Here is a 117,500-nt window from a genome sequence, read left to right as displayed (position 1 = left end):
ATTTATGAGATTATATAGGATGACAATCAATAATACAATTGAATTCATTCCTAAACAAGTTAACAAGCATGTTGAAGTTGTGACTTGTTTTATTTTATTTTATATATGTTTTAATACTATTATGTTTGCATTGTGAAGATATGCTTATGTAATTATATATTAATTTTGTATTAGCTAGGGTATATTTCTTAAATTATTTAAAAATACTTATTAAAGTTTTTAAAAAGACTTAATATATAAGTTTTAAATAGACTCAAAACAGAACTTACTTTGAAGCCTTTTTAATGGCCTACATATTAAACAGACTTTTAAAAAGGCTTCAAGTCAAGCCAGGCTAATTGTAGGCTCAGGCTTGAGCCTAACAAAAAAACTTACATACAGGCTCAGGCCCAAGTCCAAGCCTTAGATTTTCGTAACAGGCCCAAGCCTAATTTTCTAAAGCTCGGCTCGGTCTATTTGCACCCCTACAGTTACAATCTTAGGAGTCGTTTACTTCATTTCTCGATTTTTTCATTTCCAGTTTTCAATTTCTCAATTTCTCCAGCTTTCTTTCTCTACTCCCCCAGTTTTTCATTTCTCTCGTTTTATAATTTTCATTATCTATTCATCCATTTTTTCATTTCTCTAATTTTCTAATTTCATTAAATACAATCATCACATATAGTATTTGTACATTTCTACAACAAAGATAATAATAATAATAATAACAACAACAACAACAAATTTGTGTGCATAAGGAGGAGGAAAAAAGAAAAAAGATAATAATAATAATAATAATAATAATAATAATAATAATAATAATAATAATAATAATAATAATAATAATAATATAGTTTGATGATGATGATGGGGGGAGGGAAATGGGGAGAACACAAGGCTACGCACGCAGCAGAGTTCAATCCTTCGAACTCAATGTGAGTACTGTTCACGTGTGTTATGTCATTTCTCCATTTGGAGAAATTGGTTTACAACTTCTCCAAAATCTTTAAGTGGTGAATGGAGATGAAATAGAAATTTGGAAAAATGAATTTAGTAAACAAATTTTCCATTTTTTTTCCACTCCAATTTAATGTTTTTTTTTTTTTTTTCAGAAAATTCTCTATTTCTCCACTTTAGTAAACAACCCCTTAGGTCGCCAGCTAGGTGTCTTATTCACTCTGTATTTCATGTGTCCCAACTAACAATAAAGATGGAAGACACCATTGACCTCAAGTTGATCCCCCTCTCACGGGTCTGGATAGACAATTTTGGCATTTCGCACTGAACCAATGGTCATTTTGCAGAGAAAATGGTGAAAAGAAACAATCATGTCCAGGTGGATGTTCTGATCCAGTAGGCGAATTTGAGTTTAGAAGAGGCAACATGGGAAGATATAGGGAAGGGATAATCATTTGAACACTCAATTGCCACAATTCAATCATTGAGGACAAAGAGATTGTTATGCTCCTAAGGACTTTTATGGTATTACAAGAATAAGTTGAGGAAGATTACATGTAGCTTTGTGAGATTTAATTTGGAGGAGCTGTTGCTTTGCCGGAAGCTAAGATGATCCGCAAGCGTAGGAGTTTGTTGAAATTGTTTTGTTCGCTATTATAGTTTATATTTCAAAGTTTGTATTTACTATTTAGACAGCAGATTGAATGAATTTGATGTCTTTTTTCAAGTAAATACCAGTAGACGTCCTTCGACTTTGGTGACACTGTCACTTTTAGTCATCAACTTTTAAATCAATCACTTTTAATCCTGTTACTTTTTGTTTCTAGCCATCGATCCTTCCGTTAAACTTGGTCATCTAATGCCATTTTCTCAAGGATAATTCAGTCCTTTCATAATTAATTTATTAATTATTATGTTTAATTTCCTCATCAGAATAATAGTCAAACAATGGTTTTTCCATGAACGTGTACAAAACAAGCTCGTGAATCAAAATGACGTACAGAAGCTGGTACGAAGATTGTGCCAAAAGGGCGTTGGGATATCTCAATATGACTCGGCAAGCTTTAAATTGACCGGGTTGAGACCATTGGGTGAAGACAACTTGGGATCGCACTCCGCGGGGTACGGTAAGCGGCGACGAATTCAATGAGAGGGGTGAATTCGTAGTTGTATCTGCAGCATTTTGAATTCGTAGGGGTGAATTGGTAGTTGAATTCAATGAAAGCGACGACGAATTGTAAATGCATATATGGATAGTGTATCTGCAGCATTTTGGCTATATATATATATATATATATATATATATATATATATATATAGACATTTTGATTCCAGAAAGGGCAAAATATTTTGATTCCATGACATTACATCCAAAATTTTTGGCCCACATTATAACTAAGCAAAACACTTGGGAAGGGCAATTTATATCCTGCACCACGGCTCACGTTGCATTGTGCGCCTAGATGCAAAACGACGTCGTTTTAATTTTTTTTTTAATTATTTTTTTTTTTGAAATTTCCCGTCCCAGTGTTTGGCAGTTAATTTTTCTTTAAAAAAAAAAAAGCCATGTTAAAAAATGTACATAATGTTATACTAGAATACACATAATTGTATACATGAATGTACATAATTATATAACAAAATATACATACTCTTTTTTAAAAGATAATACACATAATCTAACATATACATAATAAACATAAACTTTTAACATAATACACATCAACTCTTAACATAATACACAAAAAATTCCTGATTCGGATGTACATAATTGTATAAAGAGAATGTACATAATTGTATAAAAAATGTACATAATTGTATAAAAAATGTACATAATTGTATGAACAAATATACATAATCACAGCAACTTCCTACCGCGCCTCCCAAAACAACGTCGTTTTGGGAGGCGCGCGGCGCACAGTGCTACGCGCGCCGTGGTGTAGGGTATAACGATTGCTTGGGAAGAACACTATTATATTCTTATTATTATTTTTTTTTATTATAAGAAAGGGGGATACCCTACATATACACACTATTGCCTCAATTGAGTTTTGAACCTTACACCTCCCACTTAGGGGAGCAATCCAATACCAGTGGACTACAAGCCACTTGGTATATTCTTATTATTATTACTAGTTCTTTTACGCGCTTTGCGCGAATGGAATAATGTCCAATGATTATTTTTAAATAAGTATTTTAAAGTATATCAATGCAATATTATATCGGAGATGTTCATACATAGGTAAATAAATTAAATGTTGAATTTGTTTATTTAAATCGGTAATTTAAAATATATAAATGCAAGATAATATATGAGAGATTGATTATATATATTGTCACTAAAATAAATATTTGCAACTTTGTAATAACGCTAGTCTAAATACTTAGTCTAAAAATGATAGTCTAAATAAATACTACTTTTGGTTTAAATATCTCTAATTCTACTTTTGGTTTAAATAGTACTTTTGGTTTAAACGATAGTTTTTATCTTTCGTACATGTCCTTTTTTTTTTAATTTTTTTTTTAATTGGTAGTATGTTATGTGCAATTGGGTTACGGGCGGTATAGCATAGATGGATTCGTCATGCAATGAGATTATGGTGTAGGAAGCTTTAGATTTTCCTTGTTGTGTATATGATGGAATATTAGTTGTACTATTAACTATTTATCTTACAAGCACCTATTAATATTTGGTAGTTGTAGTTTTTCCCCTACATGTTTCATGCGTTGTGAGATGTGTGTCGTAGGTTATCATGTAAAAGTATTGAACAAAATATTAATATTTATTATATTTGTATAAAATACTTTTTGGTAAATAAATAATATAACATATTTTGTATTATAATTTTGATATTTTTGTTTTGAATGCTACTGGCTCTATTAACGCCTTCACTAAGGCTCAAACACACAACCTTCCAAATGGAAGTCCAACCCGGGTACCATTAGACCACATAGTCTTGGTATAACTTTGATATTTAATTACAAGATAATGTAAAAAGAAGACAATGGACAATATAGTAATATAATAAATTAATAAATTTGAAGGAAATGAATCTTTGAATTATAGAAAATAAAGATATAAATAATGAAATTATATCTGTTTTAAAAATTTTTATAATGAATAATTTTTTTTAAATAAAGGCATTATCGACATCTAATTCTAAATTAATTAAATGCATATGTATTATTTTTTGTTGTAGCTACTAATTTATTTAATTTAAGAAGAATAATAAATTGGCATACATACTTTTCATCAACAATAATGAAATCATTGATTTTTTTTTTTAATTTACATTCGTTGTTGAGACAAATTGTTTTGAGAGTTTGTCAATGACAATTGTTACAATTACTGTCAATAGATGATGATAATAAATAATTCAAAATATATAGTTACAATAAATATTGTTATAATGATATAGTAAAAATTAATTTACAAATTTCTTTTGAAGTTTTCATGCATTGATAAAATTCTGATGTGTAGACTTTTCAATTGGAACCAATAGAATGTCAACATTGTCAATTCTTTAGAAAATGGTCCTACCGTTTTAGAGTCCAGTTGTAATTATATTTATGATCAACAACTTTGTACTTAGGTCGCGCATGTTTGACAATGATGTAAGAACATTGTCTGATAAAAAAATAATAGTATAATATTTGTAAAGTAACGTGCAATTGTACCATTATAAAAATACATACAAAAAATATTAATACCATAACGACCTAAATCATACCAATAATGCAAAAATATAATTGAAATATTAAGTTTTGTTCTGATCTAAATAATCAAAAGAAGATTAATAAAATGAAAAAAATAAAAAGAAAAAACTTAACCTAAATTTTTTTTTAAATGTATAAAAATCAAATTATTTTTAAAGTTCTTGATTTATAATCTTTGATACTTAACTTTGAAAGTTATGTATTTAGTCGGACTAATTGTTTGACCAAAGTTTATGTTAAATTTTATATTATATATATTTTTAATGAGTGAATCCATTTTTGGTCCTACTGTTATAGGGGTCATTCCAATTTTAGTCCACCATAATTATTTTTGCCACATTGCGTCCACTATTATTAAAAGTGTTCCAATTTTAGTCCAAAAAGTGGACTAAAATTGGAATAAAATTGGAACACTTTTAATAATAGTGGACGCAATGTGGCAAAAATAATTATGGTGGACTAAAATTGGAAAACCCCCAATAACAATAGGACCAAAAATGGAATTCACTCTATTTTTAATATATTTTAACATATTCGTAGTATATGTTTAACAATTATTCCAACTCTAATTGTGATGGGGTTTGAACCTAAGACCTTTCTTATATAAATTAATGAGTAAGTTAAAAATAATAAATAGTTAACGGAATATTCCGTTACTAAAGTTTATACTAACGGAGTTTAGGTTATTTAAGGAAAGAAAATAATATAATAGAGGGTAAATAAGAAAAATCATTCAAAAAAATACAAAAATCAAACTAATATGAACCATTCATTTTAAGAAACAATAGTATCCACATTTTTTTGTTCCAGGACCTAACATTATTGACTCTTATTAGAATTGTAGATGTAGATACAGAAGGTGGAGGAGGATGAATGCACTCTTATTGAGTTACTTCCTCCCATCACTGTATGTCACGCCCCACTTCTAGGACATGACCCGGCCGTAACGTTACGCGATGACTTGTAACAATACGCAGCCTAACCATACATACCTCTCAGAACCTTGATAATAACACTTGAATACATAATAATTCCACAGCTAAAATGACAAAATATAATCAACTAGTTCTTCTCAAAAACTCATCAAATGCACTATTAAATATTTACAATCAAGAGTAGTGTGTCCAAAATGCATCACAAGCACCAAAACCAAACACAATGGTTTACCAAAAATAAAAAGGGTCAAAGAGAATAACCAAATAAATAAAAGTCCGTGATAAGCTCCAATACTAAGAGTAAGTCTCCTAGTTTCAAGAGTCACCTTCAAGACCCCACCACTTGTGCTCATGCTATTCACATGTCCTTAACTACTCTGAAACATGAAGAAAAAAATACAAATAATGAGCTAATGCCCAGTAAGTGGTACTCTTCTCACCCCGGATCAAGCATCCCTAATATAATACACTAAGCTTTAGAGTAATAATTAAATGCAAATCTCGATCTTTAAACTGTATCGAAGTCATAATACTTTCATCATACTATACACAAGTTCCCAAAACAGAAAATTTTAGCTACATGGGCCGTTCAACATTATTTCATAATGCAATATTCAAAACAGCAAATCATTCCTTAACATATGACTCATTGGCAACCTACAGCCACTATTATAACTCGTGGCAAAGGCCATTGTCGGCATAATTATTTAGAAAGACTCGACGATTCAGAATGAGACGGATGGAACGTTCCAACAAATAATTCAAAAGACTCGACGATTCGGAATGAGTTAGCTTGACGATTCGGATTGAGCAATATAATTAGGAACGTTCCAAATCAAACAGAACAAACAACAAAATGTAGATTGCCTCATGAGTTTGGCCACCCATTCATAATAGTTCCTATAATCAAATAGCCCGATGTAGCAAAAATCATTTACTTAAAAATCACATAACAAAGTACATATCCAAAAGTGATTTGAAATCGTAAACTAATAATTGTCAAATAAATTACTTGATCCTCTTTTAGAGTAAAACACCGTAGTACAAATCATGCACATACAAATATCACAACAAGAAAAATGCACATAGACAACGGTTAATAACCGTTGTCGTAGGGGTATAATTTCTGTTATTGAAGCCGGTGTTGTTGTAAGTCCCGCGCATAGACAACGGTTTTTTAACCGTTGTCTTTTCTAGAAACAACAACAGTTTTTTAACCGTTGTCTATTAAGTGTTGTTGAAGCCGGTGTTGTTGTAAGTCACGCACATAGACAACGGTTAATAACCGTTGTCTTTTCTAGAAACAACAACGGTTTTTTAACCGTTGTCTATTAAGTGTTGTTGAAGCCGTGTTGTTGTATGTCACGCACATAGACAACGGTTAATGACCGTTGTCTTTTCTAGAAACAAGAACGGTTTTTTAACCGTTGTCTATTAAGTGTTGTTGAAGCCGGTGTTGTTGTATGTCACGCACATAGACAACGGTTAATAACCGTTGTCTTTTCTAGAAACGACAACGGTTTTTTAACCGTTGTCTATTAAGTGTTGTTGAAACCGGTGTTGTTGTATGTCACGCACATAGACAACGGTTAATAACCGTTGTCTTTTCTAGAAACAACAACGGTTTTTTAACCGTTGTCTATTAAGTGTTGTTGAAATCGGTGTTGTTAAAAGTCACGAACATAGACAACGGTTTTAAACCGTTGTCGTTTCTTTCAAAGACAACGGTTTTTGACCTGTTGTTAATTCAATGTTGTTGAAACTGGTGTTGTTAAAAGTGATGCACATAGACAACGGTTTTTAACTGTTGTCTTTTTCTTTAAAAGACAACAGTTATAAAATGTTGTCTATTGTGTGTTGTTGAAATCGCTGTTGTTAAAAGTCGCACCCATAAACTGTTGTCTTTTGTAGAAAAGACAACAGTTTCAAACTGTTGTCTATTGTAAAATAGACAACGTTTAACCGTTGTCTCAACTCGTTTTTAACCTGCTTAAATTTTAATCATATAAAAAAAATAGAAGCATTTATCCATTCACCATGGCCAAGTGCAGTTACATTGCACAAGCTAAGCAAGGTTCATAATAACAAGTCAAAATACTGAACATGACCAATTCTAATCAAATCATCATCCAAGTCATAATACTACAAAAAACAATTCCGATCCACACACTAAGTCTAAATGATCACAACGTCAAATCATACCTGCTCTATATAACTTGATAGAATATCAGCCCATTCTGAACGCACCAGATCAATAACCGCTTTGTCATAATCAACTTGTTGGAACTACATGTAAATAGTGAGTAAATAAATTAGTATAGATATAATAAATTTTTAAAATAATTATATGATTTTTGACAAGACCATGACAACAACAACAAAATTAACAGATACTTAAAAAACATGCAAAATATTATTATAAGAAATAACAAACAATAATCATTGAGAGCAATTTACCTTGCTCAATGAACACAGAGAGGCCAAAATCAGTTGCCTTCAAAACAATCTGCCAAAAGCTTAAGGAGTTCCAAATGTTCAAAATTGTTCTTGTAGCTGTTGGTGGAGAGAAAATTGAGCACTCATGAGAAATACCAAGTGACCAATACATTATAGAAAATACTATGTGCTCCCTTCTGTTATTAGATGTATGTATCAGAAAAAGTAAAGTATCAAACTCGGATTTTCTACCATGCAACATAGTTACCCTTAAAGATGTAAATCCATACCTCCCGTTTCTTTGCAAGTTCTTCAGTCTCCTCAAACTCAATATCAAGCTTTTTTCGCTGGATGTTTTCTTCTTATGTAAAATAATCATCTTCATCTTGCTTTCCAAGCCCTAATTTTGCATCTCGTATCCCGGACTTTATTGGCTCGATGATGCCTTGAAACAAACAGATTGTAAAGAATTAAGAAAGAGACAAAAGCATTACCAAATATGGTTCTCCTCATCCATAAGAGTTAGATGCAAAGTGGACAAGAAATCAAGAAAATCATGCACAAATGGCATTTTGAAATTTGAAACTAATGCTAAGTTGTAAACAAATATTATCCTCTGGTAAAAGTTTGCTCAACTATTAGGTTGTTAACAATAGCATCCAAATACAGAGCTTTGAGTTTTAACATTGTTGGCGAAACTTCCTTTTCTAGACATTTGGCTCAGGTCAAATCTCATGCCCACTGATATACCAAAATGAGACCACAAAAACAAAAAAAAAAAAGGACCAATGCACACAAGTTTTGTGTGCAATTTAGTAGGAATTATACTGGGTAATGGAATTTCTGCATCTCACTCCAAAATCCCAAGTTGGAACCATATTTCAATTTTAGACCAACAATTAGAAGTCAGGAAAGAGGGGGAAACAATTATAGATACAATGGTTAGCAGAAAACTGAATTTCATATTTTTCAGTCCGCACTGATGAAACATTGCATGGTTAGCCTTCCAGAATTGATAGAATTCAGTGCAAACAGTTCATTCTTGCAGAAACAAAGTCAGGTTGGGAGGGAGTATGCAGTGTTTTCATGTACTAAAAACACTCAACAGAAAATGAAAATAAGAAATACTCAAAAACAGATCAGGCCAAAGAGTAATGCAATATAAAGTCAAAAACTAGAACAGATCTCTGTATAGGCAACGTAAACATACACAGATCACTGCAAAGGTTTAATATATGAGGTTGCCTAACCATAATATATCTGTTGAGTTCAAGCATGACACATTTTAGAGTGCAGACAGTTTCACCAGCACCAAAAAACATACAGACAATAATTTTATACTCCGTATTTATCTAATATTTTGTTAAGTACAGAAAAACAAACAGAAATACAGTGTTATCTCTCAAAATAAAATGCCAAATAAATAAAAAAAAAGTTTGACAAACCAAGAGAAGTGTGTACACATACCTCATTGTCATGCTGCTGATTGTCAGGTTGCATCCCTAGTTGACCATTAAACCATCTATTTTCCATTTGCTTAAAAATATTCAAGTAACAAGACAAATAATATAAACACTACAACTACAAAATCATTAATATAATGTGGCAAAAATAATGGAAAGACATATATAGTGCTGCATATATAAGATTAATTAAGCTTAAATTACTTTATGTGTTAGAATGTAAACCTCTAACTTTATGAAAAAGACAGAACTACCCTGCAAGTGCATGCCCCAGATTCCATGAGTCCACTCACCCCTATTAAACAATGTTGTGACTGCATTTTATATACCAATAATTAGAAGAGAAGGCACATGAGTTGTACCACATCTTGAGAGAAACTTGGTGGCCAATTAGTCGGTTTCAACATAGAAAGAAGAACTTATGAGAAAGACACCCAATGCTTTGAAAAGAGCATAGAAGAATACCAATGAAAAAAGATTCTCTCTTTCTCTACAACATTCCACATTTTTTACAGTCCAAAGTTTAAACAGTAATAACACACCAGCCAAAGTAATTTAAGGTTTCCTCTAGGGTTTTGACTTTTGCAGCTCTGAATACCTTACCTCTTGTTCATACAATAATAGCTTATATATCAGAAGAAATCATTTAATAAATTCTCACTTCTCAGTAATATATACCCACAAAATTCAAGAAATTTTAAGTACAAAGCACAGCTCAGTTCAGACTTCAGAGTTCAATGTGTGAAATTCCTAACTAAGAGCTCAAGAAAACTAAAATGCATAAAAGAAAGTATACTAAAAAGGGAAATTTTTTTTTCTCTCTGTATCTCTGTTTAAATTATTCAAGTCACTGGAAATAATCACAGCATTCATGGAGATATGTAATGCTTAAATTCCCTCAGACAAAAATAAATAATAAAAAATTACGTACAATCTTGCACATACATGTATATAGGTTGCCACCCCCATTACTTACAACAACCAACAAATTGTTTTACATATCTGTTCTTCATAGAAAATTTGCAGAAATTCAAACCCTAATTCCCTAACCCTAGCTTAAATCCAAAATTGTTTAGCATAAACACACACATTGATACAATCAGATAATTTTTGGATGAATTTGACAACTTATTAATTTTTGGATAATTTGAAAGCTAACCTTAAAGTTTTTGGATGAATTTGAAAGCTAACCACGGTGGCGGCGGTTGGACCGACGACGACAGAGGATGGAGGCGGCGATGGCGGCAGAGGTTGGACGAGGCGACGGCGTTGGAGGTCGGATGCGGCGGCGGCGTCTGAGGAGAACGGCGGTGGGCGGCGACCACTCTGACTGCGGAGATGGCTAGTGGCGGTCGGCGGAGAGCACTCTGACTGTGGAGAGGAACCTAAACTAACGAGAGTGGCGGTCCGCGGAGAGGGAATTGAAGCTCACTGATCGACGACAATGGCGGGTCAGCGGAGTTGGTTCGGTGATGTCTAAAAGCAGAATTTTGTCTTAGTCAATGAAATTGAATTTCGTCCACAAACTTGCCAATGATGTCTTAGAGGGAAGAGAAAATTTTGGTTACCAATTTTGTCTTAGAGGGAAATTTTGTTTTAGAGGAAAATTTGGTAAGAAAATATTAGTTTTATTATCCTGGTCGTTAGATCTGATCAATTAAAATACAATTGTTATGTCCTGGACCCGTGTCCAGCCAACAGTGTGGACACAGTAACGGTACCGTTAGTGGCACCGTTATCTTCCACTTTTTTTTTTAAAATAAAAAATAAAATTCAGACCGCTTATTATAGGAGCATACATAATCCGTAACTGTACATTCATAATTCAATAACTGTAAAGTCATAATTTTCGAAGCTCTATATATTCACAATTTTATAGCTCTATGTTCATAATTTTATCACTATATGTTCATAATTGTAAGTTCATAATGTCAGAGCTCTGTGTTCATAATTCCATAACTGTACATTCATAATTCCATATTTGTACATTCATATATAATTCCATAACTGTACATTCATAAAGTCATAATTGTACATTCATAATCCCACAAACGAATAACGCCGTTAACGGCGAGACAAAATCAAAGTTCCCTGAAAACGATGTCGTACGTTTTGGATTCGTGTCCACAATGCATTGTGGACACGGATCCGAGGCATAATTTGCGATTAAAATAGTACCGGGTATATAGGTACATAACACGAGATTCATAGATTTCTTTAATGTAGATTCATAATTTATATACAGTATATTTCTAATTTAAATACAATTGTATAGATTCATAATTGGGAATATGAACAACGCAAATTATGAACATAAAGTTCTGTAATTGTGAATATAGATCAGAGTTCAATCATTATGAATATGAATTTCAATTCAAAATTTATGAATATATAGTTTAGCTATTATGAACATAGAAGAGTGTGTACCATGCATGGTGCACATGGTTGCACAGCATAATTTGCCTTTTAGTACCCCGAGGTTTATTACCGACAACTCGCGGCCCAATTATATTACAAAGAGATCATGGCAAAAGAAATGGGATATAGCTAACCAATCGTTATGCTATGGACCCGTGTCCACAATGTAGTGTGGACACGGTAACGGTACCGTTAGTGGACTTTGATCACTGTACGACATAATTTGCGATAGCTAACTGTACGGCATCGATCAACTACTCTTTCATATTCATTCTCCACGTGTCTCAATTTTGGGTGCCCAATTTTTTTAAAAAAAATATTATAGATATAATCTATTGTTTTTTATACTTGATATTTTTATTTTTATTTTTTTTGAATTCATAGATTGGTCTTAATTGTAATATAATTGAAAATAAAACTTTAATGAATTGACTTTGAAATTTTGGTGAATAATTTTATATTTAAATATGAACGAAAATAGAATTATTAAATTAACTTTTGAATTGTATTCTTTCTTTGTTAAATTTTTATGCAATATATTTCGACAAAAAATTTTAATTACATTTTTATTCTTGTTAACACTCAGGGTATAATAGTTAAAAGATAAGGTGTAACACTTTAGCATACAAGAGTTGGTGTGGCTTGGTGGATTTAGCTTTGTTTGTTATGTTAAAGGTCTTGGGTTCTATTCTTTGTGGTGGCATCCTTAACCAATTTTATACAATGATTATCTTGGTTCTCAAAGACAACACATAAGCAAATTGGTTATATCAAGTATACTAGTTTACTTGAGTACATAAGTGTTGGTTTGGCTTTGTGGGTTTAGCTTAGAAGTCTTAGGTTCTATTCTTCCTAGGTGAGCTTTCAACTATTTTCTAAAATTGTTTTCTTGGTTTTCACAAACAACACAGAAGCAACCCAGTTTATATACGAAATGTTGCACATTCAAACACAAGAGTTTATGTTGCTTAGTTGGTTAGACTTTATTTATTAAGTTTGAGGTCAAAGGTTCAACTCTTGTTATTAACATCCTTGTTTTTGTTTTATACAACTGTTAAATAATGATGCGCAAAGACAACGGTTTTTATAACCGTTGTCTTTGTAGTGTTGTGTATTCAAATACGCTTAAAGACAACATACCAAAGACAACGGTTAAATAAAACCGTTGTCTTAAACAAATAAAGAACGCGCAACGACAACGGTTATATAAAACCGTTATCGTTGTAGTGTTGTGTATTCTAGTGCGCTTAAAGACAACACACCAACGACAACGGTTAAATAAAACCGTTGTCTTTAAAAAAAAAAAAAAGAGCGCACAAAGACAACGGTTTTAAACAACCGTTGTCTTTCTAGTGTTGTGTATTCTAATGCTCTTAAAGACAACACACCAACGACAACGGTTAAAAAAACCGTTGTCTTTTTTAAAAAAAAAAAACTCACATAGACAACGGTTTTAAAAAACCGTTGTCGTTGTGGTGTTGTCTTTTCACAAAATGCACAAAGACAACACACTTATAACAACGGTTAAGTAAAAACCGTTGTCTTTGACAAAAGTGTTGCATCAAAGACAACGGTTTTGGACCAAACTGTTGTCTTTTATACAAAAGACAACACTTTTCTTAAAAACTGTTGTCTTTCTAGTGTTGTCTATGTGCATTTTTCTTGTAGTGTATAATAAAAAAATAGCCATGTTCATTTATTCACAAAATCCAAACTTAGGTATGCTCAATGATATCTTTAGTCAAGTTTAACAACTCAAAAACATAGCATAGCACAAAATACTTTTAACTCATACTAACCCTAGAAAGGGGTATTCAAAGTAGTAGAGATTCCAAAATAGGTTATGAGATTTGCAAAATAAGGAGAGAAGAGTTAACCACTTACCTAAAACATCCAAATCTTAGCTATTTAGCTCACCCAAATACTCCTAGTCAAAATTCCTAATATTTTCCAACATCAATCTTAGGGTTTCAATGATAAACCAAACTCAAAAAGAGTGAAAAATGGATATCAAACTCACCTAGAATACTCCCAATAACTTGAGACCTAAGCGTGAAGAAGATGGAGATCAAAGCATCAAGGTTTTCCTTCCCCTATCTCTCTCTAGCCAATATTTTCTTTTTCTTCTTTCAAATGAAATGTTCTTCCAAGATAAAAGGAATTCCTTAAGCTTTAAGTATAAAGAGGGGCAAATTAGTAATTTATCCAATATCATCTTTTAATAAGTTTTGACTTGTTGACCTCATTTAATAACATAGATATATCTTTATTTCTAAAGTAGTGGGTATTACACTGTAAGCGTATGCCAATACCATCACTTCTCCTTCTTTCCTTCTTGCTCTCCTTTTATCGTCAATTGACTTACTACCTCCCTCGCTACACTTTCGTCTGCCCTCTTTACACTTCCGCCGTGAAGAAGCATTTGAGCCACCAAACTTCGTTGATGCTCTCTCTAAGTCTCTATCATCACTGCCTCCTCCAGACAGTTCAACATCGGCAACGAATCGCAAGGGGAGGAGGATATAACGTTGCTTCACTCCCAAATCGCAACTACGAATTCACCCCTCTCATTGAATTCGTCGCCACTTATATTCCCGCGGAGTCCGATCCCAAGTTGTCTTCACCCAATCGTCTCAACCCTGTCGAGTTAAAGCTTGCCGAGTCATACCGAGATATCCCGACGCCCTTTTGGCACAATCTTCGTACCAGCTTCTGTACGTCATTTTGATTCACGAGCTGGTTTTTTACACGTTCATGGGGAAACCATTGTTTGACTATTCTGATAAGGAAATTAAACATAATAATTAATAAATTAATTATGAAATGACCGAATTATCCTTGAGAAAATGACATTAGATAATCAAGTTTAACGAAGGACGATAGATGGCTAGAAACAAAAAGTAAGAGGACTAAAAGTGATTGATTTAAAAGTTGAGGACTAAAAGTGACAGTACCACCAAAGTTGGAGGACGTCTGTTGGTATTTACTTCTTTTTTTTTTTTTTTTTTTTCCTTCATTTCTTCTGGTTTTCTTCCATTTCTTATGCTTCTCCCTCATATCTTGCTAATGTACTAGAGTTTGTCCTGGAAGGAAAGCTTGAACATTACATATTCCTTCATAATCAATATGATGCATCGGTCTCTTAACTTGAACTTTGCTAAAAAGGGTTTTCTAGTGTCCACTTCCACACACATACGAGTAAACTTTCCCCTTGCCTCCATACTAAGTGGCTTGATCTACTAGGTGGCTTTTATCAAATCTTGTTAATTGAAATTTAAATAACTCGCTTTAAAAAAAAAAAAATCTAAATAACTCTATTAAGAACTTTGAGTATAAAAAAAATTGTTGGGGTAAGTGAATAAAACAATAGAAAGATCAGAATATCGAGAAGGGAAAGAATTCTCTTATTGATAAATTTAAAATTACACAAATTCAATTACAAATGAAATAATATAAACCTATACATAGGCAACAAACTTGACCCTTCGTTCCATGGGATACTAGACCCTTAGTTCATCCAAAAGATAATATAATTGGAATAATGATTATACATTATCAATAAAATATCCATAACAAAAATTATATTTTTGAATTTTACAAATTATTTTTTATTTATTTTACAAATAAATACACATTTCGCTCAGTTTATTTTACAATGATATAAAAATTCACCGCAAACACACATTTCGCTCAGATAGGCATTCTTACCCACTGTTGGTTTCTCTCTTTCTTTCTTTCTTTCTTTCAATTCAGGTTCGTCTCTTCCTCTGTATCTTTCTTGCTCTACCCACTGTTTCTTCATCCTTCTCATAAATAGCTTCTTGCTCTATACTGCAATCAAGATTTCTTTATAATTTACTGATAAAATTCTCGGTGAAAGAATTCAAGTTGTAGTGTTCCGATTCTGCGCTTCATTCAGTTTCTTGAATGCAGAATTCAATTCCATCCTGCAATTTTAGATGGTTTTCAACTTCAAATTCAAAAGATTGTTGTCTTTAATTAGCTAGCTAGGTAGTATTCATTATATTATTTCAATCTATTGAGTGTTTTACTATACGTGTTGGTAAGAAGGGGTGAAGATGGCTACCAATGGCAGTAATGAAATAAAGATCAATATTAGGATAAGGGATTCCCAGCAGACATTGCGAACATGTAAACGTGTACGTAAAACCCTCTGGCTCTTCTCCATTTTCTCTTGTCTTGATATGCTTTCTTTCTGCATTTCCTGATCATATGCATATATATTTTGGTACGAACATATATGCAGTCTCCAGTTCCTATTTTGAAGGATCAAATTGCTTGGTATACTGGCGTTTCCTCAAATAGACAACAACTTGTCTTCCGGGGAAGAGATTTGAGAAACGATAAACGTCTTTCAGATTACAGTATCCCCGGCCCCCTTTCATTAGTTATGTTAGTTGTTCATATTATATATCATTCTGTGTTCCCTAATGAATCTACTAATAGATGTGGAAGATGGTGACACTCTACATCTGAATATCATTAATTTAGGTACGTTTGCTCGATTGATCCGCTCTGCTTTAATTAATTTATACTACTGCTCTAATTAACCAAGTTTTGTGCTATATATGAGGATTAGATGGTGGATCAAGTTCTGGGCAGCATCAAGGCAATAATCATGGTTCAGGAATCCCGAATATATCTGAACCGGTAAGTATATTTGTACGTTATGTTAGTCGGTCTATCTGCACTAGCTAGATAGCTGGTCCAATTAATGTTATGAATGTGCCTTTAATTTGATATGGCATGCAGTTTGTGCGTCCTTTACTTGGACGGCCACTAGACGGTGCAATGTTTCAGATTTTTCAGAGAACAAATGAGGAGGATGATTTTGATCGTACGTATTGTGATATACATTATGACGAAATCATAAGTGGGCAGTCTAGCCAAAGGGAGCTGTGGCGAGCTTTTAATGTTGGAAACTCTGATGAACAAAGAGTCTATGGATTAGGTGCTGTGATTCGTGGACGTTTTAACAGTAATTCAAGAGATTCTCAGCAAGCATTTGGTCAGAGTTATTATGTGCCAATGCCAAATGCTACTGGACTCAGTGGAGGTATTATTATATTGCCTGCTGCACTATCTTCGTGTTTAGCCGATATGATATCTATTCCAAAACTGAAGATCGAAACATGGACAATCTAACAATAATTCTCCGACTCGGGCTGATTTAGCTGATCAACATGGACAATCTAACAATAATTCAAGAGATTCTCAGCAAGCATTTGGTCAGAGTTATTATGTGCCAATGCCAAATGCTACTGGACTCAGTCGAGGAGGTATTATTTATTGCCTGCACTATCTTCGTGTTTAGCCGATATGATATCTATTCCAAAACTGAAGATCGAAACACCTTAACCCGCAAATTAATATATAAATTCTTCTGCAGGAGAAGGCTCTGTGGCACCTGAAAATGCTGGTCCTCAATATACAATACCACCACTTCAAGATTCTTCAGCAGAGGTATATATATAAATATATGTATATATGGTAACCTGCCATAAAGTCATGTAATTGTGCGAATGTATTCCTCTCACGTCTGATCTGGATCAATCGTGTCTAATTCTTATCGGACTAGGTCCAGGTTCGAGAGCATACAGAGTAGCCAAACCCCAAACGCCAAAAGGTTTATAGATGAATTTATGGTCTAGTGTTCATAGTCCTGTTAGTTCCTGCTCATGCTAATAGTTCTTGTGCTTCATGTTGCAGAATCACTGAGACTCACTTTGCAGCGTTTGATTTGATTTGACTGAGCCTTTTGTGGATGATTTTGGTTGTTAGTTGAATAATAGTTTGTTTTGATTTTTGTGATGGATGGATTAGAGAGATGTTGGAATTGAAGGATGTATGTAGACAATGATTTTAATTTGAAGGAGCAACATTATAAGTGCAAGTATAAATAGCTTTGTCATATCTTTGACTCTTGTTACAAATTTGGGAGTTAATACAAAATTTAGTTCGTTCTTGACTAAATTTAGATATGTATCTATAATTTTGTCATATTTCGTCATTGTTTTTTATGGTACTTTTCAAATTTAGACATTTATTACTAATTATTACGTCATTTTTTATGCGCGGAAGGATCCCATTTTGTACTTTCAATTTGTACTCCTATTTTAAACTTTCTATGATTGGACATGCTTTGATTGCTCAATTTAGTATAGGGCTATGATGTTTATCCATTCATTTTGTTTCTTCCTCTAATATATCAAATTTGAACACAAGTGAGAGTAAAAGTTGGGAATAAAATTTTGGAGAGTTTATTACTTAAATGGTCCCTCGGCTATTGCGAAATTACCAATTTGGTCCTCGACAATTTTTCTTACCCAATTAAGCTCTCGACTTTGAAAATGTTAACCATTTTGATCCTTCGTTAAAATTCCATTCATAAACTGTTAAATTTTAGGACAAGAAGGTAATTTCATATATTTTATTTATTAAAACTTTTCTTCTTCCTGTCTATCCACTCCTTTACTATTCTGGGAATCCACAACAATGATCATAGCTTCATTATCATATCATTAAATCATCATCATCCATAACCATCTGAATAGCATCACCATCATCTTATTAACTCATAATCACCATTAATCACACCCAAACATCACCAATAAACACCATCAAATTATCATCAAACTTAATCACCAACAACATAATCATGCATAATCCTCCAAGCCTTGCCGGAGCTAAGATGCCACTGCCGGGCACCACACATTGCCAGGGAACTGCTTACGCCGGACCTTCGCCGACGGAACAAAGGTCATCGCTGCTGCTCACTACCTTTCTTCGCCGAGAGAAACTGTGTTGTTGAACAAGAGGGAGAGTCACCATCTGATGTGGCCCAACATAATCAAGATCCATCAAGGGATAGTTATGCTGTGAATCCGTATGTACCATGCATGGTGCATTCGGGTGCCAAAACGACGTCGTTTTATTAAAAAACGCACGTTTCCCCTTTAAAAAAAATTCAGGTTCGATTCCCAGCAACAACATTATATTGTTCATTCATTCTGGAATTTTAGTTCATAGATTATGGAATTATAGTTCATTGATTATGGAATTATAGTTCATCGATTATGGAATTGTAGTTTCATCGATTCTGAAATTTTAGTTTATAGATTATGGAATTTTAGTTCATTCATTCTGGAATTTTTAGTTCATAGATTAGATTATGGAATTATAGTTCATCGATTATGGAATTTTAGTTCATATGTTGTTGCTGGGAATCGAACCTGATTTTTTTTTTTAAGGGGAGACGCGCGTTTTATTAAAACGACGTCGTTTTTGCATCCGTATGCACCATGCATGGTGCATACGGATGCACAGCATAATTTGCCTCCATCAAGAGTACCAATTGGGCCAATCACAATGCCCAAGTCCAAACAATTAAGACAACTCTTTATTCAATCATTATTGCATGGACCATGGTCCACACAATTATGTGGACCATAAATAAAAAGTACATTTTTAATATACTAAAAGTACATTATTATAGGGTACATTATTTTAGTACTAAAAGTACATTATTTTATATATACTATCAAATAATGTACCTTCAGTACACAAATAATGTACCTTTAGTATATTAAAATGTACCCTATATTCATGGTGCACACAAGTTGTGTGGACCATGGTCCATACAATATTTTGCCTTCTTCATTGGTTATGTTCAAAGATGGTGGAAATCCAAGTCAAGTCCATTTGCAAAAGATGAAGAAGAACTCAAGCACTGTTTAAGTGCTGATTTTAGAGATTAAATTAGGCCCAAATCCGCCTTATTGTTTTTAGTCATCATTATTTTAAATTATTTGGCATGAAAGAGAAAACACTAGTTTATATTTAGAAATGATTCCTTAAATCCCTTTATAAATAGGACTATATTAATTACTTGCATTCTAGATTAGGTTTAGGACTCTTTTTCCCACTGTATTTAGGATTACAATGCTACCCTAAACCTATAAATAGGGCACATCCGTAGCAATTTGAGGCAGGCTTTCATTCAATAAAATTCTTAAGTTTTTCTTTAACTTGTGTAAGAAACCTTATGGTTAATTGTGGACTCAATTAGTGGCTAGTTCGTGGACTCAACTAGCAAATTGATTCGTGGACTCGAATCAATCTTCCTTTCTTCAACCTTAGATTTAGGTTCGTGGACTCGTTCTTGAATCGAAGGAAACTAGATCCGACTGATTGAAGATTGCATCATCGAGGTACTTGAAGCTACAATGGGATTCTTCTAAGTATTTGAGGATTCGGGACAAGGGGTTCTCGTGAGGTTTAAGGTACTTTGATCCATCTCTATCCTTGCATTGAGAGTAATCTTGAGATAATACTCCATCTTATTTGAACCTTAGACTAAGTTCATATCACCATCCCCCAACGCTTGCTCTGCTCGCCGAGAAACCAATCACCGCCTAACCGCCGCTGCTTCACCTAAACAGAAGAGGGAGGTCGCGTCCTGCTGCTCGCCGGGGAAAGGTTGCCAGAAGGAGAACCAGGTGTCATGGCTGATGACGGGAACGGAACCAGTTGGAAACGAGGGTTGTAGTGCTGCTAGCCAAAGCTGTAGAATGACCCGCAATCTGCCCTAATCATCGAGAAAACAGAGGTTGGCGGAAGCATGAGGGAGGTCACCGCCAAGCTTGTCGCTACGGCTGGACGTCTCCGCCATCACCAACCACCTCCCTCTCCGGCCACCAAGCTTTTAGTCCTTAAATTACATTTTTGTCCTTAAATAAAATATATGAAATTACCTTTTTGTCCTTAAATTTAATAGCTTATGGATGAAATTTTAACAGAGGACCAAAATGGTTAATATTTTCAAAATCATGGACTTAATTGGGTAAGAAAAATTGTCGAGAACCAAATTGTTAACTTCGCAATAGTCGAGGGACCATTTCAATAATAAACTCAATTTTGAGAGTACATCAAGTATTTTTCCAGTTTTCAGATAAAAAAAAAAAAACATTAACGATAAAATAATAATTTACCTTAAAAAATTCATGAATTAAATTCAAGTGAAGATGGAATCATGAAATTAAAATAAAATAATAGAAGAGAAGAGTAAACTTCATTTGTCTTTAGAAAATTAATTTTTATTTATTTATTTATTTAATTAGTGTAATCTCTTTACAATACTCGAATACATGTATAAATAATTTATTATGATAAAATAAATTTATTATGAATAATATATATATATATATATATATATATATATATATATATATATATATATATGGAGCTTTTCTGGTGCACACTCATACTTAAACGGGAACTAGTGGACTATTGTGGTGCACTGATATGAGAGATCCGACGTTGGCAGACTTGGTGCGTTGTAGTTCCCGTGCTCTGCGATGTAGGTGTGCATTTCTCGGTTTGTTGTCACCTAATTCAAAATCCTGAGTGTGTTTCCCAGTTACTAATCGTGAGTTTGGCATTTTTTCCGTTTCCCCCATTCCCCCCCCCCCCCCCCCCCCGCCCCCCCCCCCCCCCCCCCCTTGCGTGTGACGAATTGAGTGTGACGATGGGCATTCCTGAACCGGCGACGTCCGATGACCACGGCGTTACGTTCGGCATGCACCCCCCCCCCCCCCCCGGGGTGATCCAGCAGGTCCGTTCTTCATTTATACCGTACGTCGATTTCCGCCGCCTGTTTGTTTTTTTGTTTTTTTTTTTTTTTTTTTTGTTGTTGTAATCTATCTAGTAGATTGCGTGCAGTGCGTACTCCATTCTTATTCCTTTCCATTAGTAGTTTGGTTTTCTATAATACACAGCTGCAAAGATTCTGTCTATTACTCATCCATTTGAAGTTTAATCAAAAATCGGTTTAACATGCAGACTTGGATCCTACTGTTTTGGTTATGCCTTATTTGAGTAGTTAATTAACATGCAATTGGACCCTACTGTGGTGGTTAATTATTACATTAATTAGTTGCCTACTATGTTCTTAGAGAATACCAACCCACACAGTGACTCTAGGAATGTTAATTAGGTGGACATTGTGCATCAGCCGCCGGGCAATTAATACGGCATTCTCAATGCACAGCTGCATACAAAGTAATAACAAATCAAATTTGTGGACCCTTAGAATCTTGATTCTTTTATCAATTAGTACTGTTAATGGTGTTGTAATACATTTTTGCTTCCTAGAGTGCACCCCCTTTCAATAGATAAATATAATTCATATAGACATATCACATAACCACACTTCTGTGATCTTTTTTAATTGTCTTCTATGTTATAGGAATGTTATTTTAGTTCCATTTTAGTGAATGTTGTTATTGCATTGTTATTTGAACTACTCTCCTTGAGCATTTTGAGACTCCCTGGCGAAGATTACGACTTTTACTCCATAATTTGAAGCTTAATGCTATATTTAAGATTTTAAGCTGGGATGCTGATTTTTGTAATCCAACATCCAATTCGCATATGGCTTAATTGAGCTGTTTCGTTTCAGATTTTCCTTTACTTTTAATTAGTTAATTAACTAATTGGATTCACATTTGCATTTATTACTGGACGGTATGTTTAATATTTTAGTATGCATATTCAGGTGTTGTTAACTCCATTTTTTGCAGATGTGAGGGGGCAAGAGAGTGCAGACACGGGTGGGTATACCAGCATACCAGTCAAATATTGGTGGCCTGCTGTGGACAGTGCAATTACCCCGGCTATCGGTTACCGTTTCAAAACACTAGCAGAAGGGGTGTATTTCTATATCAACTACGCCAGGACATGTGGCTTCTCTGTGAGGCACGGCACCCTAAAACGAGGTCGTGATGGCCAACTAACCTCGCTTTATTTGTTATGCAGCCGGGAAGGAGTAAAAGGTGGTGGTCAAAATCCGTCAAAACCCGTGGTGGGTGGCAATGGTGGTTCGATCACTCAACGCAGAAAACGGGTATCTAACAGGGTTAACTGCAATACTCGGATCTGCATCACAAAGGACAAAGGCGTGGGGTTCATCGTTAGCATTTTTGTTCCCGAACACACCCACGGAGTTCCATAATTTCAAACGTGACCTCCAGTCATACGTTCACGACAAGGACAGAGAGATGATCATTGCAAAGTTCAAACAAAAACATGACATTTGTGAGAACTTTTTCTTTGATCACTATCTCGATGAAGAAAAACATCTTGCGCGTCTTTTTTGGGCTGACCACACCGGGCGTCAAAGTTTTAAGAGTTTTGGTGATGTGATATCCTTCGATGCAACGTATGGTACGAACAGGTATGCAAATGTTTACACGTTCATTGTGTTGATTCTGTATAGTGCATTATACACTAAATATATCGATGCAAATTAAGGGATCGTATCCGAAGTATTATCTATTGCAGTAATTATTATTATTATTATTATTATTATTATTATTATTATTATTATTATTATTATTATTATTATTATTATTCCCATTTCCCTGTGCACATGGTTTTCCTATGTTTCCTTTCTTAGATGACCATTCAACCACTCGCCCATCTATGTTTATTAAAGTGCATGCTAATCATACTTAATTGTAGTGCTAACTCATTACACTTGGTGTTAAGTGCATTGTAGTCATACTGAATGCTAGTGTAATTTTGTGGTAATTTAATAGTATTCATGCTAACTACCCCATGGGTGCCCCATTGGCGGCAACCCAATGACTACATTTGTTTCCAACATGCTAACGATTGAACTCTTTGTGCTGCAGGTACATTTTGGTGTTCGTACCTTTTACCGGGGTAGACCACCATAAACGCTGCATTACGTTCGCTGGCGGGTTGCTGACTCGAGAAGACACTGACTCATACGTGTGGGTTCTCGAGAGATTTAAAGCTGCAATGGGAAAGAGCCCCTTGTGTGTCGTAACTGATCAAGACCCGGCTATGAAGAGTGCTATTGCACAGGTATTGCCGGAGTGTCGGCACCGTTACTGCATGTGGCATATCATGACCAAAGTGAGCGAGAAATCAGGGGTTGAATTATCAAAAGAACAGACTTTCCGAACCCAGCTTAACAACGTTGTGTGGAATGAGACCATTGGCATTGGCGATTTTGAAACGCAATGGCAGTCGTTAATGGAAAAGTACAACTTAACAGGGCATCGATGGTTCACCAAGTTATACACAAAACGGGCGTTTTGGATTCCATCTTATTTTTTAGATTTACCCATGAGCGGTGTCCTACGTACCACATTGTAGCCTTGTCGAGTTTTACTATACGAGAGCGTCCTAGAAACGCAACGGCATAGACAAAGCAAACTAAATGCTGAGAGTGAGGGGTCCTTGCCTGAGTTCAAAACACCTTTAGCATTGGAGTGACACACAGCGCAGGTATTCACCCTAACAGTGTTTTATGAGCTCCAGCTAGAGATTGAAGCAGCATGTTTTTATTGTAAGGTTGTGGGGATCCGTGCTGATGGTGACTGCATCCGTTACGAAATTAAAGGGGAGTACAACGTTGTCCACACTGTTGAATATATGCCGTCTCGGAGTATTGCGTCATGCAGCTGCAAGTTATTTGAAAGAATGGGGTTAGTTTGCCGGCATATGTTTCTTGTGTTCAAAGATACCGAAATGGCGAGCTTGCCAGCGCGGTACATTGCAGCACGCTGGTGTAAGCAGGAAGGACTAGCTAATTGGTGTGCTCAATGTTCTGACTGCCCCCCTTTAGAATCCGGGCCTAACCGGTTGTGGACTGAGATACACAGGTGCACTGCGATGGTCGGAAGCAATACAGTGCGCCAAACGCGGAGGCTACAAGTAATAAAGTAACTGAGAAACGAGTTCTTGAGCGATGGTATGGGCGTTAACCCCTCAAAGGGCAACGGTGTTGCCATCGCGGCTCTTGGTGGTGTGGAGCCGCCGACGTCCATTACCATTAAACCTCCAGCTCAAGAAAAAAACAAAGGGACCGGCAAGCGAATTAAAAGCCAACGGGAGTTAGCCATTGAGAGGAGTGGCAAGGCCTGCAGAAAGTGCGAGGTGTGTGGCGAGTACGCGCATCATAACGCTCGCAGCTGTCCGTTAAAGTGATCAGTGCACCCGGACGGTCCATTATATTAGTTATATATTTGTTTCGTCCCTGGTTATTATTAAAGACATCGGAGTTCTAGTCAATTTTATTTATCGTACGTTTCAATCCTTCGTATTTGGTTATTAATAAGAACATTGGAGTGTTTGTCCATTTCATTAGTTCATTTTTGTGGCGATAATTGCCCATGCGCTGGATGGTATTTTTTTATTGTCTACATGTTTTTATCACTCATTCCTGGATATTAATATAGACATCGCAGCTCATGGCTACATGTATTTGAGTTGTTGCATATGTTGTGCATTGCAGCGGGTTCGTGCTTCATATTGACCCACCATTAATTATATGGCATTACCATTTGGAGTTAGGAATACCCCATACACAACATATTACTGTTGGTTAGTGTTTTTTATTATGTTGTGCACATTATACGTGCGGGTTTGTGTTGTACTTCCACCAAAAAAGACCTCTTAATTATATGACATTACCGTTCCGAGTAAACGACACAACATGGTCTGGAGTTGTGGTACATGTTGTGCACTGCAGTGGGTTTGTGTTTTATATTCCCCCAACAAGCTCGATTAATTATATGCCATGACTGCTGGCATTATCCCATTTATGCATATAAATTATTAGTGTGCTACCCAACACAACATGGTCTGGAGTTTTGGTGCATCTAAGTTGTGGTATGCTGGTGCATTTGCCAATACGGTGCCGATTTTGCATGACATACTATACATACCATATTACTGTTGGCATTATCCCATTTATGCATATAATTTATTAATATGTTACCCAACTAAACAGCCTTGTTCGGGACCTATTGCACTTGGCTCAAGCTATGCACAAAATCAAACAAAACTAAGCAGCCAAAATTACATTGCCTCCTACCACTATCATCCAACCTCCCACTATCTCATAACCGTTGTACACTGTGCTGCCCCTTTAAATAGTTGTTCGGTCCTATTGTGATCATACTCCTCTGCTCGTGTGCGGATATTGTCGATGTTGCCATTGACCGTACATAGCAAGATGTTGTGCAGAAATCTCGTTCGCATATTTTCAATGACCGCGGTATCTCCCGTCCCCAGCCCACACTGCCAATATCTGGGATCTTGACTAACAAAATCTTCCGTGTGCCTCATTGTGTACACTCCAGAGTCACCGTTGATAGGGTTGTCAGGCCATGCCAACTTCATCCTCTCGGGCTGCATGTTTCTCAATCGTAGAGCTCGAACAGTGTGCTGCTTAGTATCTAGGTACACGGCGAGGAGGTCCCTCTGCAATCAGACATAAGATAAGAGGGTGTGCGAGTATACATAACCAATAGCATTCAGTGTTGAGAGTGCGTGGTGTTTACCAATTCATCTGGTGATGTACCGTACACCTCTGTATCCATGTTGGTCGTTGGTGAGCTGTCGATGATGACAAACCCGTTGTGCTTAAAACTTATGCACATCACGTATAATCGTGCCTTGTGGAATATGGGGAAGAAATACTGCACAACACAAATTATATGGGTTAGCCTACGCTGTTCGCTGTGCGTTGCGGATTAAACTACCTACTTGAAACATGACTCTCATCTTACCATGTCCAACGTGGTTGTCCCCACGTGGCGGGTTGTTTGGAATTCAGTATCAAGACGCCGTTGAAACCACGTTACCCTTTGATCTCGACCGGCTGCGACGTTCACCGCCGTCCCAATCTGCGACCAATAACAGTTAGTAGATATATATAACCAATTGAAAAGAGTATGAATTAAATTGCATGGATCACAATACCGTAGCGGACGTTGAGAGAAACAGTCGAGAAGGCACCTCCCGACCCCCTGAGTGCTCCCTTGCATTGAGCACCGAGCACCATGCATCTACCACCGGTTTACAAACGTTCGTCCTTGCCTTTAACGATAAAAATTGTGTCCATTTCACTATGCGTGTGTCATGGCGGAATAGAACTTCATTCCTGTATATTGTTTTTTTTTTTTAGACACAATGCGGTTGTCACAGTTGGCTTTTATATGCTTGTACGCGAGATTCATGCAACTTACCGGTCACCGTGTGGGGAGTTGAACAACCACATCCAAACGACATAGACCGGTGGTAATGGCATGTTAGGGTACCCATTGCCGGTGCTGAAAAACATGCCACCATGCTGGTCTCCCGCCCCAGCGGTGGTCGTTGGCTGGCGATCTGGACACGCTCTCACCCATGGGGTACGGACTGAGGTGTTGACCCTAACCTAGGCCCTCCCCGCTGCGCCTGCACGGGTACCTGCACCTGGAAGTTAGGAAATACCACACAAATTGTGTGTAAATGCAAAGGCTTAACATGTTAACACTTTGCACCTGCTGAGTTAGTGTTTGTACAAACGACGGCCCTGGCGTGTTGCCGTTTGCCCCCGTGGTTGCCATCTCCTGTGTCAATCCCAGACTAAATGACGGTGGCTCAAACCCCCCTATGTCCTCCGATATCACCTATCCTGACTGTCGTGGTGGCAATGCCCGCCTTGCTTCCTCTTCCACCTAGTCTAGCTCCCTTAAAAATTGAGAGTCTTGCCAAAGATTGTCGTCTGGATGGACGGGCGTCGCAGTTTGAGGCTGAGCTGGTTGGGGGTCAGTTTGTGGTGTTCCCGTACGGGCCCACCTTGATAATAGATTTGCCACGTTGCCAACCCTCTGGAAATTTCGGTCCTCGAAGGCTAGTGTTTGGTTTTTCCTTATTGTTTCCGCAACCTGTGTAGCTATCGCGAGCAAGTCCCTAGTCATGGCTGCAAATTCTTGGTGGAATCCCTACAGGCAGACGGTTGGTTAGTAAAGGAACAATATAATAAAGTCATCCGAAATTTACCACATCACCCGTTGGTCATACATACCCTGGTAGAAGTTGCAGTGGGGACGTTGTGCTCTGTGCGTGCAGCCCCGGGACCTTCTCGGGCAGGGGGTTTCCTAGCCCGTGCCGCCGATGCACGAACCAGTGCATCCACCTGCAATTACACTAGTTTCATCACAAACAATCGTACACATAAATATTACCTAGTGCACCTGTTAAGTTGGCATACTGTAATGGCGGTAGGACCGGGTGCACGATGCCCAGCGTGCGAGCGTTGGTGAACCTGGTTGTCTTGTGGTACTTGTCGTGCATTCCCCTACGAAGACGGGAAACAAAAATGAACTACAATACTGATTTAGCACAAGGATAAAGTAAGACAACCCACCAATTTAGGTAGTAGCAACCCAACTAAATAACCTGAACAGGTAGCCACGGATTAACCCCAGATATGCTCAAGTGCATTCCAGCTAGTAGCAACCCATCACAAATGCACATACTTAATGACTAATAAAATAAAATAACACTAAAATCTAGGCAGCCTACTGGAGAATTTGTTTATCCTCTTTGCTGGCGGCCCTCTTTGTTCCCAAAATGCTGCATTCGCACGAAGATAAAGTACAATAAAACACCAAATTAGGTAGTGTGAACGGAATTAAATTAGCTAAAGTGCTTATGCATATGAAATGATTTTCTATACACATCTGGTGCATTCTGTTTGAAGCATCAAACCCCCCAGTGCATTCCAGCTAGTACTTACCGGTGACAGTTGTGCATACAGAATAAGAAATTAAAAGTGTAAAAAAATGAAACAGTATTACAATGCACAAATAGACTTTTCCCCCTTTGTGGTTTGTGCACTTGTTTTTTATAAACTGCCATACACTCAAATATTAGACACACAAATATTTTGAACCTATTCATGTTGTTATACATACCCCGGTAGAAATTAGAGTGGGGACGTTGTGCTCTGTGCGTGCAGTCCCGGGACCTTCCCCGGCAGGGGGTAACCCAGGACGTGCCGCCGATGCACGGACCAGCGCATCCACCTGCAATTAAACCAAATTTTCACAGCCACTCATACACATAAATATAAACTAGTGCACCTGTTAAGTTGGCATACTATAATGACTAACAAAACAAAATAACACTAAAATCTAGGTAGCTTCCTGGACAAATTGAACCAGTATGCACAAATAACCTTTTGCTCCTTTGTGGTTTGTGCACTTCTTTTTCATACATTGTCACACACCCCCAAAATATTATACACCCAAATATTACGTTTTTTACATTATTTCATCAACTTCAACTCCAGCGAGCGGTGAAAATAAATAATAGACAAATCACCAACCAGAATAATACATAAATAGGTAACTGGAATCCTTGTTTAGCCGAATGCAACCCAGTATTTGGGCCGCATGCACAACACAACTAAGTTGAAAGATAAAATTAATGTACTCGCATATGTAATGATTCTCTGTGAACACCTGGTGCAACGTGTTTTGAAAGATAAAATTAAACAAAACAGTGTATGCACATGCAAGCCGAAGTGCAACCCAAACACGACGTGCATACTCAATAAGAAATCAAAATTAGTACCGTATCAGCACTGGGGATGGGTCCGTGGTGAGCCGGTCGTGGCCTTCGGACATCTCGGGTGTCCTGCAGTTGACCCCGTGGACTATCAGGTCCCTGCACATCTTCGTGTTGGACCTGAATTAGACATACATATATAACAATGCCATGTGGTAACACACCAGATCTAGAAATGACAACCCACACTAAAAAAAAAAAAAAAAAAAAAAAAAAAAAAAGCACAGAAACTGTTATATGCATCCGGTGGGTATTTCTATGTATTCTTGAGCAGAAACTGTAGTAGTGGTACCAATATTATATTGTTTAAACCCAATCTACATATATAACTAGATATACTCACAAATATTTTGTTTTTTTACATTATTCCATCAACCCCAGTTAAGTTGCCATACCGTAACGGCACTATGATCAGGTCTGTGGTGATCCGACCGTGGACTATTAGGAGGCCGTGCATCCCCCTGCACACCCACACAAACCTGAAATTATTAGATATACATATATAGCAATGGCATGCGGACCAATGCCTAACACACCATCGCCTTACCGTAATGGGACCAAGATCAAGTCCACGCTGAGCCGGGCGGAGCCCTGTGTCACCACGAGTTCCCTGCGGCATTTCCCGCCAATCACGCCCCGGCGATGCGCGGAGCGGTGCATCCAGCTGGCCATTCCCGAATCCCCCAGCATGAACTTCCCGTCTTTGCCGTGCTTTTAACCACGCTGGCGTCCACCCACACAATGCTGGTATAGTCCTTGGTACATCCCGGGCACCGACAACCATCCTGTCCACATACAACAGCTGCACGAAAATAATTGTAACATATTACAATGGATGCAAAATCCAGTACCCCCATCATACCCCCCAACCCTACACCCCACTTACGGTGAGGAACAGCAGTGGTCCCGGGAATTTCCTTGTAGAACGCTCCATCCAACTCGCATGTGTACTGACCAACGTCTGCAGGAGGTATCCACACCAATCCAAATCTTTAATCTTGGCAACATCCCGGAACATGTGCAAAGTCCGTTGGTTTGCATACCCATTGAGCGTGCTTGTGATCAGGGAGCTAACCACCACCACCGAGAAATGCCTTTTAAACCACACGCCGCCCCCCTTCAGTTCCAACAACAGCGTTGTAAGCGCCTTCGTGGTGATATTACCCTCCGGTTTTTAACTTTACTCCTCCATGCTAGTAGGTCGGGGCATTCCACTTGGCTATCACGCTCCGTTATGGGGATCGAACCATTCGGAAGTCCCAACATTGCCGCCACATCCTCCTTTGTAACGTTAATAGACCTCCCGTGGCTTAGGTTCAACTTCATTTCCACCGGGTAAAAATTAGACACCAACCAACGCCCGAGTTGCAGAGGTAGTTCCTTAATCCTTAACCCCAGCAACCCGCCCATGCCTATCGCATTGACATCTTGTCGTTGTCGTACCGTGAGCGAGGAAACAAGGCGAACAAGCTCCCTCGGGCTGCCCCGTGTCTTGATCTTGGGAAACAATAGGCTTTCACGGACCGCTGCACCATGCACCGGTTCTGCATCCTCGAGTTCTTCAGAATCCTCAAGTGGCGTTTGAAACCCCTCTTCCGTATCACTTTCGTCGTCACTACAATCCACTGGATGGTTAGCATCCCGACCTGGAACACCACAAAACATACCTAACCGGTTAAGATGTTATCCTTATACTAACAAACAGGACCATGTGAACGAGTCTACTGAATGCACTATTCCCACAAAATAGCCATGCTTTACAATCCATAATGCACCATTCCCCCCCCCCCCCCCCCCTTACCTCCCCCCATAGTGCACAATTAGTCTAATGCGTCACAGAATATAAGCAAAAAAAAAAAAAAAAAAAAAAAAAAAATGATGTGAATTGTAGTGCACCCCTCGCTACCGTAGTCATCAAATTGGACTTGACCCCATTACTTCAATCTGTTTTAAGGCGGGTTATATTATTATTTTTTTAATTTTCTATTTTATAGTTCGTCCCTGCATCTTTCCCATTTTTGTACTATTTCTTCTGTGGTTATAATTCAATATATGACAAAGAAGTATTCCCATTGGGGGCGGGTATACCAAGGCATTTGTTGTGAGCTCTGCCTCAATTTTCAGAATTGACTGAATCGGTGGTGCAAGCTCAATTTACTAAACATAGGAAGTTAGAAACCTAGGAGGATGACCAGCTGGAGGATTAAGTTGAACGATTGTTTTAAACATTGTCAAACTTAAGTTCTGCCCCCTTAGTGATCAGTATTGAATGACGCATTTAAGCCCCCCAATCAATGTAATGCATTCCAGTATATAGGCAAACCATATAAACTAAAAGACAAACTAGCAAAACTCGGAAACTTTTGCCAAAAAAAAAAAAAAAAAAAAAAACTAAAACACAAGAAAGAGATAAAAATGATGTGACTTGTAGTGCACCCCTCGCTACCGTAGTCATCAAATTGGACTTGACCCCATTACTTCAATCTTTTTTAAGCCGGGTTATATTATTATTTTTTAAATTTTCTATTTTATACTTCGTTCTTGCATCCTTTCCATTTCTTTACTATTTCTTCTGTGGTTATAATTCAATATATGACAAAGAATATAGTCCTAGCTAAGAAAATCCCCTCAACTTCCTTATAGTGCAATCATACTTCTCGTCCATATCAGTAAGCATCACTACAATCTCTACATATCTTCTAATTAGGCAATTAGCAGGTGTTCGTCCATATCAGTAAGCATCACTACAATCTCTACATATCTTCTAATTAGGCAATTAGCAGGTGTTAGGAAGCATTAGTTTTGCTTAGAATCTCAATGAAATCTCTGCAGAATTGAGTATGAAAGGTTTTGACATTTTCACTAGTAACATATTTGGAATAAGATGTAATAAGTTGCATACAAGTAAGCTGCATTCTACTACGAGTTGATTGGAACCTCATATGTTTACATAATTTGATCCTATATGCATACCCTTGTCACCCAACAAAGATTTCAAACAAATACAAGTTAATACCCCCAGCATGCAATACAAGTTAAAGAAAATACAATGCTAATTGATACTAAGCTCTGCAATCAAATTCAAACTGCCGGTACCTTTACGACCTCAGCTATCACATTACCAAGTTTTGTTCCTCAATTTCCTAATTTTGTTTAACTCTATATCAATTTTCCCTATTCCCCTAATTAGTAGCAGTTATGGTTTATACCATTTCTTTAGGGAAGTTCTCTGTGAACATATTGCAGAAATAAACCCATAGAGTTAAACAATCCCTGCAGAGTGCATTACAGAATATAAGCAAAAGCAACCATTGGGAGTGAAATAGGCCCAAAACACAACAGGCTGTAGTGTAAACATACAAACTTGAGCTCGTGCACACGTTAACATACTTACATGCACACTGGGCGCACAGTCAACAATTTCTGGGATTAGCTCGTGCACACATTAACATACTTACATGTACACCGCGAGTAGGAGGAAAAATCACAACCATTCATCAAAGCTCGTGCACACATTAATATACTTCCATGCACACAGCGCGTAGGAGGAAAAAATTACAACCATCAATCAAAGCTCGTGCAAACATTAACATACTTACATGCACGCTGCCACACTGCCAACAATATCTGGGATTAACTCATGCACACATTAACATACTTACATGCACACAGTTTGTATTTTAAGTTTGTATTTTAAGGGGGGTTTGTGTTTTAAGGGGGCTTTTTATTTGAAAATAATCATATATATATATATATATATATATATATATATATATATATATATATATATATATATATATATATATATATATATATATATATATGCATTTGAGAGAGTGAGCAGTTAAAAAAACCCAAAAATAAACCAACACAACAGAAGTTTAGGTGTATGGCTTCACAAGAAAGATGATATTCACGGGAACTGGGAAGAACATAAGAAAGCACTAGACAAGAACGAAATAATCCATGATAGAAATTTTAATTTATAGCCTTCACTATAACACTCCCAAAACTAGGCATAGTTTAAGCATTTAAAACTTAAGAGATTTAGATAAAAGAGTCTAACCATTATAAGTAAAAACGTTGCGGAAGTTAATAATCAAAACGTGGGGATGTTATGCCACATCTAGGCCATCAACACCTAGATGCACAGGCTAGTCTAAATCTAAATATCCAAATGTCAAAAACATCCAACAAGGCACACATGCCAAACAACTGAATACTAAAAAGAAAGATTGCTAAGTCTAGATTGTAAGCTCCAACTAGCGCGCTCTTGTATTGACTAATCTGTACCTGAAATCATTTTAAATAACTGTTAGCGATAATACTAAGTAACTCCACTCCAATGTGTAAAGATACATAAATATACATTTGATACTTAAAATAGTTTTGAGACTTGGGAATACATAAGTATATCTCTAATCAACTCTATTTCAGTAAATCACAAGGAATGGACTCACGACCAAATCATTCAAGAGATATACTCAACCATACGCATTAGACCACAAGAACAATAGAATAGATTGAGTCAACGAGATAACGGTAGTGAATAAAGGATAAAGATCATGGCAAGACAATCATAACAAGCAACAAGGACAATTCTCATCAAGGTTATGCAATCAACGTCAATATCAAGATACCAAGTCCACAAAGGACACAATCAACAAGCATACAGCGCGGAGTCAATCTCAATGACTTAAATCAAATGATGAATCAGTGTGGAAGGCTCAAAGTCGGCAAGTAACACAAGAGATGCACGCGGGGCCATCGCAACGACCCGATTGTGGTAAACCACCATCTCAAAACATAGATTCCGCGGAGTCATTGCAACGACTCGACAGGATATAAACGTGGCGGCCTAAGTCCTTAAGTGTATACACCCCTATTGCGATCTCCAAGCCCAATAAGTAGAAATAGGTCCGACAACCCGGATAAGTTTCAACAGGTTGTCCGTCAAACCAACATCCTGAATCTGTAAGAAATCCCCACACTGTCCACCGTACCAGCTCAATCATCACAACAAGAGTTCAATACACAAGGAATCTTAAGAGATAAAGTAAAGGAATAGATTCCACAAGAAGTGTATTCAACAACGAATTAGCTCAATCAATAGCTCAATTCAAAGAATTCTCAAAGATAAGATACAACAAGAGTACAAGCTCACAATGATAGTTCAAACGGATATCAAGAGAGAAATACAAGAAGGGTATTTCTAAGACAAAGACTCAACGACAACGGATTCCAACAAAGTGTTACAACGAATAGATAAGCTCAAGTTATCAATTCAATCAAGAATCAACTATAGGCTATCACAAGGAATCATACTAGCATCAAGAAACAACATGCTAATACACAAGTCAAAGAGTAATCACAAGGGTTTATACGAACATCATAGACTTCATCAAATAATCTAACGAATAGCAATATTGGATATTAATCGCAATTCAAGACTCTAAATCCTAACCATTGGGTTCATAATACGCCGCTCTAGACTTACGAAACATCAATAAATACTCATAAGTACATGGGGAACAACAAATCAAGAAGTCAACAAAGCGTTATATTTTAGGTTATATGGATCAATTTACTATAATGTCCTCAATAAGCACAAAGTTGGAATAATTCAATGTAATTTAAGATTACCTAAGAAAATGGAGTAATCACATTACCTTGAAACATTACCGCCACATCAATTTCTGGTAATATAACATTACCAGGTAATCTCATAACTTGAACCAAACAAAGTAATATAACATTATCATACTCAAATTACCTAGGTAATTTGAGATGACTTGAACCAAACGCCCCCTTTTCATCCAAGAGATAATATAATTGGAATAATGATTATACATTATCAACAAAATATATCCATAACAAAAAATATATTTTTTGAATTTTACAAATTATTTTTTATTTATTTTTCAAATAAACACACATTTTCCTCAACTCATGTAATAAAGCGATACATATTACATACTCAGTTTATTTTACAATGATATAAAAATTCACCGCAAACTCTAAGATAGGCATTCTTACCCACTGTTGGTTTCTTTCTTTCTCTCTTTCAATTCAGGTTCGTCTCTTCCTCTGTATCTTTCTTGCTCTACCCACTGTTCCTTCATCCTTCTCATAAATGGCTTCTTGCTAGCTCTATACTGCAATCATGATTTCTTTATAATTTACTGATAAAATTATTGGTGGAAGAGATTCTTGAATGGAGCTATTAATTAGTTTGGGAATCTTGATTATTAAAATGCAACAATTCAAGTTGTAGCGTTCCGATTATGGGCTTCATTCAGTTTCTTGCAATTTTTAGATGGTTTTCAACTTCAAATTCAAAAGATTGTTGTCTTTAATTAGCTAGCTAGGTAGTATTCATTATTTCAATCTATTGAGTGTTTTACTATACGTGTTGGTAAGAAGGGGTGAAGATGGCTACCAATGACAGTGAAGACATAAAGATCAATATTAAGATAAGGGATTCCCAGCGCACAATGCGAATATATAAAGGAGTACGTAAAAGCCTTTTGCTCTTCTCCATTTTCTCTTGTCTTGATATGCTTTCTTTCTGCATTTCCTGATCATATGCATATATATTTTGGTACGAACATATATGCAGGCTCCAGTTCTTTATTTGAAGCAACAAATTGCTGTGTTTACTGGCGTTTCCTCAAATAGACAACAACTTATCTTCCGGAGAAGAGATTTGAGAAACTATAAACGTCTTTCAGATTACAGTATCCCCAGCCCCCTTTCGTTAGTTATGTTAGTTGTTCATATATATTATATATCATTCTGTGCTCCCTAATGAATCTACTAATAGATGTGGAAGATGGTGACACTCTACATCTGATTAATTTAGGTAGGTTTGTTCGATCGATCTGCTCTGCTTTAATTAATATATACTACTGCTCTAATTAACCAAGTTTTGTGCTATATATGAGGATTAGATGATGGATCAAGTTCTTATATATCTGAACCGGTAAGTATATTTGTACGTTCTATCTACACTAGCTAGATAGCTGGTCAATTAATGTTATGGCATGCAGATTGTGCGTTCTTTATCTCGACGAGGCGGTCTAGTTCTTCAAAGAGAAAATGAGGAGGATGATTTTGATCCTCGTTATTATGTGCCAGTGCCAAATACTGCTAGACTCAGTGGAGGAGGTATTATTATTTTTTTGCCAAAACTGAAGAAACACCTTAACCCGCAAATTAATATATAAATTCTTCTGCAGGTCCTCGATTTACAATACCACCACTTCAAGATTCTTCAGAAGAGGTATATATATATATATATATGGTAACCTACCATAAAGTCATGTAATTGTGTGAATGTATTCTTCTCACGTCTGATCTGGATCGATCGTGTCTAATTCTTATCGGACTAGGACCAAACCCCAATTGCTAGTCCTGTTCGAGAGCATCCAGAGCAGCCAAACCCCAAACGCCAAAAGGTTTAATTCGGTTTATAGATGAATTTATGGTCTAGTGTTCATAGTCCTGTTAGTTCCTGCTCATATTGCTAATAGTTCTTGTGCTTTGCAGAATCACTGAGACTCACTTTGCAGCATTTGATTTGACTGAGCCCTTTGTGGATGATTTTGGATGTTAGTTGAATAATAGTTTGTTGTGATTTTTGGGATGGATGGATAAGAGAGATGTTGGAATTGAAGGATGTATGTAGACAATGATTTTAATTTGAAGGAGAAACATTATAAGTGCAAGTATAAATAGCTTTGTCATATCTTTGTTACAAATTTACCTTAAAAGATTTATGAATCAAATTCAAGTGAAGATGGAATCATGAAAATATATAAAATAATAGAAGAGAAGAATTAACTTCATTTGTCTTTAGAAAATTAATTTTTATTTATTTATTTAATTAGTGTGATCTCCGAGCAATACTCGAATACATGTATAAATAGTTTATTATGATTAAATGAATTTATTATGAATAATATATTATAATTAAATAAATATTTTTTATTTTTATTTTTTGCATTTGAGAGAGTGAGGAGTTAGAAATACCCAAAAATAAACCAGCACAATAGAAGTTCAGATTTTGAAGAATTAGGTGTATTGCTTCACAAGAAAGTTGATATTCAACAGTTGTGGGAAGAGCATAAGAATGCACTAGACAAGAACAAGATAATTCAGGAGGGAAAATTGTAATTTATGTCCCTCATAAATATGTCTATTATCAATGTCATTGATAGATTATTAGTGATGTAAATGTTACTTTTTAATTTTCAAAATGTGACATATTATTGTCCCTCCTTTGAATTATTAGTGGTGTAAATATGATTACCCGTCGTTTTCTCTATTCGAAGACCACGTTTTTTTCCTCCATTTTTCTTTCTTCGTTTGTTCTCCTCCTGTGGACAACAATGTTTCTCATTCTTCCTATTAGGGAGGGGCAATATATGTTACGTTTTGTAAATAATATACGTCATTTTGTGCTTATTAAGGAGTTGCAAATGGAGTTATTTATTTATTATCTCAGTTTACGTCAATTATATAAATATGATTGAAATGTATAAAGATCTTGATGATATTAACTCATGCCTTAAAGACGGAGTTTAAAATGAAAGACTTGGGAAATCAAGTATTGTCTCGACCTACAGATCGAGTATTCCCTTGAAGGAATTTTATACACCAATTAGCCTATCTTGAAAAATTCATTTGACTTTTTTATATGTACAAGCATCATTTACTTAACATACTAATGGTTTCCAATTAGACTCGAAGAGGATAATGAGGATACCTTAAGACCAAAAGTACATTACTTCATTATCGTTGGAACACTACTTTATTATACATTGAAAGTTTATGTTGGTTTATGATTATACTCTTTTCCCTTAGATAAGTTTTTTTCTCACTAGGTTTTCTTAGCCTAAGATTTTTAATGAGACAATTCTGTGTAACACATGTTTTGAAATATATCGTGTATTCTTTTTTCCTCAATTAGCTAGGTTTTTCCATATGGTTTTCCTAGCAATATTTTTAATAATAAGATAATTGTTAAAAGATTTTTTTTATATCAGAGTTGAGGGGGACACCCAAGAAAGCAAGAAAAAGGTCTCACGCTCCCGGAGGGGGGGGGGGGGGGCTTGGAAGATGCGCCGCGTTGAGGATGCTCCAATCTTATCGAGTGCAATCATACAATGAAGCGTCGGTGGTGGTTCCTTAAGGATGTGGAACCCCTGTTGTTCCAAAGTTGCTATGGACGCCAGTCTGTCCGCCAGCTTATTCTGCTCTCTGAAAACATGCTCAAATCTGACCTCAGAAAAAGTCGCCGCTTCTGCCAAACACAGTCTGCCAATGTTATGGTTTTGTCCCTGTCGGTTTCTTCCCTGACGCAACTTCTCGATTGTGGCCCTTGAATCACTCTCGATGATGATCTTGGTAGCCCCGTAGTTCTTTGCCATGCATAAACCATGTAGGACACCCCATGTTTCCGCAGCCTCTATTGAACATCTCCCTATTCCACATAACCAGTCTCCAAATTCATCCCGAAGGACACCGCCGCAGCCTGCCACACGATTGGTTCTACAGCTCCCATCCACGTTAAGTTTCACCCAACCTCTTGTCGATTTCCCCTAAGCCAGCTTAGCTTCTACAACCGGGGTTTTCCTGCTTAGCGGTCTTCGGTTCCAAACGAAAACTCCGGCCACCTCAGCATCATATTTACGTAACCAATCCAATTTCTTGGCGTTTGGGATTTTTTGATGGTTGAACACCTCGTCATTCTGCCATCGCCAAATCCACCACATCCTAGCGGCGAACCGTTCAGGCCAACCTTCTTCAAAACCTTGTCTCGCGTCGCCCTGTATGTTTGCCGCAAACAATTCCTGCCAGTTTAGACATCGCAGCTTTTCCATGGTACGCCAATAGAGGGATTCATTCCAAATTTTTCGCGCAGCTCTGCAATCTCTGAAGAGGTGATTAAGATCCTCACGCTGGCCTGCACAAATAAAACAAAAAACATTAGTGGTGAGGTGGCGCCTGGCTCGTTCCACATTCGTAAGGATTTTCTCAAGTTTTACGAGCCACAGAAACATCGAAACTCTTGCCGGCACCCAAAGAGCCCAAACTCTCTTCCAATCCTTGTCAGCGTGGTCTTCCGTCGCATTAGTGATGAGGGCATATGCAGACTGAACCGAGAATTTCCCCCTGCTGTCCGGACCCCAGCCCCATTCATCCTGAATGCCAGCCTCCGTCAACCTGAAACCTGCTAGACGCTCTATAGCCTCCTGGGGCAGAACATGCATTAGCTTTTCCCACTTCCAGCCTCGGTCATGATCCCAATATGAGTCTACCGTTGCGTACAGCTCGGGAAGGCTCAGAGGGGATTTGAGCTGATCGTAAAGCGGCCTAGGTGTAAGCCATTTGTCCATCCAAAATTGAGTTGCACTTCCGTCGCGAACTATGTGCGTGAGACCCTCCTCCAAGAAAGCCTTCGCCTCATTGATGCCCTTCCAAACGTTAGACGTTTTCCTTCTGCCTATTACATTTGCCATACGGCCATACTTGGAGGTCAGAACTTGCGCCCAAAGAGCATGTGGCTCCGTGTGGATCCTCCACCCCAGTTTATCCATGCAAGCGGTATTCATGTCGTGCAGCCTTCTAAGCCCTAGCCCGACCGTCTCTTTTGCCTTGGTCACCATTTCCCAACTAGCAAGACTCATCTTATCGCCTCCAGGTCGTTCTTGCCCTAAATGAAGCGTCTTGTTCTCTTCTCAATCTCTGTGCAAATACCTTTTGGTAGGGTTGCAGTTTGCATTGTATAGACAGGGATAGCATTTAAAACGGACTTCGCCAGAGTAACTCTCCCCGCTAAAGACACGGTTTTGGATTTCCACCCCTCGAGACGGCCCGCAATGCGCTCAAGGAGACCTGCATAAGTGTTGCAGGTTACCCGCCCATGGATGGACGACACACCAAGATACCGCCCCAGGTCCTTGGTCTCAGCAATGCCAAACTTACCTGTGATCTCGTTGGCCAGGCCGGGTGTCGTATTCTTGGAGAAGTGAATCTGGGATTTCTCGAGACTGACCTTCTGTCCGGAAGCCCTACAGAACTTATGTAAACAATTCTGAACTATTTCCACTTGGTCTAACGAGGCCTCCGTAAACAGCACCATGTCGTCCGCGAAACAGAGGTGTGACAACGTTGGGCCTTGTGAATCTAGCTTAATTCCTTTCCATCTATGGTTCTCTACCTTAGTAACAATCAGGTGACTTGACCGTTCCATACAAAGCACGAAAATGGCGGGAGACATAGCGTCCCCTTGGCGGATGCCTCTCTCTGGCTTAAAAGGCTCGAGCCTGTCCCCATTCCAAATGATGGCAAGCCTGGGGGTTGTGATGCAGGTCATGATAAGGTCTCTCCAACTATTGTTGAAACCGGCCCGCTCGAGGGTGTCCTGGATGAAATCCCACGATAGCCTGTCATATGCCTTTTCAAGGTCTAACTTGATGGCCATATACTTCTTACTTCCCCTCGATTCCCGCATTGTATGGAGGACTTCTTGATAGATGGTCACATTATCAGATATCTGTCTCCCGGGAACGAAAGAGCTTTGAAACGACCCTACCATTCGAGGAAGGATACTTTTTAACCTATTGGTGATGGTTTTGGTAAGGATCTTATAGCTCACGTTACAAAGACTGATAGGTCGGAACTGCTTGATGGTATCCGGGATCTGCACTTTAGGAATGAGAGCAACGAGAGTATCGTTATTGCCTTCTGGTATCCGCCCTGTCCTGAAAGCCTCATTAACCATCTTAAAAATGCTGTCCCCAGTCACTTCCCACATGTGCTGGAAGAACCCTGCGGGAAGACCATCAGGGCCTGGGGCTTTGAAAGGCTTCATGTCACAAACAACCTCGTAGACTTCATCTTTAGTCACTTGCCGGTTGAAGAGAGTCCAGTCGATACGTCTAAGCCGTGGAAAATGCTGGGCTTCGGTCACCTCCCTGCATTCAGTAAACAAGTTAATATAAAAATTTTGAATGTGGTCCCTGAGTTTTGCGTCATATGTGATCCAAGCGCCATCACTATCCAGAAGCCTGCCTAACCTGTTACGGCTTCTTCGAACAGTAGCAGCAGCATGATAGTATGCCGTGTTTCTGTCCCCCGACGTGATCCAATCCTCTCTGGACCGTTGGAACCACAGCAGTTCCTCCTGATACAGGATCTCTTCCAGCTCAAGACGCAGCTTCTGATCCAATTTAAGAAGGCCTTTATGCATGTTCTCGGCCAGGATTTTTTGGATGCCGCTTAGGCGTGACATGATGACCCTCTTTCGTTTGTATATGTTCCCGAACACCTCTCTGTTCCAGGTGGATAAACCTGCTGTTACCTGCTGCACATTTGCCAAAATGTCTTGGTCCGCACACCATAGGCCCTAGACCGTCTTTGATAAATCGTCATGGGCGAGCCAAGCAGCCTGAAACATAAAATGGTTACTATGAGTATGTTTTCTGCCCCCGAGTATTCGTAACAGGAGTGGTGCATGATCAGAGGCAGTTCGAGGTAAATGCTCGACATTCGCTTCCGGGAACCGGATACGCTATTCCAAGTTACAGAGTGCCCTATCGAGGCGAGCCCCTTTAATAGCATCAGTTGACCCATCAGTCACCCACGTAAGCTTAGGCCCCGAGAAACCAAGGTCAATTAGACCTTCATCTTGAATCCATGTGACGAAGTCCGAACTTCGTTGGGCAGAATACGAGCTATAGTTACTTGTTTCCGCCTTCGAGATGACGGAGTTGAAATCACCAGCCACAAGCCACGGGCAATTTTGCCCCCGCTTTGACTGGGAAAGTTCTCTCCAAAGCCGGCGTCTGAGGTGGTGGGTCGGACTTTCATAGACTGGCGCAAACACCCAAGGAGGGTGGCCAAATTGAGTAACCTGCATCAACATGAACTGTGGGTGAGTGTACAGAATTGAGATATGCACCGGGTCCTTCCAGAAGACGCAGATACCTCCACTGAAACCCACAGCCTCCACACGAACCCAGTTAGAAAACCCGAGTTTCGAGCAAATTGTATTAATTCGGTTTATAGATGAATTTATGGTCTAGTGTTCATAGTCCTGTTAGTTCCTGCTCATATTACTAATATTTCTTGTGCTTTGCAGAATCACTGAGACTCACTTTGCAGCATTTGATTTGACTGAGCCCTTTGTGGATGATTTTGGATGTTAGTTGGATAAGAGAGATGTTGGAATTGAAGGATGTATGTAGACAATGATTTTAATTTGAAGGAGGAACATTATAAGTGCAAGTATAAATAGCAACATTATAAGTGCAAGTATAAATAGCTTTGTCATATCTTTGTTACAAATTTACCTTAAAAGATTTATGAATAAAATTCAAGTGGAGATGGAATCATGAAAATATATAAAATAATAGAAGAAAGAATTAACTTCATTTGTCTTTAGAAAATTAATTTTTATTTATTTATTTAATTAGTGTGATCTCTGAGCAATACTCGAATACATGTATAAATAGTTTATTATGATTAAATAAATTTATTATGAATAATATATTATAATTAAATAAATATTTTTTATTTGTTTTTGCATTTGAGAGAGTGAGGAGTTAGAAATACCCAAAAATAAACCAGCACATAGAAGTTCAGATTTTGAAGAATTAGGTGTATTGCTTCACAAGAAAGATGATATAAACAGGTGTGGGGAGAGCATAAGAATGCACTACACAAGAACAAGATAATTTAGGATGGAAAATTGTAATTTATGTCCCTCATAAATATGTCTATTATCAATGTCATTCATAGATTATTAGTGATGTAAATATTACTTTTTAATTTTCAAAATGTGACATATATTATTGTCCCTCCTCTGAATTATTAGTGGTGTAAATATGATTACCCGTCGTTTTCTCTATTCGAAGACCACTTTTTTTCCTCCATTTTTCTTTCTTCGTTTGTTCTCCTCCCGTTGACAACAATGTTTTTCATTCTTCCTATTAGGGAGGGGCAATATATGTCACATTTTGTAAATAATATGCGTCATTTTGTGCTTATTAAGGAGTTGCAAATGGAGTTATTTATTTATTATCTCAGTTTACGTCAATTATATAAATATGATTGAAATGTATAAAGATCTTGATGATATTAACTCATGCCTTAAAGACGGAGTTTAAAATGAAAGACTTGGGAAATCAAGTATTGTCTCGACCTGCAGATCGAGTATTCCCTTGAAGGAATTTTATACACCAATTAGCTTATCTTGAAGAATTCATTTGACGTGTTTTATATGGATAAGCATCATTTACTTATCATACTAATGGTTTCCAATATCTTGAAGTAGACAAGGAACTGATAAGCATCATTTATTTATCAGACTAATGGTTTCCAATATCTTAAAGTAGACAAGGAACTGTTTAGACTCGAAGAGGATACCTTAAGACCAAAAGTACATTACTTCATTGCAGGGTTGCAAAACTCGGCCGCCTAGGCGCTAGGCGGCACCGAGCCTTGCCGTTTTGGCCTAAAGGCGGTCAAAACTCGGCCGGCCGCCTGGGCGGCCAAATTCGGCCGAGTCGGTCAACTCGGATTTCGTCCGGTTTTGACCATTTTGGACCAATTTTGTCTGATTTTGACCGATTTTGTTCGATTTTGACCGATGTCGTCTTTCATTAATTATTGATTTTAATATTATTATGACGTTATGACTTATAAATTATCATTATTTCATTTATTTAGATATGTTATTTGATTGAATGTTGAAAACAACCTCATTAAAATTGTCAAACTACAAGTTTCACTATTTTTTTTAATTTTTTTGGTGCCCCACCTAGATTCCGCCTAGGCACTAGGTGCTGCCCGACCGCCCGACTAGCACCTAGCACCTACTGCAACCATGCTTCATTGTCGTTGGAACACTACTTTATTATGCATTGAAAGTTTATGTTGGTTTATGATTATACTCTTTTTCCCTTACATAAGTTTTTTTTCTCACTGATTTTTCTTAGCCTAAGATTTTTAATGATACAATTCTGTGTAACACATGTTTTGAAATATATCGTGTACTCTTTTTCCCTCAATTAGCTAAATTTTTTCATACAATTTTTCTAGCAAGATTTTTAATAATAAGATAATTGTCAAAGGATAGTATTATAAATATATATTTTATGGTCATTATCTCCACTATCTCTTCTATCCCTTAAACTTGAAGTGATTATTATGATGTATGTATATATATAAAGTAAATGATCAATGGAATATGGTGGTTGATAAGTTCCTTCATTTCAATTTTCCTTTTTCTCTATTTTTCTCTCGGTTCTCAATATTGTTCTTTGCACTGCGATTACTCTAATATCGTCCCGGTGTAAACGCGAAAAACTTGAATGGTATATATTCAATATTCAAAGTGTCGGTTACAAATAGTATGTATCAAATGAGGAGGGGTACAATCTCTGTATAGGAGAGATCCTCTGATTTTCTGCTAGAAGTATGCATATTAGAAGTGTGCCGAATGGGAGGTGTGCCGAGTTCAGAGTATGCTGAACTGGAAGTATGTCGAGTTCAGAGTATGCTGAACTGTAAGTATGCCGAGTTCAGAGTATGCTGAATTGTAAGTATGCCGAGTTCGGAGTATGCCGAACTGTAAGTATGCCGAGTTCGGAGTATGCCAAACTGGAAGTATGCCGAATTGGAAGTAGTGCCGAACTAGAAGTATTCAGAATTGGAAGTAGTGTCGAACTGGAAGTATGCCGAATTGAAAGTAGTTCCTTGCTGAAGGGCATCTGGAATTAAGTAGCTTGTTCTTCAATGAAGGGCTAATATGCAGCTTGATCTTCAAAGAAGGGCTCTCGGTGTTCAAATGGCGTGTTCCTCAACGCAGTATAGTATAACTGCGGGCGTGTTCTAGACGATATCCTGGCGAGATTTCGACAGAGCTTTAGTATGCTTTAGAGCTCCTTTCCCTTAAAAATGAAACCACTATTTATAGTGGTGAGTGTAGGGAAAATCTCTAACGAACTCTATCTAGCTCTTTGGTTAATTCCTAGATTTAATTTAATTATTTGAATTAAATTAAGGAATGTATCGGGACAGCATTACGTCCAGGTTCGTGATCTCATCCAACTTTAAATACTATTCGTTTATCCAAATTCCTTTAAAATTATATATAACCCACATATATTCAGCAAATTATGTTGTGCATCCGTGTGCACCATGCATGGTGCACACGGATGCAAAAACGACGTCGTTTTGACTAAAAACGCGCGTCCACTTAAAAAAAAAAAATCAGTTTTGATTCTCGGCAACAACATTATGTTGTGCATAATTTGAACTATATATCCAGAATCAATGAACTAAAATCCATAATGAATGAACTAAATATCCATAATGAATGAACTAAATATCCAGCGTGAATGAAAAAAAATCAGTTTCTATTTCCGTCTAAATATCCAGAATCAATGAACTAAAAATCCATAATCAATGAACTAAAAATCCAGAATCAATGAACAACATAATGCTGTTGAGGGGAATCGAAACTGATTTTTTTTTTTTAAGTGGACGCGCGTTTTTAGTCAAAACGACGTCGTTTTTGCATCGGTGTGCACCATTCAAGGTGCACACGGATGCACAGCATAACGATTGGTATTATCAAAATCTAAATCTAAATTATAAATATTCCTAACATCAAAATAGGAAGAAAGATCACATAATTATAAGGCTATCTTTATCCCTGCAAATCTCTCACTTTTAAAAATGGGTCACACTTCCACATCATCAAATTTGTAATTTCTTTCACGGTTTGTTTTACATCCCTGCAAACCTCTTTGACTTGATTTTTTTTTTTCTAAGGTCATCCCCATTTATAATTTTTACTTGATTTTTTATGGGTCCTTTTATGTGCAGAAAAGAGAAGTTAAGAGAGAAATTTAGATATGCTGAAGTTGTTAGTGGACTCACCAAGAGAGAGAAACAATTGCAAATTACATGCGTTTCGCAGGGGATTGTGCAAAAAACCAACTAATGCAGAAACTCCTAAGAAAACAAATTTCCACGTGCATTAAAACAAAAAACAAAAAAAAAAAAAAAAAAAAAGATTATTTTAACTTTCATGTCACTTAATACCAAACTTGGTCCAATTTACAACTTCTACAAGATATGAGATAAGTACAAAACCCAATCAATAAGAAGTGCAGTTAGTAAACCATTCTCTCCCCAGATTATTCAGCTCAATGTACCTCACAGATATTTTAAAGGAACAAGTCAAAATTAGTAGATGTTTTAAAATTCTCTTGCCATCACACTGGAGAAACAACAATCCCATAATAGATCACATTACCAGTTCAATTTGAAGGATTTCAACCACTGTTTACCAAAGCTGAGTAATCTGAAAACACTTGAGTATATAAAACCAAAAAAAAAAAAAAAAGTAGCACAAAAATTTAAGCCTTCCATGGCAAGTACATAGAGAGAAACTTTGACTGAGTTTTGCATAGTCTAAATACCAAGCATTCTTCTAATACTTTAACAATACTACAAAAAGAAACAAGTTTACATCCCAGTGAAAGCCTTTTTCCCTCCACCTGACCCTGCAGGAATAACCTTCAACACGTTGAACCTCACTGTTTTGGACAGCGGCCTGTTAAAACACAAAAATAAATATATCAAATTTATATACTAATGCAGAAGACAATGGTATTGGGAATTAATAAGCTCTGATCTTCACCTGCACTGGCCAATGATAACATAATCTCCCTCTTTCACTCGGAAGCATGGAGAAATGTGAGCGGCAATGTTTGAGTGTCGCTTCTCATATCTGAAAATAACACATTATCGAACTCTTTTTCTAAATAAAGAGAGTGCAACTATTTAAACAACAGAAAGTGACAAGCCTTGTACCTCTGATACTTCTTGACAAAATGCAGGTAGTTGCGGCGAACAATGATAGTTCTTGTCATCTTTGCACTGTGGCATGTCCCAGCAAGGATTCTACCTCTAATAGAAACAGTGCCGGTGAATGGACACTTCTTATCAATATAGGCCCCTATAACCAGATAGACAAAAGCTCTTAAAGAATAGAACTAAAAGCATATGACTAGTAAAAAGTTTGGACCATAGAATTGAGTAAAAATTCACATTACATGCTTGAAAAAGAACAAGGGGCAAAATATGCAATTTCAATGAATTATATAGACGATCTGCTGGGCAGAAAGTATTATTTCTAATGAGCAGAAAGTAATTTAAATCCAAAAGTTAAGCAAACGATAGACTTCTATATTTTAGATGCACCACAATGACAAACCATTACTAAAACTATAAATTTTATGCCAGAGATAATCAAATAATTGCAATTACATATTTACTATCCCAGATACTAAACAAATGATTGCCACTTTAATTACAAGCTAAATTTAACAAATATTCTTGAAACTACATTGGTTTAGCACAAGTTACCATTGTAATTTCACAATTCTGAAAAAATATATATTGTTGACTAAGTACATGGAGCATAAAACATGAACACAAGACACCATAGAGAAAAATAATATTATGTATATTTTTGGATCAGAGTCAGAATTTCAGAAAATATTACAAACCAGAAATGAAAAGTATCACAACTTCTCAACCTAACTTCAATGTCAACTGAAACTAACCTTCAATAGCCTCGCGTGGAGTCTTGAACCCTAGCCCTACACTCTTCCAGAAGCGATTTCCTCCCTTCCCGGGCCGTTTTCCTTTTCCAGTCTTCTTCGAGCTGCAGATTAAGATCCAAATGCAAATCTTAAACGACGTTGTTTCCAACTCACAACACATATATAAAATCATCTACATCAGAAGCATTATCACTATCATATGCATTATATGCAGCATAATTGCATAAATGTAAGTTTAAATAAATTATACCTGAGAAACACTCCAGGCTGTTTCAAGAAAGCCTTCTCGGTCTGCAACACATAGTACTTCCGTTAGATTCCACCATAAACTCGTAACGACATATATGAATGCGGATATACATTCTAAAGGGCTTAAATATGTACACAAACATAAACACATAAAACGAGGAATGTGAAGATACCTGTTCTGCCATTCTGAAGCTACCGAGTCCAGTAAAGATTTCGAGGGTGAAAGGAGAAGGATAGCCGGCAACTAAAACCCAGAGCGATGCAACAGAGAGTAGAAGAAGGGGAACTACCAAGGTTTTATGTCTGCTAACCCTAAGTCCGCCTGGCTACGCCATTGGGCTTTAGGGCATTTTACATTTGAAAATAGGCCATCCGGGCTGACGCGAAACCCATCCACTATTACTTTGGGTTTTGCATTGCAAAATGGGCCACACCAGGAAGCCTTTCCCGATGGGCTTTTATGGCAAGGTGGGCCTAGGTCCAAAACATGCGTCTGGAATAACGGTGTTGTTAATGGCATCGTTTCTTCCGCCTATAATTTTTTTTTCTTTTTTTTTTTTAATATAGAGTTCAAAAATTATGAATAGAGTTAAAAAATTATGAATATAGAGTTCAAAAATTGTGAATACAGAGTTCAAAAATTGTGAATATTGAGTTCTGTAATTGTGAATATAATAAAAAATTGTAAATATAGAGTTCAAAAATTGTGAATATTAAGTTTTGTAATTTTGTAATTTTTTATATTGAGATCTAAAATTATGAATATTCAATTCTAAAATTGTAAATATAGAGTTCTAAAATTGTGAATATAGTCTATAGAGTTCAAAATTTGTGAATATAAAGGAACGAATTCTGAGACAAACGGCAAGGAAGTAAGCAATTTAAAAATAATAATAATAATAATAATAATAATAATAATAATAATAATAATAATAATAATAATAAACTCAGACGGCATCGTTTTGAAGTAAAACGACACTGTTTTGAACCATGATTGACATTGTAAGTGGACCCGGGTCCATGGCATAACAATCCGGCTTTTATGCAACAGCTTGTTCCACTTGTATTTTTATTTTAATTTTAAGAGTTAGTTTGGAAACAACAAAAATATTTTTATTTTCTAGTGTTAAGTTTGAATGTCAAAAATAGTCTTTTTCTATTTTGCTAAAAGTAAAAAATGTGTATTTCTTTCATCTTTTTTTTTTTTTTTTTTTTTAGGTTGGTTCGTTTTTTAAAACATTAACATAAATCTATTACAAAGTTACTAGTATTTTCACCCGCGCGATGCACGGAATGAATTTGTTGTAATATATTATAATTATTTAAATTAGAACATCAAATATTATATAGTGCACTTGAAGATATGATTTGGATGGTTTATGTGTTTTGATGTTATCGTTGCCTAAATTTGAGCAAATAATTACTCAAATTAATAACTAATGTGTAGATGTACGCATGCGATACTGTAACTTTGGAGGTTTTATTTATCATTGTTTAGTATTTTTATAAATTAGGCAAATGTGCTCGTTTTCTAGCAACTCAGTTATAAAAATGAATTGCAATCCTAATTCATTTGTATGGAAATATTTTTTGTCCTGCTATATTGCAATTTTGTCATTTAAAAGACATAATATAACCGATTGTATTTACACATTATTGAAACCTCTTTGTAGACGACATTGGTAGTAGCAACACAATCTTGTCCATCATCGTCTAGAGCTAACACTTTCAGTCCATCAAAGATGGTTGAGTCATGTGAAAATATATAATGGTCGAATATTAGTCAATTAGTGATCCTTTTATATTTTTAGTCAATTAGTAATATCAGATTCATTTTTAGCCAATTATTCTTTTTTATTTTCAGTCAATTAGTCAATTAGAATATCAGATGCAATCATATTTGTTCCTAATTTATGTTATATTTTTAATTGATGATGTATAATAATATTATTGAAATATTTATGTTACATTTTTAATTTACTTTTACTATTGTTTAAAATATGCATTTACTATTGATCATAATACAGAATATTATTATTAAAATATTTTCGTCAAATTTTTAGTTTTTATTCCATTTTTAATTAAAATGCAATGATCTGACCATTTATATTTTCATTTTAGTCAATTATGGATCACTTTTATTTGCAGTCAACTATTAATATTCATTTCCTTTTATATTTTCAGTCAATTAGTAATATTATATTAATTTTCAACCAATTATTCTATTTTATTTTTGGTCAAAAAATCAATTATTCAATTAAAATATCAGATATAGTGATATTTTTACCTAATTTCCGTTTCATTTTTAGTTGATGATGTAAAATATTATTATTCAAATATTTTCATTCCATTTTTAATTTACCTTTATTATTGATGGTGTAGAATATTATTATTGAAATATTTCTTTTCCATTTTTAATTTATCGTTACTTGATGATGTAGAATATTATTATTGAAATATTTTTGTTCAATTTTTAATTTTCGTTCCATTGTTTAAAATTATGAAAGATTTATGATATAATTGTGATTTGATTCATTATGATGTGTAATATTATTGTGAAAAATTAAAATGCAATGATATGACAATTTTCTTTTCCATTTTAGTCAATTATGAATATTTTTTTAGTCAATTCTTAATATTCATTTCTTTTTTCAATTAACCTAATTTCTATTCCTTTTTTCCATTTTTAATTTTCAGTCAATTATTAATATTCATTTCCTTTTTCAATTTACCTATTTTTGGTTCCATTTTAAATTATATTGATGATGTAGAATATTATTGTAAAATATTTATGTTCCTTTTTTTTATTTTTATTCCTTTTTTAATTAGCTTTACTATTTACTATTGTTTGGGCGGAAAATCAAGTAAATATGATTTTGTTTTTAATTATAGTATAGATTATTAATATTCATTTCCTTATCTAATTAAACTAATTTCCGTTCCTTTTTCCATTTTTAATTTTCAATCAATTATTAATATTCATTTCCTTTTCTAATTTACCTTATTTTGGTACCATTTTTAATTGATGATGTAGAATATTATTGTGAAATATTTATGTTCCTTTTTTATTTACATTTACTATTTACTAATGTTTGGGCGGTAAATCAAGTAAATATGATTTTGTTTTTAATTATAGTATAGATTAGAATAGGAATTTTAACCTAAAATTATAATACAAATAGGAAAATAGAAAAAAAAATATTTTTATTAGAATGATAGATTTTTTAAGAATTGGGCGGGAAGTTAAAGTTCAGGAGTTTGTTTTTATATATAGTATAGATTAGAATATGAATTATATTACATTATTTTATAATATTAAAATAGTAATTTTAACCTAGAATTATAGTACGAATAGGAAAATATATAGAAAATAATATATTTTTATTAGAAAGAAAAAATTTTTAAGAATTGGGCGGGAAGTTAAAGTTCAGGATTTTAGGAAAATATAGATTTATTATAAAATATTAATTATTTTAATGATGATAATAAGTATTAATTATATTAAAATAAAATTATAAATCAAAATTTATATTAGTTATGGATGTGGCTCATGGAGTTGGGAAATTGGGTGGGGTTTTTTTTTTTTTTTTTTTTGATGTAACACACAATGTGGTCCGGGTCTTTTTCTCCGAGAGGTCGGCACAGAAGCTGGTCCAAAAGGAATTGAACTCGGGTTATCCCAAAATTATTCCCCACAAAGAGAGCTTATTGTCATTTGAGCTACCCTATTGGATTACAGGTTGGGAATTATTTATTGTTTTTCCAACCGGGAAAGAACTAAGGGCGTGTTTGGTGAGCGAAATTACGATAAGTGGGCTGATTCCCAAAACGGTCAAACCTTAGTTATCAGGATAGTGGGGGAAATTGCGGTTGGGCAACTAGTGCCAGCCTCAACAAATTAATGTTGGAAGCCATTTTGTTGACTTTTGAGCGAGTGGCCAATCTAGCCCATGCTTGTTGGTCAGTCGACTAGTCTTCTGCTTTGGTTCGTAGGCCAGTGTGATCTCGCCTAGACCACGGCATGGGGCAAATTATGCTGTGCATCATGGTGCATGCGGATGCAAAAACGACGTCGTTTTAATAAAACGTGTGTCTCCCCTTAAAAAAAAAATCAGGTTCGATTCCCAGCAACAACTTATGAACTACAATTCCATAATCAATGAACTATAATTCCATAATCGATGAACTATAATTCCATAATCTAATCTATGAACTAAAAATTCCAGAATGAATGAACTAAAATTCCATAATCCCCCTATAAACTAAAATTTCAGAATCGATGAACTACAATTCCATAATCGATGAACTATAATTCCATAATCAATGAACTATAATTCCATAATCTTTGAACTAAAATTTCAGAATGAATGAACAATATAATGTTGTTGCTGGGAATCGAACCTGAATTTTTTTTAAAGGGGAGACGCGCGTTTTTTAATAAAACGACGCCGTTTTGGCATCCGTATGCACCATACATGGTGCATACGGATGCACAGCATAACGATTGATGGCATGGCCGATTGCCCAAAAGTTACAAGTTGGTCGACAGTAGGCATTTTGACCTAGGGGGAGTTAATCTAAAGTCTTTTGAGTTCCTATAATGCATGACCAATGAACCAAGATGCCTAGCCAACCACAAGTTGTGATGGTAATTTCAATCCGCCCTGTGGATATCCACCCGAATCCATCTCGCATGGATCGGGTTTTTTTGGTCCACAACTACCCATGTACTCCTACAAGCCACCATTTCCCCCACAAACTTGCTCCAAACATAGTATAAAAGAGGACAATTCAACTTATCCCTTCTAGACATCACTCATCCGTAACCTAGATTTCCACCTGACTTCTAGAGAATATCAATTGGTTGTTGCCCATTGGTTGTTGCCTAGGGTTAATGGGCAACCTCAACTAGTTTGCTAGTGGGTCATTTGTAAAATGAGTTAGTAGGGTGTGTTCCTTGGACAATTATATTGCTTGTTAGCCCAAATACATAATATAATAGGGCGTTTGATTGGAGGGGGGGGGGAATTATGTGGGAAAAGAATTGTAATTCCATGGGAGTTGAATTACTGGGAATAAAGTGGGAATTTAAATTCCAGTGTTTGGTTGACAGGAATAGAATTACTGGGAATTTCAATTCCAATGTTTGGTATACATGGGAATTGAAAGGGAATAAGTAGTATAAAGTCAAAAATGTCCATTATTGTTGTTAGACATTAATTTTAAGTTAAAAAAGGAAGGGGTAATGTTGACTCATCACTATCTTTTTTTCCCAGGAATTAAAATACCAGGGGGGACATGGGATTTTAATTCCATGAAAATGGGGGAATTGCAATTCCATGGAATTGTAATTCCCTCCAACCAAACTACGGAATTTAATGGCCTTTGGAATTAGGTGGGAATTAAGTGGGAAGGGAATTTAAAATCCCTCCAACCAAACGCCCTGTAAGGGTTTTTGGGTCATTATTAGTACATCATCATTATTTCTTGTCCCTATTTCTTTTGTACTAACACAGTTTTATGGTGGACATAATCCATTAAAAATCATCATTAAAAATATCTTAGCATTAAATTATCAAAATATGCGGGGTTGAGGTTTGTCCTTGGCCATACAAAAAATAAAATAAAAACTCGACTTTGGCAGATTCACAAAACCCTAGCTAATTCTAGTCTATCGGAAACCCAGTTGAGGCTTGGCCTTGGCAGAATGGCAGGTAAAAAAAAAGATGGGCAAAGGAGACTTACAGAAGACGCTTTAAAGAATTGATAGGAAAAGAATAGAACATTTAAAAAGAGTGGGAGACATCCAAAATGAAAGATTTGGAAAGAAAAAATTTTGGAAAATAAAATGAAAAAGGAAAGGAAACTTGACAAAACATAAAGTTAGTATTACTTCCTAACTTGACTCCAGTAGCTCGTAACTCAAGAGTAAGGAGGATGAATACGAGATATTTGATGAGTCTACAACTATTATTGTTCCCTAGTTGACTTAACTACATACTCTTGTAGTTCAAGAGTAAGGGGGCTGGTGATAGGATAATAGGATAAGTTATTTAGACCCGACCCCGAGAATAGAGCAACGAGTCAACGTAATGGTCGCATGTGTACTAATTCCAGGGTCATTCTATTTATTAGAGCACCGTCATTATATCGTTGTAGTCGTTGTACTTATTAGCCACCACTAATATAAATACGAGGCCCCTGTGATAAGCGTGAGAGACGCTCAAATTTTATACGTGTACTCAAACTCTTAGCAATACAACAACTACTTGTTTACTCATCTCCATAAATATATTCTAGTAAGATTATTACCTTCATTTCCGATGAATCATTGAAACAACTATGTTAAAAATAAAATAAAATAATATCCCAAGGTTGTTGGTTTTATTTAAATAGCAAAAACTTGTGTGAGATTGTCTCACGGATCCTTGTCTATGAGACAGGTCGGGGTTAATACGAAAATGTAATATTTATATTAAAAAATGTAATAATGTAATATTAATTAGGAATAAAGTGTTTACTAGCAACTTATAAAGAAAAAGTGTAACACTTTAATTTTGAAAAAAAATGTAATACTTTTACATTTTGATTTAAAAGTATTATATTATATTTTATTTTATTTACAAATATTACATTTTCCTTAAGTAACAAACACTCACTTTATTCCTGATTAGTACGAAATATTACATTTTTCAATATAAGTATTACATTTTCATATTGTACCAACTCATCCCCGTGAAATGATCCCACTGAAGAGTCGGTCTCAAATTAATATAACATCTACCTCAAACTTTACACAACAAAATAAAACAATATTTTTATTATTTTTCAAATATTATGATACTTTTATATTTAATTCTCAATTAATAATAATTAGTAATCAATGACTAAATTAAAAAAGAGTTAATTCCATTTTTTGTCCAACATTTATAGGTGTTAGTCCACTTTTAATCATACTAGTATTTGTCCCGTGCGACGCACGAAAAATATGTTATAAAAATATACCCTATATGAGGTTTATTAATATATAAAATTTTTGTTATTTAATAATTATTATGTGTGAATTCCTATGATAAAATTATGAACATAAATATATTTACAATTAAAATAATATTTAAGGTAGGTGATTACTACAAATCTTAAACTATATTAAAAATTTAGTACATAGTATTTAATATTACAAATTTTTAAGAATTTAGTAAACTACAATAGTAATTGAATTACAATTTTAGAGTCACCACGGATCAAAACTTTTAGACCTTTGAGATTTCTAACTCTAGATGTAGCAACATACAATTGACCTTTAAAGACCAAAATCACAATCTTAGTTCGAACATTGATTTCTTTTTCCAAATACTATCGAATTAAGTGTGTAATCAATAAAAGATGAGAACTAATAATTCGAGAATATAATCTTAATGTTACTAAGCCTACTTCACGTCAATTAAGTTGGAGAGTGTTGTTGGATAGTATCCGATGAATCCACGAATAATGCATCTTTGTCTCCGTAGTCCTCAATATGCACATCGACAATCTTAAATATTAGGCCGCCTAGCTATGCCATATATTAATTTCAAACTTATGAACTTTGGGGTTGCATGCAATAAAAAGTATATTTTAAATATACTAAGGGTACATTATATATGTATGTAAGGTACTATCAATATAAAAATAATGTATTCTTAATATATTAAAAATGTATTTGATATTCATGATCCATACAATTATGTGGACCATCGTTCACACAATAATTTGCCAGTAGAAATTGAAATATAAATAAATAAATAAATAAATAAATAAATAAATAAATAAATATATATATATATATATATATTAGAAACTGTAAGTGGAAATTATTATTATCATTATTATTATTGCAATTATTATTATTATTATTGTTATTATAATGAACAATATTATTAGGGCATCCTCAATAGTTTGGAATTTTTTCCCAGATTTTTGTGGGCCCCAACATCCACCTCATCATTCACTATCTCACTCAATTACAAAATCTCTTCTTCCCATTAGTTTTAAGTTTTTTCATAACTTTTTGTGGACCCACAATTTTATCTACATATTTTAATTATTTTTTATTTATTATCATTATAAAAAAATTTATAATTATTATTTTTATTATATTTATTTAAATTGAACATATCAAAATTTAAATAATTTTATAATTATAAATGTCTTAATGTGTCTACATTTAGTTGAAATGATAATTATAAAATTAAATTACTAATAAATATAATATTTAAAATTATATACTATATAGCTACAACATATTATATAAACAAAAATAATTTTATATAAAAAAAAATTTGTGGCGGCCAAAAGATTAAGAAAAAAAAAAAGAGTACTCCGTAATAACAAAGCTATATGAAGCGGGCTGTGCAAGCTGGCGACTGGCGTCAATGCCTGACAAACCTGACAAAACCCACATATTTGCAGGAGATTGAAACCCAAAAAACCAGCACTCTACATTAGTTAAAAATTCAACCTTGAAGCTTTTATTGTTCCAAAAGTTAGATAAGATCCCCTATTGGGGATGCCCTTATGGTCTTGTGAAATTTTTTTTTTTTTGAATGTTGGTCTTGTGAAAATTAAATGTTGATTATCAACATTTAATTTTCACAAGACCATATGGCTTTATTATATATAGGATTTTATTAGAACATCATCATTTGGTCCTAGTATATATTATTGTGGTATGATCACTTTTGGTTCTCTATCAACAAAATCGTTAAATTACCGTTAAATACAAATGCATTTTGATCTTTTTTTTTTTTAATATACAAAGTGCCAAAGTGGGTTGACTCACTATATATATATATATATATATATATATATATATATATATATATATATATATATATATATATATATATTTATATATATATAAATAATTGAAGACCAGAATACCTTTGTATTTAATGGAATTTAAATTGTTTTAATTTGTTGATAGAGGGCCAAAAATGACCATGCCACAATAATTGAATCAACCGAAGAAAGCATCAAAGCAAAGCAATAGCTATCTTTCACAAGCAATTGAGAGTCGATCGAGCATTCCTATGGTTGATAAGGTCCTCCCATTGACCCCACATCTAATTCGGGGGATTGTAGAGAAGGAGGTGCCGTGGCCCCGAACTTCCACGTTAAACGATGCAGTGCCATCTTTATCCGAATGAAGAAAGGAGCCTACCAATTCCTCTGCCATTTATTGTGGAAAGACGAGACCTTTTAAATTATAAAAAATCAAAACAAGTAACGGCTTTTAGTTTAAACTAGTGCTACAGATTCTATTCATATAGTTGTTTAAAAAGTCGTTGTGCGTGAAACGTGAGTATAGGTCTAAAGACGCGATGAGAATTCCTTAGTTTAGACTACATTTTTGTATAAGGCAAGGTTATGATATATAAATGATAAATAATTGATATTATCAAAATTATTTCCTATATATTCCTCCAAGGCAGCACTTTGCGAACCTGTGGAGTTTAGATTCCTCGTTTGAGGAGAAGAGGATCGAAAATCTCCACACTCGTTCATCAAATGCCAAAAAATCATCTCATGAGCCCTTTGTTGTAAATTCGCGGGGGTTCCATCATATCACCCATGCAAAAACTTGATAAAATTATATTCCCTCCTCCCATTTTATGTGTTTGGTTTGGTTAACTAGGTTTGACTGAAGTAATTTTTAATCTAATTTTTTATAATATTAAGTTTAGTATTAGTATACCAAAATTTATATATTTAGAAACTACACTAAAAATACTATTAAACACAACAAATCAAATTTAAAAATAAGTAAAAATATTAAAGAAAATAAACAAAGAAGAAAGTGTTAGTTTGATCAATGAATAATAAGTAGGATAGTTAAAATGAGACAAATGAAGTAATTGATTGTGGTGCATGGGGGCCACAGAAACAAAGATATGGGTAAAGTGTTCGTGACTTGGTATGACTTTATCTTGAGTTTAGAATTATCCTCACGCTTTTTCATTTACTTATATATGTTCTAGGGAGAACGAATAGTGGACAAAGACTTACGCATCTACCGTGACCAAATGGAAATTAAATGTTTTAAAAAATGAGTAAAAGTCATGAATTGACACCTATAAATTTAAGACAAAGAATGGAATTAAGTCATTTAAAAATTGGAAACATAGAGATCGAAATCCAATGACAAGGATGGGGATACTGGAAAAGTATTATGATTGAAGAGATTTGGGGAGGGGTTTATGAATAACACTAACAATGCACATAGTGTGTATACTATATTTGTGACAATTCTTAGTTATTACTAAATTCTGAGAATTATACTACATCTGGTGATCCTCCATCATCTTCGCTTGTATCCTCAGCAGCAGCAGCATCATTTGTTTCTTCAATGCTATTACCTGAAACAAAATATATTATATTAGACCAAAAGAAGAAGAAGTAAATGAAGAATATATATATATACCAGGAGCAGGAGGAGCAGGATCAGCAGCTGTAGCATTTGGCATTGGCATTGGCAGTTGAGCAGAATTTCCCAAACTAACATAAGGTTGGTCCATGGATGATGATGATGATGATGATGATGTTGATGATGATGATGATGATGATGATGAGCCTGTATTTCCAACTTGTGCAGCAGAAGGACCAACTTGTGCAGCAGAAGGAGAATGTGGTACTGGTGCCCAGTCATTTCCTAAAGACAGGACTAAAGCAGAGACCATCTGCACCCATACCATCAAACTAAATACTATATTATATTCTCCTCTTACTATCTTTAATTTGAGTAACAAATAATCTATATATAACGTATTACCTGAGTTATAGTAGTAGGTGTAGGGACAGTAATCACAATGAGATGCACAGTGTCACCATCTTCCACATCTATATATATTATATATGTTAGGGAGCACATGCATCTATTATATATAAAGATATTCAATTCTTGTAAATTGGAATTGGTATGCATATATGGATACGATAATCTGACAAAAGTTTATCATCTCTCAAAGCTTTTCCACGGAAGATAAGGCGTTGATTCTCTGCCAAAACACCAGTAACCAATGTAACTTCTTCCTTCAACGCACCAACTCCAATCTGCTATCATATCATATCGAAATAAGTAATTAAATTAACTAATCATATAATGAATGCAAGATCGAGAAGGAGTAACTTACACGTTTATCTATTCGCAATGTTGGTGTTTGGCGGCAGAACATTGTCTTAATCTTGATCTCTATGGCATCAGAAATAATCTTTTTCTCATCACTCGGTTCACTCCCATTTTTATCCATCTTCAACTCTTAAATTTAATTTGTCAGCAAAAAAGTAAAACCAAAGATCCAATCAGTATATATATATATATATATATATATAGAGCGAGCAGTATTATTAACGTGCGTTTAATGTGCAGTATTTCTCTAAATAATGTATGTATCTAATTATTAACGTCCTGTTTGGTAAAAAATTGGCCTATAAGTCAATTTTGATTTATTTGATCACTATTAATTGTTTGATTTAGTTAAAATATCAATTGAAATGTTTGGTTAATTAGCTTTTTGCAACTCCAAAAGGCTAAAATTTAAAAAGCTACTCCGATCCAAGCAACTTTTTCAATTAGCTTTTTGAGAAAAAAATTATACTAAACAACTATCAGCTAACAGCTAATTTACCAAATACTTTTCTACAATCATCTAATTTATACTCTCTAATTAACACAATCGGCTAACAGCAAACAACTATCAGCTAACAGTCATTTTACCAAACAGGGCCTAAATATTATACTTGTGAATTTTGCCATTCCTTAACTCAGATTTCTGTGTATTTGCATTAAAAATTTAAATGGGCTGATTTGTATGATGTTCGGCATTGATTGATAATTAATTATTTTAGTTGAGCTAATTGGACTAATATTTATTTAATTGGGTTAATTAAATGGCTCATTGAATAATTAATTGGTTTAATTATTTAATTGAGTTGGACCAAGCCGTTTGAATTAATTGGGTTGCTTAATTAGCGGGTTTGACTTGGTTTTGGTCAATCAAGAATATATGCAATCGTTATGTTGTGCATCCGTGTGCACCATGAATGGTGCACACCGATGCAAAAACGACGTCGTTTTGACTAAAAACGCGCGTCCACTTAAAAAAAAAAATCAGTTTCGATTCCCCTCAACAGCATTATGTTGTGCATAATTTGAACTATATATCCAGAATCAATGAACTAAAATCCATAATGAATGAACTAAATATCCATAGAATGCTAGGGTTCAAGACTCCACGCGAGGCTATTGAAGGTTAGTTTCAGTTGACATTGAAGTTAGGTTGAGAAGTTGTGATACTTTTCATTTCTGGTTTGTAATATTTTCTGAAATTCTGACTCTGATCCAAAAATATACATAATATTATTTTTCTCTATGGTGTCTTGTGTTCATGTTTTATGCTCCATGTACTTAGTCAACAATATATATTTTTTCAGAATTGTGAAATTACAATGGTAACTTGTGCTAAACCAATGTAGTTTCAAGAATATTTGTTAAATTTAGCTTGTAATTAAAGTGGCAATCATTTGTTTAGTATCTGGGATAGTAAATATGTAATTGCAATTATTTGATTATCTCTGGCATAAAATTTATAGTTTTAGTAATGGTTTGTCATTGTGGTGCATCTAAAATATAGAAGTCTATCGTTTGCTTAACTTTTGGATTTAAATTACTTTCTGCTCATTAGAAATAATACTTTCTGCCCAGCAGATCGTCTATATAATTCATTGAAATTGCATATTTTGCCCCTTGTTCTTTTTCAAGCATGTAATGTGAATTTTTACTCAATTCTATGGTCCAAACTTTTTACTAGTCATATGCTTTTAGTTCTATTCTTTAAGAGCTTTTGTCTATCTGGTTATAGGGGCCTATATTGATAAGAAGTGTCCATTCACCGGCACTGTTTCTATTAGAGGTAGAATCCTTGCTGGGACATGCCACAGTGCAAAGATGACAAGAACTATCATTGTTCGCCGCAACTACCTGCATTTTGTCAAGAAGTATCAGAGGTACAAGGCTTGTCACTTTCTGTTGTTTAAATAGTTGCACTCTCTTTATTTAGAAAAAGAGTTCGATAATGTGTTATTTTCAGATATGAGAAGCGACACTCAAACATTGCCGCTCACATTTCTCCATGCTTCCGAGTGAAAGAGGGAGATTATGTTATCATTGGCCAGTGCAGGTGAAGATCAGAGCTTATTAATTCCCAATACCATTGTCTTCTGCATTAGTATATAAATTTGATATATTTATTTTTGTGTTTTAACAGGCCGCTGTCCAAAACAGTGAGGTTCAACGTGTTGAAGGTTATTCCTGCAGGGTCAGGTGGAGGGAAAAAGGCTTTCACTGGGATGTAAACTTGTTTCTTTTTGTAGTATTGTTAAAGTATTAGAAGAATGCTTGGTATTTAGACTATGCAAAACTCAGTCAAAGTTTCTCTCTATGTACTTGCCATGGAAGGCTTAAATTTTTGTGCTACTTTTTTTTTTTTTTTTGGTTTTATATACTCAAGTGTTTTCAGATTACTCAGCTTTGGTAAACAGTGGTTGAAATCCTTCAAATTGAACTGGTAATGTGATCTATTATGGGATTGTTGTTTCTCCAGTGTGATGGCAAGAGAATTTTAAAACATCTACTAATTTTGACTTGTTCCTTTAAAATATCTGTGAGGTACATTGAGCTGAATAATCTGGGGAGAGAATGGTTTACTAACTGCACTTCTTATTGATTGGGTTTTGTACTTATCTCATATCTTGTAGAAGTTGTAAATTGGACCAAGTTTGGTATTAAGTGACATGAAAGTTAAAATAATCTTTTTTTTTTTTTTTTTTTTTTGTTTTTTGTTTTAATGCACGTGGAAATTTGTTTTCTTAGGAGTTTCTGCATTAGTTGGTTTTTTGCACAATCCCCTGCGAAACGCATGTAATTTGCAATTGTTTCTCTCTCTTGGTGAGTCCACTAACAACTTCAGCATATCTAAATTTCTCTCTTAACTTCTCTTTTCTGCACATAAAAGGACCCATAAAAAATCAAGTAAAAATTATAAATGGGGATGACCTTAGAAAAAAAAAAATCAAGTCAAAGAGGTTTGCAGGGATGTAAAACAAACCGTGAAAGAAATTACAAATTTGATGATGTGGAAGTGTGACCCATTTTTAAAAGTGAGAGATTTGCAGGGATAAAGATAGCCTTATAATTATGTGATCTTTCTTCCTATTTTGATGTTAGGAATATTTATAATTTAGATTTAGATTTTGATAATACCAAAAGTTAAGAATTTTAGTTCCTTATTTATTTTATCTATTAGATTTAGGTTATTTTTGCTCAAATTCGAATAGTCCAAATTGTAATCTGAGAAATCACGTTTTGAATAAGACAAAACAATCCGAATGATAACTTGAAAGGTTACATTTTGGATAGTCTTAACAAATGTTCGAATAGTAACTTGAATGGTTACCTTTTGAATAGCTTGAAGATGAAGACATTGAAGAGTTGAAGACTTGAAGAGTTCGAGATAAAGATTCGTAGGGTAGAAAACTACAAGATTGAAAGGTTGCAAAGGCCGAATGACCCTACCTTTTGAAGTAAAAGGTAGAACGAATGGTAAGGTCAACCATTCGTATCTGAGAGGATGTTAAGATTCGAACTCGAATAGTGACAATTAAACTTTAAATACACTAGCAAATGTGGCCAAATACAAAGAGAGTCATATGTTCATATCCCAAGAAGGATTTTCCTTAAAAAGCCTAGACATTTTGTGCAGAACAAAAAGTTATGTTTAACGTAAAATAAGTCGTTAACAGCTAGAAAGTCTGACAAGTCTATAAATACCTTCATTCAAGACTGAAGAAGGTGCTGGTCTATTCAAAATTTACTAAGTGTTCAAAGTGTGAAAAAGCAAGTAATCAAGCAAGACTAGTGAGAGAGAAAGCTTGCTAAAAGTTCATATCCAGTTTGAAGAGACTTGTACTACAAAGAAAGCTCATATCCAGATTCACCAAGCCAAGCTCTTAGTTGGTCCAAATTCACATATACTTAATTTTACAAGAACAAACTACTTGCAAACAATCTAACAAGGGTATAATTAATTTTTGCTGCGTAAATTCTCGAATCGTTGAAGTAGTAAAGAAGTAACACTCTGGAACTTCTTCATCCGAATTGTTACTAATTTTTCAAAAATTTGTATAAGTCTATTCACCCCATCTCTAGATTTGTAACCCCTATCCACGAAAACCAAAGTAAATTATCACCAAATCACCACCCCCTCCACCCCCTTGTGACACTAAGTATTTTTGGATATGGGCATTTTATAATACAAGCACTTATTATTATTATTATTATTTTTGAAGAGTAATTTCATTTAAAATTTCATATTTTATTACTATATATCAACAATTATACTATGGACACTTGTTGATGGTTTATATTGCAAGGTGAATTATAGATAAATGTTAATCTTTAGTATATTGAATGTTTTTAATGTACTGAATGTTTTTGATTAGGTAATATATTAAAAATAAACATGCATGATATTAAAAATAAACTTTCAAAAAATAGACATATAATATATTAAAAATGAACCTTCAATATATTAAAAATGAATTTACATGTTAGTGGTCTACCGTATAATATGGATAATACTTCACAGTATAATGATTGAAATATTTTTTTTTTTGAGTATATAATATTTGACATATAAATAATAACAATTTCCTAAACAATTTGTGCTATTTTATGTTGTTTAGGAGCATTTAACATTTCAGCACCTATATGTCTTTACTATTTGCAAAATTTTCTCTACTAATACACCAGAGATATATTCCTAATATAATACTTTTTCTATCTTATTCTGTTTGTATTTTGAAGTATATAAATTTTACTTAATAATATTAAATTATCATTTTTGGATGGGATGATTATGCTGTGGAACAGTGCCCACCTGGTAAGGTTGGCACGGTTTCAAACGACACCGTTTTCATGTGGTTGAGTAACGGTGCCGTTAGTGGCACCGTTATCCTCCATAATTTCTATACTGTAGATTCATAATTTTTATATTGTAGATTCATAACATCTATATTGTAGATTCATAACATCTAAACAATAGATTCATAATTTCAATACAGTAGATTCATAATTTCTATACTGCAGATTCATAATATATGTATTGTAGATTCATAATTTTTAAACTGTATAGTTATCAAATTATGAACATATATTTCTGTGATTTGTAAATACAGAGCTCAACAATTGGGAATATGAACATCGAAAATTATGAACATATATAGCTCTATAATTATGAACATATATTTATAAAATTATGAACATATAGCTCTATCACATGTTCACAAATCTAATACTGTAGATTCATAATTTCTATACTGTAGATTCATAATTTAAATATAGTAGATTCATAATTTCTAAACTGTGCGATTGCGAAGAGAGAAACGCCGTTAACGGCAAGTGAAAAGCAAAAACTTTTTTTAAAAAAATTAAAACGGCATCGTTTTCATTGAAAACGACGCCATTGTGGAACTGTACCCACTTTGCAAGGTGGGCACGTTTCCACAACATAATTTGCCTTTTGGATGATGGGAGTTACAAACCATAAGTATTGATACATAACCACATCTAATTCCTGTGTGTGTTTGGTTTATGGGTTTACACACTAGGAATGTGAATCATAGTTAATGTTTGGTTGATAAGTTTTTAAAACACAACTATAAGATTTGATTACCCCTTCAATTAAAAACTCTCATTGCTTAATTAAAAACGGGTATCATTCCATAATCTAATTTTTAAGTTTGGATTAATAATTTTAGATTTTTGTTTCGATTATTATATATATATTTTTGAGTGAACTCCATTTTTGGTCCTACTGTTATAGGGGTCATTCCAATTTTAGTCCATCATAATTATTTTGCCACATTGCGTCCACTATTATTAAAAGTGTTCCAATTTTAGTCCACGAAAATTTTTAAAATGGACTAAAATTGGAACACTTTTAATAATAGTGGACGCAATGTGACAAAAATAATTATGGTGGACTAAAATTGGAAAAGCCCCTATAACAATAGGATCAAAAATGAAATTCACTCTATATTTTTTCATATTAGTACTTTGGATGTCATTATATTAGAATTAATTGCCTTAATTTTTTATTGGGAGGTAATTTGAGCCGAAAGTTGCAAAAATAAGATTTTGTTTTTATTAGTAGTAGTATAAATAGATACAATAAAATAATAATAGTTAATATAAATATAAATATAAATATATATATATATATATATATATATATATATATATATATATATATATATATATATATATATATATATATATATAAGAGCGCTCATATGCGGCGGGGTCTTACAGTGCGGCGGTGCGGTCAAATTCCAGAATACACTAACAGTGTTAACAATATGCACCAACAGTGTAATAAAAACACACCCCAATGAAATGTAATAAAACATCACAAAATACACCACAGACTCAAAAAAACACACTATATAACTCACCACCCCCAAGGGTGTATTTCCGAACAGTGTATGGTGTTTTTACTCACACCTAATGGTGTGTGTTTGGTGATGCAGGGCTCTGTTTACTCTGTTTTGTGTGGTGTATTTCCTAACGTTGATGGTGCATATTTGGTGAACTATTGGTGTTGCCGCACCGTAAAAAATAACCGCACCGTATATATATATATATATATATATATATATATATATATATATATATATATATATATATATATAGAACAAGGATCCTACTTTTCATATTAGAAGGATACTTAATTCGGATAAGTTGAAAATACACATAATAAGACATATTTATAGGGAGGCAAATTTATGGGTACACTGAATATTGAATGGTTTTGAGAATTGGTAACTTGTTGGATTTGTAGTAGGGATGGCAATTGAACCCGTCCCCGATGGGGAAAACCGTTCCTCGCCCCGACGGGGATGGGTTCGGGGATTTATTTCGGGGAACGGGGGTGGGGATGGGGGGAATTTTCCAATCCCCGCCGGGGACGGGGACGGGGACGGGGAGGGCATTCCCCGCCCCGGCCCCGACCCCGATCCCCGATCCCCGCCCCGTCCCCGAATCCCTGACTAATAATATTAATATTATATATAAATTAATATCTCTCTTGTATATATTTAATCATATTCTTGAATTTCCATGTAATTAGTATTCTAGTTTAGGTACATACATTTTATGTTCATTGTTACCGTAATACCGTACATATATCTTGTATAAATAGGCTATGTTTATTTGTTTAAATTATTATTGAACATCAATGTATTATATTCTTCATTCTCTATCTCTGCATATTCTCATGGTATTAGTAGATGATTTTTTTTTTCATCTTTGCGATTTAAGATTTTTCCTTAACAAAACTGTGTTTCTCTAGTTTTGTTAAGAATGCATATTATATTATGTGTGTTTTTAAAAAAAAAAAAAAAAAAGTAAGCATGAATCAAAACGGGGCGGGGATTCCCCGTCCCCGAAAAATCCCCGCGGGGACGGGGATGGGGAATAATTCCCCATCCCCGCCGGGGAACGGGGGGACATTTCGGGGACGGGGACGGGGACCCCATTCCCCGCCCCCGCCCCGCCCCGTTGCCATCCCTAATTTGTAGGTGTTTTTTTTTGTTTTGTTTTGTTTTTTTTTTTAAAGAATTCATTTAATAATTAAATATTTAAATTCAATATGATTCTGATTTTTCCAAACACATGTTTAAATTCAAAGATTTTGGTTCGTTGATGGCTTCCGGAGGTGTGGATAGCAACCAGTTAATTGGTAAGTTGTTAGCAAATTATGTTGTGCATCTGTATGCACCATGCATGGTGCATACGGATGCAAAAACGACGTCATTTTAATAAAACGCGCGTCTCCCTTTAAAAAAAAAAATCAGGTTCGATTCCCAGCAACAACATATGAACTAAAATTCCATAATCGATGAACTATAATTCCATAATCGATGAACTATAATTCCATAATCTAATCTATGAACTAAAAATTCCAGAATGAATGAACTAAAATTTCATAATCTATAAAGTAAAATTTCAGAATCGATGAACTACAATTCCATAATCGATGAACTATAATTCCATAATCAATGAACTATAATTCCATAATCTATGAACTAAAATTTCAGAATGAATGAACAATATAATGTTGTTGCTGGGAATCGAACCTGAATTTTTTTTTAAAGGGGAGACGCGCGTTTTTTTAATAAAACGACGTCGTTTTGGCATCCGTATGCACCATGCATGGTGCATACGAATGCACAGCATAACGATTGTAAGTTGTTATTACAATTTCGTTCTATATTTGGTATTATTTACATTCCTTTTTTATATTATTCTAATTCATTCATAACTGCAGATTTAAAATGGTTTGGTTGGTTTCATAGATTTGGTTGGCTGTGTAGTTTTCATTAGTAAGCCAAAATTAAAGTTATTCAAGTTAAAGTTATTCTAATTCATTCATAACTGTAGATTTAAAGGCTGATTGATTTCGTCATTGAAAATTCTCGGTATGCATTTTTTAGAATGACTTATTTATTTGTATAAATATACATATAGTCTTTATATTAAAATGGATTTTTTTTTAACTCAAGGAGGGTCGATTGACGATAACCCTCTGAGACGAGCACGTGGATTGCGTCTTGCCTTACTATAATGCTGATTTGACAGATCCACTGATAATTATACTACAACTTTGTAGAGCCAAGGCCAATGGTGGTAAGTAATAACCCAACGGCAGACTTAAAGTTCTTTGATTCGATTATACCTATTTACAAATATTATTTTTTATATTAGATGGTGAAGTAAGGATTTTCAGTTCCTACACTGCCACGAGTTTTTCATTTTCAAGGAGAGGTATTGGCAATTCACTCCCGCTCCCCCATATAATAATTACTTCACATGTTTTTTGATTACCAGATATCTGTTTTAATCAGTATGCCTAGGTTCTTTGCTCCTATACGGAGTATAACTATATAAGTTGAAGTTCAAGAATCACAGGATCTGGATCGTTGGACGCTATGTCGAGTAAAAATATCACAGTCAGTTCTTTGAAAGAGATTTATGACAAGAAGGTCAAAATCACAATTATAGAAGTTCTGATGAATTTTTTTTTGAAGATTCAACCACTAAAATTTTCACGCATTTTACTTAAATTTATAGGTAGGAGAATTTTAGGTGGTTGGAGAAACTATAGACATAGAAGGCGATGGGTACTTCAGTGCATGTAAGAGTAGGGGTTGTGGGAAGAAACTTCAAGACTATACGGACAAAATGTACCATAAGGCATGCGTCAAACACTGGACAAGCAGAATCATCAAGTATAAAGTAGTCATTGTTGTCCTGGATGATGACCAAGATGGCCAACTTCTATTAATTGCGCAATTATTTGTTCGAATTCAAACAATGATAACATTAGAAAATACAATTGATCCAACTCAATTCTTCAATTGCATTATATAATATTCGATGTTATAAATTATATATTTGTATATCAATCCAAATTTTCTTAAAATATTTTAACAAATCCATTTCGTTAATCGGGGTATAAATACTACTACACATATAATAAGACGTATTTATAGGGAGGCAAATATATGGGTTCACTAAATATTGAATGGTTTTGAGAAATGGTATCTTGTTGGAATTTTTTTTTTTTGAATGCGTATCTTGTTGGACTTGTACGTGCATGTATTTAAAAAAAAAAGAATTCATTTAATAATTACATATTTAAATTCAATAATAAAAAATAATTGTGTTTCGCTCAATTTAGTCCTCCATTTGTTATTCCGTCAAATTGGTGTTAAATTTAGGGACAATTCAGTAATGTCAATATTGATCTCTCTTTACTTTCAACTTGTGAAGTGCGAAATTCCTCTTTCTTGTACGAATTACACCCAGAATTACTCCCGGACTTGCAAATCAAATTTTATATTCACAGTTTTAGGAGTAATTCTGGGACTAATTCGTAAAAAAAAAAAGGATTTCGCAGTTCACATATCTATGAGTAAAGAGATGCCAATATTAAAATTACTTAATTGTCTATTTATTTAACACCAAATGGATAGAATAACAAATAAGGGACTAAATTGAGCAAAAACACAAAAGTATGGGACAAAATTGAACGAAACATAAAAGTCTGGGACGATATTAGGTCACCAAAGTCGTTTAGGACGAAATTGAGAAAAACCATTATAGTCGAGGACGATTTTGGGTATTAACTCAAAAAATAATTATGTATATACTACTCCGTAGTAATTTTTGTAAGGTAAAAAAATAATTATGTATATATTACTCCGTATGTAGTAATTTTTGTAAGGTAAAAAAAGAATTATGTATATATTTTTTTTTGAAATACTCAAACATTTTCGGCTCAAAAAATTTAAGTCCCCACCACCGAAGTTCAAAACTATGACCATCCATTTAGAATAATAACTGAGATGCTATCACATTGTAGTTGGCAATAATTATGTATATATTACTCCATATGTAGTAATTTTTGTAAGGTAAAAAAACAATTATGTACTCCGTATATATTACTCCATATGTAGTAATTTTTGTAAGGTAAAAAAAAAATTATGTATATATTACTCCGTATGTAGTGATATTTGTAAGGTAAAAAAGTAATTATATATATATTACTCCGTATGCAGTAATTTTTGTAAGGTAAGAAGTCTAATTTTCTATAACTACAAAATCAATTAAGGCATTGATTTCGATCATTCCTATATGATTCCATACTAAATAAATCCATTTTTTCCTTCATTGATTCCGATCATTCCACAGTTTCAACCGGCCCGCCGGCGACACTTTTTCACGATCATGTATAAGGTTGCAAGTGCTTCGGAGTATTTGGTGATCGCCGGTGTCGGCATCGACGACATCGAGATTTCCAAGAAAGCATGGGTTCTTCCCGGCCAATCTTGCACCGTCTTCGACGTTTCTCCGGTGAACTACGCCTTCGAAGTTCAGGCCATGAGTGCCGAGAAGCTCCCCTTCATCCTTCCGGCCGTCTTCACCATCGGCCCTCGCGTCGACGACGAGTCAAGCCTCTTGAAGTACGCCAAGCTAATTTCTCCCCACGATAAGCTCTCCCACCACGTCAAGGAACTGGTTCAGCGGATCATTGAGGGCGAGACTCGCGTCCTCGCCGCGTCCATGACCCTGGAAGAGATCTTCAGAGGAACCAAGGAGTTTAAGCAGGAGGTTTTCGAGAAAGTGCAGCTTGAACTCAACCAGTTTGGGCTTTTGATCTACAATGCTAACGTGAAGCAGATCGTTGACGTCCCGGGACACGAATACTTCTCCTACTTGGGGCAGAAGACTCAAATGGAGGCTTCAAATCAGGCCAAAGTTGACGTTGCAGAAGCGAGGATTAAAGGAGAAATTGGGTCCAAGTCTCGTGAAGGAAATGGGAAGAAGGTGGCAGAAGCCAACGGAGATCTGGCGAAGAAGAAGGCTGGTTGGGCTAGACCGCCTAGGCCTCCTAGGCGCTGACAGTCTAGACCTTTTAGGCGTTAACTAGGTCTGCTAATCTCTAGGCACCAGCTAGGGTATTGTCTAGTCGCCTAGTAAGCTGATTAATTATTGTTAGTGGTTTAGGATCACGGTTCACACTTGGGATTAATGATTGAGATATCTTTATATTAAATAGCTAATAATAACAATTTGATAAACAATTTTTGTGCTATTTTATGTTGTCTAAGGAGCATTTGGCACCTGTATGTCTTTACAAGCTAGTTTACTATTTGCAAATTTTCTCTACTAATACACCAGAGATATATTTCTAATATACGGAGTAATACTTTTTCTATATATCTTATTTTGTTTGTATTTTTGAGTATATGAATTTTACATAATAATATTAAATTATCATTTTTGGATGATGGGAGTAACAAACCATAACAGGGCGTTTGGTTGGAGAGGCGGAATTAGGTGAGAAATGAATTGTAATTCTATGGGAGATGAATTATTGAGAATAAAGTGGAAATTTAAATTATAGTGTTTGGTTTACAGGAATAGAATTACTGGGAATTTCAATTCCAATGTTCGGTATACATGGGAATTGAAAGGGAATAAGTAGTATAAAGTTCAAAATGTACATTGTTGCATTAATTTTAGGTTAAAAAAGGGAGGAGTAATTTTGACCCATCACTATCTTTTTTTTTTCTTCTTAAAATTCAGGAATTAAAATCCCATTGGGGAACATGGGATTTTAATTCCATGAAAATGAGAGAACTGCAATTCCTTTCAACCAAACAAGGGAATTTTGTGGCCATTGAAATTATGTGGGAATTTTGTGGCCTTTGGAATTATGTGGGAATTAAGTGGGAAGAGAATTTAAATTTCCTTCAACCAAACGCCCTGTAAGGATTGATACATAACCTCGTCTAATTCCTGGGTGTTTGGTTTATAGGTTTACACACTACGAATGAGAATCAAAATCATAGTTAATGTTTTGTTGATAACTTTTTAAAATACAACTATAATATATTTGATTACTTCTTAAATTAAAAACCCCATTCTCTAATTAAAAATGGATATCATCCCATCTTATTGATAATCTAATTTTCAAGTTTGGATGACTACTTTTAGACGTTTGATTTGATTTGATTTTTTTTTTTTCCATATTGGTGGTTTGTGTCATTCTATTAGGATTAATTCCCTTAATTTTTTGTTTATGTATGTTTATAACTTTTATTCCATTATATAAGGTTATACATAACCAAACATCAATATTAATAATCATTTCAATTCTATTTTACTACCAAACATACAAAATGCTTTTACCGTTACCAAGTATTCAATTTCCATTGTAATTTTAATTCCCATGAACAAATCAAACACACCATGCCTTAACTTAATTGTTTTCAAGCTTTAGAAGGCCAACATGTAGCTTTTCGATTCCTCCCATTCTGGCCAGAGAATTGGTAACTTCTTATTGTGTGGATCAAATAATCCACACAGTCCTACTATCAAATAATGTACATTCAATATACAAATAATATACTTTTAATAAATTAAAACTGTACGTTGTATTTAGAGAAATTACATTAGTTGAGTACTGAAAGTATATTATTTTATTTTATGTACATTCAATACACGAATAGTATACTTTTAGTATATTAAAAATGTACTTTTTGTTATGGTCTACACAGTATTATGTGGACCATGGTCCACACAATAATTTGCCTTCTTTTTGGACTAGTAGGTGTATTTTAAAAAAAAAAAAAAAGAATTCATTTAATAATTAAATTCAAAAAAAAATATGTATTATGTAATAATTTTTGTAAGGTAAGAAGTCTAATTTTCTATAGCTATAAAATTAAGGCATTGGTTTCGACATGATTTCATACTAAAATTACTCTTAACTTCCCTAGGTAAGCAAAATTATACTTAATCAGTAAAACAAACTAAATAAAAGCTATTTTGAAAAGACATAAAAATAATATTAAATATTGGATAAAATATTCCATAAAATTAATCTTATCAAACTCTAATTACGCTACGTTTTTCTTGCCGGTTTGAGCTTTAATTTGAAAAAATAAAAACTATTTATCCTATCAAAATGGGTAAAAATATAAATCTTCAATATATTAAAAATGAGTTTAAATTTTAGAGCATCTTCAATAGTTTTATTTTTGCACAAGATTTTAAGAGCCATATAAAAAAATGGGGAGAAAACAAAGAAAAAAAAAAAGAAATAGTATTAAATGAGGGTGGTCGCCAGAAAACAAAGGAAAAAAAAAAAGAAATAGTATTAATAAATGAGGGTGGTCGGCAGTTGACGGCCACCCTCAACAGGCAAATTACTGCCGACCACCCTCAACAGGCAAATTATGCTGTGAACATGTGCCCACCTTGCAATGTGGGCACGGTTCTATATCCATAATTTCTATAATGTAAATTCATAATTTTTATACTGCAGATACATAATTTCTATACTGTAGATTCATAAAATTTATATTTTAGATTCCAATTGTTGAACTTTGTTTTCACAAATCAGAAAACTATATGTTCATAATTTGATAATTATACAATTTATAAATTATGAATTTACAATACAGAAATTATGAATCTACAGTACAAATATTATGAATCTACAGTATAGAAATTATGAATCTACTGTATTTAAATTATGAATCTACGGTTTAAAAATTATGAATCTAGCTAGACGCGATTTTTGTAATATATATATATATATATATATATATATATATATATATATATATATATATATATACACACACACACACACACACACAATAGTGTGTTTTTGCACTGTCAAAACCAACAATTCAAATTCCAAATGAATTTGGTGAGTCATGCATACATAACCATGCGAATGGTCAATGGTTTATATACATCACGTACGTATATACATTCCGTATGAGAGTGAAAGAGTACAGTGAAACGAAAAGTGAACCAAAGAGTGAATTGACTCTTCTAACTTTTCTGTCATACTTTGTGGTTTTAGGTCTTTGGTTTTTATTCTTGTATACCGAACGGTTCAGTAAAAAAAAAAAAAAAAAAAAAAAAAGTGAACTGAGCCAAATTGTTCGGTAAAAAACCAAACCGAATCGAATACCGTTTAATAATAATAATAATAATAATAATAATAATAATAATAATAATAATAATAATAATAATAATAATAATAATATACACATTGATGAATAGTGTATTTTTTGAGTTTGACCCTAATTGTTTCTTTGTGAAGGATCGTACAACCAGGGAAGTTCTGTATAGAGGGCAGGCTTCAGGGGTCTCTATTCTTGGCCTGTGTCTCGTTCGAGTCCTGCTGCGTTAGTGGCTTCTCGTGTGTCCTCTTCAGTTTGGCATGGTCGCCTGGGTCCCCCGCATACTCGTGTATTCCGTCAGATTTTAAATTCATGTTCTATTGATTCTAGTTTTAGTGATAGTTCGATTTCTTGTCGTGCTTGTATGCTAGGGAAATCTTCTCGGTTTCCCTTGCCACGTGTTAACACTACTACGTCGCATGTTTTAGAGCTTGTTTATACTGATATTTGGGCCCAACGCCTTTTCTTTCTTTCAATGGTTTTCGTTATTTAGTGTTGTTTTTTGATGATTACACACGTTATGTATGGTTTTATCCTATGCGTGCCAAAACAGATGTGTATGCTATCTTCGAACGATTTCGGTCACTTGTTGAACGTTCCTTTAATCGTAAAATTATTTCTATATAGTCTGATTTAGGGGGAGAATATAAACATTTGCATCGTATGTTTACTTCCTTAGGCATTAATCATAGGCAATCGTGTGCCTATACCAATGAGCAGAATGGTAGAGTTGAATGTAGACATCGTCATGTTGTGGAGACGAGCTTGGCTCTCATGGCTCAGGCTTCGGTTCCACGGCATTATTGAGATTATGCCTTTGAGACTACGGTCTATCTTATCAATAAGATGCCTACTCGTGTTATTGATAATGTCAGTCCTCACTTTCGTTTGCATTGGTTTAATCCGTCGTATTCTTTCCTGCGTGTGTTTGGCTGTCTCTGTTATCCTCTGTTGCGTCCATATAATCGCAATAAATTGCAGTATAGGTATTCTCCATGTTTGTTTCTTGGTTATCCATCTTCGTTTCGTGGCTATCATTGTCTTGATCCTGCTACTAACAAGGTATTCATTTGCCGTCATGTATGATTTGATGAGATCATATATCCGTTTGCTTCTTCTGTGCCTACGCAGGTTCCCTGCTCAGATCCGGTTGCTCCGTAGGGTGTTGGCAGTGTTCGAGTTGGCTCTGGCCCCGATGTGTGTGAGGCTGTGCCTGATTCTGGTTATGTGATGGCAGTGGATTCTAGTGGTTCCTCGCATTACTCGAGCTCTCGTACTGTGACTGAGCCGGTCACGGGTGATGCTGCCGTGGCTAGGCGCGGTCGGCGTGCGCAGAAGGTTGTTTCTGTCGAGGTCTCATGTAATGGCGACTCATTCTCAAGGGCCGACTCAGCATGTTGCCTTGGTATCGGTTCCTGAGCCAACATATTACTCACATGCGGTTCGGTATCCTGAGTGGCGTGAAGCCATGGACCTCGAGTTTAATGCTTTGCTCCAAAATAAAATTTGGCGTTTGGTTTGTCGCACACCAGGTATGAATGTTGTGGGGTGAAAATGAGTGTTTCGGACAAAGCGGGAGGCGGATGGCTCGATAGAAAGACACAAAGCTCGGTTAGTGGCCAAGGGGTTTAATCAGGTGGCTGGACATGACTTTTTTGAAACTTTTAGTCCCGTTGTTAAGCCGACCACAGTTCGACTTCTCTTGTCTTTAGTCATTTCTCGTGGTTGGACTATTCGGCAGTTGGACGTTCATAATGCCTTCCTGAACGGTAATCTTGCAGAAACTGTTTACATGAAGCAACCGCCCTGTTATGAATACAAGGCGCGACTTGACTATGTGTGTCTATTGCAGTGGTCACTCTATGGTCTTAAGCAAGCTCCTTGGGCTTGGTTCAATAGGTTGCATGCTTTCTTGGTTTCGGTTGGCTTTACTCCATCTAAGACTAATGTTTTCTTATTTATTTATACTCGTGACTCTGTTTGTTTATATTTGTTTGTGTATGTTGATGACATTCTTGTCATGGGTTCTGATGCTTCTCGTGTTACTTGTCTTCTTGATGACTTAGCCTTCGAATTTAAAATTCGTGACATGGGAGCTCCGTCTTTCTTTCTTGGTATTGAGACGGTATCCCGGGATGATGGCTTGCTTCTTTCTCAACAGAGGTACATGCGGGATATTTTAAAGCGTGCAGGAATGGTTGATTGTAAAGCTTTGGCCACTCTGGTTCCTGTGCCTCGGTCGTCGTCTGCTTCTGTGGCTCCTTATAAACATCCTACGCAGTATCGAAGTCTTGCTTGGGGCTCTTCAGTATCTTACGGTCAAACGACCGGATCTGTCATATGCGGTGAACATGATTTGTCAGCACATGCACTCTCCCACTACTGAGCATTGGGCTATGCTCAAACTAGTGTTACGGTACGTTAAATACACACTTCATTTCGGTTTGCTTATACATCAATCTTCCTCTGTTGCTATACATGCTTTTTCGGATTTGGACTGGCTGGTGATCCGGATGACAGGAAAACTACGAGTGGTTTTTCGGTTTTTCTTGGTGGTAATCTGATTTCCTGGTCTACTGAAGCGGAGTATAAGGCATTGGCTGACGTGTCTGCGGAGGTCACTTGGCTCGTTTCTTTGTTACGTGAGCTTGGGGTTTCTTTGGTCGTGCCTCCTATTCTTTGGTGCAATAATCTGGGTGCAACTTATCTTTTTGCCAATCCGCTGTTTCATGATTGCACGAAGCATGTGGAAATTGACTATCATTTTGTTCGTGACAAAGTTTCAAAGAAGGAGTTACAGGTTAACTTTATTTCCACTAAAGAACAGCTCGTGATGTGTTCACCAAAGCTCTACCTGGTCCGCGTTTTGCTACTCTACGTGACAAGCTCAATGTTGTTTTTTGTCAACCTTGTGCTTGAGGGGGAGTATTAAGAGTCTATTATTATTAGTATTTGTCTTGTAGTAGGTTTGATACTCTTAGTTACATACACCCTTGTACAGACTTATTATTCAGTTAATTCAGATATCCTATCCTCATCCTTAATAACCAAACATATGAACATGTTCATGATCACAAATCGTTAGTGAACAAGAAAATAATATATGTTCATGAAAAATAATCAAAGAAGTAACACAACTACAAAGAGAATACAAATAAATATTAAACGAACACAAACGAGCTTCTTCGCGAACATTATTAAACAAACACTAAATGAGCTTGTTCACGATATCTTAGCAAACGAGCTTACAACTGTTCAGACTTTGTTCGTTTATAAAGCGAGCACTAAATTTTGTTTGTTAATGCTCTGTTCGCTAACACCCCGTCTGTTTTGAGTATATATCTAATCAATTTACTGAAATAAGTAAACACAACAAAAAGATTTCCGCTGTTGGGGTTTAATTTAAACCCAAATTCAAAGCTATTATGAATTAACCAGTGCTACAGCGGATGCACATGTGTTACATAGTGTGTTTTAAAAAAAAAAAAAAAAAAAAAAAATATATATATATATATATATATATATATATATATATATATATATATATATATATATAATTCATTTACCGCGCTGCGCTGGGGTTCGAACCAATATTCAAATCAATTGTGGATAAGCCAGTGAAAGTAACGTGTTGTATTTTATAATCTGTTTTATTATTATTATTTATTTATTTTGAAACGAATACTAAAGCCACTGCATTAAATCAAGAAGCACACCCTCCCAATAACAAGGGCCATCACGATAAGCAATTGTTGTAATAAGGCCATCTCAAACCTTCTCGTCATTTCACCAAATCTCCATCATATTTGGCGTGAAATCCCCCCAACCTTCTCGCCATATTTGGTGCAACACTATTCATTTTGCGCCAAATCTGACTTATTATTATTATTATTATTATTTTTTTTTTCATTTTGACCCCTCCTCTTTTTTTTTTTAAATTCTTTTTGTTTTGTTTTGTTTTTGTTTTAATATATTTGTATATTTTGTTAAATTGTTAACTATAAATTTTATATTATTAAAAATGAATTATATCATTTGAAAGTTATCATCAAGATGATTAAAACAAGTCTAATATTGAACATAGATTAATTAAAAATAAAAACACATAAAAGCATAATTATAACAAAATTAAAGCAAATTACATACTTAATTTAAAGCAAACACATAAAGCTTAATTAAAACTACTTTAAACATACTTAAATTCAATAATCTCCTAGGTCAGCATCATAAATTGTATATTGTTATTAAAATAAAATTATATCATTTGAAAGAAAGACGATTAAAACAAAAATAATATTAAATATAATTTAATTAAAAATAAAATTACATAAAATATAATTAAAGTTTAATTTATTAAATTACAACTATTAATTTTGTTAAAATAATAAAAGTATAAATATAAACTTTATGAGGGTGTAGGAATAAAATTTGGTGAAGAATTTGTAATGGGTTAGAGATGAAAAAATTTGGTGTAAGAATATGCTGGGAATATTATTTCTGATGTAAAATTTAGTGTAGATGGTTGGAGATGGTCTAAGAGCATGAGCAAGTTGATTCGCAGATTGACTAATGTGAACTATACGACATGACCCTAACAAGCTCAAAGTAGAACGACAATCGTTTACGACTGACCCAACATAAGAAAGACAATATATACTACCTGCCCGTGAGGGCATAAACATGATTCAAACAATCAGACTCAAAATGAATGTTTAATAACAATTTATTCTTCAACTACGGAAGGGCCTCCCTACAAGTCATTGTTTTTGCCATGAAATCACCATTCGCTGCTACAACCCATGCACCATATGTATCCGAAAACCACCGTACATTGCTGAACCTATTGCCGTAGTCTTCCATATGAACCAGATTTTGATGAAAATAACATACCTACTAAAGTTAGACTAATCCAAATAATTACCTGAATATTGTAAGAATAAAATAAATGACCTATTAGAAAAGAAAGTTATTAGGAAAAGCAAGTCATCATGGTCATGTTCAACTTTTTATGTTCAAAAAATGTCAAAATTGAGAGGGGAGCTACCAAGTTAGTTATAAATTATAAAACATTAATACAATTTTAAGATAGATTAGATACCCTAACCCTAATAAACAAGACTTATTAGGAATATATGGTAAAGAGGGTTACACCTTTAATACAAGCTTTGAAGGGCTAACTGGAGCAACGGCTACAAACAAATAAGTTTGTGTTTATCTTAACTAGTAACTATGTCGCAGACTTTGCAGAGTCTTGAACCTGAATTCAAATTAAATAATTAATTAAGAATTAACTAGTGCTACAATGGAACCGATCATGCTTCATGATTTAATTTTAATGTATTTACAAATAACTAAACTACCAAAATAAGTTTAAACATTACAAACATTTTCGTTGCTAGACTTTAAACCTGGATTCAAATTAATTAAGAAGCATTTATTGCTACAACTGAACTGATCATACTTCATGATTTGCTTTTAATTTACATACGAATAACTAAATTACCAAAATAAAGAAAAAAATAATTAAGAATTAGCCAGGGCTACAACAAAAGAAATTGTGTTATGTAGGTAATGTAGCCTATTTTAAGTATATATCTAATCAATTTACTGAAATAAGTAAACAACAAAAAGATTTCCGCTGCTGGGGTTCGAACCCAGATTCAATGCAATTTTGAATTAACCAGTGCTACAGCGGACGCAATTGTGTTCTGTAGTGTGTTTTAATTGTATTAGTCACTATGGTTGTATTTGGGCCTAATTTAAATTTGGGCCCTTAGCTTTCAGTATGTATTTTGGGCCACAAATCCTGGCATGGATTTAATATGGCTGAATTGTTTTGGGCCGTGAAGGGCTTGAAGATTTCGGCAAATTATGTTGTGCAACCGTGTGGTGCACACGGGTCTAAATTCATAATTTTTATACTGTAGATTCATAAAATTTATACTATAAATTCATAATTTTATAAATATATTTTCATAATTATAGAGCTATATGTTCATATTCTCAATTGTTGAACTCTGTATTTCACAAATCACATAACTAAATAATTTACGTTCATGTTCGTGAACATTATTAAACAAACACTAAACGAGCTTGTTCACGATCTCTTAACAAACAAGCATACACATGTTCAAACTCTGTTCGTTTATTAACCGAGCTCTAATTTTTGTTTGTTAATGGTTCGTTTACCTTAACAAACGAACATAAACGAACACTTATCGAACACGAACACGAGTAGTTTGCCGAATGCTCTGTTCGCTAACACCCCTGGGCTTAGATTCTTTGGGTTGAAAATGTTTGAGAAAGTATAGAACAAAAAAAATTTATAAATAAATTAACAGGTAATATTTGTTGAAAATTTCCACCAAAAATTTATTCATTTTAAAAAAATTTATGTAGGAACCCTTTATTTTATACTATGAAAATTTAATTATAATAACAAATGTATAATATACATGCAAATAACATCGCAAGGAGACATAATTAATAATCAAAATAAAAGATGTAACCAAATTAAATATTAAGATGGGTATATATATATATATATATATATATATATATATATATATATATATATATATATGCAGAGACTAATTTATAATGGGTTAATCAACAGTGTAAATAATGAAATTGGGATGTATGAGCCAAAATGTTGAAGGCCATACAACCCGTTTCAGAACATTTTTCCATTCTTCACCATTTCGCCTTTCAATTTGATGCGCTGAGCTCTCACATCTTCGAGAACAACTACACTCTACCCAATTTGAAATCTGTTCATCCTCTCCCATTCCATTGTTTTAATTTCCGTATGAACTGCTATTAGTTTGTTGATTTCTCAAAATCAGCATTCGAAGAGCGGAGATGAACAACTCCTCAAAAAACCGCCATAGCAAGTAGCAACTAGATGATCGGAGCAAAAAACTTTGGAACCATGGCGATAAGAGCTTCCATCAATAAACAGTAATTTTTGTTTATTTTCTACGGGTAAAAAAGAATTAATTCAAGGATCTAAACCATAACTATTTGATTCAAGGTTTCAAAAAATAAAAATTAAAAATTATCAAAATTGACTAATAAAATATAAGTTCTCATCGTTTTTTCTTACAAACTCTTTATTTAAGTGTCTATAAAATTATTCAAAATATTGTTGAAACCATGTAAATACATAAAAAAACTAAAATTAAGAGCAAAAGAAGCATTTTTTTTGAGAAATTGGTGGGGCAAACTGCCTTTGGCTGTTTGCGGTTGGTAGATCTTGAAAAAATACGCGATTTGAAAAAAAAAAATTGTCCAAAACGGACAACCAAGTCAAAAGTGATGCGTTCGCAAAGTTTTTAACCCCTAAACCCTATAAAAAAAAAATCGTCGGTTCAACCGGCTAGGCGGCCGCCCGGCCGCGAAGGAGGCCGATTTCGACCTTCCTAGGCGGCGATTTTTGCAACATTGATTTGATTTACAGATCTAACTACTATAGAAACAAATTCAAGGAATACAGCTCAAGATTGGAGTGTGAAACATCATTGTATGTACATGCGGACCAAGATTGCTGTAAATTAATTCGTCGTCCATGATTGATACATAGGCATAGGAGATCATAAGATTCGGTAATTTTAGAATATTTTCTTGTTAAATTTTCATTTAAGGTTAGATAAAAATCTTAACTATTTCATCTATCACTCAATAACTACTTTGTTATAGAGTCTGCATAAGTCTTTGTCATACACTCAAAATAATGAAACATGTACATGATGTATTGATAGCATAACAAACTGAGGTAAGGTGCTTGCCATAACTAATTCATGTTATTTTAGCCTATCTAATTGTAATTATCATTAGAGAATTAAGATCATCTCCTAAACTAACACTCTCGGGAGTATAATAAACAAATCGTTATGAAAAGGTTGCTTTATAAAGATCATATCTGAAAATATATAACCCACCCTAACTCTATTGATGGCTATATAATAATAGATTAAGCTGATGAAATAGTAAAAAGATAAGACTTTGTATATAATAACCAAAGAAAAATGAAGTTCATAAACATACATTTTTAGATATTAAATTACTTCAATTTGTTTCATCTACCTGCAAAACACTTAAAAAGCAATAAAATGCACCAAAACAGCATTCCTACAATCGCCTACTTTTTACAGTGTAGATAATTGAAAATCATCATTTTAAAAACTATTTTTTTTTTCAGATCAATCAATATGACCTGCAAAAACACTTAAAAATGCAGAATATTACTTATAAAGCAGTCTTTCATATAGGAGTAGATAATTAGCTGCTCTATGACTCCTAATAGATAACAGGTCATATAAACTTTAAATGGAAGGTTAATAGTATTACCATAGCAAATAATATTACCTAACAAGTTCATAATGGAATAAACTTTGCCTTCAACAAAAGTACCCCGATATTTAGGGGTGGGAATAGGCCAGGCCCCTTGTAGGGGTCTATGTCCGGGCCTAATTAAGGCCTGCCTAGGCCTAGCTCGTTTAGTAAAAAGGTCAGGCTTGAGCCAATTTCGAAAGCCTATTAAACTAAACAGGCCTATATTTACTAGGCTCGGCCTTCAGGCCTACAGCCTGGCCTATATATATGTGTGTGTGTGTGTGTGTGTGTAACCTCAATTTATTTCTAAACATATTAACGAGCATGTTGTAACCGTGACTTGTTTTATTTTATTTTATATTTAATGCTATTATATTTACATTGTGTGGATATACTTATGTAATTATATATTAGTTTTATATTAGGTATGTTTCTTAAATTATTTAGATATACTTATTAAAGTTTTAAAAAAGTTTTAACATGTAGGCTTTTTTTTTTTTTTTTTTTTTTTGAAAATTTTAACATGTAGGCTTTAAATAGGCTCAAAGTATGAATTACTTTGAAGCCTTTTCAATTGCCTAAATATTAAACAAGCTTTTAAAAAGGCTTCAGGCCAATTGTAGGCTCAGGCTTGAGCCTAACAAAAAGCCTACATACAGGCTTAGGCCTAGGCCTAGGCTTTAGATTTTTGTAACAGGCCCAGACCTAATTTTCTAAAGCTCGGCTCGGCTCGGCCTATTTCCACCCCTACCGATATTGAACAACATCCTCCCTCGAAATTATGATTGTAATTCTATTTATGGTAGATTGATAATAGGGAAAGATAACAATATAAATACAAATGCTATCCCTAACTATTAGGCTAATAGACTAATCTAATTTAGACTAATTGACTAGGCTATTTAATGACTTCCTAATATAAATAATCATACCATGAATACAAATATATCTTAATACACCCCCTCAAGCTAAAGGTTGGAGGGCTACAACATTAAGCTTGTCACGAAGAGCCGCAAAACGTGGAGCCGGGAGCGGCTTGGTGAATATATCGGCTAGCTAGTCCTTCGTGGACACAAAGTTGACTAGAAAATCCCCTGCAGCAACTTTGTCTCGAACAAAGTGAAAATCAATTTCCACGTGCTTTGTCCTGGCGTGGAAAATAGGATTAGCGCAAAGATAAGTAGCTCCGAGATTGTCACACCAAAGAGTTGGTGGGGTGACTGGATGCAACTGAAGCTCACGAAGGAGAGAGACAACCCAGGTAACTTCAGCTGCTACATCAGCAAGCCCTTTGTACTCGGCCTCAGTGGATGAGCGAGCAACGGTGCGTTGCTTGCGGGAGACCCAGGAAACTAAATTATCACCGAGAAAAATGGCATAGCCGCTAGTGGATTTGCGATCAATAGGACACCCCGCCCAGTCTGAGTCGGAGTAGGAATGAATGGCAGAAGAGGACGAACGTGAAAAACGCAGTCCATAATGTAAGGTGCCTTTAACGTAGCGTAATACACGTTTCAAAAGACCCCAATGTTCGAGTGTAGGAGCATGCATAAACTGGCATAGTTTGTTGACCGCATATGAAAGATCAGGGCGTGTAATAGTGAGATATTGCAAAGCACCCGCCAAACGCCGATATTGAGTAGGATTGTCATATACCTCATCAGATGGAGTAACAAGCTTTGTCGTAGAAGCAGGAGTGGAAAGAGGCTTGCAATCAGTCATACCTGCACGATTAAGGAGATCACTCATGTACCGTCGTTGAGAAAGCAATAGAGTCCCGTCCACAAATAGAGTCTCAATGCCAAGAAAGAAAGTCAGTTTGCCCAGATCCCGGATTTTGAATACAGCTGCAAGGCGGTGGAGAATAGAGTCAATTAGAGCAGGATCATTCCCCATCATAAGGATGTCGTCGACATAGACAAGGAGAAAGACCATGGCCGTGCCAGCAGAGTAGTAAAAGAGAGATACATCAGTCCCTGATGCTGAGAATCCTGCACTAAGCAAAAAATCATGAAGACGCTTGAACCAGGCACGTGGTGCCTGTTTCAAGCCATATAAAGAACGGCGGAGGTGACAGACATGATCAGGATGAACAGGCTCTTCATATCCCGGTGGCTGCCGCATGTAGACAGTTTCAGCCAAGTGCCCATTCAAGAAGGCATTGTGGACATCTAATTGTCGCACAGTCCAATCACGGGACACCGCATAAGAAAATAGAAGGCGAACAGTTGTTGGCTTCACAACCGGACTGAAGGTATTAAAAAAGTCTTCCCCTGGCACCTGGTTGAAGCCTTTAGCCACTAGACGGGCTTTATAGCGGTCAATGGACCCATCAGCTTTCTTCTTGGTGCGGTATACCCACTTACAGCCAATAACATTCATGCCGGGTTTAGCAGGAACAAGATCCCAAGTTTTGTTGTGGAGCAAAGCATTGAACTCTTGGTCCATAGCATCCCGCCACTGAGGATGAACCACAGCCTGGGTATAACAGGTAGGATCGGCAGTAGTGGTAAGCGTGTGGAGAGCATGGAATTTCTCATCATTCCCGCGCGTCATACGGCATGGAATTTCTCATCATTCCAGTGGAAAGGTTTAAACAACGATATCCCTTAAAAGACGCAGGATAACCTAAGAATACACATGGAGCAGACCGGTACTCAATTTTGTGGCGATTATATGGACGAAGGTAAGGAAAGCATAGACACCCAAAAACTCGAAGAAACGTGTATGTGGGCGGCTTTTTGTAGATCATGGAATATGGAGTGTTAAATTGAATAGCGGATGACGGGAGACGATTTATAAGGTAAGTGGCCGTTTCAAAAGCGGAATCCCAATGCTTTAAGGGAACGGACCCTCTGGCTAAGAGTGAAAGGCCGGTCTCGACAATGTGTCGATGGCGACGCTCCACACGGCCATTTTGCTCGTGGGTATAAGCACAGGATTGCCTGTGGACAATCCCGAGAGTGTCAAATAAAGTATGCAACCGACGATACTCGCCCCCTAAGTCAGACTGAATGGCCTTGATAGAACGGGAAAACAAGCGCTCTACCATGGCCCGAAAAACGTCAAACACTTTATATATATCGGTTTTTACACGAAGAGGATAAAACCAACAGAAACGACTATAATCATCTACGAACAACACGAAATAGCGAAAACCATCAGCAGAAATAACGGGGGCAGGACCCTAAATGTCTGAGTACACTAGATCTAAAACAGCATGACTAGTGTAATTTATTCGAGCTAAAGGAAGACGATTGGATTTGCCCAACTGACATGCCGAACAAAGACTTGGAGAACCATATTTGTGGGATGAAACCGGACAGGACTTGAGCGCATGTTGGAGGACACGAGCATGCGGGTGGCCTAGACGACAATGCCAAATAGTAGACGTGGTCCGGGCTGACAGAAACGCCAAGTGAGACCGTGGCATAGATAGGGAATACAGACCACCCACACTGGGACCCTTAAGCAGCACCCCCTTGGCTATGCAGTCCTTCACAACAAAGTAAGTTGGATGAAACTCAAAAAAGATATTATTGTCAGTGGCAAACCGATTACAAGACAATAAGGGAACCGATAAACTAGGCACATGCAATATATTTGACATTTTTAGAGATTTAGAAACTGATGGAATCGTTGCACAACCTACACTAGAAATACTCAAACCTGTACCGTTACCAACACGGAGGACATCATTGCCGGAGTAATCCTCGGAGTGTGACATCATGGTGGGATCGGGAGTTGCATGGGAACTCGCGCCAGTGTCGGGAAACTAAGATGCAGCGTTCGGCGGTGGACCGGCGTCCTGGCTCACGGCCAGATTGGCCTGCGGCGGTGGGGGTTGATCGGTGTAACGCCAGAAGCAAAACACGGCGGTATGCCCGTGCGAACGACAAATCTGACAGCGAGGGGAGCCACCACGTCCGCGACCATTTCGACCACGGCCACGACCCTGCCACTGTCCTCCACGGTTGCCGCCACGAGTCTGCCGGCCCCCATTCTGCCGATTCGCGATCATCACCGTCGGATGTCCAGCAGCCATACCCGGCGAGAAATTATCTGAGTGGATGAAGGCTTGAGCTTGAAGATAATCAGAAAGTTGAGGCAGATTTACGGGATTACCGGAAACCGCCAAGGTGGATGCCATCGCCCTGAACTCCTACCGGAGACCCCTAAACACGTACAAGTTCTGTTCATCAAGAAACATAGGCCGACCGGCTTGCGCGAGATCCTCAACAAGCAACTGGGCACGGCCAAGATATTCGGCCGGAGTTTGATCGCCTTGCCTAAGTGATTGGAATTGCGCGAGGATATTCAGACAGCGCACGCGGGTTGCCGAGCCAAGCGCCGTTTCAATGGAACGCCAAACTTCCCTTGTGGTGGAGCGGCCAACTGCTAGGTACATGACCTCCTCGGAGAGAGAGGAGATCAAAAGGGATAAGATCGACTGATCTTGTTGAATCCAGGCAGAAAATGCGGGGTTGACTGCCATGGATGCTGCTTCGTCAGAGGTACTGGCGGCGGTGGCAGGCACGACAGCAAGCATCGCCGGTGGACACGGCGTTCCTCCATCGACGTAGTAGCCGAGCAATCCTTGACCCCAGAGGAATGGAACGAGCTGCGTACGCCAAAAGAGATAATTCCGTGTTAACTTGTCAACTTTATTGACACAAAATGATGTGCGGAGGTGAGATGGTTGGGCGCGATGGTGGCAGGCGAAGCAGTGGTAGCGGCACTCATCGTGTGCTCAGACGAGTTCGTAGCCATGGATGAACGGGGAGAGAAAACGCAATTTTCCTAACGCTTAACTGATACCATATGATTGTAATTCTGTTTATGGTAGATTGATAATAGGAAAAGATAACAATATAAATACAAATGCTATCCCTAACTATTAGGCTAATAGACTAATCTAATTTAGACTAATTGACTAGGCTATTTAATGACTTCCTAATATAACTAATCATACCGAGAATACAAATATATCTTAATAAAAATAGTTGCATACTTGCATGTATGTATGTATCCTATATATTAGCAAATAACATTGATTTTTTTTGTTTTGAAAAAAATAACATTGATTTATTAATAAGCAATTCATATGATCAGAATAGATATTACTATATTATTATATGTATTAACCTTACCTCTTCGTAATGGAAGAGATATTCTTTGCTCTTGCTTATGCTTCCTCCTCACAATTCAAGGACCTCATAAGTTCTGACTTCTGACCAACTGGACTCGTATTGCTCTCCTCGTATGTAGAGGGCCAATTAACTTGATAAGCAAGGATGTATTGGGAGGGGATTTTCTAATAGAAATTGCGTCGTTTATGTTTAAAGAAGCTTTTGTATGTGGAATAAACTGTATCAACTCTGTACTATTTATAGGAGTGTTTTGTTTCTATAAATACATGCACCATTATTTATTAGTTATTAATATGTATTGGATATTGAACCGTCTAGGAGGCGTAATTTAATGCCTCCTAGACTCTAGGTATTTTGCAGTTTATATATATTAGGGTATTAGATATAAGATAGTTACTAACATGTTCTTTTACACCATGTTTGGTTCACAGAATGAATTTTAAAGTAATAGGAATGCTATTCTATAAGGAATAGAATAGGCAAGGAATAAACTTTAGGAATTATATTACAGTGGGGTGGTGGTGGTGGGGGCGGTAGCGGTGGTGGTGGCGGCGGCGACGACGATGGTGGTGGCGGTGGCGACGATGGTGGTGGCTGTTGAGCATATAACCATTAATGTGCAATCCAACTATTAGCTTAGGCTTTTAGTTGAGATTGAGCACATGCTTCAAATTGATATTAGAGCCATGCCAAAGGTCATGGGTCTGAATCTCAAATCAGGAACCCACTGCACACGTGAGGGGGCGTGTTGAGAACTCATGAATAGCCTAATACATTTTAGAAAATATATTTTGACAATTACTTTTATCTCTCTTTAGTTACAGAAAAATTAAAGGAGTTGAAATACAAGTAAAACAAACTAAATAAAAGCTATTTTGAAAAGACATAAAAATAATATTAAATATTGGATAAATATTCCATATCCTTATTAATCTTATCAAACTCTAATTACACTACGTTTTTCTTGCCGGTTTGAGCTTTAATTTGAAAAAATAAAAACTATTTATCCAATCAAAATCTTATTAAATATGAATCTTCAATATATTAAAAATGAGTTTAAATGTTAGAGCATCTTCAATAGTTTTATTTTTGCACAAGATTTTAGGAGCCATATAAAAAAATGGGGAGAAAACAAAGAAAAAAAAAAGAAAAAGAAATAGTATTAAATAAGGGTGGTCCCCATAAAACAAAGAAAAAAAAAAGAAAGAAATAGTATTAAATGAGGGTGGTCGGGAGTTGACGGCCACCCTCAACAGGCAAATTATGCTGTGAACATGTGCCCACCTTGCAATGTGGGCACGGTTATATATCCACAATTTCTATAATGTAAATTCATAATTTTTATACTGTAGATACATAATTTTTATATTGTAGATTCATAAAAATGGGAGGGGTAATTTTGACCCATCACTATTTTTTTTTTCTTCCTAAAATCCAGGAATTAAAATCCCATGAGGGAACATGGGATTTTAATTCCATGAAAATGAGAGAACTGCAATTTCTTTCAACCAAACAAGGGAATTTTGTGGCCTTTGAAATTATGTGGGAATTTTTTGGCCTTTGGAATTATGTGGGAATTAAGTGGGAAGAGAATTTAAATTCCCTTCAACCAAACGCCCTGTAAGGATTGATACATAACCTCGTCTAATTCCTGGGTGTTTGGTTTATAGGTTTACACACTACGAATGAGAATCAAAATCATAGTTAATATTTTTTTGATAACTTTTTAAAATACAACTATAATATATTTGAAAAACCCTATTCTCTAATTAAAAATGGATATCATCCCATCTTATTGATAATCTAATTTTCAAATTTGAATTACTAATTTTAGACGTTTGATTTTATTTGATTTGATTTTTTTTTCCATATATATATATACACACACACACGTACAATAGTGTGTTTTTGCACTGTCAAAACCAACAATTCAAATTCCAAATGAATTTGGTGAGTCATGCATACATAACCATCCGAATGGTCAATGGTTTATATACATCACGTACGTATATACATTCCGTATGAGAGTGAAAGAGTACAGTGAGACGAAAAGTGAACCAAAGAGTGAATTGACTCTTCTAACTTTTCTGTCTTACTTTGTGGTTTTAGGTCTTTGGTTTTTATTCTAGAGCAAATACCAATATTTTTCCCATGAGTATTAGCAAAATGATGATTTTGGTCCACATGTTTAATTCCTACCAATTTTCATCCATGACTATTGTTTTAGTATCAATTTTAATCCACAACTATTATTTTAAGACATCCTGAAATCTAAAACTTTTAAGGACATTTTTGTCCTTTTCAACTTAATATTCCAATTTGAGCATAAATAAATGAATTTAAGCCCTAAGATCGATCCCAATTCGCAGTTCTTCTCCTCATTCTACCTTAATTTGAGGAGGAAAACTGCGAATTGGGATAGTTCTTAGGGCTTAAATCCCTTTACTCATACTCAACTAGGGATCCTAATTTGAAAAGCACGAAACTACCCTTAATAATTTCATATTTCGGCATGTCATAAACGAAGGGGTGATCGGTGTGATGAATTTTGACACTAAAACAATAGTTGTGGATGAAAATTGGTACTAAAACAATAGTCTGGATGAAAATTAGTATGAATTAAATATGTGGACCAAAACTGTCATTTTGTCAATACTCATGGGACCAAAATTGGTATTTGCTCTTTTATTTTATGTTTAATTCTTTGTAAAGTAGATCTTAGAGATTCTTCTCTCTCCTCAAAATCTTTCATAAAGTTAATCCAGGAGATATTTCTCTTTCTCCTCATTTCTCAAATATTAAATAATATTTAATTAAATTTCTCTAAATTTAAAATAATATTTATCAATTTGTATTTCAGTCAATAATATTCCTTTGACAGGAATCTCTCTCTAGGATTCCTAGGGTTTTGCCTTCATCTCTAGGGTTTCTAGGGTTTCACACGAGTTTTCTGCTTCTTTGTCCGGTTCTTGCCGGTGCTTTTACCGACGGGATGGCCGATCAGCACAGCGACATGGCAGCAGCACCGTCTGATGAGGCGGTCGAGCGGACATGGCGTTAGAGGAGGAGGGGGAGGAGTTTATGCCGGACGGTGATGGCGTAGGGGAGGTGGAGGTCGACGGGGAGGTCTCCTGGGCGGTCGTGAGGCGTTTTCTCACGGCGAAGATGGTTAAGCTTGAGTATATATGCGGCAAGTGCTGGCATCCGTGTGGCAGCCGGTCAGGGGTGTACACGTAACTGAAATTCAACCGCGGCTATTCCTATTTGTGTTCTATCATAAAACGGATATGGAGTATGTTTTGGATGGGGGGCCGTGGGCTTTTGAGAGTAACACCCTTGTGTGTCGAGAAGTTGTGGGGGGTGTGAAGTGCCGCTCAATACTATTGATATGTGGGTTCAGCTGCATGAACTACCAATGGGTTACACGTCACAAAAGGTCCTTGAGCAAGCAGGTAACTTTATTGGTACGTTTTTTAAGCATGATGAAAGGTTTGTTGGTGCCCCCTGGTTAACGTTCTATTGTATTCGGGTTTCGATTGGGGTAGACAAACCGTTGAGGAGATGTATGAAGCTAGTTAAGAGAGACAAGACCACTTGTTGGGTGACATTTAGGTATGAACTGCTACACAAATTCTGTTTCTATTGTGGGCTCATGGGACATGTTTATACTTTTTGTTTGAAGGCCCGGGAAAGTCGCATTCTGGTAGAAAAATATTCGTATGGGGCTGATTTGAGAGCATGGGGCAGCCGGGGCGCTCCGATAGAGGTGGGCGGAAGTTGGCTAATTTCGGTTGGAGGGAAGCCGCTACCTATGCCGGTTACCCAGCCGGGCAGTGTGGAGTGTGACAGGGGGAGATCGACGGGAAGCCGGGGTGGTGGTGGGGCTTCGGTAGGGGTGTTGCCGTGTGGTGGAGTTGTGGTGGCGACCAGAAAACGTCGCAGACAGCTACAGGAAGGGCAGCAAGGGCAGTTGGCCTTGGGGGATGGTGATGTTGCAATGAATGATGTGTCAAAAAACTTGTGTATGGCAGGATTTGGTTCTCAGTGCCGCCCATCCTCATGAGTACGTTAAGTTGGAACTGTCGTGGCTTGGGCAATCCACGAACAGTTCGACAGGTGGTGGACATAGTGTCCCGTAAGAAGCCTGAGTTTGTGTTCTTAATGGAAACCATGGTGGCACGGACACATGCAGAGAGGCTCCGTGTCACGCTTGGGTATGAAGGTTTATTTTGTGTAGATAATGACGGTTTTAGTGGTGGGCTTGCTCTGTTTTGGAAGAGGAATAATACGGCCAGTTTGTTGAGCTTTTCTAAGAATCATGTGGATGTGGAGGTTAGGGCCGAAAGTGGTAAGCAGTGGCGTATGACGTGTTTTTATGGAAACCCGAATCGTAATAGAAGGTGGGAGTCCTGGGAGTTATTGGATACTTTGAAGACTAGATCCTTGTTGCCTTGGGTGGTGATAGGGGATTTTAATAATCTCCTATTTCAGTATGAGAAGAGAGGGGGGAATCCATACTCGGATAATCTCCTACGGGGCTTTGGTGAGACTCTGGATGGTTGTGGTCTAATGCAGTTACCTATGAGGGGCCATCAGTTTACCTGGGAGAAGAGTAGAGGAACGGAGAACTGGATTGAGGAGATGCTTGATAAAGTTTTAGCCACGGCTGACTGGTGTGGTATGAATGAGAATGTGGAGGTGGAGAATATTATAGCTCGACCCTCGGATCACTCGGCTCTCTTCCTCAGTATGGATGCACCATGCATGCGAAGGGGAAGGGTTTCGAGGGGTTTAAGGTTTGAGATGGCATGGCTCCATGACAAAGGGTGTAGGGATGTGGTGGTGTCGGCCTGGTAGAATGGGAGGGTTGAGGGGTTGCTGAATTGTCAGCAGCAGTGTAGAGAGAGGTTGATGAGGTGGGGCGGTGAGGGTTTTCATAAAAGTTTGGAGAGCGAATTGGACAATTGAGGAAGAGACAGGGGATTATCAGGAACAGGAGGGACTCGGCCGCATTGGCCGAGTTTCATCAGATTGATATGCTCTTAGCCCAGCTGGAAGCGCAGGAGGATGTATTCTGGAGACAGCGAGCGAAGCAACATTGGCTTCGTGATGCAGATGCGAATACGAGATTCTACCACAGGTATGCCTTTGCTCGTAAAAAGAAGAATACTGTTAGTAGAATTAAAAATAATGCTGGCATGTGGGTGGAAGGGAATAATATGTGCTCTGTCATACTAGACTATTTTCGGGATATTTATGCAACTGAGAATTCTACTTGTGATGATGTATTGTTTGATGATTTTATGACACAGATATCTCATGATCAAAATGCATCTTTGTTGCGTCTGTTTGGACCCGAAGATGTGAAAGAGGCAATTAACTAAATGTACCCTGACAAAGCACCTGGGCTGGATGAAATGAATCCAGGCTTTTATCAGCATTTCTGGGAGGTGGTAGGGGAGGATGTGTCTGAGTTTATAACAACCTGTTTGAATTCAAGCATATTTCCTGAAAGCTTAAATGATACTAATATTGTATTAATCCCGAAGAAAAATGTGCCGGAAACGGTGGCGAACATGGGACCGATTGCTCTCAGTAATGTTATATACAGGGTAGTGGCTAAGATGATAACCAACAAGATGAAACCGCTTATGGGGGACCTGATTTCGGAATCCCAGAGTGCGTTTATACCAGGGCGGCTAATCACGGATAATATCCTGGTCGCAGCGGAGGTGGGACATTATTTGAATAGAAAGCAATATGGGTTAGCAGGATGGAGTGCCCTAAAACTCGACATGTCAAAGGCGTATGATAGAATGGAATGACCTTTTTTACAGAAAATGTTGTGTGCCATGGGATTTGATCAGCGCTGGGTGAAACTTATTATGCTCTGTGTCACGATCGTAAACTATACGATAATGGTGAATGGCGTGGCTGGAGGACAGGTAGCGCCTACCCGCGGGCTCAGACAAGGAGATCCCCTATCTCCCTATTTGTTTATTATATGTGCAGAGGGGCTTTCCATGCTATTACAGAAGGCGCAGATGGAGGGTGCTATACATGGTTGTAGGGTGGCAAGAGGTGCACCCCCAGTATCACATCTTTTTTTCGCGGATGACAGTCTCTTGTTCTTCAAAGCTAATATCCAGGAGGTCGGTGTAATCAAACAGTGTTTGCAACGGTATGAGAAGTTATCTGGTCAAAAAGTGAATTATGACAAATCCAGTATATGTTTTAGCAGGAACACTCATGAGGACATAAGGGGGGAGGTGGCAGCATGTCTAGGGGTGGACCAGGCTGCTAATTTTGGGAAGTATCTGGGCTTATCATCTTTTATAGGCAGAAATAAGAGGGTTGTTTTTTCCTATGTGGAGGACAAGATCAGGCAAAGAATTGGTTCATGGAGTAAGAAGTTGCTCTCTCAGGCTGGTAAGGAGGTACTCTTGAAAAGTGTGCTTCAATCTATGCCAACGTTTTCCATGAGTGTTTTTTTGCTACATGAAACAGTTTGCACATCTATTGAGAGAACCATGAATAGGTATTGGTGGGGAACTGGTGCTGAAAGGAGAATACATTGGAAGGCATGGGATAAATTATGCATCCCTAAGAAGTATGGTGGCTTGGGGTTTAAAGATTTACGGGCTTTTAATTTGGCCATGCTAGGGAAACAGGCATGACATTTCCTTATGAATCCCAGTACTTTAGCAGCAAGGATATATAAGGCGAGATATTACCCTAATACTTCTTTTATTGATGCCACTATAGGGAACTACCTGAGTTTTTGTTGGAGGAGTATAATGGCTGCACATGGAATGGTTTGTTCGGGGGTGAGGAGACGGATTGGGAATGACGCTAAAACATTGATATGGCGTCATCCCTGGCTACCAGATAATCCCAACCCGCTGATCCAAATAATAATGCCGCAGGAGCTACGAAATGCCCATGTTGCAGGTTTGATTGACTAGCAAACCAATACCTGGGATCCCCATATTTTAGCAGATTTATTTATCCATGAGGATGTGGCTCGCATTGCTATGATTCCTGTTAGCCCAGATTATGAAGACACATGATATTGGAAAGGGTAATCAAATGGGGTATATAAGTATATTCGGTTAAGAATGCCTATAGGCAGATTAAAGAGGATTATGAGCATAACCCAGGTGCTTTTGATAAATGGGTTACACTGTGGAAACTAAAGGTGTAACACCCCGTGTTACGGCCTTCAATCTCGGATTAATTATTTAATTAATTCCGTTAATAATAATTAAAAATGATTTAATTTGGCTAGGATTCCCTTTAATTAATTAATGTGGTCCACCATGGATCATGGACCCTTGCCTAAACTAGAGTCTTTAAGCCTATTAGGAATAAAAAGAGTAAACCTTTTACTAATCAGATTCTAATTAGGAGTCCTAGACCTAATTATCTATTAGGAATGTAGAAAGTAGGCCTTTACTATTCAGATTACGATTAGGGTTCCTGATGCCATAAATAGGGGATTAGAAAGCATTAGAACCCTTACCACCATAGTTATATTACAAAAAAGTATTCCCAAGGGGTTCCCCCACCACCAAGCCTAAGGAGATCAATCGGATGGAAATTTTAGGGAAGAACCTTAATAGCCAAGGGAGGATTAATTAAGGCTAAGAGGTAACCCATGTCTCAACAAAACCTATTTTCCTTGCTACAATCTCCTTCTTTGGCTCCCTATTCTATACTTGTGTCTTGGTGAAATCTTCTATGATAATTGTGATATGGTCTTGATAATTGTTGAGATGATTTTATGTGTGATCTTGATGATGATAAGAGGATCTTGATAATTGTGTGGTGTTCTTGATAAATCTTGACGTTCTTGATTTTTAAAGATAAGCATGATTTTGTGATTTAAATATGATTAGAGCCCTAGGTTGAATCATGAATTTCGTATTGGGATTTTCTTGGTATATTTGGGTGGAAATTCACATGTTCGGGTGTTGATTATGTTTAGGAGTCATGATAGGTCATGTTCTATGTGATTGTTGCTTTTGATTCGTTAATTGCCTATGTGGTGTCGTTATTTGCGTTTAAAAGTGTCTAAGCATGATTTCGGGCTCCACAAAGGATCCCGGGAGGTTTATTTTGATAAAGAGTCAGTGGGGGTAGGTGGGGGTAGGGGGACCCGCCACCTACCCGCTGCCCAAAGAGACACCGCAGGCAGCGGGCAGGCGACTGCCCGCCGGGCACCCGCTGCCCGGAAATTCGTCGCCGGCGGGTGGCCCTCCAGCCACCGGCTACCCGCTGGTCGTCGCCCACCCCGGGACTTTGGCTTCCCCGTTTGATGTTCCCCAATCCCCGTGGTGTCCCAACGGACCCCGTTTTTCGTGCTTGAGTCTAGTTTGATGTTTCGGGTGCCATTCGTAGGATAGAAGAGTCTTAGGAATTGCATGCTAGTTGAATCGGTAACCCGTTGGCCTAGGTGGAAAATGCATGAACCCCTTAGGACTATTCTTAGTATGTGAATGATCACACGTAAGTTTATTTATACGTCTCCCCCTTCCCAATGTGCTAATACGTGCTACTATGTGTTATGTGATGCATGATTCCCCAATTTGGTTGCGATCAAATTGGGTGTTCCTGAGCTGCGGTCAAATTGGTTACTTATGAGCTGCGGTTTATTTTCCTGGCTGTAGTCAGTGATTCACTTCTTGGGTTGCGGTCCACATGGGCCTCGTGTGCTATGGTCCACCGACTGGACGCGCCAGGCGGTGTGTAGGGCCATTAGCCCGAGGAAGGCTATAGCCCACCGAATGAGTGATCAGGCGGTGTGTAGGGTTACGGTCGGCTGCGATCCACCGAGTGTATGGGCCAGCAGTGTGTAGGGTCGTAGTCTCCGAAGATCATCGCCCACCGAATGAGTCCCTCAGGCGGTGTGTAGGGCTTTGATCTACTACGACCCACCGACTGATTTCGTCAAGCGATGTGTAGGGTCGCAGTCCCCTAAAGAGGATCACAGTCCACCGACTGAGTGCGTCAGCGGTGTGTAGGGCTGTGATCCGCCGTTGAAATCGTCAACGGTCTATACGGTTGGTTGCGATCAACCCCTTCATGCCGTGGTATGAGGTAGGGTGCTGCGGTGTTAGAGCGATACGCGCTAACCCTCATGTGAGGGGCATGCGATTAGTCCCGTGGCGCCACCAAAGTGTGCTTGTATGACTTGAATGATGATTGAATGATGATGTGAATGATTTGAAAGTGAACTGTGACCTTAGATACCTGTTCTTTATGATATTGTCTCTATATAACTATTTATCATTGTTTAATGTGTTAATCCCTATCTGTCGAGTCTATCCCTGGTTTTAAAGCTAGAGTCTCCTAAGTATATATCTTCCTGCTTCAAAATGGTTTTCATATATATATATATATATATATATATATATATATATATATATATATATATATATATATATATATATATATATATATATATATATATATATATATATATATATATATATATATATATATATATATATATATATATATATATATATATATATATATATATATATATATATATATATATATATATATATATATGTATTTACCTATATTGTATTTCAACGCGTTAGAGTGGGTTACCAGCATCATTCGTTGAACAGATATATTTGGCTTTCATGCACAGACGAGTAGACCCCGGAGCGCGCTAGAGATCCGAAGCGTAGATTAGTTAGTTTCCCTTTCGGCCTGCGTGCCATGATTATGTATTGACATTGCTTTGAGGATATTTAGTTAGTTTAGCCTGTGCATCTGAGTTCTCCAGCACAGATGTGGCATAGCACCCCGCACTCTTATGTTTGGTTTTGGGATTTAATAAGAATTCACCTTTATTATATAAGTTTTAAAAGTTTCAAAATTTCGGGGTGTTACAAAAGGTGCCCCCAAATGGAAAACCTTCTTGTGGAGAGCAGTTTGTGATATACGTACTACCCACTACGGATAATTTAATTATCAAACGTGTTGAAGTCGACCCGGCTTGCCCGATGTGTGGAATAACGCAAGAGAATGCCATGCATGCATTAATTTTATGTGATTATTCAAAGTTATTATGGAATATGTCGGGGTTGCCTGTTACTAATATAATTACACATTCTTTATCGACATGGCTTATTGGAATTTTTAATATCTTGACAGAGGAGCAATGTGGTTTAGCTGTAGCAGTGCTATACAGTATTTGGCATGCCCGCAATGTTGCGGTGTGGGAGCATGCCCTGCCACGGCCTCAACAGACATGGCGACGGGCAGTGGCGGCCATGCACGCCTACCAGCGGACACGACGACCGCCATGCGCACCGCCGGCTGCCGTGGTGGATGCGGCAAGTGGCAGCGAAATACCAAGGTGCTACGTCGATGCAGGCTACAGACCAGACACCGGAGAAGCTACGTATGAGGTGGTGCTCCTCTCTCATCACGGCACCTTCGTGGCTGCGACAAGTGGAAAGTTTTCGGGTGCTTTCTCGGCTGTTATGGCGGAAGCGCTAGCGTGCAAAGAGGCGCTATCTTGGCTCAAGAATCGGGATATCATGGAGGTGGATATTTTAACAGACTGCTTGGAGTTACGGAATGCTCTACATTCAATCCCAACGGCTAACTATTCCTATATTGGGATCATTGTGGACCAATGTAGGACAGCTATATCGTTATTCACGCATTGTTCTTTAAGTTATATTTCTAGAACTCTTAACTTTCATACTCATACTTTAGCTTCGTTAGCTTTTGATCAGGAACAACCTATGTACTGGAACTCTGTCCCTCCTGACTCTATTATTCAGTTTATCCATTAATATACCACTATTATACCTTTCAAAAAAAATAATATTTATCTTCACAACATCTCAAATATGATTTAAGTTTAGTAACATGTTTGAAATCTTTAAATACACATTTACTATATAAATACCCAACAATGGAGAGGGAAATTTGATGGAAATTGTAAGTATAGAATCTGTCAAATTTTTCTTGTATAAAAAAGAAAGTATGAGATGCGCAGACAAAAAAATTATATTGGAGTGAGGGAGGGGCGAAGTAATTATAGAAGAAATATACAATGACAATCGACATTAGTACTGACTATATCTAGTATAATTATATATACCATACATGATTGTACGAGATATTATTTATAATACATTTCAATGATAATGTGGTGCTAATTGTTACTTTAATTTTTAATTTTTATTTTTTACATAACACAAATACATAAACTAATAACAAAAAAATATATATTTATTTAAATCTTACTTGACATTTTATATATTCATTTTATTGATTAAATTAACTTAATATTCCAAAATTTGAGGGATGAGGTTGAAATCCAAGATCACAAATTAAATAATCAATATTAATTTTTCCAATTTCAAATTTAATCTTTTTTTTTAGTACTGACTCTATTACAATGCAATATTTGTTGCTGGCCTGAAGATTTAAAGCTGCTCCATACTCAAAGCTGAGGGGATGGATGAGTCTCTTCCACTCTCACAGCTGGCCTGAAGATTTAAGGCTGCTCCATACCTAAAGCCAAGGATTGAACCACACCCTCCAGGTTCAATACCACCTCCATTGAAGCTCAAACACACAACCTCTCATATGGGGGAGCAACTTGGTACCACTCGACTACAAAGTCATTGGCTCAAAATTGATCCCATAAACTAACAATGTATATGAGACCTATCACTCTTTTATGAAATAGATTTATTTGGCAAATTATAATTGATTTCCTTCTGATCTTCTAATTCAGTCTAATTGGTACATGGATTTAAGTTTTGGAGATCATTTTATTCCATGCAATTTCTTGACATTCCATTTCAATTTGATCATATTTCTTCCTAATGCCATGAACTGATCTTCAGGCAGTTAGCGTATCCATTGTGTCCCTCTCAGGTGCTCTAAATATTTAATAAATAAATGGAGGTTTAGAGATACACTATTGTGGATATATAATAGAATTGACTGCATACATAAGAATAGAAATGTAGATTTGGAAAATGTTTGATTTAAAACTACGTATTAGATGTAAAAGGGAATAAGGATATGCAGTGTACCGGATTTTTAGAATTAAAGTATCAACATGAATACGTCCTGCATTTCCCCAACACGTATCCGACAAATTGGATTTTTGAAAAATAATGGTTTAATGAAAATTTTCTCGACATTCTATTGAATTTGAACTCCAATCTCCCCCTAATGCTGAGAAATGATCTTTTAATATATTATGCAATCAGCGCTCCTTTTAATTCCTCATTATGGGTTGTAGCTAGTTGATAGCCCTTAATGATATACTATGGTAGTGATATAAGGTAAGGAATGACTGCATACTAAAAGGCTTAACGTAGATAGGGAAATGAACGATTTCGAATCATGTACTAGGTGTTTGTGATATGTAGTGGATAAGTATAGTGGCTTCTCAATTTATGGAGGTCCCTAAAATAAATATATTTCCTCCATAATTGCTTAATTTGCCTTCCGAACAAAGCTCTATTAAGTTTTAGGTTTAGAGCTTTGATGATATTGTCTATCTTTAAAAATTGTTTCATGAAAAATAAAGAAACAATTAGAGTACTCAACATACAATGTTTTATGGAGTGAATTCATCGTATTTTTCATCTTATCAGTCTTGTGAGGGAGATATAAGATGTAGAAAAAATATGATTAGGATAATACCAATCCTAATTATATTTACCAAATATCTGTTAAAATCAATGAATTATGTAATATATATTTGTTTGATTTTGGGAGATTATGATGATAATAATAATGTAACATATATTGTTACCAAAAAAAAGGTGGCTAGGTGGCCAGCCACACTCTACTTTTTTATCATTTTCAAATGCCAAAGATTAGAGCTCTTAAGGAAGTGTTGGATATTGCGCTTATGGTTAGTTTTTCTCATTGAGTTTTTCTTAGTCTAAGGTTTTTAATGAGGCAACCGACATAATCTATGCTCCCTATGCTAAGCTCTAATTTAGGGGTCTCACCAATGGCCACTCAATTTAACGGTTGCATCCAAAAGGGCCACCATGTGAACTGTCACACCCATTCAATAATGCGTTGGATAAGGAGTAACTGGTGGGAAGAAGACTTGACTTTTAGAAACGGTGAATTGGGGTTGGAGAATATTTTGAGATATTTTCCTAAGACATCGACTTCGCAAAATCTCAAAAAAGTGGGGAACTGGACGATGGATTATATACTTGGCCTGGCCACATGGACCGGCCCATGAAAGTAATTGGATCAAGGAAGCCCAAGAAATGAGAAATTTGGGCCTACTCATAGTTCAATAGGATTGGACTTATTATTTATAATGTAATTCGAATTAAACTTATTATTCATAATGTAATAAGGATTGAACTCATTATTCCTATATATATATATATATATATATATATATATATATATATATATATATATATATATATATATATATATATATATATATATATATAGTAGGGTTCTAATGAGAACACATGCTTATGTAAGAACGTGAGAACAAATTGTGTGTATCCATCTAATATTTTTTAATTATATATATATATATATATATATATATATATATATATATATATATATATATATATATATATATAGGGTTGCATTCACATGCAAACACCTTTAAAATACAAACATGTGGACATATATCGTGTACACACATAAATGTGGGTGTGCACACATCTATGGACGATAGTACACACACCTAAACGTGGGTGTGCACACATCCATAGTATGTATGTGTGAATCCACCGTATTTGGGTCCGTGTGCACACGTCCATGAACGACAATGCACACAGGCAGACACAGCACACAAAAACATAAAAGCTAATCACAACCTTAGATATCCAAAATTCAACGATCCAGAAATATCCACACGTTTGTATTTTAAGCCTTGTTTTTACATGAATGTAATTCTCTCTCTCTCTCTCTCTCTCTATATATATATATATATATATATATATATATATGGGAGGTAATTTTCCATGTAAATGGGATTATTATTATTATTATACTAAACAATCATTTTTGTTTGATTCATATTTTTTACTCTTTATCAAACATTAAAAATTCAAAAAATAATTTCTAAAATCATTTTCTAAGTTTTCAAATACACCTTAAAATTTGAACTTCCCCATCTACCAAATGCCTTCTTATTATAACCATAGTGAAAAAAACAAGGACCAAGGAAACATAAACTTAACCCTAAAAAAAAGAGGCGTAAACATGCAACAAAACTAATTTCCTATAACATTGTAGGGAAGATAATCATATCCTCCATCTAACATCATCATACATGTCATCAAAAGCTGTATCACTTTCTTACTCCCAGATAAGGAATAATGTGAAGCAATACTCAAATGCCTTAGACTAATAATGCTAACCTTAGCCACTGAAAGACTGGGGAAGAATTTAAGGAAATAATATTGTCACCAATAAAAGGAGCAATAGCCTAAATTACTAGTACAGAATCAGTCATTTGTATCTGAAGTACGTTAAACGGCGCATATACCGGAGACGCAGATTGTAGACTATATGCGTCCGAAGTTGTTCAACTTCAGACGCATATAGTATTTTTTAAAACACTCTATACGTCCGTTGTTTGCAAATTTCAGACACCTATAGTCACTCTTTTTTAAACTAGGAACAGACGGAAATTGTCCTGCTTTTTAAAAAAAAATAACAAACCGCATAACTATAAACAATAAATAAAAAAATTATTTATTTTGGGAGAAGAAAAATTATTTATTTTATAAAACTACCTATATTTTCCTGTACATTCTAGCATAACTATAAACAAATAATATACTTCAACATTAATCAATTTAAGATGTATACACTACTCCAGACCAATTCTATCAACTAAACACATCAATTCAAAATTTCAATTCTAATAACACTTTAGTACAAATAAACTACAAATTATAAATGTTAACAATTAAAATAAACTACTTAAGAAGTAATATTGTAATAACCATTGCATAACAAGAAAAATTAATGAATGCAAAAAACACTGAATCAGCTTGCTGTGAGCAAAGCATCATCAACAAATAAAGCTTCTGCTTGGCATGGCGAGAGAGAAATCTGTACAGAGAAAGCCAACCCTATTTTTGCATGGTTTTTGTGTCACACAAGTAGTGGCTTTATCAGTCTAATCCAAGACCAGACTTCAATTTGTTTTTTTAAAAAATAATGAATAAAGCAAATATTCTTAGGTTATCATAATCATTGCCTATTACAAACTGAATCTGATCTGATGCACTCTCCCTAACTTAACCAAAATTTAGCATCTAAAACAAAATATTAGATTGTTTTTCTCTTGTAAATATGATTTTTGAATGAGGTACACTTTTGGGGAGAAAGGGAAAACTTGCGCAGATTGCTACCTTTGGCCGCGTAATGTTTTTTTTTCTTTTTTCAAAAGTACTTCATGTACTCCCAACTTTTACTCCACTTGTTTTCAAATTTGATTGGAGGAAAAACAAAAAAAGAATGGATAAACATCATGGCTCCCTATTAAATTAAGCAATCAAGACATGTCATATCATAGAGAGTACAATGCAAAATGAAAGTATAATTTGAGAGTTCTTGTAAAATTACCATTTTTCTTTTCTCTTTTTTCCTCTTCTCACTTGCTTCTCTCTCCGACATGGCATGCAAAAAACTACAAAAGTATACAACTATTGAAGTTGCTCTAATCAGCATAGTGTCAAATCAGCATAAGGTCAACCTCAATAGTGAGGCATTTTTAAGGGATTTTGTCATAGCCATGTAAGAAAGAGAGGGTAGATGGAAGAGAAAAGGGAAAGAAAAAAAAAAAAGCAAAAGAAAAAGTTTGACATGAAAAATTAAAAAAAAAAAAAAAAAATTAAAAACAGGCTATTCACGCGCCCAGCTGGGCACAGCAGGTGCGCCTGCAACTTCTCCTTCTTCCTTTTATCTCTATTAAAATCTCTTAAAAAAACTTACCTACCCATTTGTGGAAATTCATTTTACTGTTCCAAAATCTCCCCAAAATCCCCTTTCTTTTTTGTTGCCCAAAGGTATCCCTCCAGCCGATAGCCAGAAGACTAATCCCTCGTCCCTACGGTCAGCACACTAAGTGGTAGGGGACTGACCAAATGGTTTGCTCCATTCACATGGGTGGGGATCGAACCCTCCAAAATCCCCTTTTAGGATGCCCCTTGATCATCATTCTCGATCACTTTTATTTTGTTTAGATCTGATCTACATATTGTCAACACATGACCATGCTTAGAGCCTTGAGTACAATAAGTTCGATCAATCCGCTCCCCAGACCAAGTACAATGAATTGAGAGTCACACAAAACTTGTATTGAAAATTGTCACACAAACAAAAACACACTACAGATTTTTACTACTAATTACTAAATTGTCAAGAAAAAAAAAAAAAAACTTATTTCAGTTTTAATAATACCATTGTTTTTAAATAAACTCTTTCACAGTTTCACAGACTAATTATTAGTATCACTAGTATCCATTTTGCCCATCCAAGCCGGCGGCAGCATTCCCGTCTGTTCTTGCACCGTCTTGAACAGCGGCGGCAGCATTTTATAAACTCCGGCGACTTCGCCCAAGGCACCGCCGTCTGCGGCGGCGGAGGCATCGCCGTTAGTCCAAATACTGATTTTAGGTTGTATGCCCTTCACGCCTTCCGCATTGATCTTGGCAATTTCTTGAAACACTCCGCCGCTAATCAACAAGTAATCTCTGAGGGCGGCATAGTTTCCGCCCAGAGCACCCAAAAGGGTTCGCAAATACACGCCTTGAGCTTCTGCAAGAGCTTTCAGTCCCTCCGCTTCTTTCTGCTTCGCATACAACTCTCCGTCTAAGATTTGTTGGCGTTTGTAGAGATCGGCTTCCGCCATTGCCTTCTGAGCCTCTGCTTCCTTCTCCTTTTGATACAGATAGGCTTCTGCAGCTTTCTGCTTCTTGTAAAGCTCCCAATTTGCTTCTTGCACCTAAGTTATCATTATTTGTTATTATGTAATTCTTTTGAGTCCAAATAGTGTTGATTACACGAATAATAAATAATTTATTACATACCTTGGTTTCATATTCGACGCTGGCTTTGCTCAAGAACTCTGCCTTAAGCTTCTCTGTTACAGTCAATGCATTCATCCTCTCCACCTCCTTCTGCAGCTCTGCAGCTCTAAGCGCCACCGCTTTCTTGGCCTCCACCTCCGCCACTTCCGCCTCCTTAGCCCAACCAGCCTTCTTCTTCGCCAGATCAGCGTTGGCTTCGGCCACCTCCGCTTCTCTCAAATTCTCGAAAATCTTAACCGCAGTCTTCACTTTGATCTCTTCCTTCTTCCCATCCCCTTGTCTCTGAGTCGATATAATCTTGGTTTCCGCATCAATTTTGGCGGCGTTCTGCAGCGTCTGCCCTTCACGAGACTTGGACCCAATTGCTCCTTTCATCCTCGCTTCTGCAACGTCAATTTTAGCCTGATTTGCAGCCTCCATTTGAGTCTTCTGACCCAAGTAGGAGAAGTATTCGTGTCCGGGGACATCAACGAGTTGTTTCACGTTAGCATTGTAGATCAAAAGCCCGAATTGGTTGAGTTCGAGCTGCACTTTCTCGAAAACCTCCTGCTTAAACTCCTTGGCTCCCCTGAAGACCTCTTCCATGGTCATGGACGCGGCCAGGACGCGAGTCTCGCCCTCGATGATCCCTTGAACCAGTTCCTTGACGTGGTGGGAGAGCTTATCGTGGGGAGAAATTAGCTTGGCGTACTTCAAGAGGCTTGACTCGTCGTCGATGCGAGGGCCGATGGTGAAGACGGCCGGAAGGATGAATGGGAGCTTCTCGGCGCTCATGGCCTGGACTTCGAAGGTGTAGTTCACCGGGGAAACGTCGAAGACGGTGCAAGATTGGCCGGGAAGAACCCATGCTTTCTTGGAAATCTTGATATCGTCGATGCCGACACCGGTGATCACCAAATACTCCGAAGCACTTGCAACCCTATACATGATTGTCCGATTCGATGATAAACCTGAAAGTATCGCCGGCAGGTTGAAACTAACCGTGGAATGATGGATGAAGAAAACAATATATATATATATATATATATATATATATATATATATATATATATATATATATATATATATATATAATAGTTTTATTTAGAATGGAATCATAAGATTGATCGGAATCAATGACTTGATTTTGTAGTTATAGAAAATTAGACTTCAAATTCTTATTACCTTACAAAAAGTCAAAAATTACTACATACGGACTAAAATATACATATATAATTATTCTATTATATTATTAAATTTAATTATTAAATGAATTCTTTAATTAAAAAAAAAAGAAAAAAAAAACACCTACAAGTCCAACAAGTTACCAATTCTCAAAAGTAAAACCATTCAATATTATTCAGTGAATCCATAAATTTGCCACCCTATAAATATGTCTTAATATACGTGTATTTTCAACTTATCCGAATTATATATATATATATATCCTTCTTGTTAAGTAATCCTTATGCGCTATAACTTGAATGTGGAAGCACAATCAACAATGAATCGCATGTAAATCAAATCAATCAACTAAACAATGTTCAAGAATGCAAGAATGCTTCAAATCAATCAACTAAACAATGTTCAAGAATGCAAGAATGCTTCAAATCAATCAACTAAACAATGTTTTAAGAATGCAGGAATGCTTCACCTCTCTAATCTGTATGCCGCTTTAAGCACCTCCGGATGATATGGAGACTGGAAAACTCAGAGAATAGAAAATAGTATTGATTCCTAGAGTTTTTCTGCTATTTATAGATGTGATGAGAAACCGTAGGAGGAATAGAAACCTCTTTTAGAAATAAAAATCCCTTTAGGAATGTGAGACGTCCTTTTAGAAATAGAAATCCATTTAGGAATGTGAAACCTACTTCTAGGAACCTGTAACCTTTTCCAATATACATCTTTTAACCTATCCCTTTGAAATAGAAATCCCTTTAGGAATGTGAAACCTCCTTCTAAGAACCTGTAACCTTTTCCAGTATACATCTTTTAACCTATATAAATTTAAATTTTAACTGAACGAGAGGGAAGGTCTCATCCCAATTAGAATCGATAGGTTAAATTGTACAAAATTTTGAAAAAAAAAAAAAAAAAGTAACCTTCTAATTAATATAGCTCTTATGCTATGAAAAATAGGTATAGGGTCCCCGTTCTATATAAACATTTTTAACGATTATAATTTTATTGTATTAAATTATTAAATAAAGTCTTTGTTTGATCTCTAATTTTTTTTTTCATTTTTCCACATATACTAGTTTAATTACAGTAATGTTGAAGTATTATTTTAATTGCACTTCAGATCATTTGACAATGTATGTTATTGTATGACTCCGAATTTTAGTTTTATTTTCCACGTAAACTAGTTTCATTTTAGCAAAACTAAAGTATCTTTTTAATTATACTACAGTTTCATTTGACGATAATGTACTCTATTTTTTAGTTTTATTTTCCACACACTAATTTTCATTATAGTAACACTAAAGTATTATTTTAATTCTACTATAATTTCATTCGACGATCATGATTATGATCCACACTTGGTTCATACAACGAAGTGTGAATCATGATCCACTTTATAACAACCGTAAGCCCTCGCTTTCATGGTCAAGAAAAGGATTTGAATCTCAAGTTCTTTTTTTTGTGCAAACCACGAGCTGGTCCGGATCTTTCTCTGTCCGTTTAACGGTCTAGATTCACCCGATTAATCCCCATTCACTTCGGGAGGCACGAGAACTGGCCCAAAAGGAATCGTTGAATCCCAAGTTTTAATTTCCTTTTAGTCTACCTCCATAGATTGTAGTCCAAACCACGCTCACACTCAACATTCTCGGGGGTTTTGAATGTCATACTCTGCACTAGCAGAGTTTTGAACTTCAACAACATTAGCATCCACTACATTCTGATTGCCACTAACACCAACATACACAATATTACCAAACTCACAACACCCAGAATTTAAAATCATCCCCATCCTCACCTCTTATTTTTACCTCCATCTTGTTCCCGTCATGTATGAGTACAATTAACATCCCTAAACTTAATTTGATTTTATTTGTTATTATGTAATTTTTTTTTTGTGTACAAATAGTGTTGATTACACCAATAATATATAAATAATTGAGAAAATTTCACTTTTCATTCCTAAGTTATAAAATAATTGTAGAATTCGTCCTTAAGTTTTGGTCATACCCACTTTTCGTCCCTAAATTATCATTGACATTGCACTTTTCTTCCTTGTACTAATAAAATATTATGGACGAAATTTACAATTTTAGTATAGCTAGGGAACGAAAAGTGAACATAAAAATAAAACACCAATTATTATAACTTAAAGACGAAAGTGAGCAGGACAACTTAGCTCGCATCCCGAATAGCATTAAGGAGCTACTGACTTTGCCTGAAATCAGGGAAGAGGAAGATGAGGTGGCCTGGACTGCAGAACCCTCAGGTATGTTCTCTATCAAATCTACTTACATGATTCATAGGTTTAATTCTAATGTGCAGATGCCGATATGTAAGCTTAAAGTGCCTAAAATAAATGAAAACTCTGATGCGGATCTGTTACGTACTGAAATTTAGTACGCAACGGAAGAAACCTTTCGAGCAGGCTTCTGGTTCCAATCCGTATTCGAGTTATGGTAACACCAAAAGAAAAATAATATAACAGAAGAAAATGATGAAGAACTCTTCAATATAATTCATTTTTGCATACTTTTAACATTACATAGAATACCATATATATACTATCTCACTTCCTAACATAATGTAATTATAATAATGGAATGACTAATTATTTTCCTAATTACCAATTACACATAAATGCTAATTATTTTCCAATAATGGAATGACTAATTATTCTCCTAATTATCAATTACACATAAATGCTAATTATTTTCCTAATTACATATATAAGGTAATATATATTATTCTTGCTACAAGATCAATGCCCATCAATGGCGTATCACTCATTGCTTCTTCGAAAATCACCTTGTCCTCAAGGTGGAAGTATAAGTGGTTCGTCTCTTGAGTTCTACCCAATACAAATATTCAACTCAAATTTTTGGTTGAAAAATGTTAGGAAGATTGTACATCAGGTACAAGGCTTGACCGAACCAATACCATTGCAATATAGAGACAAATGAGAATTCCTCCTTGTGTAACCCGGTAACAAAATTCATTTTCTCTTGCAGTGTGTTCTCTTGGATATAAACTGGATTTTTCATGAGGTAGATTTCTTTTGTAGGAGAAACTAGTAGTACATAAATCTTTTCTGGCGCACTTTCATCCTCCTTAGTAGAACTCAAACTTGTACAATTCTTCATAATCGGGATTGGTTCTTCAACTGTCAATGGGATATTAGGAGGGGGTGGTGGTGGCTTGTCTAATATGTGTAAATTTTTCTCCTTGAGATCATGAACAATTTTATTATCAACCACATTCATTGACACCTCAAATTGTAGTTGATCTTTTGGCATTGTTTCCTTGAGGATATCTACATGCTTTCTTGGACCATCTAGTTGACTTTGATCTTTTTCCAATTTATGAAGACTGTTGTGAGACGAATAATTGCTAGTGACATGGTTAATCTCCTCAATTGATACAATCAAACTTTGCAATGTTTGATTAATGGTTTGGAGTTGGAGATTCAAATTATTGGTGTAGATAATTTGATTATGGACGAAAACTGAGAGATTTGTTACTAACCGATTTGTCATGACGGTATGTAACAAATCAATAAGTTGATTTCAAGAATTGTGATGGAAAAAAAAAAAAAAAGGAATAAGGGTCAAATTGGCCACTGAACGTAACGCGAAAGTGCAATCAGGCCATCGAACTTAAAAAATGTGCAATTACCCCACTTAACTTTCCAAATGCCTTCAATTTTACCTAGTAGCAGGTTTCTAACCTTTTGTTCCGGTTAATTGATGACTTGGATGATTACATGGCAATATATATTATTTTCTTTTAATTTCCCTTGTTTTTGGTGCTTCCAGCGTGTAAGAAACATACCTGAAGGCGGTGACCACCATGTACAACTACCTATTCATCCGCCTACTTCTCCAGCCCAGCATCGTCGACCCAATCGCCGGAAAAAAGAAGAAGCAAAACGAGACCATCAAAGTCACCAAAGAAAGCAACTAATATATGAGCATCCTTCATACTTCTTTGAACTGTAGTGGTTGAAAATGTGGCCTGGACACCATGGGTGAGACTTCACCTTGCCCCAAACCACGTCCCCCATTTCAAAACCCATACCAACAGTCCATCGCCTCCCATTCGCTGCAAAATCGTCAAACTTGGAAATAAAGCAACAGGTCATATTCAGAAACAACAGTGTTCCTCTCGATTCCGTTAACATCGATTATACTATTTCCAAACCCGTGAATCAATTCTGTTCCACCCTTGTCCTCCAAATTAACTACACTGGTACCACCTCAGAACCCAATTTCTTCCTCTCAGCATGCCAAATGTCGGCGCGGCAGTTGAGGATGAGGAAACAGAAGCATCTGGACGATCTTGTGGTGCAGGTTGCGTAGCTGACGAACGATAACGTCCAGATCCTTAACCTGGAGAGAGGAGAAATGGAAGAGAAAATCTATGGACACGATGGAGCTGGGAAGAAAGGAAAACAAAGGGAAAAAATAAAGAAAAAAAGAAAAAGAAATGCCATGTAATCGTCTAGTCAACAATTAACCGGAACAAAGGGTTAGAAACCGGCTATTAGGTAAAATTGAAGGTATTTGAAACGTTGAGTGAGGTGATTGCACATTTTTTAGGTTCGGTGGCCTGGTTGCACTTTCGCGTTACGTTCAGTGGCCAATTTGGCCCTTATTCCAAAAAAAAAAAAAAAGATAATGATAAAGAAAAAATACGATTAAGAAAAAATTTTGTGGTTTTTTTTTTTTTTCCTGATTTGGTTGAGAACTTTTTTTTTTTTTTTGAATTTTCTAAGGGATGCTGCCAAAAACTGAAAACAAGAACAAAAATAAAATAAAAATAAAAAGAAAGAGAATACTCTCACCAATAGACTCAATGAAAGCACCAATTGTTACGTGATGCATCTTTTTCGATCATTACTTCCGCATCAATTTCCACCTGATGAGTGGGAGTTTGATGATGATCTACTTCCACACAAGTATCCATTATTAAATTTGCATCAGGAAATTCTATATTCATAGTGCAATATCCTTCATAAATGTTGTGGCCATGGAATGCTTGTTTGGCAACGATTGAATCCACAATGGAATCAAACCATACCAAAGCTTGGAATAAGGTGTGACCCTCATCCTTTAAAATATGAATATATTGTACGGATCCTTTCGTAGAAAAGATCTCATACAATACAAAATCATCGATCAGATACCAAACTTGGTGTACAAAAACCAATAAGCACCGGTGAATAATATTTTCCATAAAAAAAATAAATTTTTTTCCCATATATTTCCACTCCTTTTCTCCTCTTTTTTTTGGACTTTTTTTTTGGACGTTTTTTGTTTCTCCTTTTTTTTTTCTTTTTTTTTTTCACTATTTTTGTAAATATAAATTCAAAGGAATGCCTATACGGCTAACAAACAAAATAACAATAATAACAAAAAATAAAAAGATAGGGGATACTCTCACCACTGTAATCAATGAAAGTACCAATGTTACGTACTGAAATTTAGTACGCAACGGAAGAAACTTTTCGAGCAGGCTTCTGGCTCCAATCCGTATTCGAGTTACGGTAACTCCAAAAGTAAAACAATATAACGAAAGAGAATGAAGAACTCTTCAATATAAATGACTAGAAGTCTAGAATAGTAGAATAACAATACATTTCTCTCCTTCCAATCTTCATATACAATGGTCTATTTATGCTAATTTACTAATACCTACAATAATTAACCTACTAAATTATACTAACTATACAAGGTAATGATATATTGTGATTTACATAATTTCCCTATACTAATTTAGGCACAATATTAAAAATACGATTTAGAAAAAATTTTGTGGTTTTTTTTTCTGATTTGGTTGAGAACTTTTTTTTTTTTTTTTTTTTTGAATTTTCTAAGGGATGCTGCCAAAAACTGAAAACAAGAACAAAAATAAAATAAAAATAAAAAGAGAGAGAATACTCTCACCAATAGACTCAATGAAAGCACCAATGTTACGTACTGAAATTAGTACGCAACGGAAGAAACCTTTCGAGCAGGCTTCTGGCTCCAATCCGTATTCGAGTTACGGTAACTCCAAAAGAAAAATAATATAACAGAAGAAAATGATGAAGAACTCTTGCTGTATTTTTTTTCAATATTTTTTTCCTTTTTTTTTTTAACTTCGTTTTCTCGCTTCTTTTTTGTTTTTTTTTTTTTTTTTTTTTTTGGAATAAGGGTCAAATAGGCCATCAAACTGCACACAATAATGCAATTAAGCCACTGGACAAAAAAAACAACAATTAGGCCACTAAACTAAACAATTTCATTCAATTATTCTAATTTATAGGTTTCGTAGGTTACTAACAGGTCATCCAAACAATTTAAAATATTTTTTAAAAAATTATTATTTAAAAATAATAAATTAAAAAAAAAAAAAAAAAAAAATATTAACCGTCCCCACCGGAGACGAGTTTCTTCGTCTCCATGGCCGGAGACGAAGAAACTTTCTTCGTCTCCGGCAGAGACGAGTTTTTTTTTTTTTTTTTTTTTTTTTTTTTTTTTTTTTAAATTTAAATTTACTATTTTTAAATAATAATTTTTTAAAAAATATTTTAAATTATTTGGGTGACCTGTTAGTAACCTACAAAACCTGTAAATTAGAATAATTGAATGAAATTCCTTAGTTTAGTGGCCTAATTGTTGTTTTTTTTTTGTTCAGTGGCCAATTGCATTATTGTGTGCAGTTCGATGGCCTATTTGACCCTTATTCCTTTTTTTTTTTCTTTTGGTCAAATTTTTCACCTTTTTTTTTTTTTTTTTTGAAGAATGCAGCCAACAAAAAAAATAAAAATAATAATAAAAATAAAAAAGATAGGGGATACTCTCACCAATGGAATCAATGAAAGCATCAATGTTACGTACTGAAATTTAGTACGCAATGGAAGAAACCTTTCGAGCAGGCTTCTGGCTCCGATCCGTATTCGAGTTACTGTAACTCCAAAAGAAAAATAATATAACAGAAGAAAAAATGATGAAGAACTCTTCAATATAATTCATTTTTGCATACTTTTAACATTACATAGAATACCATATATATACTATCTCACTTCCTAACATAATGTAATTATAATAATGGAATGACTAATTATTCTCCTAATTACCAATTACACATAAATGCTAATTATTTTTCAATAATGGAATGACTAATTATTCTCCTAATTATCAATTACACATAAATGCTAATTATTTTCCTAAGTACATATATAAGTTAATAAGTTAATATATATTATTCTTGCTACAAGATGAATGGCTTATTAAGATCATATATCCTCCACAACAAAATAATGGGAAAAGAGTTGATGTGGCATGCGGGAGCCCTTCAATGGAGCACTTCTGGACTCTGAACGTGGATGGATGGCAGCGTCAAACCGGCCAACAACCAAGCTGTCTATGGGGTCCCCCCTCCTTTCACTCATGGAAAAAGTTATTAAATAAAATCGTTATTCACTCGCAATATAATTAAACAATTCATTCTTCCATCCTCAGGCCTCTCACACCCCGCCCGACATAGTATTTGAGATGATGTAAATCATGGTAACTCAGCTGAACACTATGGTAGAGGTGGTTCAAGAAACGCCATTGGAGGCAATGGAATACAAGGAGTTCATGCAGATAGTATTAGTGAATATAAACCTGATGTTGTTTGTCTCCTAGAACCTAAAGTTTCAGGAGTGCATGCAGATAGTATCTGCTGTAAAATTGGTTTTGATGAGTGGGTTAGAGTTGAAGTAGTTGGCTTCTTGGGGGGGTATTTGGGTGCTTTGGAAGGACTCAATTCAGATTGATGTTATTCAAACACACCCCCAATTTGTGGTTCTCAGTGTCAAGAATGACCAAAAGGATCCTTGGATCTTATCTGTTGTTTATGCGACTCTCTAAGCCTTCTCAGTTTAATGCTAACAGGAGTTTTCGTTTCAATGCTGCCTAGTGCACTCACACTGATTTCCAGGCTTGCGTTAACCGGAACTGGAAGCAGGAGGAAAGTTTTGAGGCAAATATCTCTCATCTATCTAAGAAATTGAGTAGCTGAAATAAACAGACATTCGGGAATATTTTCCCAAGGAAGAGGAGGGTTCTAGCTAATTAAGCTACAAAATAAATGCGCACTAATTTGTTTTCTTTTTTATGCTCATAATAATAAATGTAATATATTTTCTTTTGTAGTCAAATTATAAATATTATTGTATTTTTTATGAAACCTCAAAAAGTTTTGGGATATATAATATACTAGTATTTTCACACGTGCGATGCACGAAATGGAATTGTTGCAATATATTAAAAATATTTAAATCAAGGAATAAAGTCCAAATTGGCCCCTGAACAAAACGTGAAAGTGCAATTTGGTCCCTGAACGTAAAAGAAGTGCAATTACCCCCCTCAACATCTCAAATATGTGCAATTTGACCTGATAGCAGGTTAACATTCCATCCAATCGGTTATATGATGATGTGTATGCTGACTTGGCATTTTTTTTTATTTCCTTTTATTTCCTTTTCTTCCACTCACCGTGTATTAAGGCAAAGCTTCAATAGAAATTCCCAAACCACGCATCAAAATTCCCAAACCTGCATTAGAAATTCCATTCATCGTGTACCTGCATCAGAAATTCCATTCACCGTGTACCTGCATCAGAAATTCCCAAACCACGCCCGTGAAAGCTATTAACTTGTTCGTTGTTAATATAACTATGTAAAATTGAATATTTTTTCATGAAATTTATCCTGCTTGTAAATTTGAGAGAAGATATCGATGGTGGAATATTACAACTGCTAGAGTTAGTTGTTTTGTAAAGAAGAAGACAAAAGAAGGAAATAAAAAAAAAATGCCAAGTCATCTTTCCAAAAAAAATGCCAAGTCATCATCCACGTCACACATGCAACCTGCTAGATGGGATGTTAACCTGCTATCAGGTCAAATTGCACATATTAGAGGTGTTGAGGGGGGTAATTGCACTTTTTTTTTTTTACGTTCAGGGACCTAATTGCATTTTCATGTTTCGTTCAGGGGTCAATTTGGACCTTATTCCTTAAATCAATATATAATTATTTAAGGGGGTGTTTGGTTGGATGGAAATCAAATTCCATGGAAAAGATTTTCCATGAAATGTAGGAAAATGATGTTTTACCTTGTTTGGTTGGATGGAAAATCTTTTCCTTGGGAATTTGACTTCCCAAAGATGAATGAAAAGAAAATCCTACCTAAACATTGGTATCTTGTTTTCCAAATGAGTTGGGAAGAAAATATAGTACTATAGACTATTTTGCCCTCATCAAAATTTATTAACTACACATGTATAAATTATTGTTAAGGGCATATTGGTCTTTATATTCATAATTCCTTACCATTCCAAACTCAACCAAACAATGGAATTCATATTCCCAGTAATTTCTTTTCCACTAACCAAACAATGGAATCTATTTTCCTGGTAATTTGTTTTCCATGGAATTTGAATTCCATTTCCTTCAAATATTTTCCAGCGAACCAAACGGGCTGTAAGAGTTAATTTCACCAGAGGTAGCTTATCTTTCCTGACAATTCCAAATTTAGTCCTAGACTATAGTTATTAATTATTACGTTTTATTCTATGTTTATAATTCTTACGTGGTTAATATTCTTACTATTATTATTAATACTTAATTACTTTTAGATATTATTATTACCACTTATATTATTTTTATATTATTATAAAATTTCAAGATTTTGTTTTTATATATAGTATAGATTACAATAGAAATTGTATTACACTATTTTATAATATTTGAATAGAATTTTAACACAAAATTATTGTACGAATGAGAAAGTAGAAATCAATAAATTTCAGGATTTTGTTTTTATATATAGTATAGATTACAATAGGAATTGTATTACACTATTTTATAATATTATAATATAATTTTAACCCAGAATTATTGTACGAATGAGAAAGTAGAAATCAATATATTTTATTATGAAGAGAGATTTTTTCAAAATTGAGCGGGAAGTTAAAATTTCAGGATTTTGTTTTTATATATAGTATAGATAGATTACAATAGGAATTGTATTACACTATTTTATAATATTATAATATAATTTTAACCCAGAATTATTGTACGAATGGGAAAGTATGAAATCAATATATTTTATTAGGAAGAGAGATTTTTAGGAATTGGACGGGAAGTTAAAATTTCAGGATTTTGATTTTATATATAACTAGTATTTGCACCCGTGCGATGCACGGAATGAATATGTTGTAATATATTAAGAATATATGAATCGATATATAATTATTTAAATTAGAACATCAAATATTATATAGTGCACTTAAAAATATGATTTGAATTGTTTATATATTTTGATGTTATCATTGCTTGAATTTGTGCAAATAATTGCTCAAATTAATAGCTAATGTCTAGATGTACGGATGCGGTCCTATAATTTTGATGATTTTATTCATCATTGTTTAGTATTTTCATACATTAGGTAAATGTGCTCGTTCTCTAATAACTCAGTTATAGAAATGAATTGCTATCCATATTCATTTGTATGGAAGATATATATATTTTTTTGTCTAGATATATAGAAATTTTTTTATTTAAAAAAAAATTAATATCACCGATTATATTTACACATTATTGAAACCTCTTTGTAGACGACATTGGTAGTGACAACACAATCTTGTTCATCTTCGTCTAGAGCTAAAATCTTCTCCATCAGGACGGGTTACTTGGATGAAAATATATAATGGTAGAATATCACTCAATTAGTTGTCCTTTTATATTTTCAGTCAATTCGTAATATCATATTCATTTTCAGCCAATTATTCTTTTTTATTTTCAATCAATTAAAATATCAAATGCAATGATATTTTTACCTAACTTCCGTTCCATTTTTAATTGATGATGTAGATATTATTATTGAAATATTTCCGTTCCATTTTCAATTTACCTTTACTATTGTTTAAAATATGCATTTACTATTGCTAATGTAGAATATCATTATTGGAATATTTTCCTCCAATTTTTAATTTTCATTCCATTTTTAATTAAAATGCAATGATCTTACCATTTTTTTAGTCAATTATAGATCATTTTTTATTTGCAGTCAATTATTAATATTCATTTCCTTTTATATTTTCAGTCAATTAGTAATATTAGATTCATTTTCAGTTAATTATTCTTTTTTATTTTCAATCAATCAGTCAATTAGAATATAGATGCAGTGATATTTTTACCTAATTTTCGTTCCATTTTAATTTGATGATGTAAAATATTATTAATGAAATATTTTTGTTCCATTTTTAATTTATCTTTACTATTTTTTAAAATATGTCTTTACTATTTGATGATGTAAAATATTATTATTAAAATATTTCATTTCCATTTTTAATTTTCCTTTACTTTTAACCAAAAAAAAAAAAAAAAAAAAAAAAAAAAAGACTTTGGACTTCTCAATACTTGCCCACATTGATTTTATTTTTTTTTTTGTAAACCCAGGGTTTCCACCGTTGGACACAGTGACTAATCACCTCGTTAAATTGTAAGCACCTCTTTTGGGTGGGACAGCTGGCTTAGAGATTTAAGGCTGCTCCATTCCCAAATCCAAGGACCGAACCCTTGACTTTTAGTTAAGGATGGATGAGTCGATCCCTTACACTCAACCACACCCTTCAGGTTACTTGCCTACATTGATGGGCAAGCAATTATGTTTGTAAGAGGAGCATTGCTCCTCTTTCCAAACATTTTCAATGCGAGAAAGGGGGCCCGTGACTCCCTTTTGTCTTCTCCTTATTTTTTTTTAATTTTAATTTTATTTTGTATATCGTTTTGTTTGGATTATTATTATTATTATTATTATTATTATTATTATTA

General features: G+C 35.5%; 6 protein-coding genes and 1 long non-coding RNA gene across 7 annotated transcripts; 4 read left to right on the top strand and 3 right to left on the bottom strand.

The window, feature by feature from the left end:
• Positions 1–5,855: 5,855 nt before the first annotated feature.
• Positions 5,856–13,967, bottom strand: LOC109169500. The gene is made up of 3 exons (XR_002052234.1): positions 13,926–13,967; positions 13,790–13,845; positions 5,856–5,965 (listed from the first exon to the last, which is right to left on the bottom strand). It is a non-coding gene; the product is annotated as an uncharacterized LOC109169500 (long non-coding RNA).
• A 1,643-nt stretch (positions 13,968–15,610) lies between these two features.
• Positions 15,611–17,899, top strand: LOC109169491. Its single transcript, XM_019318373.1, has 10 exons — positions 15,611–15,658; positions 15,977–16,065; positions 16,173–16,290; positions 16,373–16,417; positions 16,506–16,576; positions 16,679–16,982; positions 17,101–17,205; positions 17,316–17,389; positions 17,505–17,552; positions 17,636–17,899. The coding sequence occupies exons 2-9, from the start codon at positions 15,985–15,987 to the stop codon at positions 17,529–17,531; spliced, it is 825 nt and encodes a 274-aa protein (XP_019173918.1). The 5' UTR covers positions 15,611–15,658; positions 15,977–15,984; the 3' UTR covers positions 17,532–17,552; positions 17,636–17,899.
• Positions 17,900–22,797: 4,898 nt separating this feature from the next.
• Positions 22,798–24,109, top strand: LOC109169402 (protein FAR1-RELATED SEQUENCE 5-like). Its single transcript, XM_019318284.1, has 2 exons — positions 22,798–23,159; positions 23,620–24,109. The coding sequence occupies exons 1-2, from the start codon at positions 22,798–22,800 to the stop codon at positions 24,107–24,109; spliced, it is 852 nt and encodes a 283-aa protein (XP_019173829.1).
• An 11,258-nt stretch (positions 24,110–35,367) lies between these two features.
• On the top strand, positions 35,368–37,116 carry LOC109169360. Its single transcript, XM_019318242.1, has 9 exons — positions 35,368–35,432; positions 35,783–35,871; positions 35,979–36,096; positions 36,183–36,221; positions 36,310–36,341; positions 36,409–36,526; positions 36,598–36,641; positions 36,751–36,816; positions 36,908–37,116. The coding sequence occupies exons 2-9, from the start codon at positions 35,791–35,793 to the stop codon at positions 36,914–36,916; spliced, it is 507 nt and encodes a 168-aa protein (XP_019173787.1). The 5' UTR covers positions 35,368–35,432; positions 35,783–35,790; the 3' UTR covers positions 36,917–37,116.
• Positions 37,117–46,696: 9,580 nt separating this feature from the next.
• On the bottom strand, positions 46,697–48,545 carry LOC109169329 (40S ribosomal protein S11-like). The gene is made up of 6 exons (XM_019318206.1): positions 48,429–48,545; positions 48,257–48,297; positions 48,007–48,107; positions 47,252–47,396; positions 47,079–47,168; positions 46,697–46,991 (listed from the first exon to the last, which is right to left on the bottom strand). The coding sequence occupies exons 1-6, from the start codon at positions 48,438–48,440 to the stop codon at positions 46,904–46,906; spliced, it is 477 nt and encodes a 158-aa protein (XP_019173751.1). The 5' UTR covers positions 48,441–48,545; the 3' UTR covers positions 46,697–46,903.
• Positions 48,546–60,483: 11,938 nt separating this feature from the next.
• LOC109169401 (40S ribosomal protein S11-like) lies at positions 60,484–61,854 on the top strand. The gene is made up of 4 exons (XM_019318283.1): positions 60,484–60,544; positions 61,155–61,299; positions 61,383–61,472; positions 61,560–61,854. Exons 1-4 carry the CDS (start codon positions 60,484–60,486, stop codon positions 61,645–61,647), a joined length of 384 nt encoding a protein of 127 aa, XP_019173828.1. The 3' UTR covers positions 61,648–61,854.
• A 41,862-nt stretch (positions 61,855–103,716) lies between these two features.
• On the bottom strand, positions 103,717–105,461 carry LOC109169348 (flotillin-like protein 4). Its single transcript, XM_019318230.1, has 2 exons — positions 104,471–105,461; positions 103,717–104,385 (listed from the first exon to the last, which is right to left on the bottom strand). Exons 1-2 carry the CDS (start codon positions 105,395–105,397, stop codon positions 103,879–103,881), a joined length of 1,434 nt encoding a protein of 477 aa, XP_019173775.1. The 5' UTR covers positions 105,398–105,461; the 3' UTR covers positions 103,717–103,878.
• Between the last annotated feature and the right edge of the window lie 12,039 nt (positions 105,462–117,500).

The sequence above is a fragment of the Ipomoea nil genome, unplaced genomic scaffold, assembly GCF_001879475.1.
Source record: "Ipomoea nil cultivar Tokyo-kokei standard unplaced genomic scaffold, Asagao_1.1 scaffold3314, whole genome shotgun sequence".
Classification (NCBI taxonomy): domain Eukaryota; kingdom Viridiplantae; phylum Streptophyta; class Magnoliopsida; order Solanales; family Convolvulaceae; genus Ipomoea; species Ipomoea nil.
This window is presented reverse-complemented; position numbering and strand designations above follow the sequence as displayed.

Excerpts from the sequence above, each read along its gene's own strand:
- LOC109169348 (XM_019318230.1), bottom strand. The coding sequence starts at position 105,397 with ATGTATAGGGTTGCAAGTGCTTCGGAGTATTTGGTGATCACCGGTGTC. Across the intron at positions 104,386-104,470 it reads GCGTCGAATATGAAACCAAG|GTGCAAGAAGCAAATTGGGA; the intron begins GTATGTAATAAA and ends ATGATAACTTAG.
- LOC109169491 (XM_019318373.1), top strand. The coding sequence starts at position 15,985 with ATGGCTACCAATGGCAGTAATGAAATAAAGATCAATATTAGGATAAGG. Across the intron at positions 16,291-16,372 it reads TAAACGTCTTTCAGATTACA|ATGTGGAAGATGGTGACACT; the intron begins GTATCCCCGGCC and ends ATCTACTAATAG. Across the intron at positions 17,390-17,504 it reads TTCAAGATTCTTCAGCAGAG|GTCCAGGTTCGAGAGCATAC; the intron begins GTATATATATAA and ends TTATCGGACTAG.
- LOC109169402 (XM_019318284.1), top strand. The coding sequence starts at position 22,798 with ATGGTGGTTCGATCACTCAACGCAGAAAACGGGTATCTAACAGGGTTA. Across the intron at positions 23,160-23,619 it reads GCAACGTATGGTACGAACAG|GTACATTTTGGTGTTCGTAC; the intron begins GTATGCAAATGT and ends TTTGTGCTGCAG.
- LOC109169360 (XM_019318242.1), top strand. The coding sequence starts at position 35,791 with ATGGCTACCAATGACAGTGAAGACATAAAGATCAATATTAAGATAAGG. Across the intron at positions 36,097-36,182 it reads TAAACGTCTTTCAGATTACA|ATGTGGAAGATGGTGACACT; the intron begins GTATCCCCAGCC and ends ATCTACTAATAG. Across the intron at positions 36,342-36,408 it reads GTTCTTATATATCTGAACCG|ATTGTGCGTTCTTTATCTCG; the intron begins GTAAGTATATTT and ends TATGGCATGCAG.
- LOC109169401 (XM_019318283.1), top strand. The coding sequence starts at position 60,484 with ATGAATGAACTAAATATCCATAGAATGCTAGGGTTCAAGACTCCACGC. Across the intron at positions 61,300-61,382 it reads TTTGTCAAGAAGTATCAGAG|ATATGAGAAGCGACACTCAA; the intron begins GTACAAGGCTTG and ends TGTTATTTTCAG. Across the intron at positions 61,473-61,559 it reads GTTATCATTGGCCAGTGCAG|GCCGCTGTCCAAAACAGTGA; the intron begins GTGAAGATCAGA and ends GTGTTTTAACAG.
- LOC109169329 (XM_019318206.1), bottom strand. Across the intron at positions 48,108-48,256 it reads CAGCCTGGAGTGTTTCTCAG|CTCGAAGAAGACTGGAAAAG; the intron begins GTATAATTTATT and ends CTTAATCTGCAG. Across the intron at positions 47,169-47,251 it reads TTTGTCAAGAAGTATCAGAG|ATATGAGAAGCGACACTCAA; the intron begins GTACAAGGCTTG and ends TGTTATTTTCAG.